This window comes from Stegostoma tigrinum, chromosome 14 (assembly GCF_030684315.1).
Source record: "Stegostoma tigrinum isolate sSteTig4 chromosome 14, sSteTig4.hap1, whole genome shotgun sequence".
NCBI lineage: Eukaryota > Metazoa > Chordata > Chondrichthyes > Orectolobiformes > Stegostomatidae > Stegostoma > Stegostoma tigrinum.
In genome coordinates, this window is record NC_081367.1 from 22,923,245 (window position 1) to 23,067,423 (window position 144,179).

At 39.8% G+C, this 144,179-nt stretch overlaps 1 protein-coding gene across 4 annotated transcripts; it reads right to left on the reverse strand.

The window, feature by feature from the left end:
• Window positions 1-3,295: 3,295 nt before the first annotated feature.
• Window positions 3,296-105,856, reverse strand: epha4l (eph receptor A4, like). Of its 4 annotated transcripts, none has more exons than XM_048542045.2 (18): window positions 105,307-105,541; window positions 103,639-103,706; window positions 99,999-100,662; window positions 61,331-61,486; window positions 54,676-55,011; window positions 37,328-37,452; window positions 36,579-36,738; window positions 35,895-36,006; window positions 23,854-23,918; window positions 21,252-21,365; window positions 19,966-20,151; window positions 17,914-17,975; window positions 17,576-17,785; window positions 17,297-17,446; window positions 16,218-16,414; window positions 9,115-9,270; window positions 7,326-8,153; window positions 3,296-4,286 (listed from the first exon to the last, which is right to left on the reverse strand). In XM_048542045.2, the coding sequence occupies exons 1-17, from the start codon at window positions 105,488-105,490 to the stop codon at window positions 8,039-8,041; spliced, it is 3,060 nt and encodes a 1,019-aa protein (XP_048398002.1). In that variant the 5' UTR covers window positions 105,491-105,541; the 3' UTR covers window positions 3,296-4,286; window positions 7,326-8,038. The 4 variants fall into 4 exon arrangements, with proteins under 4 accessions (XP_048398002.1, XP_048398003.1, XP_059507024.1 ...); XM_048542046.2 differs by lacking the exon at window positions 105,307-105,541 and adding an exon at window positions 103,799-104,013; XM_059651041.1 differs by lacking the exons at window positions 3,296-4,286; window positions 7,326-8,153; window positions 9,115-9,270; ... (7 more) ...; window positions 35,895-36,006; window positions 36,579-36,738 and having other exon boundaries at window positions 54,680-55,011; window positions 105,307-105,846.
• Between the last annotated feature and the right edge of the window lie 38,323 nt (window positions 105,857-144,179).

A 144,179-nucleotide genomic window follows, 5' to 3' on the forward strand; every position in this document is an offset into this window, starting at 1 on the left:
GTGCTAGCCAATGTGTGGCAAACATTCTACTGCAAGAAAATGGCAATGTCTTGATGTCTATGGGGAGTAGTACTCAAACATGCCACTGAGACCGTAAGATGTAAGAGCACAAGTAAGTCACTGGGCCCACCAAGTCTGTTCTGCCATTCAATGAGACCATAATAAATCTGATAGTTTTCAATTCCACTTTCCTGTGTTTTCCCAGATCCCTTGAGTCCCTTAATGATTAGAAATCTGTCTATTTTCACCTTGAATGTACTTAACAATCTAGCCTTAACAACATTGTTGAAAATTTCCAGATTTCCTATTCTCTGTTAGAAAAGATTTTTACTCATCTCTGTCGTAAATAGATAACCTGCTATTCTGAGATTATGCCCTCTGGACGTAAAATGTTCCACAAGGAAAACAAACTTTCTTCATCTATCGTGACAAGCTCCTTCACAATCTTTTATATTTCAGTAAGACATGGTCTTATTCTTCTAAATTCCAGAGTGCAACGCAGACCCTCCTCTTTAGATAATTGCTCCACACCTGGGATCCACATGGTGAACCTTCTCTGAACTGCCTCCAATGCCAGTATTTATTTCCTTAGATTAGCGACCCAAAACTATTCACAGTATTCCAGGTGTGGTCTCGTTCAGTTTTAGCGAAACCTCCTTACTTTTAAATTCCATTCCCTTGAAAGAATAACATTCTATTTTGCCTTTCTTATTATCCATTAGCTTTTTGTGATTCATAGACAAGGATGCCCAAGGCTCTTTGTGATGCAGCTTTCTGCTCTCTTCTCCAATATGAATACTATTCAGCCCTTTTTAAAAGTTCTATTCTTCTGCAAAAGTACATATCTTCACATTTTCCCATGTTATTTTCTATTTACCAAACTTTTGCCTACTTTCTTAACCTGCCTATAACCCTCTTGTAACAAGAACACCTAATGAGGATCACAGATTTCTGCTATTTGTCTATCTACTATGGATGATGATGGGATAGTGTAGGGGGAGGGGTTTAGATTAGTTCACAGGTCAGCGCAACGTTGAGGTCTGAAGGGCCTGTTCTGCGCTGTATTATTCTATGTTCTATGTGTATTGTAAAGAGTTATTTTTGATTGTGGGCTGAAATGGATAAAGGACTGCTGTAATATCAAGAAGGTGGAAGGAATTGCTGCTCTTTTAAAAAAAGCATGTGTCTGAAACTCATTGTAAGTCATGTTTACACTGTAAACATGGTGGGGGAAGCTGTTTGTAAAACAGCCAGCAATAGGTGGTGTGTACAAAGTGAGATTCAGCAAATATAGGCTGCTGATTTGTTGTGGGCTTGTGATGGCATACTCCATTACATTATCCTGATAGCAACTATCTGATTGACTCCTGGATAGCTGAACAGCTTGTGGCTGTGAATGTTACAGGCAGAAGCCTTCAGACTGCTGCAAGGGCAGATTTGGTACGTCTTTCTCTTCAATAAAATCCCTAAGGTGCTGGAAGGCCAGTTTATTTTTCCCTCAGCAGTTGCTGTGCGCTGTGACCTTTAACTAAGAGACATGTAGACAGTGTATCAATTGCCTGTATCTCCTGAGAAGTCAACAGAATGTAAAAAAAGAGAGATTGAAGTATAGAAATTTCTGGCAAGGAAAATGATCCTCTCAGTGAACCCTGTGGGCTGCTTCACCAGTACATTTCCCTCCAACACCACCACCAATGATTTGTTGTCTGTCTGTGGGTGTGTTTTAGAAGAGCGGGTAAAAGTTTTTAACGGTTAGAGTTAAAATGCCAACAATTGATACTTGTTTACCTGTAGTGAGCTTCTATCTATTTATAATAAATGGTAGTTCTTGCTGAGTACAGAAATGCAGTAAATGTTTTATGTTAACCTGAGTCTATCCAACAAGTAAATCAGGGACTTTTTAAAAAACTCCTCGTTTATGTTATTGGTCTGACAAATTTAAGTTAGAAAATCATCCGTCTCTTTGGATTACACTTCAAAAATTTCAGATGTCAATTGCCAGCTTTGTGGGTGCAGGATTTATTTGAGTAGATTAAATCTTGAACCCGTATAGAGTTAAAAATTTCAAAACATGACGGAAATTATTTTGGATGCAACTATTTTCCAATTAAAATTCTCTGATCTTTTGCTTTTATTTGACTGATTCAGCCCAGACTGTGCTGAAGTAACTAATTCAAAAACGCGAAACTGAATTCTTGAAAATCCAAATGCAGTTAAAGCCATAAAACAATATATTAGTCTTCTGGTTTTTCTGGAGACTTGACTTCTACTCTCTTTCACTTAATGATAAATCTGTGCAAGGCACTGTTAGGTCATAGTTATAACATTATTCGTTGTTAAGTGAGAAAGCATATGCAAATTTGAGACGGAATGAGACTACGCCTGGAGCAAAGAAAGCAAAAGTGGTTTAATAAATGATCTGATCAGGAAGCTGGTGATGACAGGTAACCAATTTAAAATTGCCAGAGTGAGTGAGGAAAGGTGTTAAAAGAATATCATTGACACAGAAAGCCAAAGGAACCTGTCATGCTTTGCCACAGCAAATGGTTGATACAGAGGTCACTGTATCTTTTAAACAAACATTGATTAAGGTTTGACGCAGGGCCAGGCTACACAACTATGGGATGTCTTTTGGATTACTTTTCTAAAAGAAAAAGGAAGCTACAATAGGCTGAATGGCCAAATTCCGTGCAGTAGACCTTAATTGTTTCTTTGTATATCTGCGCTCTTTGAAGCTCACTGATAAGAGAATGATCCAGCAGTACAGAAGCAAGCCATCCAGTCTGCTCCTCTCATCTACTCCATTATTCAGTGAGATTATGTCTGATCTGTGATCCAACTCCTGCCGTGTTTTCTAGTAACGGTCTGAACTAGCAAAAATCTACTTTGGATTTGAAATTGTTTAATATGTTAGCAACGTTTTGTAATAGAGTTTTACATCCTTCGTATGAGGAAATGTTTCTTATCTTCTCCCTCCTAAATTGCTCTTGAAATCAGAGGTTGAGTCCAATTGCAAACGTAAAAGGGTTTTCTCTGGACATCTTATCTATTTCCCTTCAATGACCTGTTCCTAAACTTTAGCCAATTATTTGCACAGGCCATAAGGAGATGCAAATAAACAATTAGAGTAAGTTATTTCTGTTCTTTTCTTTGTTTCTCATCTTAAACCACCAACGCCCCAAGTCCTATCTTCCCTCCAGAACCATCAGAGAAGAGAACTGAAACTTGTTCTGCCAGATCAGAGCACAGAAACCAAGTCTGCCAATCCATGTATTAATCACCCTTGAGCCAAGAGTTGTGCTGTAACTACTTTATTTGGAATGCACTTTCTGTGCACATTTTGTAACTATTTATCTTGCAATGTACAAACTAGGTACAAAAAGATTCTCAAGACCATAAATAAATGACATAAGTTACATGTACCTAAAATTCAAATAAAAAAAATAATCTATGCCTAACTCATTGATAAAAAGGATACAAAGGAAAGAAAAAGGAAATTGGACTGTTAGAAGAATTCCAGTTTGAACTAAATTAAAATACGCTGTACAATTTTATTCAGAAGACCACAGTCTTGCATATACCCAATCAGGTCCAAGCAGGAATACAAAAAATAGATCTATGTCATTTGTTTAAAATTAGCATTTAAGAAGAACATTGCTCAGGACAGAAGGATGTGAAATGCAAATGAAAATATCAGTTACAGTTCATGAAAACTTTGAAAGATTGATGACTTACTGTCACCTTTTATAACCAAAGTGTGCATCTTAAGTATCTAGGAAAAATGGTCTGAAAAGAAAATGACCAAGACTGTTGAGCATGACTGAGAATTTTCTGACATTATCAAATGCGCAGAAAACAATGGTTAGTTCCAACGGCACATTTGGAAATGCTACTTCAATAAAATACACACACACAGAGCTCAGTGACAGGTCCAGGGATCTGTTCCTATATAACAGATTCCATACATTATTAATACCAAACAGTATTTTGAACAGGTCGTCACACTAGGCGCAGCAGTGACATGCAGAAGTCCACAAAGGTTAGTTATCTTACACGGTACATTCCTCTCGAGATTTTCCAGAACAGATGCTGAACTTTATATACTTAAAGCAGGAGTTTTTTTTGCTTTGAATTTGGGCTTGTCCAAAGCCTGTGTTTTTAGAACTGAGGTTCCTTCCTTGGATCTGATTTTAGTGGCATTTGATCCTGTGGGATTTTTCATGTTCATTGTTGTTTTGAGTTCCCAGAGGCTGCATGCTGAGGTTGATTAGGCAGTTCAGTCAGTTCTAAAGTAAAGCAATGGATAATTGATTTAATTGTTGCAGAATGTAACAATGTTGGTTACATGTCATTTATGAAGATTAAATCAACTTTACTTAGCTTAGTATTAATTTTCTTCCGTACCATTCTGCATTTGCAGAATACTGTTTGTTAGAAACAATTTTATCATCTACATATAATTCCCCAGGTTGTCATCAATCAAACTCACTAATGTTAATCACAATGCACGCAGGTCACATGATTTTTGTTTCAGTCTCTGTAATGGCAACAAAAATAATTGTGGATTATTATATTTTAAAACTAATATCCACCTATGAAGAAACAACAGTCTGGTTACTGTCTCTAAAGTGCCTGAGAAGTGGCATTTAGGCAGATGCTGTATCAGAGCAGGAAATAGGTCACCTCATTGATTGGGGATGATGCAAATGTATTCAGATCAGATGCAATAAGGTGCTGAGGTTCAGTAACATCAAGCGCAGTTGGAGAAACTTATCCGGTTCAAAGTTTCTACAACTTGAAGTTGAAAGACTAATGGAGATAGAGACAGAGAGAGAGAGAGAAAGGAAAGAGGAATATTTTACACAGAACTGATTTCTTCCTTTGCTCCCTATAAGGATCTCCAAATTTGAAAATCTCGGTTCTGCATGTTATCTTGAAAGCAATTAACCAAATTTGGTTTGACCAGGTTTTGCTATAGTTCAGACAGGTCACGCACTTGTAAGAAACATGTCCAGCTCCATTTCCTCTGAACTGAGGTATGTTCAATTTTTTAAGTTATGTTGCTTCTAACTGAAATCCAAGATACTTCTTCTCAGAAAACGGCAAAATCAGCTCCAATGCTACTTTTCTTGATGGGTAAACAGTTGGTTCTATCAGTGGCTCACCTAGTAAAGACAGCAGAGCCATACAAAAGCTGAGGCAGTGGGATCTATGCTTTGTTCATCTCAGCCCTGGTGGAAATCCATCTCTGATTACTTCAGGTATGGAGCATTTTAAAACAAAAATTCCCTTGATCATTGAGATAGTAGGAACTGCCGATGCTGGAGAATCTGAGATAACACAGTGGGAGGCTGGATGAACACAGCAGGCCAAGCAGCATCAGAGGAGCAGGAAAGCTTGATGTTTTGGGTCGGGACCCTTCTTCATCAAGCTTTCCTGCTCCTCTGATGCTGCTTGGCCTGCTGTGTTCATCCAGCCTCACACCGTGTTATCTCAGCCTTTGATCATTATCCAGTTATCTCTTCTGGAAGGTATTTTTGTAATCACCCTGCTAAATAAGTAGCCTGCTGTTGCTTACATATGAAGCATGATCCTTTGGTGCCACGTAGCAATGATCCATACTACAGTAAAAGAATCGAAACCTTTTGTAGAAGGGAACAAAGTATTTTCATGGATATATCTTGCTTTATCCGCGGTTTTTTGAGAAGGTGACCTCACTTTCTCCACACAGAAATTATCTCTCTCTCTCTCTCGCGAATATTTTTACAGTGAAGGAAAAGAAAACAATGCCTTTATAATATTAGGCAAAAACGTAAATATTCCAAAGTGGAAACAAAAGGGAATTGATCATTTTCAGCTGCCATTCCTAGACAGTTGATCCCTGGACTCTTGCCTCTCTAGCTGTGGGAACAACACAGCGGAGCTGCCAAACGTGGTCGAACCAAAGCAGCCTTCACCCATGTGCCCAAAACCCTTCCCCCTCGCCGAAATCTGGGCAAAATCTCTGCCACAGGAACCCTACAGCCCCAACCATCACCCCAGAGGCAGAGAAAGAAATGGGGAGTGGTGGGGAGTGTGAGAAAGAGAAGAAAAGCAACCAAGCTCAGTCATGACCCAAAGTCCAACAGCAAGGAGGGGAGGAGATAAAGGACAAGGCCAAGACAAGTTGCACCTTCAAATGGTGGGCCAAGTGGACATAGAGGGGCAGCAACCAACAAGCAGGAGTGTTATAGGCAAAACAAACCCTCATCACACCCTGCAATAGATGCCACCAGGCAGTAGCCGTGAGAGAGCCAGCAACAAGTGATGACTCCTGCAGGTGACCAGAAACCCAATGAACAAGGCCTCCTGGCTCTACTATTGAAGAGGTCACTACAGGAGGTTCAGTCAGTGCAATCTTATATTTTTCCTCTTTATTTTAAGTTGATTTTGAGTTATCATTCCCCCAAAACAGGAATTAAGCTAACTACAATATTGTACTTCATACTGGAGTGTGCAGTTTAATGCTTGAATTGTTTTCTCTGGTAAGGAGGGCCCTATTGAGTGCAACACCAGTTTTAACATTTGGCTCCTGCAGGAGCGAATGTGTCACTTCTTCGTTTCACTTCAAATTGCAAATTTCAAGCTTTCAACCACAACTTGAAGTGAGAACTTCCTGCTCTTGCTTCTGTAACTGGGAATTGATGCTGTTATTGCTTAAGAAATCAAACTAGATTTTGACACCTTTAATTTGCAAAAATACAATACACTGACTACTCAAGTGACGTGCCATCAAATTAATTATATAGAACTTAGTTATGGTTGTTCGCCTGACAAAAGAAATATGGAGAGCATATATCGGTTCGAATGCAGCTCTACGATTTCACAATATGAAAAAGAAGGCTCTGTTTCTAAAGATCATCATAGAATGTAAAATTGTGACAAATATGCTACAGCAATGCACCATCCCTTGAACATGAATCTGGCAGAACTGGTTCCAGGAAAATGCTGCAATAGACTTAAATCTTTCTTCCTGCCACAATTTCCTGTTGCTGTTTGTATGCAGCTCAATGGATATTTTACAAAATCTCATGCTGCTCCCTCTTGGTTAACTAGGTTGCCAATATTTAATGCCATTTGGCAGTGCTATATCAAGGCTGCTGGGAACCTCTGAAACCATGTTAAGTGTGAATCAGAATTTTTATTAGAAAAGGAAGAAGAGAAAACTGATTCAACAGCAAAGGGAATCTATGTTGTAACCTTATTCAAAACAACCAACCACATAGCGCTAATTTCAAATGATAATCCTTGTGAATTAGTTAGAGTTTGACAAAGTTTGATTTTACCTTGTCATCTCTTGCAGTTGCTTGCAGCAATTTCCCTTCAGCATCCAAAGGGGCTGAAAAGTTGGTAGTTCCTTCGCCAAATCTTCCATTCCATAAATCTACCTAGACATTTCCTGGCGGAAGGAACCTCCATGATGTTTGTACAGAGAACTACTATAAGTTACATTAAAGTCATTACAGTCTTAATTGGTAATCCACAAGGCTGCTTGCTCATTTCAACGAATAACTGGAAGAACATAGTGACAGTTTACAGAAACCTTCAGGGGGTGTAGCTGTTAGAAGAAATTCATCTTTCATTATTTAAATCAAAACCGTATCTACGAGAATACCTTGGACAGCTTCAAATCATTTTACATAAGTCACTCATAAGGAAGCCCACCAAATAAAAGGTAACCTTCAATCCAGTGATTATGAAAGCAAATTGGAAATCTGATCGTAATTATGAAATTATCAGACTGCTCTTTCATGAGTTCATCCAAGAAATGCAGGAATTTGAAAACAGATACATATGTAACCCAGTTTCTTCTTACTCAGACGAAGATCTCTGTATTTGCCATACAGTGGTCATAAAGTTCAGCACTGTCCTCAAATCAGGCAAACTGCTGACAAAATATCCTTCTATCAAAGGACAACAATGAAGTAAAAAGTGCAGTTTATTTCTGTTAAAGTGCATGGATGAGGTAAAAATAATTTCATTGAGTTTTTGCACTGGGTCAGACGGGAACCATTCTTCCCTGCATCTGTTGCATCTGGGCCCTCATTCCCTGGACACTGCTCAGGATCTTGTTCTGATGTGCTACTGCTGTGATTCCAATTCGAGCCAGGTCACTATGGTAACAAAAAGGAAGATTATGGTCAGAACACTAACTACATAATACACACATTTACCATTCACAAAACAGAAACTGCCTACCCCAATTCTACCCAAGCAAAATTAGGTCCAGGGTTCCATCATATTTTATTTAGAGCTTCATTGGTGGGAATTTTGACAAACTTGCAATTAAATGTAATCTCACAGCATACTTTAACTTCAGGGTACTGTATTTCCTACCGGGTCCTGTTTAATAGGATGAAATGTTGCATTTACTCAGTGCCTGAGGTAACTGAAATATTTCCCTCACTTCATCTCAGTAATATAAGAGATGCCTTCAGATTGTTAGGCTACTCATTGATTCTGGAGAAGGAGGGATATGAAAATAACTTGCACTGGGTAAATGGAACATGGTTGTAATCCATTGGAGATCAGGTTACTGTGTTTTAAGTGAAACTTTGAGCTGAGGGCTCAGACCTTCTCCCTGTTTGCTTAAGCACCATTTCAGTGGAAACTTCAAAGCAATACTGACTGTGGAGCACGGCTAGAAGTAGTCTTTCTGGAGCCAGATTAAACTAAGGTCATGTCTACCCTGAACATGGATTAAGAACACCCTTGGCAGTAACTAAATGAGAAGAGCAGGAAGAGTGGATCTTGCATTAAGGTTCATTCCTCACCAAAAACACCTTGAGTTCATTACTGATTGTGGGACTGTGTAGTGTGCTCAAAAAAAAATCTTGTTGTACAAAATCACAGTTATTAAATTATTATTTTTGTGTCTGCTACATTTGGAGATGGTTAAGTGAGTACTCTTAGTTTGGAAAGATATGTGGATATTCACAGGTGCAATGCAAGTAGCTTAAGCTTCAGATAAATCCCATATTCTGGTGCTTAGGTTGTAGCATTTAAAATTGATTAAATCTCTGCAAAACGCACCTGTATTTAGTTCAGATCTGTACACAACTTCTTGTTACTTACTCTTGGTTCATGTGTACCACTGCCTCTAGGGAGGTGTATCCTGCTGCTGTAAAGTTATCTTTGTATCTGTCCATCTTTATCGCTTCAAGCCAATCCCCAACAGATCCCAAAGCTGAGAAATCAGGCGTGCCTGGCTCTAATAATGTAGTAGAGGGTCTGTATTTTAAAAAAAACAAATTATCAAAAGAAAATGAGGAAACCATATTATCACACTGCATTTTTCTATTATTAGCATAGTGTACATAAATGTTAAACAGCTGTAGAATATAGTAAATATGCTGTAGTAGTAAACCCGTCGAAAAATTTGGTGATCCTCACAGCAAATACTGATTTGCTGCACACCTTCACAAAGAACTGTAGCAATTTCAGGCAGAATACTAAATGAATGCTGTCAATGAGCTGGACTTGATTTTTAGTTCCCCCATTACCCCTGGGACTGGAACAAGAGGATGGTGGGAATTGAACATAGCTCAGCCTGTCTCGATGCCAGTTCCGAGGCTTTATTCCACGATCAGGCCATTAGCACAGAAGTGGGATGGTGGCAGTGCTACCTGCATGCACAGCTTGCTAATGAGCAATTAAAAGATGCAAACTAGGATTTCTCAGTCAGCCTGTGTCCCTTGTGCTGGTGGTCATCAATGTAAATAATTATAGATAGTCTCCTACTGGCAGGCCAGGGCACAGTTACTTGAAGCAGGACTAAATGCCCTACACACCTGATTGATAGTATAATAACTACAATTCACCTTTTGAAGTTCTCCCCAGACTCACCCTCCCCCATTACCAGCAACGCCACCTTCCACATGCTGTGAAAAACACCTTTTAGTTTAAATTTGAAAACTTAAAGGGGGGTGCATCGTGTCTCAATTTGCGAAGTATTATCTTACTGGTTTACCTTCCACTGCAGTTTGCTGGTGAAGGCCTTGGATTAAATGCAACATTGACAAGCTACCCTCTGGCTATTTACTGGCTGCCACGGGGGTACAAAATTACATAAAATGATTGTTACACACCCAGTGCACGTTTTCATCTGCACCTTAGCATGGCGACAGGGAAAATGCTGACAGATAATTCCATTTCTCCCACTCCTTCTATAAACATGCTGTGCTATTTAAAACAGAACTGTCTTTTTCTGATTCCTTGGAGATTGCATGGCTGTTGGTGGATTGGAAGATTGTGAGTTGTGATGCTTAAGGCATCATGTTTGTGTTGGGTGTACTTGCTGGTCTTTCCTCAGTCATCTTTTTTTGTAAATTAGCTCCAGTGTTCTCATCCTGATTATTTTCCTGGTCATGTTCTGTGATTTGTTCCATTTACTTGCTCCTGTATCATTGTTCACAATTTCATCAAGTAGTATGCAATGAACCAGCTGTGACCTCAAAGCCCTGTACAATTGAATGAAGAATTCCTTTCTTTTTGAACTCCTATCTCCTTACAATAAACGGCTAACATGATATTTGTCTTCCTAATTACCTGCCGTATCTGCATGCCAACTTCTACGTTTCTTTACGCATTAGTTTGCAAAACTGAGGAGAAATAAAGGGCGATCACCTTATTGGGATTGTACGAGAGACCACCACACAGTCAGCGGAAAATTGAGAAACAAATATGTAAGGACATTTCCCTTATCTGTAAGAATAATAGGGTGATTTTAACTTTCCTAACATAGACTGGGATTGCCATAGTTTTAACAGCTTGGATGGAGAGGCATTTGTTAAGTGTGTACAAGATTTTTTTCTGATTCGGAATGTGGATGTACCTGCTAGAGGTGGTGTAAAACTTGACCTATTCTTGGGAAATGAGGCAGAGCAGTTGACTGACATGTCAGTGGGGGACAACTTTGGGGCCAGTGACCATAGTTCTATTAGTTTTAAATTAGTGATGGAAAAGGATAGACCAGATCAAAAAGTTAAAATTCTTAATTGGAGGAAGGCCAATTTTGACAGTATTAGGCAACAAATTTCAAATGTTGATTGATCACAGATGTTTGCAGGTAAAGGGACAGCTGGATAATGTGAAGCTTTCAAAAATGAGACAAGAGTCCAGGGACAGTGTGTTCCTGCTCGGGTAAAGGGCAAGGCTGGTAGGTGTGGGGAATGCTGGATTACTAGAGAAGTTGAAGTTTTGTTCAAGAAATAGAAGGAAACATATGTCAGGTATCAACAGTAGAGATCGAGTGAATTCTTAAGAGTACAAGAGCAGTATGAGTATACTTAAGAGGGAGGTCAGGAGGACAAAAAGGACTATCAGAGACTTGGCTAATAGGATTAAGGAGAATCCAAAGGGATTTTATAAATACATTAAGGAGAAAAGGGTAACTAGGAAGAGAATATGACCCATTAAAGATCAGCAGGTGACCCTGTGTGTGGAACCGTAGGAGACGGAGGAGATACTAAACGAGTATTTTGCATCAGTGTTTACTGTGGAGAGGAAAATGGAAGATGGAAAACATGGGGAAATAGATAGTGACGTCTTGAATAGTTGTATCATTGATAGCCACAGGTGAAGTGCTGCAAGACCAGAAGTTTGGCTAACGTGGTGTCACTCTTTAAGAAAGGTGGTAAAAGAGAAGCCAAGGAACTATAGGCCTGTTAGCTTGACGTCGGTGGTGGGCAGGATGTTGGAGGGAATCCTGAGGGACAGGATTTACATGTATTTGAAAAGGCAAGGAGTGATTAGGGATAGTTAACATGGCTTTGTGCGTGGAAATCATTTCTCACTAACTTGGAGTTTTTTGAAGAAGTAACAAAGAGGATTGATGAGGGCAGAGCAGGGGACGTGATCTATATGGGCTTCAGTAAGGTGTCTGACAAGGTTCCACATGGTAGACTGGTTAGCAAGGTTAGATCGTGTGGAATACAGGGAGAACTAGCCATATGGATACAGAACTGGCTCGAAGGTAGAAGACGGACGGTAATGGAGGAGGGTTGCTTTTTAGACTGGAGGCCTGTGACATGTGATGTGCCACAAGGATCAGTGCTCGGTCCACTGCTTTTTGGCATCTATATAAATGCTTTGGATGTGAATGCAGGAGACATGATTTTGTAAGTTTGTAACTGGAGGTATAGTGGACAGTGAAGAAGGTTACCTTGGAGTAAAATGGGACCTTGAGTAGGTGGGTGGGCCAATGGGCTGAAGATTGGCAGATGGAGTTTAATTTAGATAAATGTGAGATGCTGAATTTTGGTTCAGCAAATCAGGGTGGGACTTATACCCTTAATGGTAAGGTCCTGGGGAGTTTTACTGAACAAAGAGACCTTGCAGTATGAGTATACTTAGGAGGGAAATCAGTTTTCAGTTGTTTCAGAAGCAGGAGTCCAAAGGAGGCGCGATGGCAGACTGGGAAGGTAAGCTTTTTGAGTTTAAAGGCCTTACCAGGTCCATAGTTCCTTGAAAATGCAGTTGCAGATAGTGAAAAGGGGATTTGGTGTGCTTGCCTATACTGGCTAGTGCATTCAGTATGTGAGCTGTGCGGTCATGTTGTAGCTGTACACGTCATTGGGTAGGCCGCAAATGGAATAGTGAGAAAGATTCTGGTCACCCTGCTATAGGAAGGATATTGTGAAACACGAAAGGATTCAGAAAAGATTTCCAAGGATGTTGCCAGGGTTGGAGGGTTTCAGCTATGGGGAATAGGCTGGGGCTATTTCTCCTGAAGCCGGGGTGACCTTATAGAGGTTTATAAAATCATGAGCAGCATGGATAGGGTAAATAGACAAGGACTTTTCCCTGGGGTGGGGTTGTAAAAAACTAGAGGCCATAGGTTTAAGGTGAAAGGGGAAAAGGTTTAAAAGGGATCTACAGGGCACTTTTTTCATGCAGAGGGTGGTGTACGTATGGAATGAGCTACCAGAGGAAGTGGTGAAGGCTGGTACAATTATAACATTTAAAAGGTATCCGGATGGGTATATGAATAGGAAAGGTTCAGAAGGATATGTGCCAAATGCTGTCAATTGGCACTAGATTTACTAGGATATCTCGTCAGCATGGATGAGTTGGACCGAAGGGTCTGTTGCTGTGCTAGACATCTCTAGTTATTCTAATTAAATAGTTTATTTATATCTGTGATTCATTGATAATCTATGATTTTACTGAAGATAATTATAACTTCTGTATGTAACGAGCTGATTAAAATAATCATTCTATCCATCGTCATTTAATATACCTACACATGTATTCCTAACTGTTAGTTATACTTAAATGTACCTTTACCTTTGTTGCTATTCTGTCATCTTTAGTGTCTGGGAGCAGAAGTGCAGTAATTCTTGGCTGAAAGTTGATCTGATTCAGTTTAATAATGTATTGTAATATTAAATATTTATTTCCCATACTCTTGAGTTGGGATTGAGGGCAGGCTTACATGTTTAAGCCGTTGACTAGAAAACTTCATTCTTTCTGAATAATTAACCCACATCATGTGGCTGCATAATGGGCCTTTACCCTGCCACTATTAAATCAGTTTGAAGAAACACCCACAGCCTCCAACCTTATTATTCCCCAACCCCACACGGCCCATTTCTATCTCCTTCCCAAAATCCACAAACCTGCCTGCCCTGGTCGACCCATTGTCTCAGCCTGTTCCTGCCCCATCGAACTCATCTCTACCTATCTGGACTCCATTTTCTCCCCTTTGGTCCAGTAACTCCCAACCTACGTCCGTGACACCACCCATGCCCTCCACCTCCTCCAGAACTTCCAATTTCCTGGCCTCCAACATCTCATTTTCACCATGGAAGTCCAGTCCCTATACACCTGTATTCCTCATGCAGATGGCCTCAAGGCCCTCCGCTTCTTCCTGTCCCGCAGGCCCGACCAGTCCCCCTCCACCAACACCCTCATCCGCCTAGCCGAACTCGTCCTCACCCTCAACAACTTCTCTTTCGATTCCTCCCACTTCCTACAGACAAAGAGGGTGGCCATGGACACCCGCATGGGCCCCAGCTGTGCCTTCCTCTTTGTAGGTTACATGGAACAGTCCCTCTTCCGCACCTACACAGGCCCCAAACCCCACCTCTTCCTCCGTTACATTGATGAATGTATCGGCGCCGCCTCTTGCTCTCCAGAGGAGCTCAAACAGTTCTCCATTTCACCAACACCTTCCACCCCAACCTCAAGTTCACCTGGGACTTCTCCAACACACCCCTCACCTTCCTGGACCTCTCAGTCTCCACCTCAGGCAACCAGCTAGTTACTGATGTTCATTTCAAGCCTATCGACTCCCACACCTACCTAGAATACACCTCCTCCCACCCACACTCCTGCAAAAATTCCATCCCCTATTCCCAATTCCTCCGCCTCCACCGCATCTGCTCCCAGGATGAGGCATTCCACTCCCGCACATCCCAGATGTCCACGTTCTTCAAGGACCACAACTTTCCCCCCACAGTAGTCGAGAACGCCCTTGACTGCGTCTCCCGCATTTCCCGCAATACATCCCTCACACCCCGCACCCGCCACAACCGCCCCCAGAGGATCCCCCTCGTTCTCACACACCACCCCACCAACCTCTGGATACAATGCATCATCCTCCGACACTTCCGCCATCTACAATCCGACCCCACCACCCAAGACATTTTTCCATCCCCACCCTTGTCTGCCTTCTGGAGAGACCACTCTCTCCGTGACTCCCTTGTTCACTCCACACTGCCCTCCAACCCCACCACACCCGGCACCTGCCCCTGCAACCGCAGGAAGTGCTACACTTGCCCCCACACCTCCTCCCTCACCCCCATCCCAGGCCCCAAGATGACTTTCCATATTAAGCAGAGGTTCACCTGCACATCCGCCAATGCGGTATACTGTATCCATTGTACCCGGTGTGGCTTCCTCTACATTGGGGAAACCAAGCGGAGGCTTGGGGACTGCTTTGCAGAACACCTCTGCTCGGTTCGCAATAAACAACTGCACCGCCCAGTCGTGAACCATTTTAACTCCCCCTCCCATTCTTTAGATGACATGTCCATCATGGGCCTCCTGCAGTGCCATAAGGATGCCACCCGAAGGTTGCAGGAACAGCAACTCATATTCCGCTTGGGAACCCTGCAGCCCAATGGTATCAATGCGGACTTCACCAGCTTCAAAATCTCCCCTTCCCCCACCGCATCCCACAACCAGCCCAGCTCATCCCCTCCCCCAACTGCATCCCAAAACCAGCCCAGCCTGTCTCTGCCTCCCTAACCTGTTCTTCCTCTCACCCATCCCTTCCTCCCATCTCAAGCCGCACCTCCATTTCCTACCTACTAACCTCATCCCACCTCCTTGACCTGTCCATCTTCCCTGGACTGACCTATCCCCTCCCTACCTCCCCACCTATACTCTCCTCTCCACCTATCTTCTTTTCTCTCCATCTTCGGTCCGCCTCCCCCTCTCTCCCTATTTATTCCAGAACCCTCTCCCCATCCCCCTCTCTGATGGAGGGTCTAGGCCCGAAACGTCAGCTTTTGTGCTCCTGACTTGCTGCTTGGCCTGCTGTGTTCATCCAGCTCCACACTTTGTTATCTTGAAGAAACATGTGCCATCTGCTAGCCCCATGATGGTTGCTACCTGTTCAAATCACATAAAGGTCAGTAAATAGCCTCAGTGAGCTGGTAAGGATATGTAACTGCTGTGCAATGTAACAGTATTTGCAAGAACAGTCTGCCTCCTGATATTTCTCACTGTGAATTCATGTACTGTAAGGACATCCATTAATATCAAAATTGATAATTATACTATCCATTCACTGGAGACATGTGGTAATTGAAGTGGTAATACCCAAGGAAATGTAAATGCAAGACAACAGTTCCTGGAGTAATTACATGCTCAATCTTTTGTTCATGCATTAACTCTGGATAAAGAAAGTTATCAATGTTGTAACATTTTGTAAATTAAGGCTACCTGAAGAACTGAGGAGTTTCAGGGTGTTGTGAATTATTGAGCTCAATATGTAGTGGCTGTAGGCATGAAAACTAAACTCGCTAAAAATATTTTTAAACTTAAAATAGTGGTAATCTCAAAAGTACAGTCATGTGAAACAATAACGATTTGTACAGATGAATTTATGATGTCCTTATATCAGATATGGCTACAACATGTTAAACTATCATAGAATTTTAAATACTCACCTTGTAACTTCACTCACTGCTGTTCTTTTCAAGTTGCTTGGGTTTCGAATCAGTTTGTCCAGTATATTTACAATTTGCACAAATTTGGGTCTGTCATTGCGTTCCTTCTGCCAGCAGTCCAGCATTAACTGGTGGAGGGAGACCGGACAGTCCATAGGTGGAGGTAATCGATAACCTTCCTCAATTGCTTTAATCACCTGTAATTTAGATCCATCTTTCCCACGTTAGACTTTTTCTTGGATTTTAACTCACTCCAATTTCATATGAAAACAATTTATCAAATGTTATGTTACCAATTTCAATAAAATACTTGTTCTTGATTTTTCTCATTATCCCTACTTTCTCTAAGTCAGCAACACATACAATGTTGGCATGAACACTAAAAGAACAGAACAATAATGGTATTTCACCCAAGTACATGGAAACAAACCAGGAGCACCAACACAGTATTCCAACATGAAAGAAATTCAGGTGTTAGAGTCAAATCTGAGCCTGTTTTCTGATGTACAGTGGCATGTACTTTTATCACAAGGGATAGGGCAGCGATTGAGTCTAAGACCCACCACTAAGACTTGTATTGATGCAGTGTAGTAAAATGTCCCATAATGTAACTAGACAAAGATGGATAGAAATCAAGGAAGGAAATATGTGGGGAGAAGAATAAAAGCTTGGCTAAAAGGTTTCACTTCAAAGCTGAGCAAGAAAAGGAGATGGAGAAGCATGGATATCTTAAATTTGTAATTCCAGTGTTAAACTCAGATCGTTAAAAGAACTTGGAGAAACACAGCAGACCAGAGAGTTGGAGGAACACAAAGTATCTGGATGGCAGTAGAGTTACACGTAGTTATAGAGATCAGATGATGCCAAGTAGGGCTGAAACATGAGGATGGAATTTGTACATTTGAAGTCAAATGGGACAAATGATCTCCTGTGCTACAGAAGTTAACGGAGGGAGGTTGTAAATTTTAGACGAGTACATTTCAGAGGAGGTAAATGATCAGTGCTAAACCCTTTAAATATTTAACTTCCTGAACTATCAGGTCCTGAATGAACAGTGGGATCACAGGAAGTTTACTTACATCCTGATTTGACATGTCCCAGTATGGCCGTTCTCCATATGACATCACTTCCCACATGACGATCCCATAACTCCAGACGTCGCTTGCTGAGGTAAACTTGCGATAAGCAATTGCTTCAGGTGCTGTCCACCTGATTGGGATCTTACCACCCTGTAGATTAGAATTTGGCTATCAATTAGGAGTAAAGAGCTTACTGCTCTGCCTGTGGATTCTGATCGTTTTACACTGGCTCTCAGCATTAATTTCAAACTGGCGATCTTGAAGTGTAGGCTGCCTTACCCGTGTTGTGTAAGCTGCCTCCGGATCATCTTCAAGAACTCGGGACATGCCAAAGTCTGAAACTTTGCAGACTAAATTACTGTTCACTAGAATGTTTCGTGCAGCCAAATCTCGGTGAACGTAGCTCATGTCAGAGAGATACTTCATTCCTGAACCAATTCCTCGCAGCATTCCTACCAGCTGAATCACTGTAAACTGGCCATCATTCTTCTGCAAACAATGCAAATCACATTCACTTTTGACATACAATGCAGCAAACTACCAATTAAGATCCAACATTTTGCAAAGTGGCTGTTTCTGAAAAATGCACTTCCTTCAGAGTCTGATGGATGACTTACCCTGAGGAATGCATCCAGAGATCCATTTTCCATGTATTCAGTTATGATCATTACTGGTTTACCTAAAGTTTCAAAACAAAAACAGAATTAGTTGACAAATGCTTCCATTAATGAGATGAAAATGAGATATAGAGAATTACACTGTCTGTACCATCATTCATCTTGAAGCATTTAATTTAATTAAAAATGCCAAAAATTGTGCCTGTGAAGCACTGTAGTCTCGATGATTTATTGAACAACATGTTAGACACCATCTGTTAGATTAACCCTTGCTAGCCATATATTTACAAGGTCTTGTGTTATCTGGAACATGTCTCTAGGGTTTAGCTGCCTGAAGAAACTCAGTTTTCTCTCCATTACTTTACTTATCTCAAGGGATTATAATTGCATCTCTTTAGAATATACGTGTTGCCAAATTGAATTCATGAGTCCCTGATGAAGGTGCATCTACTTACTTGCACTGTTATCCACTGTGGTGGGTGACAAATAGGAAATTCGGGGTAGGAAGGGGTATCAAGCGCAAAGCATCAGACAGCCAATTATTGCTGTCACTGCACTGTCCACATCAGAGGAGAAAATAATACCCACCCAACCCAAATTCTAAAGAAAGAAAATACTGAAAACATTTAGATGCCATTTTGATATGTGCTCACTTAGTGACCCAAACTGCTTACATTTAAGTCCAAAAATTTGTAGTTCCTAATAGCTAAATGAACATAAATTCTACTTTAATACTCTACTAAATAAAATGGTTTCCCTCCACTACTCCAATTCCAAAATTCTCTCTTTTGAAATTGGATGTTTTGAGATTTTGTTCAATAAGCAGCCACTCTTCATGTGTGGTTGAAACCTGTGTGTTTCAGCAGGCTACATGTCTAGGGCATGTACCACAGGCAAGCATAATCCTTATTCAGTACAGCTCATTGAATGGCAACTGGAACAAGGAATCCTTACTGAATGAGCTCTCCTTCTCCAGTTTATGAATACCAGGACCCACTAGAATATACATCATTATCAGCCCAGATAAGGTAACAGAGGTGAAGGTTGAACATTAAAACTTTTCAGTCTTTATATCTCAGTAGTACAGCAGATGCTTCACCCCAAATTCAAACATCATAAAAAAGGAATTATTGATTTTACTTAGACGATTAGCCTATAAGTAGACAATTCTTTTTTTAAGCCAGTGGAAGGGGTGATTGCATATTGTGGTTTAGCATGTAATCCTAGCAATGTAAGGCCAGAATGGTATCCAAGTCACTAACAAAAGTTGCTGAAGCAGCAGCTTGGAATCAAGTTTGAGAACAATGTTTGACACACCATTTGCATTTTTATTTGCTATATATTGTTATTTATCATACCTATCAAAATGAAGACAGCAGCAGCTAAAATTAATGCTTTATTAAATGACAGTCATTAGAAAACCAAGAGGCAATAGAGAGTGGGCTCATTACCATTGGACACTGCCCATTGGAAGTGAGGCTACAGGACATAATAAGTCAGCTTTACATATAGCAAATTTAAGAGGCCTGTTTTGTTTTAATACTGTCAACTACTTTGCAAGTGAATCATTTTCTAAAACAACTCATTCATGGCAAAGCAATGCTGTTTACTTTTTGCTTGTTTTCCTGATTATTTCAGTATATCAGTCACTGAAGGATAGACAACTTCAGCACAAATATTTCCAATTTCTCATCATCTCCTGGCTGGGTAATCTTTGGTACGGTTTACAATAAGAAAAATGTTTAGCCACCGAATATTGAATTTTTTGCCATCTGTTTTTAACCTATCCGACATGACACACAGTCCAATTTGTCAATGTGTCAAAAATATCCAAGCCCACAAAGACCTAGATATTAATTTCACTTCAAATCTTAATACAAGCTGTCCAAGGATAGAATGTCAATTTACACAATAAACTCATTTAAATCTGCCATTAAGATTAATGACTTGCATTCTGAGTCTTCTCCCTCGTTACTTATCAATAGATGTTCCATCTGTCATGTTCAGATGAATACATGTAAGTTTTATGCTCGGTGCCATCACCGGACGTACATTTTGTAACTACCCCCTCCAGGTGGATGATATTTGGGTGATCAAACTGGCCCATGATGCTTGCTTCGCTCAGGAAATCTCGTCTCTGTTTGTCGGTATAGCCAGCTTTCAAGGTCTTAATAGCAACGCAGATCTCTCTCTTGCCTGGCATTTTCAAGCGTCCACTACATACTTCACCAAATTCACCTTTGAAAAAAGAGCAGAGAATAAAATGTACCTACTTATTATGACTACGTTAACTCAACTCTAGCCCAACCTAATAACACAACAGTGCTGAATTTGGACGAGGTGGCATGGCATAAGCCCACATCGCAACTGTCTCTAATTTAGCATTAACAGGCCATCTCACTCAGGCAAGTTGCAAAGTGGTAGTTAGTGGGGGTCTTGTGGGACAGTAATAATGTCCCTACTTCACAGCTAGGAGACTTGGGTTAAGGACCCACTGCTCCATAGGCGTGTAATAACATTTCTGAACATGTTGATCAGAAATATCTGCAAGGTGGTAGTTGAGAGCCAGAAATAAAAATCTGATATGCATTGAGGTAGGTGAATCTGAAATTACTTCTGACTGAGACGGCAAAGTTAACTTTACTCTGTATCTAACTGTGATATCCCTGACCTTGAGGTGTCTGCTGCTGAAACCAGGGGCTCTGTAGTTAGGCTCCAATGTGATGAGCTTGAAAGCAGGTTGGTGTGTAAATTCTTTCAACTGGCTGGTGTGACAGTTTCCCAAAATAATCCTGGGAATTTATTGCTGGTTGCTAGGTCCCAAGAGGAAAAGAGGCAGATGCATTGTTAGGTGGAGGTAGACTTCCAGTGACTGACAAGAGAGCTGTTTGGAGCGTGCAGCGCTCCAGGCAATCCTGAAGGCTTATCTGCCTGCTTGGTTTTGGTTGCAGCCACATACTGCCCTGTGAAGGGGATCCAGATTGGTACACCAGCTGGTGAAGCTTCCACCTTGGGGCAACACCCCCGCAACCAGCCACCCACCCGCACCCCACCACCACTCCTGAAAAGGCAACTTGCCGCTTCAGCACCGAGAAAACCACAGAAGGGTGACCGCTGGCCAAATGGCACAGGATTCTGAGCTCCATCTGACTAAGCTGGAGTTCCAGAGCCTGTATGTCATGCCAAATTGATATTGTTCCACTTCCCAATATAGACAGCCTCAACTTAATGAGCACAGACTTCACAACAGAACTTTAAAAAAAATGTTTAATACCAGAACACTGATCATAAATCTGTTTTCTAGACCAATTTACAAATGGCCTCTATGAATAACTTACCTACACCTATCACCCTTTCAATCTTTATACAAGATGCATCAATTTCTTTGGCAAATTCGCGAACAGCTTGATTAGGATCCTCATATGTGAAAGGGTCAACATATGTCCTTACTCCTTCAGAATAAAAAAAACTTTTTTATTGCAACTTAAGGAAGCTATTCTTTATACAGATATAAAATAAATGACCAAACAACTGTTACATTGCAGCATTTAAACATAAACAGCTCGGTCAACATTTTCCAAATCAGGAAAGAGAAGAATGTTTACTTAATGTTTTCTTTTCCTGCAGGTATTGATTCCTGCTGACCAACATCTAGATAGACACCCATTTCTCTAATACTCCATACATCAGAGTCTAGACAGTGAATGGCAACTAGCTATTCAGCCACAGAAGGTATACAGCAAGTTCAATGTGGTTTTCAAATGATTTTGTGGATAACCGGTTAGCAATTTGGAATGGGAACCCTGTCTGATTTTTGTTCAAGGATCTCAGTTAATTGTGCTTCTCAAAGTCGCTTTAGCGGAGGTCAGCTAACTCAAGGAAGATGTGGCACCTAACCGTCAATTATCGAGGTATCTTCTGGGCTACTTAGTGCATTGTTAACAGGTCTGTTTTTATGCATTAGAATACCACGGAGCATGAGGAATGCTCTCTGGTGCCTTTAGTGAGAATGTTATTTTGTATCCCCTTGTTCTCACATACCACCCCACCAACCTCCAGATACAACGCATCATCCTCCGACATTTCCGCCATCTACAATCCAACCCCACCACCCAAGACATTTTTCCATCCCCACCCTTGTCTGCCTTCCGGTGAGACCACTCTCTCCGCGACTCCCTTGTCCACTCCACACTCCCCTCCAACCCCACCACACCCGGCATCTTCCCCTGCAACGACAGGAAGTGCTACACTTGCCCCCACACCTCCTCCCTCACCCCTATCCCAGGCCCCAAGATGATTTTCCATATCAAGCAGATGTTCACCTGCACACCTGCCAATGTGGTATATTATATCCATTGTACCCGGTGTGGCTTCCTCTACATTGGGGAAATGAAGCGGAGGCTTGGGGACCGCTTTGCAGAACACCTCCACTCGGTTCGCAACAAACAACTGCACCTCCCAGTCGCGAACCATTTTAAATCCCCCTCCCATTCCTCAGACGACATGTCCATCATGGGCCTCCTGCAGTGCCACAATGATGCCACCTGAAGGTTACAAGAACAGCAGCTCATATTCTGCTTGGGAACCCTGCAGCCCAATGGTATCAATGTGGACTTCACAAGCTTCAAAATCTCCCCTCCCCGCAGTGCATCCCAAAACCAGTGCAGCCTGTCTCCGCTTCCCTAACCTGTTCTTCCTCTCACCCATCCCCTCCTCCCACCTCAAGCCGCACCTCCATTTCTACCTACCACCTCATCCCGCCTCCTTGAACTGTCCATCTTCCCTGGACTGACCTATCCCCTCCCTACCTCCCCACCTGTACTCTCCACTCTACCTATCTTGTTTTCTCTCCATCTTTGGTCCACCTCCCCCTCTCTCCCTATTTATTCCAGTTCCCTCTCTCCATCCCCCTCTCTGATGAAGGGTCTGGGCCCGAAACGTCAGCTTTTGTGCTCCCGAGATGCTGCTTGGCCTGCTGTGTTCATCCAACTCCACACTTTGTTATCATGTTATTTTGTATCATGCTTTCTTTCAGTTAGGCACCTTTTAGACTCTTTCTATAACAAATGCAAGTTGTCAAAGAACTCTGAAGAGAAAGTAGATTTTAAAGCTTGGCATCGAGAGAGCACTGTAGCACAGGGAAAATCAATCAGATTGGAAGCAATATTCAAACGGGACTTCCAACTGAGCGGTCAAGAAATCTGGTAGGAATGTGTACTTGTTCTTGTTTTGTATTGTTCTGGTATTATACATCAACTCGGAAACTGGTATACAACGGTGACATCCCCACCCAGACAGCATGCTGCTTGATGAAATAAGCTGATTGCAAAGACAGCTCCAAATTTTTCAAAACTTCTCAGACCACTGAATAAAGAGGAGGGTGAGATGGTAGATGCAAGTGAGGTGTCAGTAACTTTAACATTTTAATTCAACTCCAAAGAAAATACTGCCAAATCAGCTAGCTCTCAGCAATCACATCTGATTCCCCTAGCTAGCAACAAAGTCTTAAATCCTGTCTTTTCACGGGTTTGCAAACTGTCGTTATGGTTAAGATGATGGACAAACATCAGGAAGTGGGAAGTAAATGTCTCCAAGAAATCCAACACAAAATATCACCTGTATAAAAGCAACTATTACCCAGTATATTGCTGTGACCTACTGCTGCAAATTGGAATAAAGAGCTAATCTAAATGCTGTGCTGTATAGTTAACAGAATTGCATAGTCTTTCAATAAATGCAATCAAATTCTACTTATTATCACACAGAGATAGTAGGAACTGCAGATGCTGGAGAATCTGAGATCACAAGGTATAGGGCTGGATGACAATTTTTCTGAGGAAGGGTCTAGGCCCGAAATGTCAGCCTTCCTGTTCCTCCGATACTGCTTGGCCTGCTGTGTTCATCCAGCTTCACACCGTGTTATCTCTTATTATCACGTACCTTGTCCATTATGCAAATGTTTCTCTTCATCTGCTTCCTGCTTGGCTTTGCTGTATTTTCTACGCCTGCAGGAACAGGAATAAAGCCTGAAGATTAATGACAATGGGCAGAAAATAAGAATCCAGGACCACCTGCTTAGTTGGGAATGCACCGTAACTTGCTGTTCAAACAGTCAATTGTACCTTATTGCTTCATAATTACAGGTCTGGATCTTGCCCTCCCCCCAGTCCCTACCTGCAAGACTGTCACCTGCTGAACTGTGCCTGAGGCATGACACTGCCGAGTATCATTAACCATTGAAAAAGCTAGAGAACTCATTAGCCAGTCATTGAGCAAGGGAAATGAATGCTAATAGCCAGTTGCAGACTGGGAAAATAAATTGACATTCAGAGATGACTTACCTGACTAAGCTAAAATGGAATAAGGGAGTCTTTGTAACAGATTGAATTATGTAATTAGAAAGGTTTATGCAGAATGACAGGGCACAGGTAGACAGTGCTTTGATAAGCAGCAGGGGTCATAGAGGCCAGCAGGGCTGTAGGTGAGACAGAGGGGGGCATTCTCAACAGGCTATTGCAGGACAATACAAAAGGACATTAACATAGTATTTGCAGATTCACTCAATGTGCCAGAATTGTTGGGGTTTCAAGCTCCAAGGCTTTGTAGTTGGTTCCATTATCACTCACAAAAGCAACGATAATGAACAGAATAAAAGGTAGTTAGGATGGGTAAACAGCTGATGACATTGCCAAGCCTCTAAGACAAAAGAGGAGCTAGCTTTGATTACTGCTTTTCTGACTGATGTAGCACATTGATGAAGGATTAATTACTCAAATACATTCTATAGTGGATAATTGATGAATGGAATCAGGAGTTCTGAACCATTCATCAAGTTTCAACAAACTTAAGTTAATGTTGTTAGTTTTGCAAGGAGAGTTTGTTTCAAAATGAAGAGCCAAAACAGTTGAGTAATACTGGATGTCCGAAGATGAAAAGACTTGCATTTACATAGTACATTCAGCAACCTCAGGGCATCCTTAAAGCACTGAAGTTAAACAGCTGTTTAAATGAAGGAAATTCTGCGGCCAGTTTGTACATGAGTAGCTCCCATAAACAGCAATGCAACAATTTCCAGATAGATGTTGATAAGCAGTAATGCATTTGCATCAGAGATAGTAGGAACTGCAGATGCTGGAGAATCTCAGATAACAAGGTGTAGAGCTGGATGAACACAGTGGGCCAAGCAGCATCAGAGGAGCAGGAAGGCTGATGTTTTGGGCCTAGACCCTTCTTCAGAAAATCATTTGCATTTGCATGATATTGACATTTACTTATTCAATGGGTTGTTCAGTAAATACTACTTCATGAAGATATCATACTTATTTGTATGAAATCATTTATACTTATCAGACATAAGATGTGCTTTACTGATAACATTCCGTGCAATCAGATATTTCAGTGATTAAGCTGTAGACGTGAAGCTAGTAATAGAAGCATAAGTCATAACATTGAAGTATATTTTATTCCAACCACAATTACATTTCTTTTCACACCCTCTTACTGTAGCTGTTAAACAGGGCATCTCTCAAAGATTTTCAAGATCTTAAATTGTTGCACAGTCCAAAAGGTATCAGTAGGCTTTGGTAGCTAACTCAACTGGGTATGAGGAGTGTTATAATAAAGTCTCCAACAGAACTCATTTGATAGTAGCTAGGAGTGAGAAAATCCTAGGATGCTAAAGGTTGTTGGAAGTTGTATATAGCTGCAATGGTTGCAAGAGGTTTATTCCAACAGAAATTAGCAACTAAAGTTTGAAAAGTCATTGTCTGTTTAACTGAATGCCTTACAAACTGCATTTTGCATTTTGAGATCACAGAAAACAACAGAAACATAAAATGAAACAGAAGAAACCTATTTATCCTGTAATCACTCCTTAGTTCCACACATGTTCCTCCTCTACCTGGCCCCATATCTTGCAGGTTTCTGTTTTGCACTTTCAAGTGTCTATCCAGCACCCTTTTTAAAACTACTGCTTCTGCTTAAAGCACCCCTTCAAGGTTGTGCATTCCAGATTATCATTTCCTGCTGCATTAAAATCTTCAAATGCCTCTGATTCTTTTGCCACTTATGTTAAATCCATGATCTCTTGTAATAGCCCTGAACCACTGGAATCTGTTTCTCCCTATTTCCTCAACTAAACGCCTTCATGATTTTGAATACCTTTCAAATTTTTCACTATTCTTAGTAAAATATTCCAGATGTGTGAAAATTTGAAGAGAATAGTTCTGCCGAAATGTACTCTAACCCAATTAATACTGGGTTAATTTTTTTTGGCTGCGTCAATATTGTCAACTGCTCCCTTTCAAAGGCTGCTGTATACTTGGTTAAGCATTTGCAATCTAGAATTGGCCTTTAGCAACAATGTAGTGGCACAGCAGCCACAAAACCAAGCTACTCATGACACAAAGCCATTACTGACAGTGCAGTGCACATAAAACCTCATCCTCTCACAGCTTGCCAGGATGATGCATTCTGTCCGATTATGATGGGCCGCTTCCCAGACTGGTCTAATTGGCAGAGCCCTCTATTCTCCTCCACTACGCTCCAATCGCACAATGGATACCAACTTGCTGAAGGTGATGTGGGCAACACAGCGTAGAGCTGGAGGAAACAAAGCAGGCCAGGTAGCAGCAAGGGAGCAGGAAAGCTGGCGTTGAGTCGGGATCCCCCTTTCTGAAAAAGGGTCCTGGCCCGACACGTCAGCTTTCCTGCTCCCCTGACCTGCTATGTTCCTCCAACTCTGCACTGCTAACCTTAAATCCAGCATCGGCAGTTCTTACTATCCCTGCTGAAGACACCGTTCCAGCTGAGTGGCCAACACATTATATTAGAGAGGAAGTGCCTTCTACCCTCTGACCTCCCTTCCATCCCAGACCCACATCAAGCATTCAACTTTTCACTATATTCAGCGGAGCCCATCGTAATGCCTATATCACAGCTGATGAAGTGAAGTTCTCCACGCCGCCACAAACATTTACAAGTTTCACAAGTTATAGGTTGCTTTTGGCTAGCATTCACCTCTTACGTCCCTCTTACGTCACTGCTGCTAATAGCTGCTTCATTCAGATGCCAATGTTTCAATTTTCAAGCATCCATGGCATGGTGAAAAATCACTTTTTAATTGGAAATTAAATATAACTGGAGCAAGTCCAGTTATGTATTTTCCCCTTCAATGTTCTCATGTCCAGCAGATGTGGATCCTGTGCTTTCACCCAACAAACTAACTCCAACTCCACCCTGGGAGTTGTCCTATCCATTTATTTTTGGGGTTAGAAGTTAGCATGTAGAGAACGACAAGCAATGGCAGAAAATGCCAGTTGCGGTGGACATCATCAACATTGTACTGCACCTGGTCACCAGACACCCTCGCAATGCCACCTTGTACCCTTTATCTCAACAGGTTATTTCCACCCATTCTTACCTCTATGCTGAGACCCACCACATTAAACTTGGCCTTCATCAGTCCTCCTTGCCCCTCGGAACTGTGCCACTGATCCTCAATGAATCCCACACTGGTCTCTGCATCTGCTTCCCAATCGACAGCACTGCCCCACTGGACTGCACTGAGGACTAGCTACCATCCTGTTTTCTGACGGGGCCATTTGATTGAATGAATATGCAAGTGTACGTGTCACACAATAGCTGACACAAGCTGTAAGTATTAAATCAAATGCTTGCCATGCTGAATACCAAGAAGTCCATCTACCCTGGACAGACCCTTCCTACTGCGCAGCCTGTTTATGCATCTGTGCAAAAGAGCACATTAATACAGCAGTACTGATAGCCCTTAAGCTCTCAGTGAAGTGCTAACTCACTAACTAGTATGGTACGGCAAGGCACACCATGGTTGCTGCAAGCATGCATGTAGGTGTTGAGTAAGGGAGCAAGCCCAAGATGCAGCCTGGCCCAATCCAAAGACTGAGTGCCTGACCCTGCATGCAGAATTCTCATGCACCAGTCTTCCCATGAAATGCATCTCTGACGTTCCTTAGTGTTCAGCTTGTGGCTCAAATTGGTGCCCTGTGTATGTGGAGAAGTTGGCAAATACAGAATGTCAGTGTCCATGAATGAGAGATGAGTGTGCGTCATGCCCATGGAGCGTGCCTGAAAATGCTGTTCCATGCTCAGTAACATGGAAACAGCAAGCTGAAGTTTCAATATACCTGCTCAGATGTCCTTGTTTACACCCAATCCTACTGTGTTGGGTTTGTTAAGGAGCCACTGCCACAGTGACTGCTTGCATTTATAATTTCTCCTTTTAAACAAAACAGTTTCCATATCTTGGTTTCCTGAACTTTCCTTTTGGCCTTGACACTATTCATTAATTTCAATGTTCCCCACTATTCAGTTTAAAATCCTCAGTACTTTGCTGGTTATGCAGTTGCTAAGTACTCTGGCCATAGCATGGTTCAGGTGGAGGCTGTCCCAGGTCTATACAGGCCCCACTTTCTGCAGCACTGGTTCCAATAGCCATTGGACTGGAACCCATTTCAACACCTGTCTTTTAGTTATCCATTTATCTCTCTAACCTGATGTGCCCAATGCCGATTTGTGCCTTGCTCAAGTAATAATGTAGAAACTGTAATCTTTGAAGTTCTGTTTCTTAGTTTGGCAGCTAGCTCTTCGTACAGATTATGCAGGATCTCCTTTGTCTTCTCAATGACATTGATACCTATGTGCACCATGATTACTGGTTCCTCTACTGCAAATATCAGGATTTCATTTGGTTTCTTTCCCCTCCCCAATATTCATTCATTGGATGTGATAATCACCAACAAGGCCAGCATTTATTGCCCATTCCAAACTGCCATTGAGAAGGTGATGGTAAACAGTCATCCTGAACCACTGTAGTCCATATGATGTGAACATACCTATGATAGAGTTATTGTGGCACACAAAGTAGCATCCCTGCTTCCTTGTCAGATGTTTTGGATTCAAGTCCCATCCAAGGACTCAACAACCAAAAAGAGTTACCATTAATAATGCAGCCAAACAGGTTAACTAATCAAACTGTAAATCCTCCAAAACATGCCAATGATAGGAGGTGAGTTCAGGAGAAATTCCTGGTCAGTGATATGATGACAATAAGATATTTGGAGCCTCTATCAACGTTACCCATAACTCCAGATTAAAACATGAATAAAAGTGCATTCGGTAATGGAAATCTGGACTCTGATTGAACGATAAGACACCACACCTCCACACCCAATGAGCTATTTGGGAAAGACTTTTAGCATCTAAAGTTATTTCCAGGAAAAGGCTATAATTACACTGCCTGTTGTGTTTCAGGGGTCAAGTAGCAATTCCTGGTAATAATATGTCACTATTTTCCACTAATTGTCAAATCCCAACATTCACCATTTTAAACATGAACAAACTGCCAACAGTAAACAGAACGAAGTTCATACATTTTTGTCATCATCTCATCCTGCGAAGTAACAGTCCATAAGACATCTGCCTGTGCACTTTAAACGAAAATTGAATGCAGCCTTGGTTTACCACTAGAGTGTCCCCGTCTAATGCTATTACTTATTCCACTATTGGTTTGTCCTGCAGTCTTGCAAACATTTCCCATTTGTTTCTTTCTTGGCTTATTACAGATTAGTGCTGCTGTCAATTTTTGGGTTTCCACAGATTAGTTGGCTTGGCAATAGGTAAACAGCACTGAAGTACTCTAAATACAAGCAATTTTTAAAAGACAGAATTCAATTGATTTCTCCCCTTGATTTACTGCAACTCACAAATGTGCCTGTTATCACCAGATTTACTGCTCCTTTGCACTATTATAAACGATAGTTAACCTAGCAAATATCTAAGATAACTGAACCCAGTGCAAAATTACGCTCTGCACTGGGAAATTTTCTCCTGATTATTTGGCCAACTGACAGTTTTCAGTAAAAAAATATCAATGATATGGTATGTCATTTTGAGAACGTGATCTGCAGAGAGCCAATCACCAGATCCTCTTCATCAAAGATTGGAAAGGACGATATTTATTGCACAGAATTAACATTGTCTACACTCAATGAATCTCAGTGCTTTTAGATGGGAAGTCATAATTAGAATTCTAATGAATCATGCCATCATTTCTGTCTTAAATAATAAAATCATCTATATAAATTGATGTGAAATTATGCCATTGTCCTTGTCATTACTAGTTCCTGTTACAGTAGCTTTTAATAAAGATATCTTGCTGAATTATGCTGATGATAATCTTTTGCATTCTGCCTCTCCAAAAAAGCTCTTCAGGTTGGAATAGCCCTAAAATTATTACTCACAATATCTTACTACATATGATGAAACCTCCCAGATATTTCAATGTTAACCATGACGAAAGCTGCACTTTTGAAAATTATATCTTTACCAATAAAATGCAGAGTATTCTGAAAAAAACTTAGGGTCTAGGCCCAAAAGGTCAGCATTTGTGCTCCTAAGATGCTGCTTGGCCTGCTGTGTTCATCCAGCTTCACACTTTGTCATTAAGGGATCAATGCATTGCTTTAAGAAGGCTTCCCTGGTTTTGACAATACTGGAAGGTTTACAGAAGGCAGAAAACCTTTAGCTTTCAAAACAAATCAGTGAGTGACAATTCAGAATTTACTCATGAACACCTCCAAGCACACTCATGAATCCTAAAAATATAACAAATTCAACTTTATTGTCAGAGGTGAAACAAGAAGGCTTTCCATTGAGCTCAAGGAAAGCTGCCCACAAAGATTTAGTCAGTTCTGCAGCATGTACTCCCATTTTTCAACATTATTAGTTTGAATCTTGTCCTTAGTCAAGTTGATCTCCATTCAGGCATTGACAGCGAGTTTGTCATCAAGGTTAAGCAGCCAACCACATTTAAGAAATAGAAAGCATGCCAGAAAGTTTTTTTAAAAAAACCCTGAATCTCATAGCAATTTAATACACAAAACAAATGATTTGTACATACATACACAAGGAATTAGATTTGTTTCTTAATATCATAATGGAGACAATTAATATTCAACAAATAACTACTCTTTCAGGGCCAAGAAGACTGTTTAGTGGCAACTATGAACTGGTACACAATCAAAATATTTAAACAGGGTAGAAGCTAGCAGAATGTTTCCTTTGGTTGGAGTATAGAACTAAGGGCACAAATTTAAAATAAGGGGGATGCCACTTAGGTCCAAGGCAGAGAAGAAATCTCTAGAAATAGTGGAGGCATTGGTGATCATCTAACGGGCTTCTATAGACTCTGGAACAGTCCCTGCAGATTGGAAGGTGGCTAATGTCACTCCAATATTCAAAAAGGAGAATAGAGAGAAAACAGGGGATTATAGACCAGTCAGCCTAACATGGGTAGTGGGGAAATTTATATCAGAGCATTTAGAAAACAGTGGCAAGATCAGACAGACTCAGCATGGATTTATGAAGGGGAGATAAGGCTTGACAAATATGTTGGAATTCTATGAAGATGTGACGAGTAGAGCTGACAAGGGGGAGATGGTCAATGTAGTATATTTGGACTTTCAGAAAGCATTTGACAAGATTAATGCGCAAGATTAAAGCGCATGGGATTGGAGTGAAATGTGCTGAGATGGATAGAAAACTGGTTGGCAGAGAGGAAACAAAGAGGAGCAATTAATGAGTCACTTTCAAATTGGCAGGCAGTAACTAGTGGGGTGCCACAAGGACCGGTGCTGGGACCCCAGCTATTCACCATATATATTAATGATTTGGACGAAGCAACAAAATATAAGATCTCTAAGTTTGCAGATGGTACTAAGTTGGGTGGGAGGGTGAACTGTGATGAGGATGCAGAGACCCTTCAACACGATCTCAACAGGTTGTGTGAGTGGCCAAATCAATGGCAGATGCAGTATAGTTTGGATAAATGTGAGGTTATTCACTTCAGAAGCAAAAACAAGAAGGCAGATTGGTTGAATGGTGGTAAATTGGGAGAGGGCAGTGTGCAGCAGGGCCTGGGTGTCCTTGTGCACCAGTCACTGAAGGAAAGCATGCAGGTGCAGCAGACAATAAAGAAGACAAATGATATGTTGGCCTTCATTGTGAAAGGTTTTGAATATAGGAGCAGAGATGTGTTGTTGTAGTTGTACAGGCCTTGGTCAGACCACATCTGGAATATTGCATGCAATTTTTGTCTCCTAGGAGGAAGGATGCCCTTGATCTCGAGGGAGTGCAGTGAAGGTTTACCAGGCTGATTTTGGGGGTGGCAGGTCTGATGTATTAGGAGAGATTGACTAGGTTGGGATTATTTTTGCTAGACCTCAGACAAATGCAGGTAGGGGGTGGGGCGAGGATCTCAGAGACTCAAAATTCTAACATAACTGGACAGGGTTGATGCAGGGAGGATGTTCTCAATGGTGGGTGTGTCCAGAACCAGAGGTCAGAAGTCACAGTATGAGGATTCAGGGGAGAACATTTAGGACGGAGATGAGGAGAAATTTCTTCACCAAGAGCATGGTGAGCCTGTGTAATTTATTACCCCAGGAAGTAGTTGATGCCAAAACATTGAATGTGTTCAAGAGGCAACTAGATATAGCACTTGAGGCGAATGGGATTTAACATTATGGAGAAAAAGCAGGATTAGGCTCGTGAATCGGATGATCAGCCATGATTGTGAAGAATGGCAGAGCAGGCTTGAAGGGCCGATTGGCCAAGTCCTGCTCCTACCTTCTGTGTTATTATATTTCTATGTTTTTATTCAGAGGATTGTGAAATGAAGCTCAATCCCTTGAATATGTTTAAGGTGGAGATTGGCTGATAGATTTCAGATTACCATTGGCATCCAGGGTTATGTAGATGGAGTGGCTAAAATGTCTCAATGTTTAATCAGCCACGATTGCACTGAATGACAGAGCTGGCTCAATGGGCAGAATGGCCGCCTCCTGTTTCTGTGTTCCTGAGCACATTCGCATAAAATGGGGTGTGATTTCAGTGCCCACACACCAAATCAAAGTAAACAACTAAGCATCAACTGGGTCTGCTAAAATCTCTCTTGACCCCCAAGTCACCCCAAACACATCTGTACCATAAGTTTTGGAAATTGGATGACCTGTTTATTAAAATAGTGAGAAGCATGTGAATCAGGTACTACGTTTGGAGGGTAATGTTTGGAATCTTATCCCCTCAAATCAGATTGGGACTTCCGCCACAATGATTTTCAGAAGATCAAGCCTCCAGCATTTCAGCCTTCCCAACCAAGTTAATGGTTATAGCATGGGTTTCCTCTGGTCCATTGGCTTGATACTGACTATCCTGAGGAGGGTAAGCAGACCACCCCTCCATCTTTATTGGCCAAAGAATACAAAAGCAAGACGATGGGGCTAGAGCTATATAAAACACATCTCGGGTACTATACAGTTCTGATCATCAGGAAGGGTCTGATTGCATTAAAGAGGATACAGAGATTTATGAAGATGTTGCCAAGATTGGAGAAGAATGAATGTGATGTAATAGCTAAAAGGACCAGAGGGAGTTGAGGTGAAAACTGAAATGAAAACGGTCATGACTCCAACTTGCCAACTGAAAGTACAGAGAAACCAAAAAAAAGTCTCAGTGCCATTAATAAGTACTTGGATGTGTACAAGTAGAGCCATAGCTACAAGACTAGGAACTCAGCTAAAAGTGACTTTGGCTGGTTAGCTATTTTTCAGTTAGCACACAGGCGATGGGCAGAATGGTCTACTTTATGAATTTATCCACCTGTGTGAGTGGCTTACTCTGAAGAAGTTTAGTGTAACTGATAGCATTTTCTGGATTTCCATATCTAATGGCACTCGGTGACTCCAGAATATGCTGCAAGTTTGAGGGGAATTTGAAACAAATATTTTTAATCAACTCCTGGACATGTGACAACACATCTGAGATAGGTAAGACTTGAATTAGCTGGCCCGGAGTTAGGAGCACAACCATTGTGCCATAAGACTCCCTTTGTTTCAGCAGAGTAAAGATGACAAACACAGGTTTCATTATGTTACTACCATAAAATTTGAGCTTTAAAAAAAGTTCTCTCTCCTTTTCACGTCCAATCTAAAGGCATTAACACACTACCCTTAAAACAACCAACAATAACCAGTCCACACCAATACAGATGATAATCAAGCTGAGACTAAATCGACGGTCACAAATGCATTTTAATAAGTTCAAAATGATCGACACCATAATAGTGGGTACAAGTTCAAAAGGTAAAGCAGGAGCAAAGGGACCAGTGTATACAAGCACAGATCATTGAAGGTAAAAATATGGGTGGACTATAACAGTCTTCCACTTGTCTCATGGCTATCAAATACAACAGCAAGGTGGTGATGTTGATCTTGTGTAAGACACTTGTTACACCCCAGCTGGAGTAGTAAATAGTAGCAGCTCTGGGTGTCAATTTATTGACCAGATGAGAGTGCATTGGAGTGCAGAAGTGGCTTACAAGATTGCTTCCAGGGATGAAGAACTTTAGTTATGACAAATCGGTTGAAAAAGTTGGGACAGTTCTCTTTGGAAAGAAGGCAGGTCAGAGGAAATCTGACGGGATTTTTCAATCATTACTGACTTCGATTGACTGGTGCTGAGGGTAAAAAAAGTCAAGAATGAGAAGGCACAGATTTTGACCACACAGTGTGGAGACGGAGGAAAACAGCAGGCCAGGCAGCATCCGAGGAGCAGGCAAGTTAACATTACAGTTCGGGACCCTTCCTGACCCGAAATGTCAACTTTCCTGCTCCTCTGATGCTGCCTGGCCTGCTGCATTCCTCTGGCTCCACACTATCGTCTCTGACTCCAACATCTGCAGTTCGTGCTAACTTTGAGGCAGAGATTTAAACTGATTTGCAAAAGGAGCATGTTTGATGCGAGAGAAAATCTTTTCATAGGGAGAATAGGTAGGATGTGTAATGCACTGCCTGGAGATGTGGTGGAAGGAGGTTCAATTGAGACATTCAAGATGGTGTTAGATAGCAATTTGCCTACTGCATAGAAATAATGATGTGCAAGGATATTGGGGAAAGAAAAAGAAGATTGGCACAAGGTAATGACGCTTACTTGAAGAGCTGGTGCAAACTCAATGGGCTGAATGATTTCCTTCTGTGCCGTAACATTTCAATGATTTAGTCTTACCATCCACAATGACTTCCTGCCAAGATTCATGAATTGATACATACATGAAAACTGGTCACAATTGAAGTGGAAGGGGGACCACAAACAAATACAATCCTGTTCTCCAAATTTATGTAGTAATAATCTTTCCACAAAGATCACTGGAAAGCAATCCTGTGATATAAACCGTTTCTTCCAAGTTAGTATCTTTAGACTTTTCTGGTTCAGGTCAGCTTTCTAACAGACTAGGCAATGAATCCACCCCCTTGTGGGAATACCCTATGTCTTTTACAGCTGTTGCCCTTAGTGTAATGTACTCATCATGCTCTGAGATTATTTTTGATGTGAGTCAAGATGATCTCAAACATTCCTGACCTTGTCTTTTTGTAAAAAAATTCACCTCTCTCCATGGTTTATTTTGACTGGTACTGCATTACCAGAGACTGCCACAACACTTTACTTTTCAGCACTGAAAAAGTCCAGAGATTCCAACATCCTCTAAATTGTGACAAGGAATCTGAGGAAACATTTGAGCAATAAGTCAATGCTTTTAAGACCTGATCAAGGGCACTTCTGCTTTGCAATTCCAATTCTAATTCAGGAGCAGTGGTGATACAATGGCCTCCCAGAGCTCTTCCTCATTTATAATCCCACTAACTGCCATCCTCCATGCGAAACTGGGCAAGAAGCAAAGCCACTGAACTGATGCTCAAATCAGAAGGCCCACGAGAATGCATATTTTCTCTGCTGCTGGAGTCAATACGAAAGAGTGAGGGAAAGGGTTATTTCATCGTGAATGGTTTCAGCAATGAGAATGCTCACACCTTCCAGTCTGTGGAAGATCTGAAATTTCAAATGCAGTAGACTTTTTTGCTCCCTGCATATAAAGAATCAAGTCTTACCTTCTGCTAATAACGAAAGCTGAGATCAGTATCACCAGTAGAACTGCACTGCCAGCCACAGACACAAGTAAAACAGTGGGGCTGGCACCATCACCAATGATAGCTGATGGAGCTGGACACAAAGAGAAAAAGGTACAGGAATTTCTTAATTTACAGATCTGATCTCATCATAGGACACAAAGTCAAACATCGTAGTAATTGTAGAGACACTACTGTTAGAAATTGAACTGAACTAAACATTAATACATTAGGTCCTTCTGCTGAGAAATGAAAATCCTCATCTGTCAGAGGTTAACTCCAGCCTACTGTATTAAGCTACACTGATCCCCTCCAGAGCAAGGGTAGAAGACTTAAGGTTAGTCTTGAACTCCCTCAGCTAAAGAGATAAGAACAAAGCAGCCATAGTTCAGCTACCATTACCTATTCACAAATCCCTGCCAGAAAATCCAGGTCAGCTTATTGGTTGATGGCAGTTTTAACTTCAGTTGTGATGCTTGCATAGCTGAATAACCTGCTGGCATTGATCACCTAGGGTCATATAATCTGGTTTTTTGAGCAAGTACTGAACGGATACTGTCCACAGATCCACACACGACTCAATTTTTAAAAAAAGTTTAAATCTAAATTTCAAATTGTTGAAGAATATCAATGTAACTGACAAACAATTTCTGAACTACTTAATACCTGAGTTTGTTATAAACTGAAATGGGGCACTGAAATCGCCATATCCAGCAGCAGTTCGTGCACGAACATGAAACATGTAGGCTGTTAACGGATTCAAACCCTTGATTTCTGTGTTCCTTGAGAGAGTTTTAACAATTCTGTAACTGCGTTCATTCTGATCCTGTACAAAGACGTAAATCACTGCGTTAGAAGGGAAACAGTTAAAACAATGAGCTGGTACTCATGTTGAGAATAAAAGGCTCAAGCTTTGTCTTCAGGATGTGCGCATATTAGAAAAGAAAGGGTATGTCCTGTGTTTACTGCTTAGTGTGCGGTTAGGGCTCCATTCATAAAGACAAAGCCAACTAGAAGACATGGTTTCTGTAAAGGCTGATTTTACAAGATGTAGAGAATGGGCAATGCAGAAAAGGCAGCTACAAGAAATCTACATTATAACTGGAGTTGTTCAAGTGAAGAGCTATTAAACTGTAAATACCAGTTGGAACTTTACTGACACAACCTGTTGTTTGTAATGGAAACACAAATGATAGAGATGACTTTATTAAACAGCAGTGTATTGTTAGATGCTACTTTGTTGTTAAGATCAAAGGAAAGTTGAAGCTTAAGAACTTTGAATGGAATAACAGCCCTAGAGATCCTAGGTGTGCAAGTAGGAAACAGCTTTGATGGATCAGAAAGCCTCTTTCTGCCCTGTACTATTCAATATTCCTTTACAATAATGACAGTTTCACACGTTGATCATCACTGACCTTTTCATAGTACTTGATCTCATATTCCAGAATTACACCGTTTGGTCGCTCAGGTTCTGGCCAAATCAATGTAACTCCATGTCTTGTTATTTCCTTTGCTTGTATTAGACCGACTGAAGATGGAGCTGAGTGGAATAAATGCACTAGTTAGCCAACTTATAAAGACTCTTGATACAATTGAGAGATAACACAGTGCGGAGTGGAGCCCCATTTCTGAAGAAGGGTCCCAACCCGAAACATCAACTTTCCTGCTCCTCTGATGCTGCCTGGCCTGCTGTGTTTCTCTAGCTCCACCGTATTAGCTCTGACTCCCAGCATCGGCAATTCTTACTATCTCTTGATACAATTAATCCTTTATACGCTCTAACCACTGTGGAGGAATTTAATTTTTAAAAGTAATTAATTTTATTACAAGGTAAGTGTTTAAATATATTTTATTGTATGTGCAGCTTTCCAGATAGGAAGTGCTGTTGAACAGATTTAATCTGTAAAGTCCGCATCATGTTGTCGTTCCCCAAGATGTTTTACGATTCATGAATCTTTGGACATACCTAATCTAAAGATGTTGTCATCAGGCCTTAATAGAGGGAACAGAACTAGCACTGCATTAAAGAAAATCTAAGATGCTATATTTTTAAGAATGTGTTATTTTTAATAAAATTTGATCAGGCACGTTATGACACACTTGCAGGATAGGTGGGATCTGAACCTGGACTTCTTGACCTAGAGGTGGGGCCACTACCACAGCACAATAGTCCTACTTTTAAAAATGTGGTCTACCTGAGAATCCCATTCACAAGTTAATTTACCAACATGGCTGTATGTAGCTCGTGCAAATGAATTTTTATTGATTGCAAATTAATTTCTCCTGGTCAGAAGAGGTTTAGCCCGTTGTCAGAATCACTAGGTGTATTGATGATGAACAGAGATTGATCAGGATCAACAATATTAGTCTAAGAGCCATGGTGTCTTTCGTCAAAAGCATGCTGGCATCGAATTCAATTTCTCTAACATGAACAGAGTTCATCTACTTTCAGACTGAAGTAAACAGAGAACAATTGTTAGAGCTTCCTAAACCAAATATTCTTGGCATAGTCTTATCAAAAGCACAGTGGTGAAAAAAAATAGTCCAACCAAGCAATTGTTAATCAACAGAATTCACATTACAGATAGTAATAAAAATCTGTAACTTTTGCTGTGTTTTGGAGACAATATTTTCTAGCTTTTAAGTACCATTATCAATGTACTTATACATTTTCAAGTTGAGAAGTACCTCCATGTACTTTGGTGGATAGCTTTCAAGCAAATATTTACCTCCAGTATAAAACAACAACAGAAATATTCTGCTTAAAAGAAAGGAAAATCAATTTCCGTTCCCAAATCTTGCTCATTAGCACATGGCATGTGCTGGAACTGTTAGGGATCAGGCTTGAGTATGATGACTTCATGTTTGAATTTCACTGCTGAAAATTAGCCATTTAGATTAGATTAGCTTCCCTACAGTGTGGAAACAGGCCCTTCAGCCCAACAAGTCCACACCACCACTTGAAGCATCCCACCCAGACCCATCCCCCCATAACCCACACACCCCTGAACACTACGGGTAATTTAGCATGGCCGATCCACCTAGCCTGCACATCTTTGGACTGTGGGAGGAAACCGGAGCACCCGAAGGAAACCCACACAGACACAGGGAGAATGTGCAAATTCCACACAGACAGTCGCCTGAGGCTGGAATCGAACCCGGGTCCCTGGCGCTGTGAGGCTGCAGTGCTAACCACTGAGCCACCGTGCCGCCCCAAAGAAATTAACCAGTTTTTCTAATCAACCCATTCAGAGATGCTTGTGGTACACTTCTGCAGCAGGTGGGACTTAAACTCAGGCCTCCCAGTCCAGGAGTAGGAACGCTACCTCTACGCCAAAGAGGGCCAATTTAATCATGGTATAGTACCCAAATTCTCACACTTCAATCAAAAGTGAAAGCCTGAGGCACCGAAATCTGTATTTTCATCTGGTTATAGCAAAAATGGAATTCTTTCCTCTTCTGGTTTACCTCCAATCTCTTGCATGCTCTGAGATTAGCTGTCTGAAGTAAAATCTCAGTTGACGATATATGACAATTAGCTGCTGGCTGGAATATCCCTTTCTTGTGTTACATTTTATTAAAATGCAGCACAGCTTGGAATGTTCATTTTGTTGTATCCAATGCTCTTCCACTCTGCCCAGATGTGAGCAAACTCTTTGACTACATTCACTTCCTCAATGCCCTGCTATTCCACACCCTCAACAGTTTCATTGCTGCCCTCCTGAGCTGGAAACTAGCATTTCCAGTAGTGGAGAATAGCTTTGTTCTGTGTGACATGTTCTGTTCTCTAATTCTCAAGGTTTTCAAAAGAATCAGAACCAGTTGACGTTGCCTAAGAGACCAATGTACAGAAGTAAAACAACTGATCCACTAAAGAACCCAAAATAACATAGAAACAGTTGCAAAAACTGGCTCCTTATTGCCTGTGAACAAATACAGCCAAATGTATAATAATTCACTTAAATTCTGGGACACACTTAGATCACTTTGTCTTCATTTTATGGTGAAAGATAGTTTCATTTGCAGTAGTAAAACCACTAATGACAATGGATAGTTGGTAACCAGACTTTATGGGAACATGGCAGATCTCACAAATGATCAGTTGTATAGTTCTAGATGTTGAATTCCAGAAAACCTACTCCTAACATGGGAGAAAGTAATGGATAATCCCTGAATTTTGGGGCAGTCTGTCCAGCATCAATTTTATAAAAAACCTAAATTGTTGAGTCTTAGAACAAGTAAAGCTGGACAGGTTTGTGTTATTCCAAGTGGACTCATCTTATAATTCTGTAGATTTAAACAGCAGTTAACACTTCACTTTAAATGCAGTTTAGGTAATTCACGTCAACAATATTTTAACTGAAACTACAGGTTATGCATAGTGAAGGAAAATTTCAAGAGCCAACATTAGATTCATGGAAGTTTGCAAAAACAATGTTATTCCATTTAGCTGGAAATACAGAATTGGAGCGCAAGTTAACTTTACTGTAACAATGACCGAGGAAGCATACAGTTTACTTGCAAAATGGAAATGTAGAATTGACATTATTTTCAATTTCAGACATTAATCTTCAGGTGGCGTTCGCACCCCTGTATTAAAATGTACTCTACTAAGCAAAGTACTGTTGATTTGTTTCTGCCAATTCTCTCCATTAAATATAAGGTATTTTCTTAAAATCTGGTAATGGAGACTTATGGACTGCCAAGGGAAACATGGCACCTTACTCTATACGTTTCCTTGAGTCAGCTTTGATTTGACTAAATATCAAAACAAAGCACTCTGCTGGAAAGCAATGTGCAGGTGACACGTTTTTAAAGAACCGCTGCATTTTCAATATTTGTTTGGCTGTCTCTCATTACTTAACCATGACAGTGCTTTTTTTTTTGCTAACCGAGCTGAGAAAAATAAAATCAAATAGTGAAGCATTGGAAAAAATGTTGCTTAAAGTCAGATCACAAATTCATTACATGTTTCAGTTTCTAAATGGAATTGCAATTTGTTGAATTGAACAGACTACAAACCAAGTGGTAAGGAGTTAATCTATTGCCGCACCTTTCAGTCAAGGAATACAACCCATCGATCATTTTGCTGGAACTGCTGCTGTGTTCCAGTAAATAGATTTGGTCGAAATATGTCATCTGTACTTCGAATATGTTATGGCTATCTTTAACAATTAAGCACTGCCATTTGTGTTCTCAAATCAATCACGTCAAAACAAATCAGCAAAAAAATGAATTTGAGAACCTCTGGGGACACTGGAAAGTATATAACAATTTGGGATTTTACTGTGATTGAACATCACAAGGCTAGAAACAGCTGGTTTTAGCAATTTTCATGTTGCTTAACTGGTGTTCCTTAGTAATGTCTTCTGTATCTTATGTAAATTTCTGTGATTCTGTTACATATTGTCTATCTACAACACAGGGCAGAGCTCCAAAAGTGACTGACATTTTTGATCACTAAGTATGGAAGTAAACCTAAGGCTATTTCTAAACACTATTAGAACCATTCCAAATTATGCTGCTGCTTTTGTCAAGGAATCTCTAGAGTGTGGAAGCAGGCCATTCAGCTCATCGAGTCCACACCGACCCGCCAAAGAGCAGCCCACCCAAATCTATTCCTGTAACCCTGCATTTCTCATCGTTAATCACTGAGCCTACACATCTGTGAACACTATTGGCAATTTAGCATGGCAAATCCACCTTACCTGTTGATTGTGGGAGGGAACCGGAGCACCCAGTGGAAACCCACGCAGACATAAGAACGTGCAAATTCCAAACACAGGGCGGAACTGAACGTGGGTCCCTGGTGCTGTGAGCCAACAGTGCTACCCATTGAGCCACCGTGCTACCCCGCTTTCCTAATTTCATGATTATTAAAATGTCCAGCAAATAAATCATCATTTATGAAAAACTTAATTTTTACTTGTCTTTTGCATGTCATAACAGAAAGACACTTTATTCTTTTTAATGAGTTTAGCTGATGGTAAATGCATTGTTCTTCATACATTGCTCAAGTCTAAGGAACCAACAACGTTAAAGAGCCACCAGAATGTGATTCTTAATCCATCAGTTTAAGACTGTGTCAGTAAATGTGGGAAACAACTGTTCCATTTAAACCGGGAAGCAAAAGTCACTCTTGGAGATGGGAAGACTTTTTTCCAGGTAGTCTGCAAACTGCAGACAATGCCATATTTTAGATGCATTGTTATTGTTCTAACATGAAATGCAGTGGCCAAAATGACCCATCACTGGTGCAATTTAAAGGAAATGTACAGGCAAGTACAGTGAGGGAACACCTTTGCTTTTTTTCTGTGCAGTGACCAGGCACGTTCATACTCAGCTGAGAAGGTGTACGAGACCTTGGTTTCAAATTTAGTTTGGATGTTGAGCCCTCCAACAGTACAGCACAAAACTAAAGTATCAGCCTAGATCATGTGTTCAAGTCTCTAAAGTGGAACTTGAACTAAAATCCATCTGACTCAGGCAAGAGTGCCACTACTGAGCCAATTCTGACAAATTATTTATCAATCAAGCCTTTGGAGAAGAATCAGCATTTTTTTAAAAAGAGGAAACCAGTTAAGTCAAATGTTCCTAGATAACAAAGTGTGAAGCTGGATGAACACAGCAGGCCAAGTAGCATCTTAGAAGCACAAAAGCTGATGTCTCAGGCCTAGACTCTTCATCAAATGTTCCTAAAAGCTTCAGGTGTACATGCATCTACTGAATTGCTGGAATATTCTTTGTATTTGTTGCAATGGGTTAAAAAGGGCAAAATAGAACTAGTGATGAATTTTTGAATAACTTAAATGAATTTAAGCGTACTATATATACTGCACATGAGTCAAGTTTTACACGTGGAGAAAAGTTGGCTGCGAACCAGCTGACTTGACCCAATTGCCTTTTTTTTAAAAAGTCAATCTCAAAGCAACGGCATGCTACGAGCGGTCTCAGTGAACAGAGGGTGGACTTTCATCTATCAGAGGGAGGAAGTCCTGCCATCTGGATGTGCCATCTCTCGTTGTCCCAAAACTCAGCAGCTGGCACTGCTGTGATAGCAGGGAGTCACTAGAACAAGGAAGCCAATGGCTACTACACAGAGGTAGGTCAGGGTGTTTTAGATGGGGGAGGGATAGCGGGTCTGGATTTTGGATTCCAGTTTGGGAGGCTCAGTGTGGGGAACATGATGTTTTCTCTTTCTTTCCCATCTTTTTATCAAAGTTGTTTAAAAATAAAGGCCTTAACACTTTTGCACATCTGCCTACGTCCACATCAACTGTTTTACAGCAGGGCAACAATATGCAGACCATTTATCTTATTAACGAGCTCAGTTGTCCACTATATCTTTTATAATAGTGGGTGAAGTACTGCTTTTGGACAGACACTGTATTATGGTGACTGCGTCAGGACTGGACAGAAAAGTAATGTTTGAGCCATCAATCATATATTATGCAGAAAGAACACACCGGCAGACGGCTTTAAAATCCAAATTTATACTTCTAGAAAGCACTACCAAATATCCAGGCTTGGAATATTAGTCTAAGTAATGATAAAGATATAAAATAATTTTGGAAACTATTGAAATGAGTGTTCATTTCAGCTACCAATTCAATCACGTAAAAAGGAAAACCTGGGCCTGGTTCTAATTCTCAAATTAACAATAATAATAATAATAATTCTGTGATATCTGAAACTAAATACCTTAGATGTTTTTGCTACGTTTAAACCATTACAGAAATACATGTTGTTGTTGTAGTACTGTATCAGGAAATCTGATGGGGGCTTCTAGTTACCCCGAACATTTTTCTTGCTCTTTTGAGGTAAACATCCCAAAATCTGCAGATGGGGACTGATTAGGCTAAACCTCCTTAATCTTTTAAATGTGGAATGCCTAATGGTTGTTTGGTTAACCTGTTTTCCTATTTGTTGTATGCAGGGTCAAGTGGTTGCTAAAGGACACATCGGGTCAGAAATACTGCTTGTGAAAACAAGTCTACCAGGTTAACCTTTGAAGCTACGCTGTTACCTGGGTTTCTGCATGCACACCTCAAATGTATAAGCCAATCCAAACAGGAAAGCTTTTTGTTTTGTATTTTAAATGGATTGGGTATGCTAATAACTGTCATCCACAGGGAGTCCAAATAATTCTGGTTAAACTTTTATCAACAAAGCATCAGTACCTATTTCAGCACTCGGCTGGTATGAATAATCTGTGCTCTTTAGACAAAATAACAGTTTCTAAGAACTTAACTGTGGTTTGCAAAGAAAAATCTAAAATGACAGATTTATTCGAATACAGAGATTATCATTGATTTCTCATTGCCTTAAACCTTTCACAGGGTCTAGGAAACATGTCTTTATTGCCACAAGAGCAGAGAGCAAACGTCTTTACTGTCATTCACTCTCAGGAAATGAGCAAAGCAGCCATTCTGCACTGCCGCACTATCTACATCAGGTATAATTACTTGGCCAATGTAGGATAGTAATCGTAAAATCAGGAATGTCTCCCTGAGGAATACTAATTCAAGGCCAGATCTGTTTTGGAATAGAGCCAACAAAGCCAATGAAGCAAAAAAAAGGCTGAAAATCCTGTTTTAGCAGTTTGCTAATACTATTTCCCCAACAAAGTGTCCAATGCAAAAATCAGTCCACACAAAATCAACAATCCAGCCACGCCACGTTCTTAAGAACATCAAGGAGTGCACTTAGTGCACAAACATATGAGCTTTTATTCTTCCGTGTTTGCTTAGCATAGGTTGTTTACTGCCTAAAAAAAAGTTTTGAAAATTAAAATAGAAAGTGTAATTTTTGTGAAAAGTGGCCTCTGATTAAATAAAGGTGAAAGTTTGAGAATTTAATCAAGTTCTGAGTTCAGCGTAAATTTCATCTATAAAGGACTAGATCATAATTTAGCATACATGCGCAGCATGTTAAATTTGTAATTCAGCCCTTACTTGTTATGCTGTTAGCAACCATGTGATATAAATAAATGCTGTACAATGGTTACAATTGTGTGCATTTGGACACAAAAACATTTTCGCACAACGAAAGAAAAAGAAATTGAGCTTGTAACTCAGTAACCCGCTCTTTAATGATGCCTATGTACTTTGAGAAATGTGGTTAGTCTTTGCCTGAAACTATCTCACCATCTGTTCTGTTTGCAATCAAATGGCACAAAGCCTTTTATGAGCAATAAAATTTCCATTATGCACCAAGAAATCAAAGATATTTGGAACAAGAGTATGGTGAGATAAATTTGACTGTGAGCTAATTGTCTGGCTCCAACCTGACTTGATCTGTTCACAGGAAGAAATACTGGTGAATTCAAAAGATTATTAATTACATTCAGCATGTAACATTAGAGAAGAATTTGTTTCAGAGATGTTCTGATTCTCCAAGCAATGTTCATTGCTAATAATCAAACAAAACTGGGAGGGGATTTTGTTTAAAATATTTCCTATTTTAAAGTTGACTGAGTTGTCAGCTATAGATAACAAAGTGTGTAGCTGGATGAGCACAGCAGGCCATGCCGCATCTCAGGAGCACAAAAGCTGACGTTTCGGGCCTAGACCCTTCATCAGAGAGGGGGATGGGGAGAGGGTTCTGAAATAAATAGGGAGAGAGGGGGAGGCGGACTGAAGACGGATAGAGGAGAAGATAGGTGGAGAGGGGATAGGTCAGTCCGGGGAGGAGGGACAGGTCAAGGGGGCGGGATGAGGTTGGTAGGTGGGAAATGGAGGTGCGGCTTGAGGTGGGAGGAGGAGATAGGTGAGAGGAAGAACAGGTTAGGGAGGTGGGGACGAGCTGGGCTGGTTTTGTGATGCTGAGTTCTTGCCAACACTGCAACAGCTTTTTGCATTTGTACCATGTTATTAGTGTAGAAAGATTTTCAAAAGTTCTTCACAAAGATGTATTAATGAGCAAAATTAGGCATCAAGCAAGTAAACTTAAATTTTGGGCACTGATAGGTTTTAAAGAGTTTTTTTCTTCTAAAATGGATCCGGTGACCCTTCCATTCTGAGGAAGGGTCACTGGCCCTGGAACGTTAACTCTGTTTTATCCTTCACAGATGCTGACAGACCTGCTGAGCTTTTCCAGCAACTTTGTTCTTGTGCCTGATTTATAGCATCTGCAGTTCTTTTGATTTTTATGAATATTAGCTGAGTTTGTTAATAATGTTTTTACAATTTAACCCAATTTGTATTTAAAAATCCAGTGTGAAATGTACCTCAATTCTGCAGTGAGTAAATGTGATAATATGTGATATAATGCTGCTGTGTAAAGGAGCAGGTTTGAGCACAATTTGAAATCTTTACAGGATTACTGGTAAGGATGTTTAGTTGCCTTCGATGTTTCTCTGCTTTTTTAAAAAAAATAGAATTTTCTGCTGTGATTCTGCTACCTATCCAGTGGTATATGCGAGAAAGGAGTTCTTACATGGGCAGTGATTACAATCAGCTTTGATGTTCTTCAGACTCAATTTGTCATGTATTAGTCACTATCTAGCTTCCCCCCGATAAATTGGGCATTGGTGTAAGATTCTTGTGGGATTTTAATAACTAACACGTGCACCCCTATAGAAAAATTATAAATTTCACATTTGGTTTAATAGCCTGAAGTATAAATTTGTCACATGTGTTTGCAGGTATAGAATGTCATAAGATTTCACAGTTCTGTTTTATTTAAAGCTTTGTCCCAATTTTAGTTTTTTAATCCCATTCTCTCCCACTGCCGTCATATAGCTATTGCTGTACAGCATGGAAACAGATCCCGTGGTCCAACTCATCCACGCTGACCAGATGCCCTAAATTAATCCAATCCCATTTGCCAGCATTTGGCCCATATCCTTGTAAAACCTTCCCATTCATATGCCCACCCAAATGCCTTTTAAGTATTGTAATTGTACTCACCTCCATCATCTCCTCTGGCAGCTCATTCCATTCATGCACCACCTCTGCATGAAAAATTTGCTCCTTTAGGTCCCTTTTAAATATTTCCCCTTTCACCTTAAACCTATGCCCGCCCTCCAGTTTTGGACTTCATTACCCTGGAGGAAAGACCTTGGCTATTCACCGCATGCCCCTCATGACTTCATAAAATTCTATACTATGACCCCTCGACCTCCAACACTCCAGGGAAAACAGCCCCACCTATTCAGCCTCTCCCTATAAGCTCAAACACTACAACCCTGGCAACATCCTTCTAAATCTTTTCTGTAGTCTTTCTAGTTTCACAACATCCTATAGCAGGGTGACAAGAATCGTACACAGTATTCCAAAAGCGGCCTAACCAGTGTCCCATACAGCTGCAACATGACCTCCAATTCCTATTCTCAATGTACTGACCAATAAATGCAAACATACCAAACATCTTCTCCACTATCCTGCCTACATGTGATTCTACTTTCAAGGAACTATGAATCTGCACTCCAAGGCCTCTTTGTTCAGCAAGACTCCCAGAAACCCATTTTTTATTCACTCATAGAATGTGGTTGTCTCTGGCCAGGCTGCCATTTATTGCCCATCCCTAATTGCCCAAAGGGCAGTTAAGAGTCAACCACGCTGCTATGGGTCTGGTGCCAGATCAGGTAAGGATGATAGTTTTCTTCTCTACAGGACATTAGTGAACCAGATGGGTATTTTCCCCCCCACATTTGACAATGGTTTCATGGTCATCATTAGACCCATAATTCCAGATTCATTTGCCATGACAGGATTTGAACCGGAGTTCCCAAGAACATTATCTGAGTTTCTGGGTTAAAAGTCTAGTGATAATACCACTAGGCCCTTGCCTCCCCTGTTCTTAGGTCTCATTCTTATTACAGAAGAGATAGTGGTTCTTACAACCAGTCTTTTTGATTCCCCTCACTAACTGTAAAGGAGATTCTTGTTCTTCCTCCAAATTTAGCAAGTTGGGAATTAGAAGTGATGATTTATAGCCTATCCCTCATTCTAGTCATCAGATTGAAAACAGTCCATTGAGCAGCTGAGCAAAACTTGCATAATTTATTTACTACTATATGGACACACTTTCTAGAGTCTTAACAGATAGATACTTATGTTTTTGTAGCATCCTGTGACCAGAAAGCTAGGTTCCTGTTTTTGCAGCAATATAAACTGAGAATCTATGTTCTCTAATTGGCTTTTATTAGGAACAATTTAATCAACTAATAACCATTATACTACCTATCCAATTCAGTCAGATTGAAGTCATTGCAACTGGATAATGGTAGGTCTGTACAAGGTCAAGAGCAATTCCACATGCTTTGCACATTCACCTGCATCCAATTTCATTCTTAATAATCCTGAACACTCAAGTTAGGAACTTCTATCTACTTATTCATGAGACATGGGCATCACTGGCTAGACCAGCACTTATTGTCCATCATTAATTGTCCTGAAGGAGGTGGTGGCATGCTGCCTTCTTATACCACTAAATTCTGGGATGCAAGGACACCCATAGGCCTGTTAGGAAGGGCCTTCCAGGATTCTGACCCAGTGACAGTGCAGGGGGAAGAAAGAATGGCAGAATATGGTTTAAAGTCAGGATAGTGACTGTCTTGGAGGTAAACCTGCTATCTGCTGTCCCTTTGCTTCTACGGGTGGAAGTTACAGATTTGGAAGGACCTTGATGAATTGCTGTAATGCAGACTGTGGATGGTACACTTTGCTCAAATTGTGCATTGATGGAGTAGGGAACAAATGTCGAAGTCTGCAGTTTGGGTACCAATGGTATGGGATGATTAGTCCTGAATGGGATCAAGCTTCTTGTCGGAGCTGCACCCGAAAGAAAGTGGAGAGAGTATAACATCACACTCCTAGCTTGTGCCTGGAACTACATTCATGTAGTTAATTCCCTCCCTAACTCTTGCCACTCTCTCCCCACACAAATTATTGAATCACACAGCCATACTGCACAGAAGGCAGTCATTAAGCTCACTGTGGCTATGCCAACTGTTAGACAGAGCTACCTAATCATTTGCATTCCAATGTTTATTTGTCATAGCCTTGTAAGTTTTCTTTTCTATTTCCCTGTTGTAAATCGCTATTGAATCTGCTTCTAGCAAATTGTAACCTGGTTTAAAACACAGAAATATACTGCAGAAGTATCACACTCTTTTCAGAGTTACCCCCATCCCTGCCCCTCAAAGTTGATATGACAATGATATAATAGATGAATCAGCAATTGCAATGCATATGTCTAATTGCAGGTTTGACTATAGCTATTCCCAAAAGTGATGGCTGGACAAGTTACTTGCAGACCAAGAAAAGCAAAATGATTTCCCTGACTTCTATAATGTGGTGCCAGTGTTTAAAGGGAAGCTTAAAAAAAAGGTGTGCCTGCTGCTGTTAGAGGGATGGTTCTCTGGCAAATGGAGCAATGTCCAATTACACGGTTTGTTTGCTATCAATACACTAGTAACGTAAACATGCAGTAAAACATTGTGCAGGTATATCAGTTTCACAACTTTGTCAATGCTAAAATGCAAAGGAATGTCTTATCTAATTCAAATCTTTACCTCATCTAACATTTGACAATGCATATTTAAATACTGCTAAGTCTTCTCTTGCAATCTATCATCATCCTGCAAATTTTCAAGATTATAATTAAGTATGTTTATAAAGCATATGTAAACACCAAATTGAATTTTTTGTTCCTTATTTTGTGTCAAAAGAATTTTATATCCCTTCTATAGCAAAATGAAATAAATGGCATATATTAGATATTAGATATTAGATTCCCTACAGTGTGGAAACAGGCCCTTCGGCCCAACAAGTCCACGCTGCCCCTTGAAGCATCCCACCCAGGCCCACCCCCCTATAACCCACACACACCTGAACACTACGGGCAATTTAGCATGGCCAATCCACCTAGCCTGCACATCTTTGGGCTGTGGGAGGAAACTGGAGCACCCGGAGGAAACCCACACAGACGCGGGGAGAATGTGCAAACTCCATACAGACGGTCACCCAAGGCTGGAATCAAACCCGGGTCCCTGGCGCTGTGAGACTGCAGTGCTAACCATTGAGCCACCATACCGCCCAGTATAAAGTAAATGCATTTCATGGTACAGTTTAAAAACCGCATCCAACCGTTGCATCTAAAGTTGTTTGATATGAATACATTTTTTGGATTGAAAATGGCCTTTTCACTATACCCACTTTATGGATCTGCTTGGTATCCCTTTACGATAATATTGTTATAAAGTTTATTAAAACTTCTCTATCGGTTATTTGGAAGATAGTATTTCAAAGAATTCAATGCAGGAAACATGAATGCTAATTTTAGCTGCACGAAATAAATTTTAACGTTAACTCATTTAAAACTACCAAAATGTCCAGTTTATCCCTGTTATTGTAATTATTGTTTACGTGCCTCTGCAAAATCAATTTTGCAAAACATTTCAAATTTATAATGATTCAAAAGAATGTTGTAGACGTGAGGCAGTGGAGCAAAGAAAGATCAAATATTTACCGCAAGACAAATTTTACTAGAGGAGGGAGTGACACTTGTAGCATTCTTTCAGTGTTCAAAAGCACTTGCATGTGCATAGAATGTTTATTCTGTAATTTCAAACATTTTTGTGACCCTTACATCTCTTGAGGCTTGTAGCCTCCTACCAAACTAGGCAAATTTGCGGATCTGATTCCATGACTCAATGACACAATGCTTTAAAAAGTGCTGGTTCTGTTTTACTCCATCCAGAGTTAATTCTATGACATCAAAGGCATAATATCTTAAAGTGCATTCTTTCATTAATTGGTACAGCTGCTTCTATTTCTTCATAAGATATAGGAACATAGCAAAATAGTCTGTGCATGCTTTCAAGCCTGTTCTGCCTTTCAACTAAGATCATGGCTGATCTGGTCGTAGTCTCAAATCCACTTTCCTACGCAGACCCCTTTCCTTCTCCAATATAAACCTCGATGGCCTTGTCTATCAAAATCTAGCTCTACTGTGAATAAATCCCAAATATGTTCTAAGTTGTATGATCAACCAGATCTCAAGTCCAATTTCATAGACTTTTTTGTCCAAGGGACCATTCTCCAGATTGCTTACATGAAAGTGGAAGTACTATATGAAGGTTCAATCAGTTGGGATTCAATCAGTAATACAAAAATGCCTTGAATTCATACACCAGTGGATGGATCTCCGATGAATTCAAGGACACTGTCAGCAACTTAATTGCTGTACATGCTGGCACAATCAGCATCACATTAGCACAGACTCTGCACAAAACAGAATGAATTATGTGCATCTGCAAAATCAATTTTGCAAAACATTTCAAATTTAGAATGATTCAAAAGAATGCTTTGACATGAGCCAGTGGAGCGAAGAAAGATCAAATATTTACCATAAGACAAATTTTACTAGAGGAGAGCGACACTTGTAGCATTCTTTTAGTGTTCAAAAGCACTTGCAACTGTCAAACTCTGCGAAGACTGTTGAGACAGTTTCCTGTCAATACATTTATCAAAGCGTCATAAAAACATAACAAAATCATTCCCCATTTTCCTGCAAAGGCCTTGAAACACTACATGTGAGAACTTTGTATGCTTTCTTACAAGGGTAAATACAGAACACTGCACATTCAGTTACTGTGATAGTAGATGTCAGCTGTGTTTCCATTGGTCGAGATCACTCTCCTATTTACACTCAGGGTCCTGTTTAGAGGCAGCCAGTGAAACAAAATGTTATTGCCATTGCCTTCTACAAAACCCCATGAAACTTGCTCCCCACCCGCAACAGTGCAATTGTCCCCTCACAGCTCTATTCGCAATTTGCTAAAATGAGATCCACAACAATCCAAAATGGTCCATACTTCATGCCAGTTTCTGCATGTATTCTAAAGTCCAAGCATTGTGCAACTGCTTCCTCAAGGATGCCTACTCTTAATTTGCACAATGGTATACCACTTATGCTCCAGATTTGATATACATGAAGTTTAAACAGCTTCATGTCTACATGTTTGCTGCCTACAATAAAGATTTCATCCAAAGGATACGAAGATTTGTGAGCTGCACTTCCTTAGCTTCACAAGGGATAGTGCTGAGGACATTCAATCCCATATAATCGCAATAATCCAATTAGTTAAAACCAGTTAACATTAGCGAGTTTTGAGAAGATTTGTAGCTCAGGTTGAGTTTCTGGATGACAGTTTGCTCACTGAGCTGGAAGGTTAGTTTTCAGACGTTTCATCACCATTCTAGGTAACATCATCAGTGAGCCTCCGGTGAAGCGCTGGTGTTATGTCCTAAACAGATAAATAGAAAGCAGGACATAACACCAGCGCTTCACCGGAGGCTCACTGATGATGTTACCTAGAATGGTGACGAAACGTCTGAAAACTAACTTTCCAGCTCAGCGAGCAAACTCACATCCACCAGTTAACATTGATGATTGGAATTTGGATATTCAGCAGTTTTGATGGTGATGACAATGAGATTTATTAACTTTTTCAAGTATACCTTAAATTTTCATACTTTAGAAAATAGAGGAAGGGAAAATCTACAGTATATAATGCATAGCATATACAAGATTAATATTTTTTTCAAAATTAGACCATGAAAACAAATGTACTACTCCATGCTATGCAGTGCCTCAACACTCAAATTATTGTAACACCATTCTCAGTGTGGAAAAAAAAGTTCATGTAAAAAATTACACGACTACATTATTCTTCCAAATATGGTCACTACTTTTGCTGTCATTTGTTCAGTTTGGATCTCTTGAGATTAGAATCTTTGAGCCAGTTTTGGGATGTACAATGCAAAACTATGTTCTGTCACAAGCATGAAGATGCAGGCTCACAGCGTTTTATCTCTCAGAATCTGACCTAAAAGAAATGAACATTATAAAAACAGTTCATGTTTCTTCCTATTTCTATTTGAGGATACATCACTGGCTGGCTCCGAAGTTAGCTGTTGAAAGCCATGCTGGAGCCTCATTCAGTTTTAGGTCAGTTTGACCGAAAAATCCTCGGACTCTTGCAACTGTCAAACTCTGCGAAGACTGTTGAGACAGTTTCCTGTCAACACATTCATCAAAGCGTCGTAAAAACATAACAAAATCATTCCCCATTTTCCTGCAGAGGCCTTGAAACACTACACATGGGAACTTAGTATGCTTGCTTACAAGGGTAAATACATTGGAACCCATATTGATCAATGGCTTGACACATGTCTGCATATACTTCAAATTTCATCATGTTACCTCCTTTAATAGTTATAGTGAGCAGGTATAAAACTAAGTCAACACTATCAAGTTTCTGCATGACATTTGATCCAGTAACAATGGAAAGCACATTCTGCAATAAGCACAATAAATTCTTGTTAAATATTCAATCCACATTACAGTATTCTAGTAGGTTTGATGTTCCAGGTTTTGTACATTACTGCTATGGTTAAAATTTTTCCTCTCCTAATCCTAATCAGTTGATTTTCACTCAACTCTGTACTGAGGCCAACAATTAAAACAGTCTTCACCTCACTGCCAGTAATGATAGATGGCCAGCTTGTTGCAGAGTTATGCTCGTTTCACTGAAGTAATACCTCAGCATATTACAGCCTTTCAGGAAGATCCAACTTTTGACTAATTGATTTCTCTACCACAAAAGTACTATCTTGGTGTGTTTTTTTTTAAAAAGATACCATTCTGTTTCTGCATAGTTGTTTCTCCAAACAATCTGTTTTAAACCATAATTGTTGGCGGTATTCTCTATAAGGTAAACCACATCAAGTAACTGGAGCAGTCTAGACAGTATACCATCAATAAAAAATTGATATTTACATCACTGAGTTTGCATGAAAAGCATGGAGGACTCCCAGGACATGCTTGAAGTTAGTACTTAAAGTAACTGCATTGCTTTGAATTTATAAATGCAGGACAGAAAATCATTGAAGTGTTTCACAAATAAGCAGATAGATGTCTTCATAGTTTTGGTCCTTGTTCAAGATAGGCTTGGAAAAAAAACCCAACAGTTTAATCTATAATTGTGGGTTTCAAGTATGGTTCATTTAAGCAGAAAGAGAACTTCATGTTGATGCTCCCTGCCTTAGGAGCCTCTACTTATTTTTATGCTTGAATCTGTAACACTATCACTGGTTGATAATTCAAATCATTGGCCACGCCATTAAGACTCAATATTATGAGGTCATGGTTCTTTACTGAATGTATGGGTCAAGGATTATCCTGTCGATTCCAAATAAATCACTTGTAAGAATGCGGTTAAACTGAGTGCCTGGTGGCTTTTCACATTGCCCTTTGCCTTCTGGGTTTGGGTTCAAATGTGGCTCAATAAATATCTTTATTTGTTATTGGACAATGTAGAATGAGTTTGTAAACTGTGAATATGTTTAACAGTGCAAAATTGTCCTGACTGGTAATCTCATGCCAGTTATACAACTGGACATTTGGATCAATATCAAATTGGTGTTGCTCTGAGGTTGAAACTGACATACTGATGGAACAGTGCATGAAGGATATTAATGTGCATCTGACAATGGAACACCTGGCCAGTGAATGCCTGATGTTGCTCAGTGAGTAACCGACTAGGGATGCACTCTTTCTCAGTACTGAGCCAAAAGCCGTCCACTTCATGAATACAAAAATTTCACAAAGAACATTACCTAAGTTTTGAATGTTTCTAATGTGACCTCAGACACAGTGAAAATACTTCTGCTGATACTTCTTAAAAGCAAAAAAGGTTAAAATCTCAAATAATACAGCAGCAATTGTGAAAGTTATGTACTTTCACACTTACCTGCCTGGTTGGTTGTGACAGTGACTAAGGCAGATTGGTCATGGCCAGGATTTGAATTTGTTACTCCATTGACTGCAAAAACTTCGAAGGTGTAATTGGTGTGAGCCTGAAGATCAGTGATGGAGACCTTGGAATTCTTCAAGCCAGTCTGCTGGGGGACAAAATGAATCCCACTCCCGCAAGGATGACAGTGGCTGAGGTCATTGCTGCATTTCTTACAGATAACATTGTAGGTAATGTCGTGCCTGCCTCCATTGTTCTGGGGAGGACTCCACTCCAGGATCACAGACGTTTCATTGATGTTGGAAATCAGATTCAGTGGAGCAGAGGGTGGTCCTGGTTAGAGTGGAGAAATCCAGTGAATGACAACATTATTCGGTTTGAAAGAATTGATACAATATTCAACTCACTTATACTTTTTGAAGACATCTTAAGGGCATTTGTTGACAATGAATCACTGTCGAATATTTTTAAACATATATATAAAGCTTATTTTTAATCATCTTGGTTGTCGTACTTCCTTCCAGTTCAGTCATACTAACCTGGTTATCTTGGATTTCTAAACTCTATGCAATAGCCATGGGCAAAAAGCAAGTAAAAACAGAAAGCTGGCAAGAAATGTGAACAGATATTGAATATAATCTTTTCAGTAACATTAGCACTACTGGTGATGTTCTGCAGTGCAGTTTTACTGAACTCTGTCAAAATTAACTTTCACTGTTTTGAGGATCTTCTCAATATACTGTACAAATAAGCACAGCATAAATTCCTGAAAATCAGTCCCTGTCCAGATAGAGCAATTGGCAGCACTTGGTAAACTTTTCCATTGTGTTCTGCGCTGTAAACAATAAAATTACACTCAATACTCAAGAGCAAGGATTGCACCTTAGAAAAATAACAAAGAATAAACATGTAGTTTAAAAATGGAGTGGAAATATTTGTAGTTTATTCTAAGTTCATTTTGTGGACTGGACTTTTCAAACTGCATCACAACAGAATGCTCCGTGTTCACGTGGGAAAATGTCCCACACTGAATAAGAGCTTTTTGGAAGCAAAAGTCAATAATTATTATGTGGGACAGGGCACAACAGTGTCTAAACAGGGAACCAGTGAGGCGTAAAACTGGGAAGCAGCTGTCTGCAAGAGTTGAGGAGCAGTGCACTAAAGAAGAGAGACATGGTCACACAACAAAGTGGAAGCATGAAGCTCAGCAAAAGGGAAGGCTGCATAATACTGCAGACTGTGGCGAAGAGTCAGCCATTTACCTACTAATCCAGCTGTGCGCTTTGCACAGTTACAATTATTAACACAATTAAATTATAAATGTCAATTAAATTCTCTTTTTACTGTTCTTGTACAATGAGTGTTTGAATATTAAGCAAAATGATCATATTGACATTTCTAACCTGTCTTTCCAGGTTATTTGCTAAGGTCCAAATAACTCAGGAATGCCATAATTAAACCTAATTAGCTGACAGGAACGTTTTGGAAATGAGACTATGCAGTTACTGCTGAATATTTATTTGGATATGAAGTGTAGTTAATGCAATATGTAAAAGATATAAAAGCCTCAGTGAGGGAATTGTTTTCTCAGCGTATATCTGCTGATGTGGAGTTATCGTTGCACTGTGCTACAATTACATTTTGTTTCAATTTACACGTACTATCCTCACTATGAAAATATTTCCTTTCAGATAGAACCTTATAATTCTTTTCTCTGCAGAAAATAAATATGGGTAACATGCACTGTATGCACGCAAGCCTTCTTCTTTTGCACCTGGTTCTGGGCTTACTAGGAACTGGGTTTAAAAAGTTAAGTTCAGTGGTATTCGTATGTACTTACCGCTGGAGTTGATCCGCATCGTGGGAAGAAATCAAAGACAATTAAAATGTAATGATTTTAGAAGGGAATGGTTTAACATGCAAGTATCTTGCCATGGTACTGCCATAACTTGTTACAGGATAATAAACAGATAAAAATCACTTATTGCAGGCCTGCAACTGCTAACTTGTGGGTTTGTTTCCTTGTACGCACAATTTTTAATTACACTGGTTAATGCTTCACGTTTACTTTAAATGGATTAATGGCTACATTAAAATGTGTTGATGTGAACTAAACCGAATGCTTTAAGCAGTGCTGTAAAAGTAGTTGATTATAGTCTCCTGGTTTACACTGAATGAACAGGGATACTGTTTGCAAAGATAACATCTACCAGGAATCAATCCAAACTTGATGTAGTATAACAGTCTGTAAAAATAAGACTTCACATGGTTGCCTGATGGTTATCACAAAGAACCTGCATTTCTATAGCGCCTTTACAACTTCAAAGATTTTGTACATCTCTATGTACAGTGAATTCACTGTTGGAAAAGCAACACCTGAGTTGCACATATTAAATTGCCCTTAAGATTCGGCCCCTGGTTATTTAAGAAGTCTGACCAGTCTCAAGTTAGCTGTATGCAGCTTAAGTAGTGGGAGGCAACTGCAACTGGACTTGATGCTCCTGGCTTAGACCAAGTAACAGCATGAGTTGCGACGGGATGTGAATATGGACAGTCAGTGAAGACAGGGTTCTGACAGGTCTGTAAATGGATACATGATCAAATCATCTACCATCATTTCAATTGCCTAGTTTTGTGTGTGAGAGATAGCTCCTTGGTTTGTTTTGGATTAGTAACTTATCTGAGTTATTGACCGTGGTAAGGTAATGGAAAAAAATGATATCTGTGAAAGATTTTATGGAGGAGGTGGTCTTAAAAAGGAAGAAAATAATAATGTTATGCACATCCTACTCATTCACATTTGATCTATCCATCATCTTTCTCCATTCAACAAACATGGTGGAGAAAGAGTTTCCTGGGCTCGAAGATTGGAATTATATTGTATAGAGAAGAAAAAAAAATATCAATTTAAGAAAAAAACTATATGTTTTAAAACTGGGTCTTGAAATGCTGAGTATTAGAGTTTAATTTTGAAAGGTGTTTAATGAAAGACTTCAGAAACCCTACTTCCACCACATTCAAACAACATCCTAAAAGTACTCTACAATGGGCTGGTATGGCTAGCCCAAGCAACCGATAAATCTTGTCAACTCGTGATAGCAGAAAGGCACATCTGTGAAAATGAGTGATCGTAAACAAGAGAAATAGGTTACTTTATTGCCCTTGAAGGAATACTTTTTCTTGATCTTTCTTGACACATCTACATATCACCAGCACTAATAGATTTCTTTCAACAGATATGGAAAGTGTTTCGTTTGCTGGAGGCCAGTTTATTCAAATAGTGGCGCTCAGATTACACTACCTGTTAGCAAATGTTTCCTGGGCATAGCACTGTTTATCATTCAACATGAGAAACAGATTTACATTTAATGCTACATTCCAATGGAAAAGAATAATGTATTTCTTTTGAAGCCTCTGTTGACAAATATTTTGTGCATAATGTCTTGCAGCCCATTAGCAACTCCAAACGTCACTTGGAACAAGGTTTTTGGCCATTTTGCCATAAATGTCACAATTTTGAATGGTCTCATGGGGAAGTTATTACACAGGGCTGCAGAAGTGAGTTCCAAATGGCACAGACTGAGTGAAAGGTCAGCAATGATGGAATTTGGAATAGGAAACAACCTAGTGTCAAGAGTGCAAAGGGCAGAAGTAAGATCACAAACAATAAACTTCCTATAAACAGGCAGCATTTGGAAATTATCTTTTAGGAAAACAAAATTTCATATTTAATAAAATTAGGAGGTAAAATTACAAAAGAAAAAGCTTGAAATCAATGAAATAGAGTCTTTATAGCATCTAATCAGCACTTCACAAGGGTCCCTGTAGGTTTTAACTCTGAACTGAGCTCCAAGCCAAATTTCTCCATCATAAGGACAAACTAATTCCAGCTCAATAATATTGTCCATCCTTTTTATTATCCACAATTGTCTATTTGCCAGCTCCAGATTCTATTTTTCCAATGGTCTTCTAGCTAGCTTTCCAACTTCTAATCTCTATAAACTTGGTCTCATTCAAATCTCTGTACTCCATGTTTTCTTCCTATGGAGATTGCACCTACCTCTTACACTTGCATTCTTTTCTCCCAATCAGCTTGTTCGGAGATGCTATTACACACTCCAAGAGCAGGTGAGAGTTGAACCCAAATGTCCTCGCTGAGAGAGGGACACGATCACTATATTACCACAGCACTTCCTATTACATTTGTTCCTATTGATTTACACTGACCTCAGTTCAATTGTTTGTCACTATTTTCTTTCCAGACTTACCAGTAAAATAAACAGCAAAGTGGAGAGAACTAAGTTCCTAGTACTATAATAAGTAACTCAGCGACAATGCCCTTTTTAAAAAAAAACTTCATTTTGGACTAAACAAAGAAACAAAGAAACCTACAGCACAGGAACAGGCCCTTCGGCCCTCCAAGCCTGTGCCAATCAAGATCCTCTGTCTAACCTGTCATCTATTTTCTAACGGTCTGTGTCCATTTCCTCCCTGCCCATCCATGTACCTGTCCCAATATATCTTAAAAGACGCTAATGTGTCTGCGTCTACCACCTTTGCTGGCAACGCGTTCCAGGCCCCCACCACCCTCTGTGTAAAGAACTTTCCATGCATATCTCCTTCAAACTTTCCTCCTCTCACTTTGAACTCATGACCCCTAGTAATTGAGTCCCCCACTCTGAGAAAAAGCTTTTTGCTATCCACCCTGTCTATACCCCTCATGATACAAAATTAGAGAAAAACTCCTTTTGAAAATGGATCCTTGATTAACATACAGATTCTTCTCATTTCAGTTGGAGCAATACTGATGTATGGACATTTACACAAATTGATTTTGTACCAACATTAGCTGTAAATTGCATTTTGTAGATACTCGTAGGTTCCTTTTTATGAACATTAAGGCTGAGAAGTCATGGAAACATAGTTCATTTTTTAAAAAAAATACAATTTTTGTGTAAGAGTTCCCGGACTACAAATCCATTATTGAAAAATCCAAGAAATTTATAGAAGAGTCACCTGCTAAGAAAGTTATGTTTGTGAATGTCAGGGTATGGAACAGTTCAAATTTTGAACGTTGTAAAGAATCATTCAGATTAACACTGCATCAGCAAATGCGATGGCTTTTCTGCATTCAGTTGAAAATGTGATTAAAACACAGAATTATATTCTACAGTCTATTATTCAGTACTGCCAACACATTTCCAAACTATTTGGTAGATTGATATCATTCCATTCTACTATGATAACCGTATTAACATTTCATTTTATTAAAATTAATCAGCATTTAGATTTAACTACTACACAAACCATGTTCATTTTTTTTAATGTGTACCTGTCCAGTGAGAGTAAAGAAGTAGTTTGATGTATTGCAAAACACCAGTTACTTAATCAAGAAATTAAGATTTTATATTTCCTAAAGTCACAAACAAACAATTTTCAGTTAAATCAAGCCATTTTACTTTTAAAAATACAATTCCATTGATACAGGAAATTTTGCGTATAAAAAAAGATACATTTTGTCGTAGTTTTCATCTTGCACTCATTAAGCCAATTTGTATAAAATATCTAAAAAGGAAAATGATGCTTACCCTGTCATACAGTATAAATAAGTGAACTCAGATTTGTACAGATTAATGTACCAGTTAATGATGATTGACAATGAAGTACCAAGTTTTGTTTACATTTTAACAAGGCAAGTTGACTAATTGGTCATGGCATTGCCTGAGAAATGAACCAGAGAATGGTTGTCACCTATACCAAATAATTATTTCTACAGGAGATATTTGGCATTGAAGTTCAGTTTCTAGGGTCCAGGTTAGTATCTCCACCTTGGATGACAATCACACAATTTCTCTTGTCAGTATTCTTGAAATTTCCAATAGCTAACAATTCCATTTGAGGGAACAGAAGCTCCAGTCATTTATACATTATTACTAACAAGTACATGATAGAGACTTAGCTGCCAGTGTCTCCTTCTTGGCTGAACTCATCATCATTGACTTATATCTCAGCATCTATCTTTGACTATTCCAGCTATGGCCTTTTGATGTCTTCCCCATCTCCTTTTTGATTTATACTTTAGTCATGAGCACGACAGGGATCTCAATAGGGTGATCTTTCAAAAGGCATCACCGTACAATATGCAACTTTATTAACTGGTCAATGAATTGTCCCCTACTGTGACCTTGAACTCCTAACTCTTCATTGCTCTTTCCCAATTTCCTGAAAGCGCCTTTAACCACTATTGCTCAGTAGTTGATTACTCCACTTATCTCTTTCTTTAATTTGCAAGATTAAACACAGTACAGTTTTCCTCTTTTACTACTATTATTCGAGTAACACTTAAATATTGACTGTTGGTAATTTGTTTTAAACTAATCACTAGGTGATCATTACTCTCTATCCATTTTAGCTGCACAATTTAATGTAATATGCCAGCATTCTGTTTTGTTGTCAAAAGATGAAAATTCTCAGATTCACGTTCCATTAAAGTACAACTGTTCAATCGTTTTTTAAAGATGTATAATGCATGGTGGCACATTTATTACATGAAGATTGCTTCGCTGTTAGAATTATATGTGAAGTGAATGACCCAGGTACACTTCAACAAACAGAAAATTGAGAGAAAATGTAAAATAAAAATTAGACTCACTTGTACAAGGCATAGACAAAGGATCGTTTTCAGCTCTGAAGTAACCCCTTTCACAAGTGCAGTGTGTGGAAGCTTCCTGAGTAGAAGAGCTATGTGGTGGACATTTCGAGCAGCTTGGATCTGTCGACAAAGCCTTGTAGTATCCAATTTTACAAGCTGGAAGAAAGAATGGAGTGTCACTGCATTATTTACATAGCTTTATACGGACCCTCCTTGTAACATTTTGAAGTCTCCACAGTGGGATAACACTGGACTTTTAATGGATGAGAAATGGAGTGTTAATGTAAATAACCAGAGTAGTAAAAGGATGGATTTCAAAACATTTACATGCCATCAGATTTTCTGTCTCAGATGTAATGGTTCTGCTGGTCTGAATATCATCATTTTGTCATCACTAGACTATGTTTCTCCTAAAACAGGCAGTGGTTTGAATGAAAGTGAAAACAGGGATTTAAAATCTTTATGTCACCTGAAGGTTATAAACTCATCTCCTCTCGTTACTTATCCTCCTCGCTAGTCACAAAATTATCAAGAATCGGAATTGGGGCAATAAACTTCTTCCGACTGCACAAAAACCGATTAACCAAAACTATCAATCTCCCCTAGCTTTGGTTTCAAATCTGTAACAGAGGTGAATAAGATTTATGGAACCAGGATTGTTGCATAAGGTTACAAGGTGCTTTTGGCTATAATTCAGCAGTTTCAGGATTTTACTGAGGAAAAATCAAGAATCACAGGAAAATATAAAGGTCAAAGCATTCCCTCCACATCAAACAATGCTAACCCAAAAGCAATCCCAAAAACAAGTAATATAACCCAAGTGGGCAAGGAAGACTGTCAGATTAAACAAATGCAGACTGCGAAACACATTGTCCTCTTAACACTGAGCAGTCTACTGCACTGGCTTTAACAGCTGTATCGAAACACTAGTTACTGTTGCCCATGCATTCCTCATTTGGTCAGTTTTCAAGAAAATAATGCAGAAGTGTAAGTTGACATATGAAAGTCTCACGTCAAACATTTAAAACATGAACCAAATATTGTGTATCCTACTGTTTACTACTATGACCAAGAAAATAAAGGCAAACTTTATTCATTTCTCATATATATCACGATCATTAGCAAGTATAAATTAAACACACAAAAGCATATACAATGGAAAAAAAAGTTAGATGAAAAGAACTTCTTGGTCTCATTAGAAGGGTCTTTTGTAGTTGACAAGGTAGCGTTTATGAGCGATTAGTTAGGAGGTTACATTGTAACAGCATCCATCATATCAGACCTTGAGGAGTAACAGTTATTAGGTCTCAGTCCTTCAAGGTCCTAAGCTGTTCAGCCCACAAGTCCATATGAAATCAATATAACTGGTGGCTTTGTGGCCTTTCTCAGTATTCACCCCTCCAGATCCATATATAACAAATACAAATGTAGAAACTCAGAATTGAACCTTTCCAGTTCCTGAACAGATGTGGACAATGGAAAGTTAGGAAAATATGCTGAGATAAGCAAATATTATGTTCTCAACATCACGAAAAATGCTGCACTTCATAGGACACTGGCGCCTTTCCATGCAATGCTTTTGCTGGTCATTTTGTGCACAGGAGTAAGCACCGTCACAGTGAACAGCAGGCTGCATCTCAGGGCTCCTCACTGTATCTCTGCCTTGCCCTTTCCCTTACCTTTTCTCTAACTGCCAGAGCTTAGAGGCACACAGTACTTCTGCTTTGCCTTGCAGACAGAGTTAGGTAGCTCGTCATGATTGTCAACAGTCAGTCAAGCGAATGGACACGGGGGTGGAAAGGGCCAATAACTGTGATGGAGACTAACTCAGCATACAAGGGTGGGAATTGACAGAGCATTGCAAGACATGGGGATGTAATGGAAAATGAAAACCCGGGAGAGCAGCCACAATTGTCCAACGATGTTGAGTCTGAGGAACATCACCTTCTGCATGACAGAGTGCCGTAGCAACAAGCTCAACAAGTCAGACAGGACTGAATTGATACATAGTTCCAGCGGATGAGAGCTGTGTGCAATGATCACTCACTAACTTTAAATGCGTCAGTGCTCAAACAGCAAGCAGTTACGTTCCCAGGGGCAAATGTAGTCTTCCTTTACAACATCAAGAGCAGAAAAAAAGTGAACATTTTCAACTGTTTGAAGGCTTTCCATTTTATGATGCTATCATTTTAGGCAACAAGGAGATTTAAGGCTATGTTGGGTGTTAAGGCATTCCTTTAGACAGGGTTCTAAGATGGTATGATGCAGAGGGTGGTTAATATGAGTAGCTTGATTCTTACAGCTGCAATTCCATGACGGTCAATCAGCCAAGTGATGACATAAGATAGCAATCCATTTACAATTGTGAGCTGTATTTGCAAAAAAAAAGTCAGCTGTGCCACAAGGGTGCCCTTAGAATAACTTTTCTCTCATTCCCCTCCCATTATGTACACAGTGAAGGGGAGCTCCTGATTGGCAGGACACTTATGCTTCAACATGTGCCAGTGTCAGGAATCCTGGGAGGTCCGAGCAGTGGCAAGTAACTCCACCATTGCAAGTGGAGTAGAGCACAGAGGGTGCCATAAAAACATGGTGCATACCAATGGGGAAAGCTGCAGAGATCAGCATAACTCAAAAGGGTTCAGGGAAAGAAACTCCTGAAACTAACAGCTAGCCAATCTCTGGTAAAGTTCAGCCCTTGTTACATGACCCTATAACCAAGAAAAATATTCCCCACTTCTGATCGTTCCTGGGAGACATTGACTTAGTCACCCTAGAACTTCTACAGGTGGAAAGTCAGAAGTGGTCAGTCCCATCTTTGAATGCAAATGGGCAAATTAAATAGTAGAGGTTCTTGTAACAAATATGACTTCTATCATGAACAGCTGTTCAGTAGTTTACACAATGCAACATTAGCCACTGGACAGCCAACAGAACTGGCTCTTTACTCCACCCAGGCGTATCACAGACAAGTTGCTATGCTACAAAATTACCTATCATCCGTTATCTCAGTATTGACAAGAACCTGAACCTTTTTGATGCGTTGACTTTAAAATTATATCAAACATGGCATTTGCTCACCTGACAAAACATTTTAATAAGATTAGAAGTTCAACGTACAAGCATCATATAAAATGTATACCAAGGAAAACGTACTTCCTGTAATAGGCAGTCTTGGAGTTTCCTTGATTTTTTTTATATCTAATAGACTGGGTGGAGTTCAGTAGTTTCCGTTAACAAGCTTTCAATTCAACAAGAAACTAAAAATGAATGATTAACATTTGTGACCATAATATTTCATCGAATAAGACATAGCAGCCTCTGGAGCGTTCAATGACCACCACCAGAGAGGGGCGTCCAGACCCAGAAGGTGATGAAGCTATTAGTTTCCTTCAACAAAGTGGTTGAATGGAGTGTGTGGGGTTGGTCCCAAAGACTAGAGCCACATTTCCTCCTGGGTAGTTGACATGTGGCAGAGCTTCCAGCAGCACAGGCAAATGGGCATGTGTGATGTATTGCAATTGCATAGGCAGCTGTCAGATGCACTAACCTCTCACAGTCTGTTGGGAAGAGAACTGGAGAGCACCAAGTCATGAATTTTTGATCACCATAAATATGAAGGGCAGTACGAATAGGTACGACCCAAATTCAACATTTAGATTGAAACTGAAAGATCCAAACATGCACCAAGACATTAGCATATTCTGACTTTAAAAAAAGGCTACTGACCTAGAACATTAATTTTCTTTTCTTGTAGTGATGCTGCTAGACCTGACTGTTTCCATTTCAAGAGTTCTAGCATCTGCAATGTTTTGCTTTCATATTTTTAGCTTTGTCTTCTGAAGAATCCAATGCTTAAACACTTTACAGCTCAGCTATCCCAAAGCATAGTCTACCAGTTTTTCAGCTGTTACAGGGACAATATTTTATTCTTATGTGTCTCTCTGCATGTCTGTGATCCTAAGACTGCCTTTTTTGTTTAAAAGCAAAAAAAAGGAAATTGGGATGATTGTAAGTAGTAGGATTAATAGGGCACGCCAGAGTTTAGGCATTTGGCTTGCTAATGTAAGTAAGTCTTGCTTAACACAGGAAAAAAGCTTAGCAAGTGTGGAAGCTGATGATCAGGATAGTTTAAGTTATAACCACACATCTTAGTAGTTTACAAAATATGAATGCATTTTCAAAATTTAAATTATTATCTCCTGTGTTGGCATGTTGGTAAAAATAAACAAACAGGCAGAAGCCAAATATAAAATAGTAATATGGATTTATAAAGTATATCTCTTAATACTATGCATTAACAAGGAGCTATAGCAACCTTGCACTTGTGAGAAGAAAATCATTTACATGACAGTTCAAACAATGACAAGCAAAAAAAAAGCACAGATCTATATCTTGAAGAGCTGGCTAGTCTGCCTGGGATTATCCCTATCTTTTAAGTCATACTGATCCTTAAAAAGCCATTTAGGTCCCAAACTCCGCCAGCAGATGGGATCAACCTGAGCAACTAGGTAAACAAAGAACTGTTATTATTCAATGATCTAGTCAGGGCTGTTCTCAGCCTGTACCCATAAGAGATCATCATAGTGCACTTTTATTTTTTTTTAAATCACACAGATTTAAATGTGATGTCTGATGTCCTCTAAATCTAGCTGTGAGGGTGTGAATAGTAAGAGGCTGAAGGTAGAAGAACAATGAACGGTCATTATAAGTAATTTTCCCATTTAGCTTCAATTTAATGCAAAATACATTCCATGTTGCAAAAATGAACAAGACATGAGGTTTTATATAACATAATGTGTGTGTGTATATATATATATATAATATATAGACACACACACACACACACACATATATACACATACATACATACATCCAATGTTATTTATTTATACTAGCTAATCTTTTTCCAGTTAGAAATCTTTTACCATGACACCAAAGGTTAAATGCTGTCCCCCTCCACACTTAACTAAAGAAAATCAAACTAAATATAGTATTAGGTCATTCACTAAGCATGCAAATTACAGCACAAGGGACTTGTTACTTGCATAATTGACGGTTAAAATAATAGATTTGTTCATTTTATTCCAAAAGTTAACACAGTCATGTGGTAATGAATTATCCTTTGACAAACAATGTGAAACATTCAATTTAGATTCTTTGAATCTGTACATTGACATTATCTTATACCTCAGCCAAACTGTTTATATTTAAAACTAAGAATTGAAATTAATCACATTGAAATTGAAATGTCAGTGCTATGATTGGTTGCCACAGTAAAAGCTACATTACAGCCATAATTTTCATGAACAGGAATGACATTAAGTGTGTGTAGACAATGAGGTATGTGGGCACTTTGTCATGAATATTTCAATTAAGAAAGTCTGTGTGTAAATGCCTAGGCAGACTGACCTACATAATGTTGCAGCAAAATCAAAATGGTATAAATGTTCCAACCACCGAAAATTAAGCAGAATTCAACAAACAAAGATGTAAAAATTAATTCAAGATGGAAGTTTTACTGACATCTCACATATCTATGCAGAAGCATAGGGGTAGTTGTGATAATTAGAAAGCAATATCTGCCACAAACAGAACCAAGTTCGCAGATAACTCATCACCTTCAGAAAAGGATGTGGAAAAAAAATGAGCTATTTTTAAAATGAATGTGTTCTCTCAAATCTAACCAATTTTTAAAATTGAATGTTTCTGATCAAACTGTAAAGCTAGGGCTGGCATGCAGTTACTGAATGAAAAGATTTTACGTAATTCTGAACAGCTGTAAATTATAGAGATTTTCCATACCATATAGTTATCTAAAACCCATCATTTTCTTCAGGTAATTTGAGATGAAACAAAAATTCAACTCAACATCTCCTGCAATTTTAAAAATCAGTATAATTATCTAACTCCAAATTAAATGAAAATCTTTCTGAAAAGCACTGAATTTAAATCTAATTTTCTGTTAAGCATGCAAATAAGAAAAGCCTTACTTAAAATAATGTACTACTGTCACTGCGCTTGATGCATTAACTTAATGGAATGTAATTTTAAATTAATTATGTCTTGCCTGTAGACAATGAAAGTCACTGTCGGTGAAAGTTGCTTGAAATTTTTGTAGATGTTGTTTGCAGTTATTAAGGTAAGGTAGGTTTGAGGAATCCCTTTTCATGAAATGTCAACATCAAGCACTCCCTTATGAACGTATGGTAAACATCCCTTAACCTAGATCAACAATGCACTTTGGAAATTACATTTCCTTTACCAAAACTAGCCAACTTGGTGTAATCTCCGATTGAGACATGTAATGGTTTACCAATTACTGCAGAAATTTCACAGTTTTATATGATAGACTTACACCAACCACCTATTGAGAACAAATCCATTTCACTCAAACCTTAAAAGCAGCAGCAGTAATTTTGTTTCTGTGGCCTGAATTTCACCACTATTTTCAAAGGTGGCTAAACAGCAAATCTATTCTTAAGAAATAATTTTGAGAAATGAGAGTTTTACTTTAGTGTTCAAAAAATGCAGCAGAATAGGCTAACTACTTTTAGGTTTCTGTTCTAAGTCACTCTGAACTGATATTTAAAATCTTTTGATTTTTTTTCACCTTGGGGCCAAAAAAAGATATATTTTGTTTGGCAGGTTTACATAGTTCTCTGCATTAAAGCAATTCCCTGGGAATGGGCCCCTGGCCAATATTGCCAGCAGGTAAATTCCAATTCTATGATAATCCTTTGATTTATACTGTGCTGACTGAAACAACTTTATCTGCCTTCCTAAAGAGTTCATTAACCACCGCAGTGCACCACCCCTCGTGTTATGCGATGAGTTGTTTCACTGTTTCCAACTGTGTGCCTGTAATCTCCTTTGCTGATAATAAAGTGCCCTAAAACCTACAACTAAAAATTCCTTCACAATAGCACTGCTTCCAGAGTAACTGCACAAACAGACTTTAAAACTGTTCTACAGGATCCTTTTCGATCACAACATCGAATTGAAACTCAATTAAAAATACTTTCCATTCTCCCGCACACTTCACTTGGCTTATCACCATTTACTGAAAAAAAATCAGTACCATTCTCACCTTCCTTTCCAAGTGTATATAGCTCTCTGTCTGCCATATATCTGAGTGCATCTGTGAACACCATATGGCTTCATATGTAAGATGACTATGCTTATTTTGGAAATTGTGCTAGCTTTTAAAAGTGTATTTTTATAAGGATAATTTGCAGTTAAATAAAATATTAATATATATTTCCATGTTGTTTTAAAATATTTTATAACCCAAGAAAGGTATTTGTTTCTTGATTTATGTGAAGTCTTTGTTGATTTAATAATAATAATCTAACTGATGCTAATTAGGAACTGTAGGCTCGACTCTGCTGTGAGCTTTAGCCTTCAGCTCTGGGCCAAAAAGTGGTTTGCATTTTGCAACTTTACCACAGGTCTCCTGATTGCCTGTGGTTTTACTGTACAATTAAAAGATGGTGGGCAGGCTCTTGACACTGTCAACTTAGAAGAGTGGCAGCTCTGGAGCCTCAAACTACCATTGGGAGAGATGAGCGCTGGAGTGGTGAGGAAATCACAAAGGCACCTTAACATGGAGATGCGTTTGGGCAGGAATGTACAAGTTAAAATGTATATAGGCTATGAGAACAGTGGGCCCCAAGGGATGGAGGAGGAATCACTCCAAGGGGATTCTTGGAGCCACAGGGCTGCCATATCTGCCCACAGCCCTAGTTTTGGATGGGCACATAGACCTTTAGGCTCTAATGGCCGCTCGGTCTGCTGCTGGACATTGTCTCTATGAAGCTGGTAGTTGCCTCATGGAAGTGGGTTCATTCCACCCCTGAAAGTACCAGGTGACCATAAAATGGTCTGAAAATTAGCCTTAAAATATGCAAATTGACTGCTTAATCGACTGTGGATTAGGAAGTCCATCTCCCTTGCCATTCGCCATTAGCAAGCTACCCAGACTGCGGGAGACCAATAGGAAGCTGTCCTAACATGGATCCTTGCTCTTTTACCAATAATCCACCTTCATTCCTGCTGCTCAAGGTATGGTAAAATTCAGTCTTACATTATTAATGGTTCGATTGTGGCAGGAGTCTTTGAAATGTTACCACAGTCTCATTTCACTGTTAATGGCAAGATCAACATACCTGAAAAAATAAGAAAGCTCTTCTACACAAAGGCGGAAAATCACATACTGCAGCCCAGCTTTAAATGCATAAAGCAATTAGTTGTGTTGCAGGCACGGAACTCTGTCAAATTTAGTCTTATTTCTAAAGTACCTTGCTGTTTTTGCTTGTCCAAATTTCGCATCGCAGAATTTTACAGATTACTTACAAGTTAGTTTGAGATGAATGAACGCTTTTGTCACAGAATGTAATTTTAGAATGCTGTAAGTCAAACCACTTGCCTTACAGTGGTTGGGTTGAACTGATGCAAGTTTATCTTTTGCATACAAAATTTAAATCAGGAAAAATGGAGGTATTATGAAATGTTGAGCCAAACTACCAAATATGTAGTAATATGCTGACTGAAACCTGCACTATCTGAAAGTACAACTGGTGAGTTACAGAATCACCATACTTGCAAAGAAAAGAAAATATTTATAGAGTTTTTTTTATTAAGTCTATCATATGTCTCAAAACAGTTGACAATTATTTTTGTTACTGCTCAATAACTCTTCATATTATGTATGGGAAACAAAGGAAACTCATGCTAAATTTACCAAATTTTGGCTGGTTCGACATCTTATGAATTTTAACGAATCAAACACAAATATCAGAACAAACTTGATCTGCCTTATCAAATACTTGAAACATTGAAGCTGACCCTTTTTTAAAAATCTTATCTTTTGGAACAACTACGTCAGAATAATCTGCAGACAGTACCCTCCTGCATTTATAATGCCTACATGTTTTACTTCTGTCTGATTAAAAAAATTTAATTCTGTAGACTAGAATTGCTCTTTCATGTGTGCCAGAGTTGCTACACAAACATAGGATGAAATGAAGAAGCACTGTGAGGGTAATATAGCATTCCATTCTGTGTTATTGCCTTTAACTGGAATTCAACTAGAACTAGAGCAGCAACCTCTGTGACATTTTTATTTAAATCGCTGAGTTTATCATCTTCCAGTAAGAGGGAGATATTTAGCATCATTGTCCAAAGTATTTATCTCCATATTCCAAAATAATAGTGAAATATGATGAAGATTGGCTTTTTACACACTAAAATAAAAAATGCACTATTATAATGTTTGTCATGGTCCCAAATAACTTTGTAATCTTGCATACCACAAGATGCGTGGCAGCAATGAAATAAAATTATCAGATTATCTGTAATGAGTGATTTTCAATCGGGGTTAGATCTTTACTTGGAAAGATCTCTCTTGCTCTTCTTTGAATAGTGGTGTGAGGTCTTTTTATGCCCAATGATGCATATGGATTGTCAGTTTAATGTCTCATCCAAAACAGCTTGTGTGTTGAAGACTTTATTGCATCATGTGGGAAACCAAAAAAAGTCAATATCGCATCATCGCTTCAAAATTCTCCCATGCCTGGAGTCATAGATAAAAACACAAAGATTAAACCAGTGCTGAATTTACACAGAATTTTCATCCAATCTCCCACAGATGAATGCAATTAATTTAATTTAATTGTGCTTATACTGGAATGTATGCTATGGCCAAGTAAGTGCAATCCAAGTTGGATGGGCATTACCCCATTAGTTCTGCTTATGAAGCAAAACCAATGGTTGGACAGCTTGATATCTTTTCAACGGGAATAGCTGTCCTATATAACTGAAATAAATTTCACATGTTGACTTAACTGTTGGCATTAGCAAGATATCATCAGCCCCAACCCAACTAAGCAAACACCTGCCTTATCTTTCTGCATGGTTTTCTCGAGCCAAATGACTGTTCTTTCCAAAAGTCAAAGGAACAGGTGAAAAGCACCCTTGAAGCATAAAATTATCTTCCGCCAGGCCATATTGAACCATTGGCCACACGTTTAATTCCAAGCCTGCACTAAATTAGTGGTAAACACAGAGATGAAAGATTACAATTGCTGATAATATAACTCTGCTTTTATGGAGGATAACATCCTTGGTTCACACAAAAACATTATCCAGTGATTATTACTGGTGGGTAAACATGTGGATATACAAAATCACAAACAACAATTAAATCCCATTTATTATATTTAATTCAAATTCTAACATCTGCTATGGTGGGATCTAAACCCATGTGCATACATTAATCTGGCGTTCCGGATTAGTCGTCCAGTGATGTGACCATTATATCACTACCCCCAACTAATTATATCCTAACCATGAATTTGTAAAGGCTCAGCATAATTTTCCTGCTTTTTACTCAATGCCAGTATTTGTGTAGCCAAAAATCCAAAAAACCTTGCGACCTCCTCTCTCAATAGGTCAATAAACCCTCTCTTCAAAAGATCAGCACAAACAAACCCTAGGTTCCTCTAACTCTTCATACATTTTGGAACTGGGCTATTAGGTCTAGTTTGATTCTACCTATTCCTTCTGCCAAAATGGATAATTCACACTTACTATTTTATATGGATATTTTAATCAAACTGTGAAGAGATATTATGACACACTTCTGGACCAGGTGGGACTTCTGGCACAGAGATAGGGACACTATCATTGCACCACAAGAGATATTGCATCTACCATCCGGGTGCCCATTCTACTAATCAATTTATTTCCTATTGCAGTGAGCTTGTGTCAACCTTGGCAGTTTATCTTTGGCAAATTTCAATTTTTTACATATTTCAATATCTAGATAATTTATATAGGTCAAAGAAAAAAGGTCCCAATATTGTTCCTTGGAGAAAACCACTCCAGTTTGAAAAAAACAACAATTTATCATGAATTGCTTTTCTGCGCTTAAGCTTTTTTTAAAAGAACTGGCACTGACCTTCCTATTTCCTGAGCCATAGCTTTGTTAACAAGCCTTTTATGTGGCACTAAGTCAAATACTTCCATAAAATCAATATAGGTAATGTTCATTGTATTCCCTTCCCTTCATCAATCTTCTGTTACTTCATCAAGCCATTCAGTTAGGTTAGACAAGCATGATCAATCCATTACAAATTCATGCTGGTTGTCCTTAACTAACTCAAACCTCTCTAAGCACATGTTGACTTTTCCTCCTATTTGTTTAAAACTTCACACATCATGATGTTAAATTAATTGTTCTGTAGTTGGTAAGATTGACCCTAAAACACCCTTTCTTGAGTTAAGGTGTTGTATTTATCAATTCTATACTCTTCTGGCACTTCCCTCTGTACCTAGGGAAGATCAGAAAATTATGTTAAATTCCTCCATTATCTCCAACCCAGCTTTAACAACCTGGGAAAGAAGCCATCCAGACCTACTGACTAAGTCCTGTTAAGACATCATCTTTTTGTTTTCTGTACTTTTGATTGTGGACTGAAATGGGTAGAGGGCTGTTTTAATTTCATCTGGGCAACAAAAGCTGGCATAGCCAACAACATGCAGATTCCATGAACAACAACAAGGAAGAGTATTACACCTAGTGCTGGTCACTGCACCCAGAGAAGGCTGGCACCTTTTCTTTTTGCTATGGATTTGTTGCCCAATGGTTCAGATTAGGGGAAATAAACACATAATTAAATCAAATCTTTTTACTTTGTCTTTAACATATGTCTAAGGAAAATATTTTCTACTTACCTACCCTGTTGAGAAGATCAATTTGGAAGCAGAGCCTCATTGCTTTGTTCTTTCCAGCTATATTAAGCAGTGCTGTCACAGTTTTAGTGCAAACTGTATTCTGTCAACATTGATGGGAATTCAACAGCCAAGATATTGTAGCTTAATGGGTGCTAACGTGTGATTGAATAGCTGTAAGAACTCGCATGTCTAATGTATTAGAAGTATTTCCTTGATCATTTACCATTCAAGTATATGTCTATGTACAGTATCACATTCAATGGACCATTCTCTGCCATCGTCACCACCTCCAACATGATACTTCCAAACTGAACTCTGCCTTGCCTTTCAGCATTCCAAAGAAATTGTACCCTGCAGAATAACTGATCTACTCCCCAGTCATTTCACCACCCTCACTCCATTTCACAGAACCACCTCATGCACATAGAGGGGATATACCACCAACTCTTACCTCCTCTCTTTTCACTGTTCAAACACTGTGTCAAACACTGACTTAATTGTACTTCTTTCAATTCAATATACTGTATCCACTGTTTGGGTTGAAGTCCTCTCTGTTTTCTTTTAAATGATTTGGTGGTCACTTTGCAGAACATCTTCATTTAGCTCACAAGAGTGACCTTAAGCTTCCAACCACCTGATGCTCTGCTTCATGCCCATTCTGAGCTCATGGTCTTCAGCCTTCTGCTCTGTTGCAGTAAGCAAGAAGTGTAATCTCAAAAGGAAAGCACTTTGTCTTTTGCTCTGACGCTTCATAGACTCCACAATGAGTTAAACAATTTCAGATCAAAACCCTTGTCCCCATTTTACAAACAACAGCTAGTGGCAATGATTTTGTTGTTATTTAGGGGAGGCAATGGTCTAGTAGTATTATCACTAGACCTTTAACACAGACAATGTTCTGGGGATGCAGAATTCAATGAAAATTTGGAATTAAAGATCTAATAATGACCATGAAACAATTGTCGATAGTCTGACAAGCCTGTATCACTAATGTCCCAGAGAGAAGAAAATTGCTTTCCTCACCTGGTCTGGCCTACATGTGAATCCAGGCTCACAGCAACATGGTTGACTCTTAACTAGTCGGGCAATAAACGCTGGCCTGGCCAGTAATATCGGCATTGCAAATGAAGTTTATCTTCTCTAGTCATTATCCCTTTTGACATGACATTTCTTCTGCTTCTCAGCTTATTATAGACTTTAGAATTTTTTAAAAAAGATTCTATTATTCCCGCTGCAGATTACATCTGAGCTGCTGGGTATTTCCACCACTGGGTTTTTATGTCAGAAATAGTAGGAACTGTCGATGCTGGAGTCAGAGATAAAGTGTGGAGCTGGAGGAACTCAGCAGGCCAGGCAGCATCAGAGGAGCAGGAAAGCTGATGTTTCGGATCTAGACCAGTCTTCAGTTTTTGTCAGTTTTTTTTCCCTCTTTGGAGTCTCTTGGAGGACAGCTTCAGGGACTATTAGATTTGATGATGTCCCATATTCAGAGTCCTTGCCAACATACGTTGAGGTGGATATTTTCATCTGGATGCCAATTTTGGCTTTCCTTTTCACCAGGCAGAATGTGAGAATTACAACAAAAGGCTGCAATGTTGGCCATTTAAAATAGCCAGTAGTTAGTGATAATGAGGACTATTCCTCAATTGTGTTTTTCCCTCATTCCTCTGGAGGTTGTTCACAATTTTAAAAAGTTGTTCTAAGCTCCATCAGGTCAGTTGCTTAAAGTAGTGAGCATCTGATTCATTGGCCAGGCAGCTTCCAGGTCAAATCTCCATATTAGAGTCAGCGTGATGGTGGGGTTCTTGAACTTCCATTGGTAGCCCTCAGTCAGGAAACTAATTTACTTCATCCTGATTGTTATCCAATCACACAGTGTACAACAGATGAAAACTGTTTCAGCGATAGTAGGAACTGCAGATGCTGGAGAATATGACATAAGATGCAGAACTGGAAGAACACAGAAGGCCAAGCAGCATCAGAGGAACAGGAAAGCTGATGTTCCGGGCCTAGACCATTCTTCAGAAATTTTACAGAAAGGTCTACGCCTGAAACATCAGCTTTCCTGGTCCTCTGATGCTGCTTGGCCTGCTGTATTCGTCCAGCTCTGCATTTGTTATCTCAGATGAAAACAGTAACTAGTCTTTACACGACGCCTGCTTGAATGAAGTACCTGCTGGTATTCTCAGTCTGGGCTCAGACATTTAAAGGATGGTAACTTGGAAAGGTATAGAGCACAGAACATCACAGATAAGCCCACCATTCCTTCAATTAGTCCTTTGGAATTGTCACTGAGTCGAACACAATAATTGACACAACTGTAACATTCCTACATAGTACATTCCCAAAACAGAGGCAGTGTAGCCGATGGTTAACTGTAGATGGGTAGAAACATGCATTGATCTCTGTCTCAGATCTCCTGCCTTAAAAGATTACTATACTACAGTGTTATGATTTTTCCCCTGCTGGTCATTGAAAGCAACTACCTTAAATATTAAATGATAAGCACAGAATTAGTTCGGTGTTGTTAGCAATCACAATGGTTCAGATTCTATTACCTATAATCATATCTGCCAACCTGACATAAATTCTCAATTTACAGGTTTAATGTGATGTGATCTGAACAAGCAATTAGAATATCTGTGATGAAGGAAACCAGACAGCAGGAAGTATCAGAAGGTCATGAGGGAGGACAACAAAAACAAGGACTTAAATGTATAAGTGCCTATAACACAATGAAACAACACACGGTGCTTCATTGAAACAGTACAGGACAAAACATGATACCATATCATAAAAGAAAGTACTAGGTCAAAAAGTCATTCAAAGAAGTAGGTGTGTTGAAGGAGTAAGGTTCAAGGAAGGGCAGAGAATGTAGAGTGGGAATTACAGGGCTTGGAAGCATGAACACCAATGGTGGGAGATACAATGGCATTGCGGTATTGTCACTAGTACAACTGCCTAGTAATTTAGAGATGCAGGGTGTATTCTTAGAACCTGGGTTGGAATCTGACCACGACATCATGGAATTTGCATTTTAAAAAAAAACTGGAAAAATGGCAGTGCACCAATTGTTGTAAAAATCTCACCTGGTTTTCTAATGGTCTTTACGGAAAGAAATCTGCAGTCCTCACCTGGTCTGGCCTACACGAGACGCCAGACCCCCGCAGCATTTAAAAGGCATCTGAATGGGTAAGTGAATAGGTATGGTTTACAGGAATATGGGTCAAATGTTGGCAAATGGAACTGGATTTACTTAGGGTAATTGATCGGATTGGGCGAGTTGGCCTGACGGGTCTGTTTCCATGTTGTACATCTCTTTGACTCTATGCAGCCAAATCTTCACCATCCTCTGAAATGGCCTAGCGAGCCACTCAGTCATAATAAGAAAAGGAATGAAACCAAACACCACACCTGGCATTGACCTCGACAACAGAAACAACAAGAGCACATTCAGTTCTGTCGACCCTGCAAAATCCTCCTCACCAACATTTGAGAGCCAGTGCCAAAACCACGACAGCTGTTTCACAGTCTAATTAAGGAACAATCCCATACAGTCATGCTCACAAAATCATATCTTACACACCAAGTGCTAGACACTACTATCACCACGGTGTAGGTACTGTCCCACGAGCAACACAGGCCCTGCAAAGGCAGCTGAGGAAGTCTTCCTGGGGCTAATCAACACCGCATCCGGATCCCATGAAGTCTCATGGCACGGAGTCAGTTTGGGACAGGGAAACCCCCTCCTGAATGCCACATACTGCCACACTCTTCTGACTGATAAATCAGTAATCCTCAATATTCCTCCATGTTAACCGCCACTTAGAGGAAGCACTGAGGGTGACAAGGATAGAAAACGTACTCTGGGAGGGGGAATTCAATGTCCACTACCAGGGTGATTCGACAGCAGCACCACTGATCGACCTGAAGGACACATTTCCTAGTCTGGGTCTGCAGCAGGTGGTGAGGGAACCTACAAGACACAAAAACATACGTGGCCCCTTTCTTATCAATCTGCTGCCTGCTGATGCATCGGCCCATCAAATTATCAGCAAGAATGATAACCTGTGCCAAGTTAGAAAGTAGCCCTCCCAACGGCACTCACAGTATAGCCCACAAAGAACTCTGACACCTGAGCAGAGCTAGGTCTTTTTCCCCAGAGCCATTGCCTGTATCCCAGAAATTTAAAGCCCTCCCTCCTGCACTATCTTTCCATTCGTTCATCTGCTTTATCCTCCTGTTTTATTTTATTTATTCATGGGATGACGGTGTCACTGGCAAGGCTAATCCCTAATTGCCCAAAGGGCAGTTAACAGTCAACCACATTGATGTGGGTCTGGAGTCACAAGCAGGTCAGAACAGACAACGATGGCAGTTTCCTTCCCTAAGGGACGTTAGTGAACCAGATGGGTTTTTATGACAATTGACGATAGTTTCATGTTTCCAGGCTTTTTAAAATTGAATTCAAAATTCCACCATCTGCTGTGGCAGGATTCAAACCTGGGTCCCCAGAACATTATCCGAGTTTCTGGATTAACAGTCCAGCAATAATACCATTAAACTATTATCTCCCTTTTCTATACTCACTTACTCTTAGATTACTCAATTAGCACTTGGAGTAATTCAGTGATCACTACATTTAAAAGGTCCTGCTCACTAATTTTCTCCTGAGCTGCCTCAATTCTGATTTCAGAACGAAATCACCTTTCCTACCCATTGGCACCAATGTGAATCATGACCTCTGGCTGTTCACCCATTCCCAGATCAAAGTCCTGCAGCTGCTCTGTGACATTCTCGGCTCAGGCACAAGGAAGGCGCATAGACAGTCTATGGCCATAAAAACCATTGGTTGTTCCCCTAATGAAGGGAATCCCCTATCACTATACTCCCCTTATCTTTGTTCCACTCTGTACGTCTGAGCCATGTGCAGTGCCACAAATTGAGGAACCAGTCCATGAATTCTCACTGAGTACAGGCCACTCATTCCACCTGACGGACTGCTGTACCTCCATGTCGTAAACTTATTTCCCTTACTCTACTGGAGCTTACTTATATTACTTCATTATATTGGCCCTAACTTTCATTTCTTCCTGATATATCTCAGTTAAACTGCCTACACCAAATGGACTGCAGCAGTTCAAGGTAACTTCCCAATCCAAATCTCAAAGACATCTAGAAATGGGCAATAAGCTCATATCCCATGAACGAATAGGTAGATTATGGGGGACCAACCAGGGGTGTATTGAAATAGTGAAGTTTAGAAGTAATGAAGGTATGGATTAGTCTTTCAGCTACGTACACTTAGACAAGAGTGTTATGCAGCTAGAAGAAATGACAAATATGACAACAGAAGCTCATCTTCGGATCAGATGTGACACTGCTGCTGCAAACTGACTGACTTAGTCTTAGACTGAGGTTGTTGACTTGCTCGCCAAGCTGGCATGTTTTCGTTCAGACGTTTCATCACCATGCCAAGTGACAACATCAATGCAGCCTCCGATGAAGCCTTCATTGGAGGCTCTACTGACGATGTGACATGGTGACAAAACATCTGGACGAAAACAAGCCAGCTCGCCGAGCAAGTCAACAACCCCACCGACAATCTGAGCTATAGATCTTTGCCAAAACTTAGTCTAAGACTGTTTCCAGGGAGAGACTATTCAGTAGTTAGAGGATAATGTTGGAGCAAGGACCAAAAGCAGTGCCTTCAACATTTCCAATGTTTAACTCAAGTTAACCAGTTCTAGACATTGGGCAAACACTCTGATAAATTTAGTAGCAGTGCAGGAGGTGGGATAGCGTGTGGCGAAGTTAATCTGACCATTGTTAGCATACAGCTGAAAACTAATGAAGTGCCTTTAGATAATGTTGTCAAGAAGCAGCATGTAGAGAGAGCTTTACTGTGCATCTATCCCATGTTGTCACTGTCCTGGAACTGTTTGTTGGAGGCAGTATTGAGGAAGCTTTACTTGCAGTTTAAAAAGACCTACTCAGAGGATGCCAGAGGTACTGGTCAGGTGCAGGAAAAGAAGCCAGTATAAGTGCTAAGAGTAGATAGATATGAATAAAAATAGATAAAAGAGTGGACCCACCGGGGTGGACAACAATGGAGAAATGTGTGGTCCAAGTGTTCAATGATGTCTAAGAAGTTTGAGAAGGAAAAGGAGGGAAAATGTTATCTTTGTCACTGTCATAAATGACATCATATGACATGTTAGATTCTCGGGATCGACTGTTCATTTTTCCTGCCAAAGACATGTTTTTAATTATGATACGCATTCTTCAAATAATTTCACAGGTAATGCAAATGTATCACTTGAAACTCCCATATTTCATGTACTAGCATTGGGCTGGCCCTAATTTAATCATTTCTAAGTTGTAACTGGGATAAGATTTCAGTTGAGAAAAAGAACTTTATGTTGAAGACCCTCCAGCAACAAACAAATCAGAACCAAAAGAAATTAAACACCTAGTTCAAGACGGTACAAATGAAACTTCGGGTTTCAGTGTACATTGGGGATAAGAGAAAAACGTTAATAGAAACTCAAGATTCCACACGTTATATGCAGTTCGGCTTAAAAAACACTATTGAGCAAAGTTAATAATAAAGAACGACCCATTTGTTAGATTTTCATGGTGCATGTTTTTCAAAGGAATGGTGTTCACATCATTAATATTGAGTCTGTCTGCCATGCTGCAATTGCAGTAAAAGTGACCTGCAACTTTACAGCTTTATAATTTGAGCCATAGTGATCTTGGAAGATGACAGAAACTCTGCACCAAATGCCTGCTTTGCTCTCCTATCTACCTGTTACTCCACATTTAAAGAACTATGAAGCTACACTCCAAGGTCTCTTTGTTTGGCAACAATCCCTGGCGAGGGGTGAAAAAGTATTTACTGAAATTGACAATACTTAATCCTAGCAGCCTGCATGTGTACCACCTCAGTTAAAACCAGAAATAGATGAGCTGCACTCCTGACTGACACAAAAGAAGATGCCTGTAGCTAATGTGCTCAACTCTAGGGCATCAATGCAGTGATTCCTGAAGCAGTATTCCAGGTCCAATTATCTTTATCTTCATCACTGACCTTTCCTTCACCACAAGCTCACATGTGTGGATATTTGCTGATTATTATGCTGGGTTCATTTTAAATTGCAATTCCTCAGACATTGAAACAGATTGTACTTACACACAGCACGAGTGGAATGATATTCCGGATGGGTTGATAAGTGGTAAATGACTTTTGTAACCCAAGGGCCAAGTAAATGACCATCACCAACAAAAGAAAATCTAAACATCTAACCTTGATGCTCAGCAGCATTAGTATTTGTCAAATGTCTCACTGTCAACATCCTGGGTATCACAACCAACCTGAAATTTAACTGTGCCAGTTGTATAAACAGTGTGAATACAACAGAAGGTCAAAAGGTAGGATTCTGCAATGGAGGAACTTACCTCACTAACCTGGCAAGTCCATTCCACCATCTACAAGATACAGGACAGGAAAGTGAAAACTCAGTTTTTACCGCCAGAACTAACTTTCCTTGGCTCCAACAACCCACAAATCTCAACATTATCCACGCAAAGCAGCATAGTTGACTGGCAGCCTATCCATCACCTAAAAATGTACACAGCTTCCACCTCTTGGCACACTGTAGCTGTCTAATGTATCATTTATAAAACATGCTGCGATAATTCACAAAGGCCTCTTTGGCAGTACACACCTCCCCACCCAAAAACAAAATCTTTACCCTTCCAAAACAAAGGCAACCGGCGCATAGGATCACCACCCCTGCAAGACACACATTCCCCTGCCTTGGGAAGACTGTACTGTTGCTTCATCACTGAGTCAAATTCCTGGAACTCTGCCTCTCACATTATTTGGCATACGCTCACCATAAAGACATCCATGGTTCAAAAAGACAGTTCACACCCACCTATTTGAGGGCAAATGGAGATGGCCAATACATGTTGGCCTTATTATCAGGCCCCCAAATGTTTTGTAATGAACAAGTGAGCATTCTGTACATGTGTACACTTTTGTAGAGCAGTGGGTTCGCTTGACAAAGGCCAAAACAGGACATGAGAATCCAGAAGTAGTTCAATCAAATAATTCAATCTCCAGATAAACCATTCTTATGACTCATCCCACACAGTACTTTATCAACAAAGTTTGAAAAGGGAACCAGATATGCTTTAAACACAATAGCTTCATTCACTTATAGGAACATGATTTTGTGTCTTGCATTGAACATTCATCACCCAGATCAAGAGTCAAGTTTCACAGCAATATTCCTCTTCTCCAAACTCCTAAAAGCATTACTTAGCGCATCAGCACAGATTTTTCCAAGTATAGCATTAGCCAACTTTACAGTCTAAGGCTGTAATTTTGTGGGTATATTTTTAATGCCTCTGCCAATAAACACAACTGAGCTGAGAATCACATAAAATCATCAGCTCATTTTAAAATGAGGGAGCTTTCACTTCCTTCTAGGCTATTTTAATCCAATAACCTTTAGAATAGAATACTTGTGCTAAATAGTTTGAGGTACCTTTCCAGGTTCATCTGGGATTTTAAAGACTTTCTTCTCTGAATCTAACTAACTGTCTTAATTGTTTGAGTTTTGTGAAGTCTTGCAATGCAACAGTAATACTGGTGTCTCTGAGTCAAAAGGTCCAGGTTCAAAACCCACCTGCCATGGAATGCCTTACATATCCAAACTGTTTGATTGAGGGTATCGTACTGCAGTGCTTATGTCCTTACTCTGGGTCAAAAAGTCTAGGTTCAAGCCTCACAGTTGTCATAACAGGTTGGTTCACAATTATTTGCTTAAATTCCAGTTACATTCAATTTTCTGTCTACATCAATGTGTTCCTAGGATCGGTCAAAATTTGTACCTAGTTATGGTCCTAAGTTGAACTCAGAAAACATGCCGTAAACTGACCACTTGCATTTGATTCTACCTAAAAGTCACTACTTACCAATCTGCTACGAACAATGCTATTGCTAAAAATGAAGTACAACAGAGGAAATTATCACAGTATAACAGCATGCACCACAAGGTGCAGTATATCTTTCAATCAAGCATCATACTACCTCAACCTTGCAACCACGCTCAGCATGCTGGAATGTCAAAATGACTAACTTTATACCATTCAACATTGCTGCATTATATCAAAAACAATAAATATCTCAGGAATAGATGAAGGCTGTAATTTATTCTCTAGGTTCAGATGACATCTAAAAAACAATCAGGCTGTATTTCTGTAATCTATGATGTGCTTGTAGCATTCCATTTGGATGAGTGGCAAGTCACTGCCTCCCTCCTACATTTCAATGTGTACCTTAGTATAGAAAGTGCAAGTATGCTGTAAACTACACATTCATTTGGTTTGTTGCCATGGATGCATGATTGCAATTGGAGACAAGTTAAATTAAGCATGAAATTTTAATTTTGAGGTGGCTTATAGGACCAATGCAAAGGTTGGATTCTAAGAAATAACTCTCACTACTTATTTCAAGACATCCCCAACTCAAATACTTCTTCCATAATCTTTCGGACTTTTTTTAAAAAAGCTGGCAATAACACTACTCTTCTGAATCTGGATGAAGAATTTGCCAAATTAAAGCCAGAGATAATGTCTGATGTTGTTTAGTCAAATGATGTGGGCTTAATGCTGGACTGGTTATTCATTTTACTGCATACCATTCCAATTAGGAGTTTCTTTATCCAGAAAATATCTAAAAAGCCAGTCCTTTTTGAGGCTCTCAGAGGTTCTTAACTATGTATTGATTTCTATTAACAACCAGCACTTATAGTGTAAGGCCTAATGGGAGGTTATATTTAGTCTGGTTTCCAATCCTCACTGGCATAGCATCTGCAATGCTTCACATTTCACCTAACTTATTTACAATCAGTTTATTGATTTCTGTGTGGGGGCTCCAATTTTGACAAGGAAATGGTTGTATAAAGATATCTGTAGATTGTCACTAACCCTTCACATTGATTGGTTCTTAATGCTATCATAAGGTTCATGCCCTGATTACATCTTCTGAATGCAGTTGCTGTCTGTGTTGCCAAAGATAACTTCAATGGTGTTCTAGAAGTGTGCTATATTCGGAAGATCTAATACTTCCCAAAGTAAAGTAGTTTATCAGCGACAAAATGCAACAGTGTCCCAGTGGACTAGTGATTTATAACAGGTTTATCTGACAGGTGAACAACACTCAACATTGTCAAGTATACTGGATAGTAACTTCCACAGTCTATGTGATGTAGTCAAATATAGAAATCATGTTTCTTGGTTTGATCTGTGGCCCTGGCCTAATGTTGACTTAACAGTCTTACATAGATTTTAATGTCATAAACTGGCCCACTGGTAGCTTAATAAAGGGCTGGTGAATTCTATTCATATGGGCATTTGTGAGATCATTTTTAGCTACAGATAAAGAATCTCACTGGGACAGAAATTTAATTTTACAAGAGGTCATACCCATTTAGAGTTTAATTATTGTTAGAGTTTGTTTTGAGACTTTGTCTCTTTTTAATGTCATATTCTTATCTCATTCATTTGCTTATATACATAATTTTAAAGAATGAACGGAACATTCTTACTACCTGTTTAAAACTCTGCAGCATTAGTAGTAGCTTGAAAACAGGATGGACATGAGACTGTTATTTTATGGCTAGGAGAGCTGGGTCCTGCTGAATTTAACAAGTCAACGCAAGCAACTGTTTTTTTAAGCTCCATTTTCCATCACAAGATTAAGAGGGTAGTTGGCTACTAGGTGAGTACGGTTTCAGGACTGTGAAAGAAGGGAGGGAGATTGAAAGGGTTGGTGGTGAATGAGATTTGACGCCTTTAATGGGAGGGCAGGACAGTGATTGGAAGAGCCTTCAGGGACGTCAGAAGGATTGATAGTCGGAGGAGGTCAGAGGCCTTAAAGAAAAAAGAGGAGTCAGGAAGATGCCAATTATTAGGGGGGTGATTGGCTGGTACAATGAGAATTGGTAATGTGAACAGATAAGCTAGATCTAGTAGGTTAATGTACAGGTAGGTCCATCCAACAATTTTCACCTCCTGTTAGAGATAGTAAGAACTGCCAATGCTGGAGTCGGAGATAACTCAGTGTGGAGCTGGAGGAACACAGCAGGCCAGGCAGCATCACAGGAACAGCTGCCGTCTTGGGCAGGGACCCTTCTTCTTCCATGCTCCTCTGATGCTACCTGGCCTGTTCTGTTATTCATGTTAAGTGCCTTTAGAAAACATTTTAAGGCCAGGTTTAAATTTAAAATGATTTTTCATTCTGAGGCATGCCGCCACCTTCTAATATGGAAAAAAATCCTGTTAGTGTGGTGGTTGCCTGGTCCCTTCCATCCTAACTTCATTGAAGCCAGATGTTGCCAAGTGCTGGTTGTGTTTTGATAGATCAACCACACCAGTCAACATTTGGGAGAGTTCAAGTTAACAAAGTGTAGAGCTGGATGAACACAGCAGGCCAAGCAGCATCAAAGGAGCACAAAAGCTGACATTTCAGGCCTAGACCCTTAGACTATATCAAAACACTTTAGATGGTCTCCCACATTCTACCACCCATAAACATGAGGTCATCCAAAAATCTGCCTATATTTAATATGCGGCAAGTCCCATTCCTTATCATTCCTGTGCATGATGTCTTATACTGGTTCCTGATTAAGACATGTTTTGGATATCCTTCGCCTCTCTCTATGACTATGACTATGACTTCCTGCAATCCCACAACTCTCTAACCACACTTCTATTTCTGGCCTTGTGCATTCCCAAATTCATTATATTTATGTATGTTGTTTCAGTCAATTAAATTCCAACCTGCAAGTCCCAGTGAGGATTCATTAATTGGATTGATTGAAAACATTTGCCTTGTTCACATTTGCAGTAATTTCCTTTTCAGGACACTGCATTGAGTCAGAAATCCAGTTGTAGCAAGCTGCCACTTAAAACTCGGAAGAACATATGGGGAACTCTCAGCACAGTGCATGTTGGCCACCTTCAGTAGCCCTGGATTTTGCAATTAGGAGCAATGTCACTGTGTCAAGAAATTGGAGGTGCTTGCAAAACTGAAAAGGATTCTAATGTTTCTCAACACTTGTTTTTGTTCCTTTGGTTGAAAACATGATACTGAAGTGTCAACTTCTGGTCACCAATAAAAGAAACTAACCTGATAGTGTGTAAAGATATTGTAAACAAAACAATCCACTAATCCCCTCCCATTGAACAATAGTTTCTGCACAAAAACCCATCTCAAAAAAGTGGTGCGAAGGTGTAAAGTCAAACAAGTAAGAGAGGTAATATATAACAGAAGATAAATGCTTCATTTTATTCAATATAGAGTAATCCTCAAAGCACAATCAGAGTTTTCTAGTCAAAAGTAGAATCATTTTTTAAAAATTCTTCTGGTACAGCGCTGATATTGAATCACAGTGTACTAGCTACTGCAGCAGAAAGACAAGAGAGCTGTAATTACCTGAGAAGGTTCATATTACATTCTTCCTGTTGCAGTAAGTAGCAAACAAGAATTCTCCTTGTGGTGTTGCACTGTTGTTTGTAAGTGGAATGGTGACTGGTATAAAACTGGGTCGCACTTCAGAAAGCAAATTACAGTCTGTATGAAAGGCAATGGATGAGAAATTGGGCTCTTTAGCATCCATTTACTATTAAAACTTAAACACTACGATGGTGGCCACAATGCATTGTGCACAGTGGGTTGTGCCTCATGCCTGCCACCATAGTCACAAGAGATACTTTACCAGAAGTATGAAGGGCAGATGAACACAATGTCAATTAGTGCTCAAAGGTGATTTGACTACAGTATGGAGTTAGGCCTCAAAAATTCTTGTAATTTGTCAGAGGGCAGATTTTACAGAAGGTAGCAATAATCTGCAGGTGCTTTGTATAGTATAATTCACAATTACACTGATTGCAGCTTGTTCTTCCACTGCAGCACTTGGAAGCTGTATGGTTTTTGCTGGTAACTCTGTAAAAGCGGAGGCATAAACCAAAAGAACTGCAAATGTTGTAAATCAGGAACAAAAACAGAAGTTGCTGAAAAAGCTCAGCAGGTCTGGCAGCATCTGTGAAGAAAAAAATCCGAGTTACTGTTTCATGCGTGATTCTGAGGAAGAGTCACTTGATCCAAAACGTTAACTCTGATTTTTAAGTCACAGATGCTGCTAGACCTGCTTAAACCATAATGTTTGGATCAGCAACCGTGTGAATGAATTTGGCTCACTCTCTCTTTCATGCTGGAAAAGATGAGTTCCAAGCTCTGCCCAATTGATGTCAGCTTCACATTGCTCTCTGGCATTTACTGTAGCCTTTCTGGCAAGCTTCCAAATCAACAAAACACTTTGAAGCATATGTCCATCATTAGCATCCTGTGTAAGCCACTGTAAAAGTCCAAATCAGAATTCTACAGAGCATTTTGGCACCTGCACTATTTTTAAATCCCCAGCCCTGATGGAGTTGACACCTACCATGATACGTAGGTGCCTGAAGGCTCTTGTAGTAGACTGGTAGTGCCCCTACCTTTGAGCCAGGAGGGTAGCAGTGGTTTTGAAAATATTAATGCAGGTTCAAGCCTCCATCCAGTTAGCTCCTGCTGCCTCCATTTGTTTTCCCATCATAACTACCATCACTTTTGCCGGCAAGTTATTTGACTTATTTTTTACGTTCAGAGGGAAAGGTGCCCATGGGTGTGATGTAATGTGTTTTGGTTAATGATGTCTCTGTGGCCGAATAACTGGTAGTGAACGCAAGTTGTGGAATGTGGATGGGACTGTTGTAGCCGTGTTAATTGCGGAGAATGAGATGAAGCATATGACCGTTCTGCTTTTTCCTCATTGATGGGGATTTTTGGCAGTTGAGTAACACGTGCAAGTATGATGGTTTGAGTAGTTCTGTGGCTGGTTGCATTTGGCAGAATATGGTACTTGAAGATGCATTCACTGGCTTTGGCCGCCTCGGTGAGTTCACTGAAATTCTTGCAGCACTGCACCCAGATCTTCCAAGCTTCACTTCCGACATTAATGGTTATCTGTTGCAATTACATTTTGACTGTGAATCAGAGAAACCTCCTTCCCATTGCAACTCCAGGATCCATTACAATTCATCCAGTAAGAGCTCCAGTGCAAAGTTTGAAAACTCCAGAGCCAGTATCTCCCTTGTTGTAGCACTTAATTCACTTTTCCATTTCAACCACTTTTTAGCCACAACTCTAAACACCTGTCCCAGCTACACTATGTCTCCTATAGAAAGCTTTAGCTATTAATGGTGCTAATCAGCTACAATACTGGCCCCGTGCTGATACATCAGCCAATGAACAGCAGGATTGACGTGCAGTCTGACTGTTATCACTGGGGGAAAAGTTAATTATGCAACACGATCTCAATTTCATTTTCAAAATGTTATCCAGCGTAGACACCAATTTATCAAATCTGTCTCCTGCACATGTCTGAGCAGCTGCAAATACTAGAAGACTGTAAAGTAATGCTGCACTTTTCACAAAATGGATGCTCGAGATAGAAACTACTTCCCACTGATAACTTTATAAGGTACATTGAATATCTTATTTGTTTTTTTATAGTTTGAAGCATTTCCACAATTTTCAGGTCAGTCTTTATGAAAAAATATTCAGCAAACCACCTTACATTCACATTGTATTAACACATACCTGAATATTTCTCGATGACACTGCTGTATCAAACTACATATACATCTCCCATCCTCTCCCATTTTAAATAGGAAAATGATTTGTCGAATAGTTTTTCTGGACCTTATTTCTTGATAATGCCAACCGCCTAACAGTGTGTCTCATTCAGATTGTTAGGCAGAATTTTCCCATGCCTAAATTCTGGGCAGAGAGGTGTAGGAGATGGGAGGTAGAGAGTAGGGCATGTGGATTACATGATATTCACACAGCACTCTGACACGGTCTAACCACTGGACCATTTTATCTGAGACAGAAACGCAAGCACACCTGATGTTCACTGACCAGTCGGGGGGATAATTTAAATGACAGATCCCTTTAAGGGTTTTAAGTTGCTGCCCCACTAACCCCAATGCTGCATGGGGGACATTATCAGCTCCAGAGTGGGAAGTCTCCCTGTGACTTCCCAACAGAAACTATCAGATACAAATGATGGTTGCCCTATGGAAAGGGTCATCATACTAATCACTAGAGCCTGCTTGACTGGCCTCCACGGAGAGAACCAATCTCTCCCCTGGAAGGAGGTGCCTTCTTGTTCTTGCAGCCCTTGGTAGCAGCTATCTCTCGCTGTTGTTGAGGGTCTAGGGAACTGATTAAATTGACAACAAGGAAAGCTAACACACTGTCAATCTACAAACAGGTCACCTCTGGGGAGAATACCACTACAGTCCCAGTGGCTGCTTATGAAGGCTAAGGAACCAAATGGTAGTCCCAACTTCAGAACTCACGCACCCTCCCCACCCTGAAATTTCTGGGATAATCCCAAATGTTTTGTTAGAAAATGAACTGTAGCCTTCTACTGAAGAAGGATCAGCCTAACTCTTTGCTTCGGCCCAAATAAATGAAGAATACTAAACCGACTGCACAAGTTTTCAATCCAATACCAGCCTAAAATAATCTTGTGTATGTAAATGCAAAGCATTTTTATTGCTTCCCATAGAATAATTCAAATTTCAAGAGGTAGTTCACACTTCAATTTCTGAAAACTTGAAATATATTCCACAGAAAGCAATAAATGGGATTCACATTTGAATACACAAGAGCTAAGTTACAACAGGTATACATGCATTTTAACAAAAATCTTGTACATATTTTACATTTGCTCCTACCCCAGACTGAATTAAATACCTTAAAGTCAATTTTAATATAGACATTGTGCTTTACAATTGTTTTGATGTCAAATTCAGATGAAATTTCCTCACACACGAAAAAGTAATTTTCTAAACTTTTTTGAGCTTTCATAACCATTACTGATTAAATGAGGTGTCGTTTTTACATCTACAGTGTGTCACAGCAGCCTATAAAGTAACAGTGCTCTCTCCATTCAAAAACAGCAGATATATTGACCTCCCCAGTATTCTACATTTAAAGGAGAATTGATAAGATCTTGTGAAGCCATGGCTAATTACTGTGTTATTCATATCATAAGCTAGCTTTGACAGGATATCTGATAACAGAATGGAATTGTGTGTACAATATTGAGTCCTTTACATGCTGATATGTGTCTGCTTGTTACTGTTTATTCCAGCTGTTTGGAGGGAAAACGGGCAATTTAAATTGAGGTGCACTGATGCTTTGCCTAATGGAGAATATGGAGGGCTAATTTTAACTCTAGATGAACGAGATTTACAGTTATTCAAGTGTTTATTTGCACTAGCCTCCCCCATTCCCAAACCACTCCCCCAGCCCAAGCCCATTGCTCCATTTGTGCAATCAGTAGGAAATATATTTGCATTAGTAAATGCGCTTTGAAATTGTTTGCAGTGATTTGGTGTTTTTTCTTGCCACAAGTTGAAACCATAGCAAAGAACTAGCGGAAGGAAACAAAAGGTCAAATGACACAAAGGGTTCAAAACAAGTATGTAATTATGCTGCAAACCATAGCAATGTAACAAATTTTAAAAGCTGCAAAATTACACAGTCAGAACTATCAAATCGAAACATTGTAGGGAATTTTTTTTAAAAATCTCCCTTGAGCTACAATAGACTTGCCTTGACAGAATGATGATCCAGTGCACTGGTCTTCAGGTAATGTTAAATTGTGCCGGTGTTGCTGGGACATCACATTTTGGGTTCTATGTACTTGCTCGAAAATCACATACAATGATACTGGAGCTCACAACTACTGTTATCTTCGGTGGGTCTTTCATGCCACTATTCTGAGCAAACCTCAGATTTGTTTTCATTTTGCCAAATTGAACCTGTGCTTGGGAACACAGTCATAAATCTTATTAGTGTGTTTTTTAAAAGTCACCATCAATACTTCTAACCTCTACAACATCACTAAGACGACTGCAACCACCATTGCTTATATCCTACTTTACAGCTGTGAACTTCATATACCAAACAGTCTCGACTTTAGAAGGGCAATATCCACAATCATCATCAACAGGTGATTCCCCCCAACCCCAATTGTAAATGAATGTAACGTTAGAAATGTGTATGCAAGAGTATTATATTTATGTCAGTATATGTATGCTTTAAAGATGGAATGTGATTTTTCTGGAGAATTTTATGTTCTAAACAGGTTATATTTCCACTGTTATAAGTAATGATTTTTAGCATTAAAATCATTCTGGAAAAATTACTTTGGATGACTAACAGTGGGGAGAAACCATTCAGCACATGAATGTTCATAATAAAGTTATCTTTTAGAATGAGTAGGAAGCCGTTAGCCAGATCCAGGCAAAATTGGTCAAAGATTTCATTTAGTGAATTCAACAGGCACAGGGCTTATATATCCATTGTCAAAGTAACTTTGCTGTTTGGGCTAACTGAATCTGTACCATGAAGTGATGTATTCAGCTCATAAAAACCAATATGTTCAACCCTTACAACTAAGCCTCATACTAAGGTTCACTCAGAAAATACATTTCAAAAACAAATTTGTATGAACCTCTTTCTTCAACTTCAAAGCCTTTACTGTCAAATTACACGTCACGACAAATGCAGACATTGTTTATGTTTTGTATTGCACAGGCCCTCTTCTCCCATGTGGTAACTTAAAGAGATTAATTTATACAAGTGGCCTGAGTAGAAATTTTCAAGTTGTGGTGTAGTTTAGAGGGAACATTGTTTACTACCCTGGCAAATTCTGCAGACACATTACTCACTTTCAGCTGCATGCAAGAACAAGTACACAGTAGATATAAAACATCTTTAACAGAGTAAATCATGCCAAAACACTCCTCAGGAGCAATTATCAAACAACTATGACACCCAGCCAAAGACATTAAGGTAGGTGACCAAAAGCTTGGTCAAAGGGTAGGTTCTCAAAAGCATTGTAAAGGAAGAGAGAGGATTAGCGAAGAAATTCTAGAGCATAGGACCTAGACGGCTGAAGGCACAAAAGAGAAGGAAGTGGGGGATGCGCAAGAGGCCAGAATTGCAGGAATGCAAAGTTCTCTTAGGATTGCAAGGCTGAAGAAGATTACATAGCTGAGAGGGGTGCTACCGTGAAAGAAATTGAGAGTTTAAAAATTAAATGATAGATGGACTAGAAGCCAATAAAAGTCAGCAAGCATGCTGCCCAAGTTACTTGAGCAAAGTAACCGAGTCTGCATAACAAAGCAAAGTATTCAGCTGACAAAAAGCTTGCAAGAGCAGTAGTTTTGTGGAATTAACATACACAACAATAAAATGAAAAGGTTAGATACTACCAGCTAAATAAGTTATGCTTGCATCAACAAGAAAAGATCACTTTGTTGCAACTGCATCATATGAAGGTGTGGTCACTGCCAAACTAAAACTTCAGCAAATCAATGAAAGATATTGATTTTTCAGTCAAGAATGAAATAAAAGCCTAAATACTATCTGCCATAACAGTGTTTTGATTTCTAGTTCACTCTGAAAGATAGGAGTTGCATTGTTAACTTTTACCAAAACTATGATGACTTGAAACATAATTGTGCCAAGATTGTTTTATGGATTGATATTGTTTCTACAAAGGATGGGGGAGGAAGATACTTAATACAAAGTATTTCAAGTATTGGCCAAGTATTCTGGCTACCAATTGTTTTGCACACTGTTCTCAATTTCTCTGGCTTGCACTGTTGAGGCAATTACATTCTTTGAAGTGGTCTTTCAACTAATCTGTTCTCGTTGTTTTTGGGGATTAGCCTCGCTGCTAGATCAAGCTTTCCATGTCTGCATTACCATCGACAGCCTCTTTTGCACATTGGCACAGCTGTCAAGAGCTTCCTGGTGCTTCTCAGGCTTTTTCCCGCTGCATCTAGCGCAAAAAAGTCCTGGTATTGATTCAAAGCTTTTGACATGCTAATTTGCTTTGCGACTGCATTAATCACTTTCCCATTCTGGCACGCTTCAAAATGGGCCATTTTTCAAAGCTGGGATGTCTTTTTCAACACAAATGCACATATTTTCAAACAAACACATTCTACTATCAAGTTCATTGCCTAAAAGTCTCCAGCCTATCTATTTACAAATCAATATTTTTTGTATTATTGCCCATGAAAGCAAAAAAAAGACATTTGTTTTGTCATATAACATCTTTCAATTTCAAGCAGAACAGCCCCACGAGACTGAAAGTGCAGAAATAGCTGTTTCAAATGGGAGTCTGTTAGGAATACATCACTTATGATTAGTAGCTATTCAACACAACATAAATATACAAAATGTAATTATAATTAAAGAAAGTCTAAGGTTGACATGGAAATTAATTAAGTTAGGCACAATTACTACCCTAATTGCAGTAATTTGTTCATCAAAATTAGCAGGAATGGTGCCATCATTAACCCACAACAGAGCAAGAGGGTCCATGTTAATTTTATGATTTGAGCTCTTAACGTAACAACTACTCACTTTGACTTTTTAAATTAGAAATTGATTCCAAACTTGTAAGAAATATAAAATAATGACTATTCAGTCACTGCAAAAATAAAAGTGTACCTAAATATTATGTTAATTTGAGACAGATATTCAAGCTGGAGTTACAGCTCAGTCATTTCAACATGTAAAAACTGAATATTTGGTGATTTTCAAAGTGATCATGGCCGGGGGAAAAAGATTGCATTTTCTGTCAGCCTCTGACCCCTTTAGCTAAAAGAAACAAAGAGACGTTCTGGAGCCAAGTCAGAACACAGTCAAATGGCAAAACGGCAGGGGATCAGACTGTCAAAACAACACTTGGCATTCTATACCGGACAGTTTCTGATGCTTCTGCTATTCACAGAAACAGATCCTGAAAAACGATCTGGAAAATCCCAGGCAAAAAACAGTAATAGCACTTGTTTTTGCTGCCAAAGCCACATTGAAACTTAATTTTTGGACAGCAATCGAACATTATGTTGAGCATTAATAGTTACCAAAACAAACAATGACAATGAGTTTCCAACAAAATAAGTGATTTGTCCCCAACACTGTGTACGATTTGACTTCTGATTTTCCGTAGCCCGTAAGTTAAAAATAACTTAACAAGAATGTAGTATAATGCACAAGGGTCATGATTGTTAGTTATTGTATTTAACTTGAAACCAGTGAAGTAAATTGGGTTATCCACATCATTAAAGTGGCAATAACTTTGCCTGTGGTCTGGCAATATGAAGCTGCAAAATAAAATTAAGAATTATTACATAGGTTATTATGATTTGCTTGCTTCAGTTCGGTCCTCATATGTACTATGGTTAAGTGATGAACATATCTAATTTTCAACGGTCAAAGTTAACCAAAAATCTTCAAGGCAACAGTTTGTTGCTATATACTGCAATGTTAATATATTACAGTGCAGATGAAGCCCTGTATATCTGCCACGTATAGACAGTTAAACAAATAGAGTGGTCTGAAATTGACATTAAAATGTGCACCAAGAGTCTAAGGACAATAACTAACTCAGGTAAGTTTTGGCTGCAACGCAAGTGAAAGTGTTCTGGGCTGTTAAAACATGCATGACCATTAGCTGCCTACCTCTGAATCCCACCCAACCAGAAGAAAATGATGTGTGGAAGGAGTCAAAAGTCCTGTCAGTAAACTTATCAATGCTGCCTCACTTTTTTTTTTAAATCTCCCTGCATCTCCCAGTCAGCTTTGATGTCCACTGCAGGTAAGCAGGAGCCTCATGAATATTTCGTAAATCTGGGTATTCAGATGTAACTGGGACTCCAATGACATGTTCACACAAAATAAAAATTTAAGTCAGACTTCTTCAGCAAGCCTAGTAGAGAAAAATGTGATTGACTACAGCACTGCAAGTGGCCACTCGCTGCAGGTACTCAGTTCAGTTATAACAGAATGGATGTGAGATTGCTCGCTGAGCTGGAAGGTTCATTTTCAGACGTTTCGTCACCATTCTAGGTAACATCGTCAGTGAGCCTCCGACGAAGCCTGTAATTGATCATTAACCCATCGAGGTGTTTGGGTAGTTAACTAGTTACTCATTTTGATCACTTTGAGTTGAAGAGGGTATTAGGACATTTGTGCACAGTGGTCATTACCCTGCTTCAGTTTAAAAGGCCTGAGTTCAAGTCCTACCTGTTTCTGAAGTATATCGTGACATGTCTGAACAAGTTGATTTCATGGGCGGTTGCAGTACATTAGCAGTGTCCCAACCTCTGACCCGAAAAGACCAGGTTTAAGTCCCACCTGCTCCAGAGAGATGTAGTAAAGCCAAAAAGACTGATTAGATGATATTTAGAATTGAAGGGGTTTCTGACAACTCACCCTCAAGAAACTGGAACAGATAAAAGGTCGGTGTCATTCTAAGTGTAGTGTGTTGGGTTCAGGAAGAGGGAGACCAGCAGTGTCAACAATACCCTCAACTTGCAAAAGCAGCCATGCTTGGTGCACTCCAAATGCAGCAATTCACGAAATCTGCTTTCCGAAGGGTTCACAACACAACAGGGTCTCCAGGACCATCTTTCCCAACTTGTGTGAGAGCTGTGGCAAAGGAACCTGCACTTATCTAGCATACGCTGTCTAATCTCGACAACCTGCTGCTTGCTGGACCGGGGGACCTTGTGACAGCAATCCCTGTCAGGAGTACCACTACTCTCTTTCTTTCAGGCTACTATTTCAAAGCCCTCATATACTTCTGCTTCAAAACAACCAATAAATGCTTTATTATCAACTTTCAGCTGATACATTTCCTTCCCCGTACATGACAAGAGTCACAATAAGTACCATGAAATTGGTAGCAGTAATACTAGAGGCATACCTTTCTGTATTATTAGACATGGTTCTCAAACAACTTTTCCCCCAGGGGATGTGTGCATCTCCTGTAGAGGGAAGAATTGTGTCTACTGCAAAAAGACAGTGGAGATGAAGCTGTGATTTATGCACGTAATTGAGGAGCTGAGAGAAGAATGACATAAGATGCTATAAAATAAAATTATATTAAATGGCCTCACTGTAAAATAAGGAGGCAGTGCACTGCCAAGTTAGTGCAAGTTATGCAATTTCGAACTGATGAGATCAGAATGCCATTAGTAGGAAGAGTGAGCGTGACAGGTGAAGTGAGCAGAGACGCTAAATTTGTCCTTTTGATCAATGATGAGGGAAGTCTTGCAGTTAAGGTGAATGGACTGAATCGCAGAGGAAGGGGATGAGTACAGGCATCAGAAGACATTCAGAAAGGAGGTGGACTGACCATTCCTGACCTACTGATGTCAAAGAATCCAGGCCTGTATTCAGATGCTCAGGGTGGTGCCCTTGCTTTGAACTTCCTTTGTCACCAACAGGCAGTAAAATGGCAGTGTTGGATTTTATTTTGCCACTTTGAGGTAAAGGAAATTTTCACCCAGCCCTGGCTGCTGCTGAATGTGCAGCCCTCTGGGGAGGCATCTGAAACCCAGGAAACAAAACTAACGTTTTCCTCTCTGTAAAGATCATCAAGAAGCAGGATTTGTCATGAATGAATGCATTTGTCTGTTATGAGGTAGATTGATGCTTTAGATAGTAACCGATGATTCCTAACACAAGGACTCAACGCTCGCGGCTGACGTAATTGTCCAAACTGCCCTCCAATCAACTGTAAATGAGGCTCAGTCATTTTAGACATTAGGTCTCATGAGTTTACAGATTTCTAATTTCCTTTATTCCCTTACCCACTGCTCCACACCTCTCAATCCAATTAAGATCCTGCCTAGAGTTAAAACAGCCTATACTTCAACCTTGCACAGAGTCTCTAAGCAGCAATGATCTTGTGTGTAAAGACACAATTTGGAAAGGAAGTTCCCTTCCTTGCAGGAATAGGAAATGGGATTATTATTCCGCATAATGCACTGTAAGATATTTGTAAATGAGGACATTGATATATGCAAGAGAAAGCTGACAAGCTGGTTGACAATGTTCATTCATCAGAACAAATGAATGGGGGTGACAGGGTTAGTACGATGATGATGACATTGAGGAAGATCATATTGATTTTTCAGCACTGACTGACAGTAAAACACCAGCATGCTGCATGTGAATCTCATGTACTGAAGTCAGAAGGAATTTTTCCACTGCTACATTTCACATTGCAATCAGTCAAAGTAATAATTTAGTTAGGAATATTGACATGCGTTTGAATTCTGAACAGCAATCACATGATTAAAACAGACTTTTTCAATAGGCCAAATTCCTATAATTTTTTTTCTCCAAAGTTACACTAATATAAGTGGTTTTACTTTGATAAATTACTGAGTAATAACAAAGAACAAATAGATACCTTCATTCTATACCCAAAAAAACGATTATGCTCTGTGGTTATACTTTAAAGAAACAACATCTTTATCAGAAAAACATTTGACAGTTCGGCCTACATGAGCATATTTATCCAGGAAGTAGTTGTGCAGTGGAATAGAAATGATCCAGATTCCAGGAGGACCACCAATGCCACAATTTCATCATAATGTTGAACCAAAATTACAGGTGAACATTTCACAGAGATTCACATCAACTGCTTGGTAAATGCAAACAGAAAAATGTGTTGAACATTTTCCTGTAAAACTGTTCCCCTTTAAGACTGCCAGAATGTTGGACTGAAGGCTGTTATTGTTGCCTTATTGTGCAAGTACTGTATAACTGCTGACAAAACCTGTTGGCTGTTTATTACTCATTCTGTAATTTGGCTGTAATTGTATATTAAGATAACAGTACTATTCTGTGACTCATCAGAAATGATACACCCCCATATTTCTAACCTACCTACCTTACTTTCGGTTGGATTGGAAATACTATCATGTCAAAACAAGTATTATACATGCCCCAAAAAACATTTATTTTCTTCATTGTGGAAGTCTAGCTCAATCACCAAAGACAACTGTTGCTCCAACACTACAACCTTTTTTTTCATTTGTTTGGATTAATAAAATTCACAACAGAACATCATAAGCTTTTGTGCTCCTGAGATGCTGCTGGGCCTGCTGTGTTCATCCAGCCTTACATTTTTATTATCTTGGATTCTCCAGCATCTGCAGTTCCCATTATCTCTGATCATAATTAACAGACTGTTTTCAAACTGAGGATTATCGTAGTGAGGCAATAATTAAAGAGGGATCATAGGGAGTTTCTGAATGATTCAACATCCAGCAAAGGAAATCTGCTGTATAAACACCACAACGTTGATTCCTTGGGAAACCTAGTGTTCTGGTTCATTAAAAAGAGCTACTGAAATTTTGAAAGGCAGTAATAGAATGTTATTTTCTTAGATTATGTCAAATCAAATGTTTTGATGAGTTTGTGATCAGCGATACAATCAGCAGACTCTTGTGCTTGCTATCTTATCAGGCAGTCTGTCAGACTGCCCCTTTCATATGAACTTGCAGGTGGCACAGACAATACTCGTCTGTCACTTTGAAACCTCAGATACGTCCCTTCCAATCTTTCAATTCTTTCAAGTATTAACACATTCAGCTGAAAGTGACAACTGGAAGAGGAAATGTAATTCTGTCCCACGAGGTCTCAGGCCCCAGCAGATGACCAGCGTTGGTGACTGCAATCACAATAAGCAGCCACCATTGCTGATTGCCAGGCTTTTGTCACACCATGAGATCTTAATCAATCTAACTCTGACCCCTAATGACAGGAGGAAGATGGATGAGGAAGTAAGTGACCCTTGACCCCTGCTCCATAATTGTCCCGTCAGAATCCTCTCATACAAAAACAAAAGGAGCGATTCCTATTCAGAAAGATTCAAACAGTCAGTTTTACTTGAATCAAATGGGGGTGGGGTGGAGGGGGATGATGAATCCCGGTCCCCTACTGTGACACCTTGTCAATTCTGTCACAGCAAATGTGGATTTTTATATTTAAACAAAAAAAACCTATTTAACTTTATATGACAAAATGAACTTCAGATTGAAGATAGAAGGTAAGAAAATGATCCTTCGCCCTTTTGGGCAGCATCACTTTACTATGCTTAATATGGCTCACTCGGCTTGGTCAAAAAATTGCATCAGATGACATTACAATTTTAAAAAACCAAAAGCGGTTAGAATTTCAATGGTCATCCAATATTGAATCATGCCCCGAACCCTCATTTCTTTCTTTAACTTTTGTTTTTTATTTAGTAAGAATAGGAATGATTGATCTGAAACTGGGGAATAATTTGTCACTGGATTACCAAATACAAAATTCTGATTCATCCTCTTTAGATGGTACTGTAGATTCCAAAAAACGATACGATGATAAATTCTACTGGCGCTGTTTCTGCACCAAGTACCAAAAGTGGCCTGGATTCTGTCACTCAATGAAACCTTTGGTTATGCTCAAGAATATTTTAGAGAGCTGTACTATCTTTTATATTGTCCATTAGTCTCTAAGTTATCACAAGGCTCTTTTTGATACAGTGCAACATAATCAGCTACATAAAACTTAGACATAATACCAACACAAGTTTTAAAAAACTCATCTTGTTATTAATCAGGACAATCCAATAATGATCCATTCAGCAACATATCTTCAACTCTTGATCATCTCCAGCATGGCCAAACTAAACAGATTACAAAGTCTATAAAATATATGAAAAGGCGGCTGGTATTTATTTTCCCACATTAAAACTGGAGTGAAATCAACACAATACAACTCAAGGAAAAGGGAATATAGGAATACTTAAGCTACAAAAGTACACAAGAAAATACAGCACTTCTGATTAAAACTATTCAATTGATTTGACAGACATTTTGTAACTTCATGCTGTTCCAGCTTCTTTTTAAAGTGCAATTTTACTGTACACACAAGTAAGTTATCCAGTGCTTAAGTACAATGATGTTATTTTTCTTTGTTAGCAGCTCACAGTCAAAAACTTCTAAACATGGATAATTCACAGTAAAAATTATTTCATACCATTCCTATTGATGTTTAGGTTACATCCTTTTTAAAAAAATTTAGCAGAAATTAAATGACATTCTGATTAGTTCAGTGTCATAGAATCAATACTATATGTTTATTTTATTACTAACATTGGGGGGATCACTTGCAATTTGCACTTACCTTTAGATGCATTAACTACAATGGAAAGCTGCAGCAATAGTTTCTCATTAATCAACAAGATTATGATTTTTAGATCATGATATGGGATTCCATCTTAACTGCAGTATAACACGACAGCATTGCGGCAATTTGAAAATAAATAATTTGGAAAGCACTGAGGTTCTGTTATGTGGCATTTTGCGAATTATATCAGCTTAACAGCTTTACACAAATATAGTTATACTAAAATATCATTGTAATTTTGTGTCCTTTTGAATGATATGAATTGGAAGAGAAGTCAGCATGGCATCACAATGACCAACATGAGGTTGTTCACAAGAAGGGCCCAGTGACATTATCATTGGCATTGAAATGGGTATTCAATCCAATATTAAAATCTTAAATATTAAACATAGAAATATGTGTTATATTAACTGATTTCTGTGACAATTAATGTATGTTTGACTTTGATTCCTTTATGAAAACATAACTTACAATTTCTAATGTTTTAAATTTCTGATAGTTTTGAAAATTCTACTTTACTATCTGTAAACAAGCAATTTGATTCCTGTACTTCAGCCTGTCTGTTATATTACAAGAGTCAAAGAAACACCACGTGGAACTGACAGAATTGTTAATCACACTGTTCTGTCTTATAAGTCCCACTGGACCAGCTAATTATCCCAGTTCACACGATACGGTCTCATCACTCGTGAAGTTACTTATGTACAAAATCAAAATGAATTAAGTCCAAATACATTATTATTATCCTACCTTGGCACTCTCCATTCTGTTCTTCATATCCAGTGTTACACAAGCAGTTGCCAATGGGCACGAGCCATTCTCCATCCGCACCACAATACATTTTTGGCTCATCTTTCTCCTCAGAATTGTTCACACAGGAACCACGGACTTCCACAAGAGATGAGGTGTCAGCGCCTGTGATGGTGTCAGGGAACTGTGCCAAGTTGTGTACTGTCAGTGGACATTTCTTATAGAAAACACGGACAGATACCAAAGCAATGCAGGCACCCACATCTTGAAATGCCAAGTAGAAGCCTTTCTTAGTGAGTGGTCCTACATCCCGGACTTCAGTATTCAGTTTCATCACACGATCGCCAATGTCCACTTGCGTAAAACTCTCATCAGCTGCAATGGTGTCAATCTTTATGTACCGGTTTTCTGAGATATACCACTCATTATCATTATTTGACTCAAAGTAAAACAGGTTAAATGTCTCTTTGCATGTTCCCATGACACCTGGCAGACTGTTGCAGTCCCTAAGGGTAAACTTAATCTCTATGTAAACTCTCTGGGCTCCCTCACGAGGGACCCAATCAGTCCGCAGCCAGTTATTTTGATTTGCTTCCATCACATTACAGACCTGGTACGTACGAATCGGAGTATTCTTCTCATCCATGATACTTACTTCCTCCCACTGTTAAAACAAAACACATCTATCTTTACTTCCACGTCTACACATTACTGTGTAGCACAGTTTGCTCTCATTAATACAGAATTTACCCTTTTGGAGAAATGCTTGCAGTGTGAAAGCGTAATCTACATTTCCCAAGGCCACGTCTCATTCTACTTTCAATAAATCCAGTAATGATGGGTGGTAAGTGGAGCTGGTTGGTTAAATATTGAACAAATTGCACGCATTTTTGTAGTACGTTTCATCAAATAACTACAGGTATAAAATGCTTCCTGAAGGGAGAGGCAAGGAACAATAAAACTTTAAGGGAGATGACTGATGGTGACACAGGTTTCCAGGCGTTTCTTGAAGATGGACTGTGAAATCAATGCATAAGGATACAGGAGACTGTTCCCAGGGGAAATGGAAGGACAACATGTGCAATATACTTGGGATAGAACAACAGAGAATATAATTGGAGGCAGTACTGGAAAAGGCTGCAAAGATAGTTTTGTAAAGGCATAATCAGAAGCAAAGGTAATGACCTTTTGGCGAATCCTAGTTTATGTATGCTTGGTGAAAACAATCTAACTTTTGTAAGGTGTACTGAACAGTATTGTTATAGTCCTGTAAAATAAAACTGGTGTAAACACGTAAAGTTGAATCATTTTAAATTAATTCGCATTTTTAAAAAAAAGTTACATAATGACTCAATACACAGCATTGATAATCAGGCTACACATATTTGCTTCAAACGTGAAAGGATGAATGGTGCGCGTGGTGTAGAATGGAGCTTGAATTTGGATGGTATTTAACTGAAGGCTGAGCGTAACCTTTCATTCCGCATTTGTCAGCGTGGCTGGTTAGGTTTAATTAGAGAAAGTGGAGACAGTGCACCTGCTGTGTTGCCACACATGAATCCTCATGTCAGTCCCATAATATCTCGGTCATTACCCTGACTTGCCGGGGAATTAATAAAGATTCAGTGGCCATCGCGCCATTCTGGGCTCCCGGGAGATTGGGTTCCAGGGTTTAAATTTATCAGCAATGTGTTAAATCTTGTTAGCGGCAAAACGATAAACTCTAATTAGAAGCTGGCTTCAAATGAAGCTACACGGCAGGGTCATGTCTGCCTCTCATCTCCACAACCTTTATCAACTGCTCAGAATGATTGTGTGATGTTCAAGCCGCTCGAGTGCCTCGCCGCCGTGTTAACTAATTCCAAGCGCTCATATTTATTTTTCAAGGGCACAAGAGCAGCTTTTTAAAAAATGTGTTTACCGTAAATCATGCCTTTCAATGTAATCACCGTCTGAGTATATTTTTAGAAGGTGTATTTGAAAACGTAAAGTCAAAATATTTCCCAGGATACCATATTGTATTAAAACATTGACCCAGCGAAATCTAAAGAAATGCTTCAAGTACATTTTGTGTGGCACAGAAGCAAGGGACAATTTAATTTTTCACAAGGGTTTACAAATAGAGTTGAAGTACCTGTTGTGAAAGCAACGAACCTCTCAATTAAGTGAGAAGCGTTTCAACATTAAACTCCGTTTTGTAAATAATAATTTTAAAAAGTGCACTACTTGCCCGCAGCCAGAGCCACGGGCCGACGTTATTGACCGGCCCATCAATCAGACCCAAATCGGTGCGTTCAATACTGCGCTACTCTGCTGTCCCCACTCCAGTTCCCCCGCAGAAGGCGTGACACAGTTCCCTCTGCAGTCAGTGGACCATGCCCTGGATGTTCGTTTCGAGTGGGGATGTCTGACTCTGACTGAGATAAAGCGGGGATACATTTACTAACTAATTAAACCCCCAAGCCCCAGCTGGCTCCCTCCCTCCAGTGCCCAGCGAATGGGAGACACACGCCGGCGAACGGTGCTGACTGCGGTCTCAGCCTCCACTCGGGAATACCCATCCATGGCCAGCACCGTGCAAATGCACACGCAGCAAACAGAAGATGCAGCTAAAGTTCAGCTCGCCTCTCCCCCACCCCCCGCCAACCTCCTCTAGGCTTGAGAAACCACTATTTCTACAACAGAATCGGTAATGCAATGCCGATCAGTGAGAGCAGCAACAGTGCTAACGTTTAATGACAACTATAGCATGGTGACTGACAGCCTTCCTTACATTCCCTATTTCAAACATTGGGAATCTACTTCGATTCAAACAGGAGTTGATTGTTCTCGTTTGGAGATTTTTTTGAAGGGAAACTGGAAAGAAAATTCGCTTCTTTTAGAAAAAAAGAGAGGATTCAGGCCCTGTTGGCTGGTTACACGGTGTCTTGGGGAGAGTTGCAATGGCTAGTTCCTGAGCGTGGGTCGATGGCAGGAGCTTGGCTCCCTTCTTGTTTGCCAACTGTCACTGGTCTACAAGTGGAAGCGGTGTGCAGGTATGATTTCCCCCTAGCTCCCCGAACTCTGCACCACGCTCTTCCCTTCCTCCTCTCATCTCAGTCCCGACAAAGCTGGCTACATTCTCAGGAACCGGTCTATTCCCACACAAATGAATCCCTTCCACATTCAACCGGTCCCCACTTTCCGCTGATTGTAATCCTTCCTAAGCCCTTCAGTAATTGGTTGAATTCAGTCTGAGAAGACTCTTTCGAGGTATTCGCAGTCCGTTTTAATGGTGAGCCCTGTATTCTAACACCTCCTCCGGGGCACAGTCTTAAGGATTGATCCTGGATTTCAGAACCATTTGATCATTACTAAAACCACCTCGTTCCTGTACCACTTGACCAGCTCAGTTCTGCTGCTGCCCTTTTCGGGTTTCCAAAGCTGGACTAAACCCCTCCCCCCTCCCCTCCGAAGGGAAGGTATCGTTTTCCCGGGACAAAAAGCGATTCAGTTCAAGGGGAGCACTTTCAGAAACCTGATCCTCCCGCCGCGACCCGCTCCAAAATGCTGCCGGGAGCTGGGAATGGAATCGTTCTCAATCTGCGTGTGTGTGTGTGTGAGAGAGAGAGAGAGACAGAGTTCAAGTTAGAATACTCACTCCGCCTTCGGAGGGGAAAGCCTCCCAGCCCAGCTCGCCCTGGACAGACCGGGAGTCCAGGAGAACAACTGTGGGGAGTGAAAGAAGAAGCCATTAGGAGGAATGTAGCAGCAAATAAAGACTCCCAACTTCTGCTTATTTCCAAATAGCTTCAACCCACCTTGCTCAACTGCGAGTGCATTTCAGAAGAAATGAACCTTGATACGACCAGTCCTAGCCGCAGCCTATCTGTTTAATATCGCCCGGGGCCCGGTCTGAACGTGTTCAGGGGTTTGATTGAAATGTGCGTGAACCGTAACTCAAGAGGCACCAGGCCATACGTTATCACCCAGACTTTGCAAGGGCGCGTTTGCAGTGGTCAGTATTTTTAGATGGTTGAAAGAAGAGGGAGAAGTCCCCTGCTTGACTTGATATGGTGCAGACAGGAGGATCCTGCCACATGCAGCGGTTTGGACGCTCAGGTAGCGGAGCAGCACTACCCCTCCCTCTCACTGTCTGTTGGCATGGGCAACGGGTGGGGGGAAACAGAGAAAAAACACTCAAAGGCGGTGCAGTGTGTAAGATCACCCTGGGGGGGGGGGGATGGTTGTGCAAAAAAGCAGGTATCAGTGGATTTTAATGGAGGGGGGTAATTTCTTCATAGTGCATGGTTTTCTTCAGTGTGAAAGCAGTTCTGAAATGCCAGCAGCAAATGTTTAGTGGGGCGCAGTTCAAGAATTGTTGGAAAGCACCCACCAACTTCCGCTGACCGGCACCTCACTGAGCAGAGCGGGTTTGCAGGGGAGGTGGGTGAAGAAGCTGAACACCAGCCCACCACCCCCTCCCCCATTGCTTGTTTGCTCTATTGGGATGAGCTGAGACGTGGACTACACAGCGGGAGGACAATGAAGGAGAGGGGACGTGGTCTGAATGCTGAACAGCGCTCACCACAAAACAGGGCTGCCCTCAGTGGAGAAGCTGTGTCTTCGTGTTTCTCTGCACCTCCCCCCGCGACACCCCCCACCCCGCCCCATTAAAACTCTTCAGGAAAACAGTTAACCCGCTGTTGCTGTATTCAAATGACCCAACTGCTGTGAAAAGTACGTTTTTAAAACATATATAGTAACTCTCAAAATCCTCAATCCTCTTCGGATTGCAATGCTTCACAACCTTGAACTGTTTCTCATTTCCAACGCGAACTCCCTGCTCGGTGTAAGAGTTGCTGAAAGGCTGGTCATCTTTGTGAACACAGCTCCTACGGTCGATTACTGAAGGTGTTGGGTTAGGCTCGGGGCTGGGGAAGGTAGAGACTATCGCGCACACACATTGGGGGCAGCACGCTGACCAAGAAGGGCACTTCCCCAGCTCAGTGCGGGGGTGGGGAGAGGATAGTGTTTGAAAGGAACCCGCTCCAACAATTTAAAACCCCGCAGGGTCGGGAGACCTAGCTGCCCCGGAGCGAGCCGTGGAGAGGGAGCCGAAGGGAGACAGGTAGTGAGGAATGACGAAGGGAGGCTCTGGGTATCTGCCCCTCTGTTTTACTGCCCTGACCTCCCATCGTTGCGTGCTATAGCTCCGATGCACTGTTCATGTTTGCTGCTGTATAGGGGGTAGCTCCGCTCCAAGTTCACAAACCCTCGCAACTTCCCCGGGGCGCACAGTGGGGAGGGGGGAGACGATCCGACTTACCCTGGTTAGGAGGGTGCACCTTGGAGCTGTAGAAGGCGGTAGCACAGCGGAGGGTGAGCGCCCAGGCAGCTAACTGTACAATCCAGGCCATGGTTAATTGTCGCTCTCCTCTCTCAGCTCGCCTGCCTGCCCAGTTTCCCGGTGGAATAGCGAGTGGACTTTGGGAGCTGCGGTTTGTAGACATTGCCGGGGAGGGCGGGGACAGAGCCTGACGTCAGCCGTCGATCAAACCGATCCCAGTCAAAATATTTGGGGTTCTCTGTTTCTAATTCTCTCTGCCTCTACACACAACTCCAACCACGGACCCCCACCCCGGGCCTGAACTAGCCTTCAGAGTGAGATCAAAAGCCCCAAATAACAGCATGGAGATAGTCCCCACTACCCCTCTCTCACACACACTCTCTCACTGCGGCAAATCTCCTTCAATTCTCACGTGTGGTTTTGCTGGAGACCTGTATCAGTGACAGAGAGAGAGAGACGCCAGTACATATACACAGTTCTCCGACTTCTACACACTGGCTAAACACGTTCCCCACTCTCAAATGGATATTTCTGCACTCTCTCCCCTTCATCATTTTTAAAAGTCCCACCAGAGTTATCATTTTGGGGACGGACACCAAGCATTTGGACACTAGCTGGTAACTGAACTGAGGGGCGATATTTCGGATTCTCCAGCAGCTGTAGTTCCCATTATCTCCTATAACTGATTTGAGGGTGCAGGTTTGCAACATTTTGAGTATAGCACGTGGGCAGTACAGAGAAAGACTTCCGCAGAGCTCCAGGGTTTACGGTGGTCCCGTACTCTCAGCGTTCAGAGTTTGGAATTGCACCATATGTTTTCATGTGCTCTTCGCTCATTTTAATAGCTTTACCAATCGAATCATCCATGGCTTTAAGCCAATGCCAAAAACCCAGCCCCTGGCCTGTTCCCAGGTGGGCAAAGCAAGACGTTCCACCAATCTTCACCATCGAGATGTGTTTTTTTCCTGTACTGGCGCTTCCCTTTACGTTGTGCCTTACAAATATTTCAATCGTGTGTTATTGGAGTGACTGAATATTCCCAACAATGGAGTTTCTTGCAGCAAGAACCGTACAATTGTATGACTGTATTAAACATTGGTATATTTCCAACACTGTGGGATTTATTGGGCATGCCAATATGAATATCTGTTACATTTCGCTGGAGGTTGGTGTGTGGTGGCGGGTGTTGCTTTACACTCAACCGGAGCAAAACATTAACCTCTCGTGTAACTTTTCAGAAGTTGCTTCAGTAATGTATTAAATCTCGGGCCCAGATGGCTGGATCTAATGCGTGTTTCTCATCTCACCCAAACCTGTCTTCTCAGCTTGTCGTTTTGTGCCATTTCCGTCCAAGTGACGAATGATTCCCGTCGCGAAGTACAGACAAACAGACTCAGCTTTGCTGAAATAGCTACAACTGAACGGAGGACAACTAGTTGCTCGCCTTGCAACTGACCCGCCAGCGCCACCAAGTGGAATCGCTACAGCCCTTCGGGTTCAATACAGTTACGGGAAAGCAAACTCGCACTGCCCGGATTGGAACTTTAGGCTAACGAAAAGTTTGTGGATGATAATTCGGTTCGATGTTCTTTTCGTTCACAGCAGACCGTGAAAACACAGAAACGAAACCTGCATTTTAACGAGCACCTATTCACCAACACATGGCGAATGAATTGGAACGAAACAAACCGTTAGATAGCACCGTATTTTCTATTTCATACTGTGGAGTCATTTTTGGGTTCTCCACAAATTACAACAGGCACATTTAACTACATCGAGACTGAATTTCCTGTCGGTGTAAAGAGTTCATCTGCCAACCTGCAGAAAATTATAATACTAAATGCCGTATTGTGTAAAAAAAATCACCATTTAATACCTTAAGTAGTTGGGGTGCAAAATATAGATCGTCTTCATGTGATATATTCATTAGGATTGATTGAAGCCAATAGCAAAGAAAAAACAACTGCAATCTAAATAAATAAGCAGCTAACGCATTACATGGGATGGGAAACTTCAGTTATGAAGATAGATTGGAGAAGTTGGGATTGATTTCCTAGGAGACTGCAAAGAGGGAAATTTGACTGAAGTCTGCAAAGCCACAAAGGTCTGTCCAGAGTAGGGAGGAAGAAACTGTCCTACTCATGGAAGGATTGAAAATGAGAGGGCACAGGTTGAAAGTAATTTGCAAAAGAAGCAAATGGGATTTGAGAAAAGATCTTTTCCCCGCAGTGACTGCTTCAGATCTTGAAAGCACTACCTAGAAAGTGTAATGGAGCCAGATTCAATGAAGACATATAAGCGGACATTAAATGATTATTTGAATAGAAATAATATGCAGGGTTATGAGGAGAAGGAGGGTAAATGGTATTAAATGATAATGTTCATTCAGAGATCCAGACATGAAGTTCCTTCTGCAGTGTAACAATTCTGTGATTTTTAGACATATTCTCATTTACCAATTAAAGTCCTTAATTGAATTTATCCATCCCAACTAGAAAGTGTTGAGATCAAACTTACTTCAGAATCTTAAGAATACAACCTTTAAACTAACCTCGAATTTACCCCTAAAATTTTGTTTTGACAGTCCAAAAGATTTGCTGACCCTCTGAGGTGCTACTCTCGGGATATATGATTAAATCAAGTCCCTTTGTCCCTGTTTAGCAGGATCCTATTCCAGGATTCAAAAAGGAATACGTAACTGACCTGGCCAAACTTTCCACACATACACCACCACCCGTCCCCCTTAAGCAACACCCCTTCCTTATCCCAAACCACAGATTTACTGTCATTATTGGGATCTTACTGTGCACAATGTGGCTTCTTAGCAGTCAATGAATTAGAAATAAGTTGGTTGTGGCTTTCTTCAGAATCTTGCAGAGAAATGTTTTGGAGATAAGACACAGCATATTTACCAGTCTTTATTTATTGGTTTGGTCAAATAAAATTCAGGCACTAAAATTTGCATTCATGTAACCACACATTTGTCATTGCTGCTGCAGTTATTTCATTTAATTCATTTCAATATACCTGAAATTATTTAGATTAATTATTTAAGATTAAATTAATCAGATTTTGGCATTCGTTTGAAGGAATTGTGTAAAAATTATCAGGTTAAGTATAAACATTCTTAAGTTGCACGGTTCCTTTAGATTTTGTTACAGCAAGACTAAGAGCAGTGGTGATGCTTGCTTTTTTGAAATTCTTCTTCACTTATTACTCTTCTAAATGCTGCTAACATCCTCCTACTCACAGCTTTACATCTCCCCAGCAGATCAGCACCATCAGCCAATGACAGGCACCAGCCCAGCAGGAGGCTTTGTGTATGCACAGGCCGCCCCCAGGCCCATTCCTGAATATGGTTTCAGGATGAAAAGAGACACAGAAGTGTTTGCTTCAATATGCAATCTCACAAACTCCAAAGTGTCAAAGCAGTCACTTTATTCACTTAATGTTGTGCCCACTTGGCTATTTTACCACCTACTCACTTTGACCCTATTTTATTCCCTGAACACATTCCAAGGTCTGATGAATGTAAGTACAGTTGTCCCAAGGCACAGTTGTCGTTGCATCAGGTTTGCTGGTGACAAGTTAGGTCCATTTTCAGCCATCAGAGTTTCTCCATAGCATTAAATAGTCATCTGTTTTTAAAAATATTTAGCTTGTAATAAATTTGAATAGTGTAGAAACAGTATATGGTTATTCTGAATTATTTATAAGTAGTTCATGGTAAAAAGTTTCACATTGTAGTATTGTACTATGTTCCCGGTACAAAAGAAAACAAAGCAGTTTTTCAAAAAAGGTGACTAAATCTTAGACTGTCATTTGAACATTTTTTTTGTGCCCCACGGCTCTGTTTCTCCCTTCCCTCCACTCACTCACTGTACTCCACATCAGAAAAGTACATTGTCTTTATAAAAATGAAAAAGAATGGACTTGGTTAACTGTATTCTTAAACCGAACAAAAATAGAAACTGATAAATTAATTGCTTTCTAATATTTTATGGAAAGCTTGAATCAAAAAATCTGTTTGGCCAAAGCAATCATTGCATTGATTGTTGACATTTTTTCCCAATATCGACCTTACGCAAATAATTTAATATTTTTACTATGATTTATTCAATACCCAAAAACAACTTGCTACAGTAAAATTTGCTTTTGGTATTGACATTTGGATAATAATGTCAACAAATTGCAACGTTGGTTAGAAAAGTTTGTGGATTTGGAAAACGATGATGAACAAATTATGTTTTCTTTTACCTAAAATATACATTTGTCTGCAGTGCAAGGGATACTAGATAAATAATTTAAAAATAGGATTTAACTGTACACTGTTAACAGAACTTACATATGAGCTTTGTTTAGGTGAGTTGGGCCTTGATGAGTGTGAGACTCCATAAGTGTAATCTGGATGAGTGATCAGGATCTGTCAAGGTCTATAAACTTTGATATATCTCAGCTGGGTGCTTCAGTAAATTTGCTACTGTGCATATTTCAATTTGAATCAACAGTCTTTGGCAACTTCTATGTCACTCTACTTGAAAATGTGCCTTTAAGTAATCTCATGTGTAACTGCAAGGACTTTTAGTCATGCAAACCTCCAGCAGTGCTCTAAAGTACAATTGTTTCAGAATTTTCTCCTCCTAACCTGTGGTGGCCCCCATCTACCTGCCCTATATCAATGCAGTCTTTTAAATCATTCAAGCATGTCATTATTCTAAGATGTTGAAACATATTTCTCTTTTACTCTCTTTCATACACTTTATTTCTGTGGTGGTCTAACTCTAGCCTTGGGAATCATATCTTGAAAGTTTTTTTACACTCATATTTATTGCTATGATTTTCTAAGGTCATTTTGTATATTTAAATTTTGAAGACCTGAAGATATATAATGGCAATTTATGCACAAAATATCTTTTATAATCATTATTTATGTAGATGCTTGGTTTATTTTATTTGCTAACGTAGAAGAAGTAAGAAACATTTAAAACACACTCAACTTCAGCTTTCTTTTTCTGTATTTGCCAAATCACAGATGAAGTAGTGAGTACAGATATTTTTAGTAGTTAAGTTTGGACCAGGAAGTGTGATAAGTAGGTAGCGAATTTCTCACCCGCACAGAATGTGAGAGAGACTAATACCAAGATTTCCAATGTGGTGTGTTTTGCAAAGAGAAAGCATACAAGCGCACTGTGTTGATAATAAAGATTAGAAGCTAAAAGGTACCATCTTTTGTGCTCTGTCAGTCCAAACATAAACATGATAAAAATATATTTTTAGCGAACGCAGTTTTTGTTCTGTTCAGTTATGCTTATAATCTACATTAAGCAGCCTATTAATTTGACAAAAAAAGTCCATTAAGGAATAGAAACCATATGTAGGTTTGTTTGGTATAGCAACACAGATAAGTTTGACATGCCAATTTGTTATTTCAGATAATCAGCTTGACATGTCTCCAGGAAAAAAAATGAAGCTTTATTTATTTTTAATTCACTATGTTTAGCTTTTCTTGTGTTTTGCAATCATCAAAACACTCTACAATGTATGATTACATTGCAAACAACACTTGTAAAATTTAAGTGTTTTCTTAGATAATTTAGTTTTAATATCATACCTTTAAATTAACAACCCAGAATATTGCTGTTTTAGAAAGTGTCCTGGCTTTGTAGGTTGCAGCAATTGCTTCTTTCTTTATTTCTAACAAAACTTTTGAAACCAAACCAAAATATTAAGATTTTTTTGTTTGCAAATTTCTCTTTGATTTCCAGTTTATTTTGCCTGGTGTATATTCTCCTTCATCTCCCAGCTAAGTTCACATAATTTCTAGGTGTTTAGTCAAATACCAAAACAGAACAGCTCCTAGTATTTCTATCACTACTGAAGTAACTTTGGACTCAAATTACTCACTTCTATTCTCTTTCATTTCTTGCATTTACTAAAATGTTAAAACACCAATTTCTTAAAAGAAAACGGTGCACAAATCCATGTTTGGCAGATTTTAAGTGAATTAGTTAAGCCAACTGTTTAAAACCAGTACAGTCAAAGCTATGCAGGCAGATGGAGTTAACTTATTAGATAGTTTGTCCTTGTTTGCAAATAGCCAGGAACTAGTGTGTAGACATGGCCAAAGGATCTTGGGCATATACAATGGGAAAGATACCGATCACTGTAATGAGATGTGGAAATATTTCTCTGGCACAGTTACTGGTATTCTTCTGAGATTTGGATTAACCTGCATTGCTTTGCCAGTACAAAAGTGTTACCTTGCATGTTATTACCAGGTATTTGTTGCTGATATTATTGGGTCACATAATTTAAATAAAAATGACAACATGAAATACATTAGAAGTGAAAATTTGCTTTTTTTTAAGGGAAGTGTTTTCCACATTCCAAAAGAGTATAAGGAGCCAATGTTAAATAGGAATTTCAATGTTTTCACTGTGCTACTTAAAATTAGGAATTGCTCATATGTCGCTACTGTATGTGGAATATTTTTGGTACTTGGTGCAATTGGTGAAGGTTGTTAGCGTAATCAAAGATGATTTTTCAGGTGGTCACACATTAATCTTTGCTCAATGATGAAAGAAAATCAAGGACATTAACAGATATTACTTTAAACCATGCCCGCATTTCACTGCAATTGTTGGATTGGAGCTGAGAAGTTGCTGGATTTAGTGCACATATCATGCACAAATGTTCCCCATTCACGTCTGAGGCTGTGTGTGATTTATTTAAGGTTGTTAAGCTTTACTGCATTAATTTATTCACTAATGTTCCACAGTTAGACAAGCCACAGAACAAGCAGTAATGAGCTGTTTTTGAAATTGAGAAAATTGACAAGCATTCTGTTGAAAAACATGGTGTGGTGCTGTCAGGTCAAAATATCAGATGAAGAGCTGATTGAAATTAGAATCTGGTGACAAGATATATGAAAACCAAAAAAAAAGCAGAAAAATGATAAATATGCAGTTGTGAAACATAACCTGAAATGATGGTGATCAAACCTTTGGTGCTGGTGCAGAATAAAAGCACAGTTTATTATTGCCTTCATGATTCTTTTCTATGTTTCTTTCTTGAGAACCACTCAATATTAAACATTCTTTTCACTTTGGAGAAACTGAGATGTTCAGTCAATCAAATTGAATGTAATAACACCATCCCCAAGAGTTCTTGAATTACAACTAAGAGCTGTGATCAAATATGAAGCAAACGTTTCTCTTTTTCGGGATCTTCACTTCCTAATATTTTGTGTAAAAAATACATTTCTACAATATGTTGAAACAGAACAATTCAAGCCCAGTTTTCATTTCAGTAACAAAGCCCACAATGCATTCTGATGTGGTGACAGCAAGTAGCAAGGCTGTGTAATAGCTTGCATTGCAGATTTTGTTTTTGGACTCTTTTGGTAAGGAATATTTTGTGAAAGTTACTGCAATTGTGCTTTCCTTAAAAAAGAGTGAGAAATAAAACCTTTAGTCAAGGAGAAAGACTTCAGGCAAATTTGTAGAAAATACGCATTGTTGCAGTTGCTGAGGTTTCTGGTCTTCCATTGTATTATGGTCCACCTGTATTGTTGCAAGGTTGTCACTCCGTTGAAATAATCCCTATGTAATTGTGGGACTGCGCAACATCTGGTGGATCCAGCATCTTCCTTACAAGTGACTGTCACCATTGGTCAAAAGATAAATGTACTCAAGCACATAAGGCTGCGCAATCATAAAGATCGTGTTAGGAAGCGCAAGGAGAAGCAGCAATGCTTAGTTGCACGGGCCAATGGAAGTGAACTTTATTTAATATCAGAGGTGCAATACATAAAGCGAGGCTACGCCAGGGATTGACACACTGCGGGTGATGCTGACATCTTGGACATCTTGTCGCATCAGCGCTGTTGTTTTTCACCATTTGTGTCACTGTTCTGATTGATTACTTTCAGTCCTTCACCATTATATCTATGAGAAGTTCTCTTCTTCCCTCAAATTTTTTGTTTCACTTGTGTCTATGCTGCAGATGGCATCAACCCACACATCTGCATTGTTTACAACCCACATAGCATGCCACTAGCCTCCCATGCTCTCACTGGAGCAGTAAGATTCCTTAAACTTTTCTGTTATTCAAATTAGTGCACACAACTTGAAAGTAGAGAATTAAAGTAATCAAGTTACCCTAAACCAGATTTGTGCTGCTTTTGGTATCAAAGAAATTTTAATTTTCATCCCCTCCCAAAGATAAAATGGGCCTTTTACAGACATCTGTTTAGAAGTTTCATCCTTGCAGCACCAGTTCCTTCAGCAACTGGAAGCAGTGCCGAGAATTATAGCAGAAGTGTAACTAAAACTTATGAACCAAACCACATAAGAAAGATAATCCAGAAAAGTTGAAATGCCTTTAAAACCAAATACATTACAAATGTGTTTTGGGGTAAGTCCCTTGCTTTAATTACACATTCTAAATCAGAAGTTCTACAAAGCTTTTAAGATGTGTCTTGTAAAACCTGAAAAAAAATCCCAGTAAAACCACACCAATTATTTCCTCTCTTGTACCAATAGTAATTATACTAAGTGAAAGATTTCGGAGATGATGCTATACAACATTGAAATTCTGCCTTCGCTAGAAGATAATTCCCATTCTCTTTCATTGTGTTCCTTACTTGAATCTTTGCTTTTTTAATGTAGATCTATTAGTGTTTCAAGCATATTTTAGACATGAAAACAATATTTGAGATTACATATTGAAGCAATATTGGATAACATCATACTTCTCAGCAGAGCAAATATATAAAATTATGCCCTTTTTAATTAAAAAGACAAAAGCATTTCTAAAGAAGATTAATGGTAACAAGGGAAGTCTCGAGCAATTTCTACGTTCTGAAGATTAAGAACAGAGTACTAACTAAATGAACAGCAGAGTCAATATGCAGTGGTTTAAGAAATGTCACTATACTTCAAAGTTTAATTGAATTGGAATTGAAGGGCACTAGTCACAGGAGACTGAAGAAAAATTATGTGCGTCTATCCTTGATTCTATTTGGTATTGATTTGTTCAAATTGTAATTTGAATGTGAAATCTTGGAGTGATGTTGTGGTCTTGTAAATACTGTGTTGTCCCTTGGAAGCTGCAGGACAGAAAAATCAGTCCAATTATTAACCCTTTTATTCTGTGCCTGAAGGTGATTTGACATCAATAGACTCAATGCATGAGTCTCATGCAGTTGACAGCATTGCTTAAATTAAGTGATCTGAGCTATCTTGGTATGGTAGCAATAAAAAGGCACATTTGTTTGGAGCTTTCAGATCAGCAGATCCAAGAAACAGCCTTCTCTTGTGACCAGGTAAACATGTTGTCATATTTTGAGAAATCAACGTGCTTACATCATGTTACAAATGAGTTTCATGACACAATCAATTTGCAACATCAAAACCGGTAGTTGCTGATTGGTTTCTGATCTGGAAACCATTAGTTTAATGTTAATGAAATTATTACACTGTCAATATTATTGGAAAATACAATAATTTAACAATTCATAAAGCACAATGGGTCCAGCTGAGCATGTGCAAATGGTCTAATGCACCAATATGATCTCTCAAGTTCCTCGGAGACTGTAATAAGATTTGGAAAAGGAAAGGAACCAATCTATTTGGATCCAAAAAGCAAAATTTATGCAAAATATTGTGAAGTCTGGAAATCTGAAAGAGAAACAGGAAGGGTTGGCAAAACTCACCAGGCCTGACAGCATTTAGAGTTACAGAGTTCATATTTTGAATCCAAAGACTTGCTCTCAAAAGATCTGCTGAGTTTCTTCAGACCATTTCTTTTTTATTGAAATATGAAAGGCTTTAATGTGCTGATATATAGTGCAAGTAAAAGTCATGCTTTTATGTTGGCACACATTTCGAATTCCTTGCCTCAAACTCTGTCAGGGGAAATGGAATGAGAACCCAGCATCTCCTCCAGGATGAGCTACTCTTGCATATATCACAGTTTCCAATTCAGCATTATATTTGTAAACCAGAGAATACTTGACCAAATGGTTATGTCAGCCATGGAAAGGCAGAAAATGAGAAGCAGTAGGAAAATAAGGTCTCTTTTTCTGCTTAAGGCATTAGCTAATGTTGCAGTACAGTTCCTTGCTCATTGTCAGCATTCCAATATCCTATGGCCATTCTTTATTTCAGAAACAAACAGTGAGCATCAGCAGGCTAGTGAGTTTTGAGAAGATTTATAGCTCAGGTTGAGGTTCTGGATGTGAGTTTGCTCGCTGAGCTGGAAGGTTCGTTTTCAGACATTTCGTCACCATTCTAGGTAACATCATCAGTGAGCATCCAGTGAAGTGCTGGTGTTATGTCCCGCAGGCTATTCAACCAAATATATCCTTAGACAATAAAATGTGAGGCTGGATGAACACAGCAGGCCCAGCAGCATCTCAGGAGCACATCTCCTGAGATGCTGCTGGGCCTGCTGTGTTCATCCAGCCTCACATTTTATTATCTTGGATTCTCCAGCATCTGCAGTTCCCATTATCACAAATATATCCTCAACCTTTTTTTCATATAACATCCACAAACACGATGCAGAGTTTTAATTCTTTGCTGCAGCAGAGTGATTTACCTGGCAGGTGAAGTGAGTAAGATTGAGTGTAATAATAACATAGGCACATGTCCCCGTGTTTACCCACCCACCTTAAACCATCCACAATACTGCACACACCCAAGGTGCCCACTCATCTTTGGGTCAATTAAAACCGTTAAGGGTAAATTAATGACCACTTAAATGCCTCTCCCCGCCTTTCCCATTATCTTTCTCAAGACAGATGAAGGCCAGAAGCAATGTAAAGCACATCATGCCTTACTCCTTTATGGTCCTACCCACTGTAGCCCAGTGGAGACTCCAATAATATCTCCCCTTCTTGGAATCCCAAACCACGTAGCCAGTGTCCCTTGCTGCTCAAACGGAACATCCTAGCCTAGCCACATTGAAAACCCACATCCCCTTTTGGTTCTGTTGAGGATTTCCATTGAAGACTGCATGCAGTCACAGCAGTAGCCACTGCACCCAGTGATCCTGGTGAGGCCAGAGATCTATCAGCCATTTGACTGGCCAGTAGTTCTTGGACATGGGATATCCTCCCCTGTTGGGAGTAGATGTCCCATCCTGAAGCAATTAGTACCCTGTCAACTGCTTATGGGGAGGTGATGACATGCAGTTATATTGCTCGACTAGCAATCCAGAGACTCAGGTAATCTTCAGGGAATCCAAGTTCAAATGTCACCATGATAAACAGCGGTAAGAGATTCAGCTGCTTCATCAGTGGCCTTTCTTTCATCATCAGGTCAGAAGTGGGTATATTTGCTGATACTTGCATAATCTTCAGCATCATTCGCACACTTCAAATTCTGAACCAGTCTATGCGCAGTGCATAGACAATATCCAGGCTTGAGCAGAGAAATGGCAAGTATCATTCATGCCACACTAGGGCCAGACAATCTCCAAAACAAGAGAATCTAACTGTTGCACCTTAACATTAATTGACATTACCATCCCTGAATCTCTCTATTGTCCTTACAACATTTTGGCAGTAGTGCTCCAGAACTTGGCTCCCCAGCCAAGCTATTCCAGTGCAGTTGCAACACTGGCATTTACCTGACAATGTGGAGAATTGCCCTGTTATGCCCTATACACATAAAGCAGGACAAATCCAACCTGGCCAATTACTGCCTCATCACCCTTGATCATCCATAAAGTGATGGAAGGTGTCCTTAATCGTCTGATCAAGCAGCACCTGCTCAGCAATAAACTACTCAGTGGCACCCAATTTAGGTTCTGCCAGGGTCACTCAGCTCCTGATCTCATTACAGCTTTCATTCAAACGTGGTCAAAAGAGCTGAATTCCAGTGATGAGGTGAGAATGACTGCACTTGATATCAAGGCCGCATTTGACCAAGTGTAGCATCCAAAAGCCTTAACAAAACTGGAATCAATGGGATTCGGGTGACCCCACTGGAATGTGTCATATCTGGCACAAAGGAAGCTTGGTGTGGTCCTTGGATGCCAGTCATCTCACCTGCAGGACTCTTTGCTCTTGTGCAGGGTAGTGTCCTAGGCCTAAATATTGTCAGCTTCTTCTTCAATGACATTTTCTGCATCATAAGGTCAGAAGTGGGCATGTTCACCAATGATTGTACAATGTTCAGCACCATTCACACTCATCAGATACTGAAGCAGTACATGTCCAAAATTTGCAAAATCCTGACAATATCCAGGCTTGGCCAGAAATAATGGTAAGTGACATTCACGACACACAAATGACAGGCAATGACCATCCCTAATAAGAGACAACATAGCTACCTTCCCTTAACATTCAATAGCATAATATTACTGACTCCACCACTATCGACATCCTGGGATTACCATTGACAAGAACCTGAAACTAGACTGGCCATCTAAATACAGTGACTAGAAGAACAAGTCAGAAGCTGGGAATGCTGCAGCAAGTCACACACCTTCTGACTTTCCAAGCCCTGTCCACCATCTACAAAGCACAAGCCTGGCTTTGGGAATACTTCCCGTTTGCTTCTGGATGACTGCAGCTCCAAAAACACCCAGAAAGCTTGGCACTGTCCAGGACAAAGCAGCCCTTTTGACTGGTACCATATCCATATTTATGTGCTGTCTCCCCCACTGACACTCAGTAACAGCTGCGAGCACCATCTACAAGATGCACTGCAGAAATTCACCAAAACTCCTGAGACAGCACCTATCAACCCAACAACAATTCCCATCTAGAGGGGACAAAGGCAGCAGGTACATGGGAACATCATCACCTACACGTTCCCCTCCAAGCCACTCATCATCCCGATTTGTAAATATATCACCATTCCTTTAGAGTTGCAGGGTCAAAATCCTGGAATTCACCCTTTACAGCATTATCTTCAGAACGCTGACTGCAGTTGTCCAAGAAGGCAACTCATTAATACCTTTTCAAACGTTACTTGGATTGAGAAATAAACCACAGCCCAGACAGTGATGCCCGCATCCCATGAACAAATTTTAAGAACGAATGAAGGAAGAAAATAAAGAAAATAAACAGAAACTAATCACTTTCAAGCAATTATTTTTGTTGCTGCTTTGTCCTACATAATGACTTTGAATTTGCAATTGGAAAATGTTACTGGATGGCACTAGGGAAGAACTGAGCCTCCTGTTTCTACTGACCCACAGTAATGAAGAAACAGGAGAAAATATTGTTGAGCAAATGTTTTGTGCATTTTGTTCAATGAGTAGCCAAGCCATACAGATAATTATCCAGGTCCAATTCCTAAACTAAGCATCTCCAGCTGAGCAAGCAACAGCGGCATTTAGCTTAAAAACATTGAGTGAGAGAGGGAAAACTGAGCTAAATTTTCTGCTCTTAATCACTATGGAATGGCTTATTTTGGAATCTGCACGGGCATTTTATTGTCGTTCCTACAGCTATTTTTTTTTAAAAATCAATTCTTGGGATGTGGACATCACTGGCTTGACCATCATTTATCACTCATCTCTACTTACCCTTCTGTAGGTGAGCTTATTTTTTGAGCCACTACAGTCCACTTGGTTTAGATGGACTCACAGTACTATTAGAGAGGGAATTCTAGGATTCTGACCCAATGACAATAAAGAAACAAGATATATTTTCAGGTCAGGAAGTTGTGTGGCTTGGAATGGAATTTTTAGGTAATGATGTTGGCATGTATCTGCTACCCTTGTTTCTCTAAAAGGTAGTGGCCATGAATTTGAAAGCTACTGACTAATAAGCCTTTATGAATTTCTGTAGTATATTTTTTGGATGTACACATGGCTGCCATTGAGAGTCAGTGCGGAAGTAATAGAGTGGATGCTGTGCCAATCAAGCTGACTGCTTTGTCCTGAATGGTGTAAAGCTTCTTGAGTATTGTTGGAGCAGCACTCAACAAGGCAAATTGGAAGTACTCCATCACACAATTAGTGCTTTGTAAATGGTGAATAGGTCTTGGAGAGTCAGAAGGTGAGTTATTTGCTGCAGAATTCCTAGCCTCTGCCTGCATATGTAAGTGCAGTATTTTTAAGCCTAGTCAAGTTCAGTTTCTGGTCAGTGGTAACCCCTAGAATGTTGATAATGGGAGATTCCGTGATGGTAACAACATTGAATGTCAAGAGGCATTGCTTAGATTGTCTCTATCGGAGACAGTCTCTGTTTGGCATTTGTTTGGTGTGAATGTTACTTGCCATTTGTCAGTCCAAGGCATTCTGCATTCTTTTTTAACACCCTGATATACTTATGTAAGATAAAATTTGACTGGTTAGCACAAAAAACACTACTTTTCACTGTATCTCAGTCAATGTGACAACAATAAATCAAACCAAATTCAGAATCTGAGGAGCCACAAATGGTGCTGAACATTGTCCAACCATCACAAACATCCTCACTTCTGACCTTATGATGGAGGTAAGGTCATTGATGAAGTAACTGAAGATAGTTGGGCCTAGGACACTACTTTGAGGGGCTCCTGCAGACAGGTTCTATTGATAAGATGACCGACCTCCAACAACTACAACCATCTTCCTGTCTTCCTATCTTCAACCATTGGATAATTTACCCCATGATATCAGGCAATTCCAGTTTTGCTTGAACTCCACACTTGGTCAAATGCAACCTTGTTGTCAGGGGTGTCATTCTCACCTAACCTATGGAATTCAGCACTTTTGTCCATACTTGAACAAAGGCTGTAAGGAGGTCAGGTGCTGAGTGCCCTTGGGAGAGCCTGAACTGGGTGTCACTGCGCAGGTTATTGCTGAGCTGGTGCTGCCTGATAGCGCTGTTGATGACACCTTCCATCACTTTCCTGATGATTGAGAGTTGACTGATGTGATGGTAATTGGCCAGGTTGGGTTTGTTCTGTTTTGTGTGGACAGGACACACCTAGGCTATGTTCCACATTGTTGGGTAGATGCCAGTGTTGTAATTGTACTGGAAGGGATTGGCTAGGGTAGCAGCAAGTTCTAGGGCACAAGCCTTCAGTACTACCACTGTAATGTTGTCAGGACGCATATCCTTTGCACTATGCAGTGCTTCCAACCATTCCTTGATATCACTGTGAAAGGAATCAAATTGGCTGAAGCCTGGTGTCTGTGATGCTGGGACCACTGGAGGAGGATGATATGGATCATCCTCTTGGCACTTCTGGTTACATTTGCTGCAAACGTTTCAGCCTTGTCTTTTGCACAGATGTGCTGGGCTCTTTCATCATTGAAGATGGGAAGACTTGTGGAGCCTCCTCCTTCAGTGAGTTGTTTAATTGTCCACCACCATTCACATCAGGTTGTGGCAGGACTGCAGAGGTTAGATATGATCTGTCGATTGTAAAGTTGCCTAGGTCTGTCTATAACTTGCTGCTTGTGCCGTTTGGCATGCAAGCAGTGCTGTCATTTTGTAGCTGCGCAAGATTGATACCTAATTTTTAGATACGACTGATGATGTCTTTAGCGTGCTCTCTGCTGAACCTGGTTGATCCCCTGGCTTGATGGTAACAGTAGAATGGAGGATATGCTCAGCTATGTGTTGGAGTATGATTCTGCTGCTGCTGTTGACCCACAGTGTCTCAAATAAACTCCTGACTTGAGTTGCTAGATCTGTTCAAAATCTGTCCCATTTAGCATTCATTCTACCGGTTTTGCCATTCCTATCCAAGGTGGCAAACAGATAACATGGCCGTTATGGTTGTCCTCGAACAGTTGCTAATGACATGTGAAAGTGCCACAAGCTCATTTGTCTTAGCTTAATCTCAAGACAAGACAATCGAGCACCAACACCCAGTTACTTTATTTTCAAACACCACCGGTAAGCTGGCGGTGAAGTAGGGCCTCTGAGCCAGGGACCTGTCTGTTGCATCTGCTTTTCCATTAGTTTCTTTTTTTCTTTTTCTCTCTTTTCTCATTTTCTTTTCTCTTTTATTTTGCATATCTCTTGTTGAAGAGAGTGGGAGCTCATGGCAGCAGCACTGGTGACCAGCAAATAGGCCCTGCACAAACCTCGTGGCAGCAATGTCACAGAGAGCTTTGGTGTACTGATGAGGCGGTCCTAGTGCTGCCTCATGGCTGCTATGGTGGAGGCAAGTTCGGGTTCCTGGTGGCATCTGCATCCAGCGCAGCTTCATGGGGGCAGCAGCAGAGGCGGGTTTGGGCCCAGAATGAGACTACCTAACAGTTGCATCAGTGAGGATTTGAGCGGGCCCATGGCAGCAGGACACTCAAGTTTGGGCTGCAAGTACCTAAGAGTCGGTGGCATCTGTATTGGCAAGGACCAGCAAGGACTTATAGTGGGAAGGGTATTGTTGGAGGTGAGATGACACTGAACAGTGGCCACTTGCAATTCAGCGGTGGTGGCATGGTGAAGGGCATCGTGCCCGGCCACCAGGCCCATGACCCATAACAAAGCACTTAACAAGGAGGACTGCGAAGTTGGCCACTTTTTCTTTATTCTTCTACTTTTGTATTCTATGTTTTGGTTTATTTTTCTGTATTTGAAGATGGCGCTGGAGAGTGGTGACACTATATAATATTTTCACTGTATTTTGTTACAAAATGCACGTGGCGATAAATAAATCCAATCAAATGAGATCAAATTTCCATAGAATATTTCAGAAGTTCTCCTGGTTAAAGCCTGAATAAACAACACTTAGTCCCATTGAGACAACAGAGATCAGAAAAATACAAACTTGTTTTCTGTAGAGAATAATATTATAACTGTAGTTGAATTATTTCATACATGAGACACAATTAAAATATGTACAGTAATTTGTTTGGGTAATTTTCACGTTAGATTTGGTTCCTAAGAGCACTCCCTGTGAAATTTGAACAGATAACACTCTCAGTATTGAAATAACTGCACAGAGGCCAATATCCCATTGCCACGCCACCTTTTATTTACGTGTACACAGTACATGGGCTCTGACCAGCCAGAACCTGGACTGAGGAGACCTTCTGAATCTCCTATTTATTTCTGTCAGCCAGAACTTCCTGTTTGGCCCAGGTTAACAACCCCAATCAAGGTTTTCAAAGTCATTGGCCCACCTGGCCTTGGTTCCATTTCTCATGTTGATTTACTCAGTGTAGTGTTAATAAGGCAAAGGAGTCCCTCATCTTGAAACACCAACAACATAGCTTTCCTGACCTCTTCCATAGATTCCCAACAGTGTGAAAACAGGCCATTCAGCCCAACAAGTCCACACCAACCCTCAGAGCATCCCACCCAGGCCCCTCCCCCTATCACCCACCTAACCTACACATCCCTGAACATTACAGGCAATTTAGCATGGCCAATCCACCTAGTCTGCACATCTTTGGACTGTGGGGGGAAACCAGAGCACCCTAAGAAAACCCAAGCAGACACGGGGAGAATATGCAAACTCCACACAGACAGTCTCCCAAGGTGGAATCAAACCTTGGTCTTTGACACTGCGAGGCAGCAGTGCTACTGTGTCTTGTTGAATTAATTTGGAAAGACAGCATACATATCTCTTTGCTTGGCATCTGGATGATTTTCTAAGCTATGGACAAACAAGACAAGCAGATAGAATTGGTCTCAAATGGCTCTTCATTGTATGTGGAGGTTTTATAATGTAATAAAGCATGAGCAATTTAATTTGAACCAAAGGTCACATTAAAAATTAAAGCCTTTCTAAAACTACTGCTAAATGTCTCCATGTGTTCAGTATCACCCATTGAAGATGACAATGGAGATAGACAGTAGTCCTCACTCTCCATGCACCTTCTTTATTTACATGTCAAGTTTTTGTTTTGCAGCTTCTGGTGGTATATCCCTGTATTTTATTTATTTTATTTATTTTACTTACAGCTAAATCCTTTTTTTTGGTTTTTACCTTTGTAGATCCAAATAGATTTAGAAATGAATGAACCTAGTCTCTTTCGGATGTAATCCATGGCTGCAAAAATGGCCTAGCACATGACATAACAGCGTGAATGTAATTGGAAATGCTGCATTCCCCTACCAAGAGAAAGTAGCAAGCCTGCCCTCTGGAGGCAAATTTATGTGGAAACCAACTGACAGGAAAAGACCAGCTGGTCTATCAAGCCTGCCCCACACTGTGATACCTGAAGCATGATATCGAGATACTTCTTATGTCCTGTAGCCATATAAACCCGTGGAAAAGAAAGAAAAAGCAGCAAACTACTTTTGAAATTTTCTCTCCTCCTACCTGAGGGATTCAAAAACTCATTTGGAACGCTAAATGACTTAAAATATTGCAGAAATGAAAGACGGTTAGAATATTTCTGACGACATGCAGAAAAACTTGGGAGTATAATTTTGTCCTCCCTGTCTGGGCTGTGATGTGATCAAGCAGATCATCTGCATGTTGTACTTGACCAATTTTAATTCCATTAATTTGGACAATCTTGTCAGATCATCACTAGGGCAAAAGAATTCCTTTCACTGCATTCAAAACAGAACGTGCTACGATGTTGATGCATACTCAGTGATTCTCCCTATCCTGAGAAAGGAAGTACATGTACAGGTCATCCTATTAATAATTTGAATGGTGCTAAGCCAGACACATTGCACAACTCACAATTAATATTTATATATTAAAAACTGTGTCTTTGTTTCTAATTAGCTACCAATTTCAATGTGCTTAAGCTTTATCTGTAGCAATGAGATGGTTGCCTTTTGAAAGATATCATAGTGACAATATCATTTTCTTAAAAGTTGGAAAACGAGGGCTTGATACAACAAAAAACATCTGAAAATGCATATTAGTTTTCCAGCTTGCTAAGTAATGTGATTAAAATGTTGGAGGCACAGCAAAGGTGTCCCCATGCTCCCTGACAGCTGTCAGAACTATTGAACAGCACAATGCAGCTGAGGAAAGCTTTATTGGTAAACTGTTCCATTGTGTCATGGAGTCAATTTCTCTATTTCACCCAAGCATCCATTGCCATATCTGTGGCCGTTTTTCTTTCAGCATTGACAGCAGCAAAGATTTTGTGACACAGGCAATAGTATTTTTAAAATATAAATAAGAACATGTGGTCTGTGATTTTTTTTTCCTCTAGTTAAATGGTTGCTTTTGTCTGAGAGCAAATGATGTAGAAAATACATTATTCAATGGGTGTAGTGGTTGAGACTTTTCCCTGTAGTATTACAGCCCTCAAAGAACTCAATTCATATGCAGGCTACAGCACCATTTTTGGTTTTCATTTTTGCAGTAAAGTGCAATTTTAATCCAATTTTAATCTATTTCTTATTTACCTGCTAGATGTTGTACTGCAGGCATCAGGTAACTGATAGAATGTCTGATTCTACAGTCAGAAGGTAAGATACCATAATCACATTTTTTTCTCATACTTTGTTAAAACCTAAGTCTTACAACAAAGCTAAATATAAATCAAAAAGTCTTGCATTATACTTAACTGATGACTCATTAAGAAGTCTATGTTGGGCTATACAGTGAAGAAAAGAGAAGGCTTCTCTTTGTAGAATGCTTTTTCTTACCTCTTAAAGACATGACTTATAAAATGCTGTTATTATTTTGTAAGTGAACACAATTAAGATATTTCACTCAAAAGAGTCTAATGCAGAATAATAAATTGAATGACATGTTAGTCTGTTTTCATTGTTACTGGCAAAGAAAGTAACATTGAATAAGGTTTTTAATAATTTTGGACCTCGCCATGGGATCTTTAAGTGCACCTGAAGTGTCAGAGCACACAAATTGGCCCTTGATATAATGGCTAATAAGAACAGTGACAATGGCTAAATGCGACAATCCCTCACTTCAGATGCAATGATAAAGGAACACTAGGATCTGCAAATTTCAGGGGGGTGCACAGCTGAAATCAATAAAAAGAAGCTTGATGGATCTGTAAATAATTTTAAATTACTTAATAATACTTCATAGGTGCATTTTCTTGCGTCTTCTCCTGCTCCAGGGACAAAGCCCTGTTTACAGATGTAAATTTGATTTCCACCAAACTTCTGTCATGTTATGACAGCAGAGCAGAATCCCTGAGGAAATTTACCCCTTTTTTGTCTTAGACTGAGATGTGTTTTGCCATGGTTTTGTACTCACTGACTAGGAGTTTGGTTGGCATTACTTTAATCACTTTTAGTGAGACATGAATGTGTCTAATTTAAAATCTCGATGAGAGGGATAAGTGATCGTCTAAGGCTATTTCAGCTCTTCTTCTTGGGCTTTTCCTCAGAACTGAGGAATCCACTTGCTTCCACTTCAGTTCAATGGATTCAGAGATGATTGATAAGTCCAATGCATGGTGTGAAAACGCTGCCACAAGTTGTCCTTTGAAGGCGACATAGTAATGACCCCACCTCAGAGCCAGAGCTCCTTGTTCAAGTCCCGCTTCGGGACCGATGGCCCTGGAATTGTGTCATGATGTGGTCAAAATATTAATTAATCTTCCCAATACACCTATGTCAGGAACTAAAAACAGGAGAATTTCCTGGTCAATCATACCAAGCATTAACTACAGAGACACAACCTTTCCATATTGAAATATTCGACACGTAAGTTCTTGCCAAGGCCAAGTGTTATTCTCAATCTGAGGAACTAACACACATTCAGATCGCACGTGCATACATCCTAAAAAAATTCAGAGGAATTCAGTGCGCTTTCCAAAGAAGAACACATAAGCTTTGATTAGTGTTTTAACCAGTATCTATTCCTTGAATTAACACTCCTAAAACAAATTATCTGGTCATTACATGATTGTTTGTAGGAATTTGTGTTAAATTGTGTTAAATCTGCATTACTGTAATGGCTGCACTTCAAAAAAGTACTTAATTGGCTCTGAAACTCTTTGGCATGTCCTAGCATATATAATATATACATATTTTTGAAGTCATCCAAAATTCTGCTCCCCCTTCCCTTACTTGCATCAAGAGCCATATACCTATCACTCTTCTATTCGCTGTTCCATTTCAATTCATTCTTCTGCATGGTCTCAATTTAAAATATTTAGGAGGTAAGTAGTGAGAGAAATTTGGAAGCTGTATTTGGGGTATGTAAAATCCACATGATTAGGAATGGTTCAGAAAGAATTGCTGAAACTAAGCCAACAAGGAGAAGCTTGGAATCAGGGAAGATTTTCAAAGACTTACAGGAGGCAGTAGGATCTGTGATGGTTGGAGCATCTCAGGCAGGGTTGCTCGAATCTGGAAGCAGCAGAGGTACTGGCAACTAAGATCAATTTAGAAGTTCTATAGTAGACAGTAAACTCATGTGGGTTGATATGACTCATTGGGGGGGGGGCAACTGAATTAAACAAGCCTACAAGCCAGCTGGCAGTGATATGAATTTCCTGGATTGAACTTAAAGGGCTGGAGTTAGGACAATAGCCATCAAAGAAAGTTAAAAATATGTACCTGGGACGATGTAAAAGACCAATAGAACCAAAAATCTGGTTACCAGATATCTACGTGGTGAATATAAAATGGGACAATTGGTGACTTAAACAGGTCAGGAGAAAGTGAATACAAAGCCCCACTTAGTGGAACAGCCACAAGGGAGTATAGCAGAAGCCGAACATCCACAAAAGGGCAGTCGTGTTCCAGGAAAATTGGAACAGATTAGAGGAAAACACTTTCCCAAGGGGAAGGTAAAAGGGTAGGAAACCTGCTTGGAGCCAACACAACAGGCAGAGATCACCAGGGATAGACCAGTGACGTAAAACAGAATTAAACATTGGGAGTTCAAAGACACAGAACCAAGATTCAAACCACACTCAGTTCAGTTGGGTTGATGCAAAGTTCAATTAAAGCGAGGTCTAGGATGAAAGTCTAGACAACCTTATGGGAGACAAATAACAGATTTTCATCAACTCAACGGCTAAAAATCAAATTTGGAAAGTGCCTGAATCCAGATGGAATATGGAACTTAGCAGTGAAAAGTTAAAACTCAGTCAGATAGCTCAGCTCAGGGAGCAAGACCAGCTGACAACAGTAAAGCAGGGTTTGAACCCTGGTTATGATGAAAAGTAGGAATGCAGTGTGTGTGTTGTTGTCCAACTTCCTGTATTATTTCATTCTGACCAGTCAATTGAATGCTGGTTGTCAATAAGCAGAATAAAAGTTGTTCGTGCTTCTTTTATTTGTGTGTCAGTGAGATGATATAATAGTGATACAAAATGAATTATTTATTTTCAAATTATAATGCCTGGTTTTAATACCTGAGACTTTCAATGGACTGACATGTTTCTGAAGATAAAAACTTAACTGACTTTATAATGGCTACAGGAACCTGCTTACCACACAGGCTAGACAAACTTTGTCAAATCAACATGCAATAAACAAAACCTTCTGAACTGAAATCAACATTTTTATTGAAAGATACTGAAATTAGTCCACCCAGTCAAGAAAACACCAGGTACCCGGCTTCAATTCGACCCTTGGGAACTATGTGGAGTTTGCATATTCTCCCCGTGTCTGCGTGTGTTCCCTCTGGGTATTCTGGTTTCCTCCCACAGTCCAAAGGTGTGCAGGCTTGGTGGATTGGCCATGCTAAATTGCCTGTAGTGTTCAGGGATGTGTAGATTAGGTGGGTTACAGAGGGATGGGTGGGATGCTCCTACAGTCGGTATGGACTTGTTGGGCTGAAGGACCTGTTTCCACACTATAGGGATTCTATGACGATGATCTATGATGATGATGAAACTCCCATCTCTTAAGTTAATTTACAGCTATAGAATAAGTTTACCCATTGGAGATGTAAAACATTGCTTATAATTATGAAACTCAGAATTAAACCAGACATTGGAATATATGTACCATCTCTACCTAATGCAGATGAAAGTGAGCTCCAGGAAGCTGCTTCTGGCAGAACAGGAGGGTTGAATATGTGATTGAAAACAACTGGAGGGAGTGCTCTCGCCCTCTTAACAAGGAAAGTGCTCAGTGACAGTTGATTCAAAAGAAACATCAGGAAGAATTCAAAGGACCACAGCAATATTTGCTACTGCAGGGGATGCAAGACGCCAATTAAGCATCCATGGTCTCATGATAAAATTTTCATGCTTCAAGGATATCCTATTGACTTTAAACTGTATTTTCCCTTATCTTTCTTTTGCAATGGACACTAACCATCAGTAACATCGTGTCTGTGTGCACATTTGCTTGATATCACATCTTTACTACTTCTCAGTGAGTTAGCAGATAATGAAATTACTTTTACTTTCACTCAAGAAAACTTTGCTAGTGGCTCTTTACTGATATGATAGGAATTGACAGAGTAACTCATTTTAAAAATGATCAACAAATCTTTGTTGCTTCCAATTGAGGAGCTTGAAAAGAAGGGAGATAGTTCACCCCTACTCACCTGGTCATAGCACAAACAATCAGAAGTGAGAAGTCCAGGTAATTTTGAAAGCCTGACCTGAAGATCCACGATGCTAATTCTAGCACCCATTTTGTGTGACCCTGACTGACGTCAGTCAATTCACTGCGACAAAAGGTTGAAACCAAGACAGTTTTTTTAATCTGCACAGCTCAGCAATTCACTGAAGAGCTGTTGAGAAACTGATATACAATTCTAAATTTGGAGTCATAAAAAATGGAACTGATACTTTCTAAATGTGTTTTCCAGGAGCGAATTAATTGACTTCAGACCCAAACACTGCACTAGTTGCAAACAGATAAATAATATTTTGAATTAGAAACCAATAATTGCTGACAGTGTCACAGCATTGGAAAAGAATAGTGAATGAAATATGACGTGCTCAAGATCAGGAAGCTGGAAAATAGGTAATTAAGCAAGAAATCACTACGAAAAGCCTATACAGACAATCAATAGTTGTAACTCATCACCCAGATCTCAACTGTAGCAGCCACATTGTGGTGATCTGCTTAGCAAGCAATAGCAGTAGCGTTTTAGTGCTGCAGCAGTCATTTTTCATTGGCATCAGTTACCAGCTATCATAATGCATAAGGTACAATCCGTTTTTAAAATGCCAGTGTGGCTACATATTATATCTCAAAGGAAATGCTTGCCCTGAGCCATCAGGTACTTAGAAACAGTGAGTTAATATTGTCAGTACACAGATAAGTGTCTATCATCAAATCTAATGTTTCATCATGCCAGGGTACAAAATTGTAAAAGTCACATACTGTAAAATCACAGCAAACTTTCGCACCCAGAAATGCAGGTCATAAAGTCCTGCATGAAGGTGTTACTCATATCACCAGACGGCTGTGCTTGTAGTTCAGAGAGCTGTGTCTATTATTTCTTCCAGTGAAGGTGGTATACAATTAAATTTTAGTTGCTGCAAAGCACAAAATGATTTCTCACACTTTTAGACTGTTTCTAACATTCAAACATTGTTACGATATTCATCACAAGTATCTGAAACAAAAGTAACTTTTCTTTCAAAGCATTTTAATTTATTATTTATATAATGAAAAGGACCAGAAAAATGCAAGAGCTGTGAGTTCATATCTATTATTCTAATGGTAGGCTCTGAAGTACAATCAAACATGTGGTTCAGAATAATTCCAGTAGGAAGGTTTGATTCCCACTCAAACTGATGCAGTCTTGGGAACTGCTTCTTGTCATGTCCCTGAGGATAATAGGCAATGACAAACCATCACTGACAGAACTGCCACAAAAATCAGCCAAGGATGAAGAATCAATGGACAATGAATTCAAGGACTTTCTGACTTTCCTTTGGACAGAGCAGACAGGAAAAGGAATATATTACAGACATGTACAGGTACATGTTAGTGTATATATGATAATGGATTTTCCTATCACTTTGACGGATGAGTACTCAGCAAAAAGCAAAATCTATGTAGTGGTAGATGATAGACATTTTCACATTGCCTGAAGACAAGCAATTGAAATTTGTTTCAGTAAATCTTACCTAACCATTAGACTCATGCAACATCTACTTATTGAAATGATTTTCTCAATCTAAATCCAGTCCATTGTCAACAAAACTCATAATGGGGATATAGAAACATCATTCATTTACCTGCTGAAGTGTCATAAATATGCAGAAAACTAAAGATTTCAAATTCAAATTCTAATGGTCACCCTGTTTCAAACTGATACCCTTGTCAGTTTACAAAGACATTTACCAGTAGAAGACCTGAAAATTCTCAAGGCTGAGGGTAATTTATCTTTTCTTCTGCATCTGCCAAAATTCACCTTTGATTTCATTTTATTTTATGTTGAAACAAATATTATATTTTGCTTTGAAAATATGAGCCTTGTTGCTTTAACTGTATATAATTGTGAATTTTTCAATTTTGTTGGCTGCATCAGTTAATGTTTTGGGAATTGGTATAATATTCTCCTTTAAAACTGGAACTGGATGGTGTGAAAGTGGGTTGGAATTAGAGAACTTCAGTCCTTCATATGATCCAATGCCACTTCTAAAAGATTCCTATAACTTTGGATTCTCATCTGACTACAGAATGCAATGATGCCAGTAGTAAGGAATTCCTAGGCACTGTGAAAAAAACTTTAAAAATGTACAGGCCACCCCCTCCTCACCATTTTGTAAACATATTTTGTAAACCTTACTTTTCTAAACTTTTGAGAAAGCCAGATGGTCCCACCCGCAGTCTTATAATATTTAAAACATACCTCTCATGTGAAACAGTGTGCTGACAGCCAGAATAAGATTCACAGTTACTGATCATCTGCATTATTACAGCAGAGTTGTTGGCTCTGATTGAAATTAAGTAGGTAGGATGATATCAACATAGCATAAAACCATCAAATCAGTACAGCTGTAATGATTTATTTCTAGTTATAGTTTTCTTTTCTTCAACAAATTTCAATTTCCAAGTGGTAAACTTTTCATGCACTGTTGCAATTCATTATATTTGAATATTAAGAAGTATGAATATTGCTGAACTTGATAAATAAATAACCATAACATTTAAAATGCATCTGGATGGATATATGAAGAGGAAGCTTTAGAGAGATGTGAGCCAAATGCTGGTAAAAAGGACTAGACTAATTTAGGCTATCTGGTTGGCATGAATAAGTTGAACTGAAAGGGGTGTTTCTGTGTTGTGTAATGCTAAGACTACTTACAAAATATCCACTTGTATCTCAGAAAAACAACCAGTTATTATTTAAATAAGAGCACACATATAGGAGAGGCCTATTCAGTTCATCAAGAGTGCCTGACTACTCAAGATCATGGTTAATCATCTCCTCAATGCCATTTTCCTACATTAGTTCCATGTCCATGAATGCCATTAGCCTTCAGAAACCTATTGATTTCTGATGTGAATATGTTTAGTAATTGAGCTTCAATAGCCTCTGGTGTAGAGAATTTCAAAGATTCACCACTATCTAAATGAAAAAATTCCACCCCATCTCAGTTTTAAGATCTTGCCCCTTATCCTGAAGTTTTGACATTGGTCTAGAGTCGAAAGTTATCATACTCTGTAAGAATTTGTAAGTTTCAATGTGATCATCTCTCATTCTTCAAACCTCTCAAGAATAAAGACACAGTTTTATCAATCTCTCCTCAAAGAACAATCCAAATATTCAGAAGTTAATCTGTGAACACTGTTGTATGTCTTCAATGGTAATTATATCCTTTCTTATGTAAGAAGATCAAACCTATGCATAGTATTCCAGGAGAGATCTTACTCAGGCTCTTTACAACTGCAGCAAGGCATCTAGCTTTTTTTTAATTCAAATCCCTATAAAATGAATGCTAATACAACACAAGCCTTCCTATTTGTTTCCTACTCCTGCAAGTTAACTTTTAGTAGCTGTTGGACAACAACACAGAGATCTCTTTAGACACTTACACTTCTTAAACTCTCACCATTTAAGAAGTATGCTGCCTTCTGTTTTTTTTCTACAAAAAGCATAAAGCTTCACACCTTTCTTTTGCACTGTTTCCATCTGCCATACCTACTCACTTAGCCTGTTCAAGTCCTCTTGAAGCCTCTTTGTATCCCTCAAGAAATTCCTCCTCATCTCAGTTTTAAAGGATCATCCCTTCACTCTGAAGCTGCACTCAGATCTGGTCTCTCTTGAGAGTGAAAACATCTTCTCCACATCTACTCTATCCAGGCCCCTCAATAGTCAGTAAATTTCAGTCAGATCTCCGTCATCCTCCTAAACTCCATCCAGTACAGACTCAGAGTCCTCAACTGCTCCTGACATCATAAGCCCTTTATTCCTGGGATCATTCTTGTAAACCTCCTCTGGACTCTCTCCAACATCAGCTCATCTGTCCTTAGATATGGAGCCCATAAACTCCTCACAATAATCCAAAATCTCCCTCCTTTCCGCACCAAGGTTGTCAGCACTACACTGGAAAATCTTGAAGAACATCTCCTCCATTCCTAGGTCTAAATGACTTTTAGGTTGTTTACTAGGTGCAGCCTGGATTTTAAGTAATACAGACAAGGTTGAAGTATTGATTGTCCTTCATGATTCTGCATTCTGCCAGTTCAGGCATGCAATCACTTAGCACCATTCTTCACTCTGGCTGCAAGCTATGTTAATTTCAAAGGGCACATAAGTGATATAAGAGTACTTAGCTTGGAAGATAACATTGAAATACCAGTGTGTTGGATTTCATTGGTAGTGGAAGATGCTGACTCAGCTCCACATATCTTAAGTCAACAGTGTCAGTTAAAAAGAAATATAAAGGAAGACTTATATAGCATATTTCACAATTTCATTATATCCAAAAGCACTCCACTGCCAAATAATAACAGGTTAATTTATATTAGTGTTGTGTTTAGTTATATCGGTGTTTTTGGCCTGGACATCACTACCTGGTTCTTCTCAATTGAAATCGCAATTTTTCATGTCCAACTGAGAATGAAGGCAGCAGCTCAGTTTTAAGTCAAATGCACTGCATCTTCAGTATTGCAACACTCTACCATATGTGCTGTACTGAAATATCAGCCTGGGCATTATGCTTCAACTAATGAAGTGGAACCCAGGACCTTTATAGGTCAGAGTGCTAGCAGTAAGCTGCATTGATACCTAAAGTGCTACTGGTTGCACACAGTAGCTTGGCCCATTATTCCTGTGGTGAGAGCCATTCTAGGCATATTACTAACAACCATTGCAGAGAAATGTTAGTAGAGGCTTCTCTGGCTGTAAGCTTCCTGTGAGAGGATAAACGCACATCCATATTGTTTACAGGAAATGAAAGAAAGTGAGTTTCATTCGGTATCACTATCGTGGAGAACAGTGGCAATAAGAGCTAAAAACATGAGGCTAACCAATTTACAAGAAGCTGTTCTTCTGAACGAAGCAGCAAACATATATTAAACTGACAAAATCCTGTGTGTCAAACGTTAAGAACACAAATTGCCCACAAGCCATTGTTATGTCTGAATTAGCAGTTGTATATAATGAGAGGAATGAGAGTGATTTTAGGATGGAATGCTGTACTTGGTTCAGATTATGTTTCAATCAGATAATTGTGCATCTGGAGCCAGCTCTGTTTGCAGAATGACTTGATTGCCAAGCGTATGAACGTAGTGGGGCCTTCTCATCAACAGTTTCAGCTTAGTTTATGTACTTAATTTGTAACATTTTGACATTCCATTTTTGGTGCTGCCACTCTGAAAGCCTGTTGTGCTTTTGTTTTTAAATATGGATGCCTTTGACATTTTTTTTAAACAGAGCAGTCTTTAAATAAAACCACCCAGACAACACCAGGAATGTGTGAGGTAGACAACTATTGGATTCATTTTATTTTCAGATTCCAAGCATCCGGAACTCAGATGTTCTTAATCTAAAGGATGAAAATAAAAAAGCCACAAGCTGAGGGAGATCAGAATGCTCTTTAGATCACTGTGAGATCTGAACAGTGAGGATCACCCAAAGGATTCACGTGCATGAATCACCCACCCTCTTCTGATTAGGTGACTTTAAAAGTTAGGCAGATGCTTCCTCCCCATTCTAACAACTTCCAGGGAATAGATCGACAACAAAGCAAGAAAATTGAAAAAAAAGATCTGGAGTCACTCTACTTGCTCCACATATACTGGACATGCTATTAACAGCTAAATTAAGAAGGACACTTCACTGCATGGTTTAAAATTTAATAAGGACCTAAACCAATAAACTATTTCTGCATTTGGGAAAAGCTGAATGTTTTCTACCATAAGCTGACAGGATGCTCACATTTTGATATATCATTGATGATAAAAGTAGAATATAATGGAGCTGGAAAGTTTTTGCTGAATCTACAATGATAAATCTATCTCTAAACTACTTCGCATAATTTTTTCACTGTGGTTCTGGTATCAAGCAGCTTGTCTTGCGTCCAGTCTTGGATAAGCTTCAAGTTCCTCTAGCTAAAAATTAGGAAGAACCAAATCAATTGTCTTTACCCTCACTACCATTTCCATCCAGAATTATACAATTATAGAATAGTACAACAGAGAAGTGGACATTTGGTCCATTACTGCTGTGCCAGGTCTTTCAAGGAGCAATCCAGTTAGTTCCACTTTCCCACTTTTCCACATATCTGTGCATGTTTTTCTTTTTTAAGCATTTATCCAATTCCCTACAGAGGCTATGATTGAATCAGTATCCACCAGCCCCTCAGGCAGTGCATCTCAAATCCAAACCACTTGTGTAAAAAGATTTTCAAGTTGCCTTGTATACTTTTGCCAATCATCTTCAATCTGTGCCTTCTGGGTATCAAACTTTTAGTTATTGAAACCAATTCATCTTTATTTACTTTGTCTAAGTGCATTGTGATTTTGAAGGCCACTATTGAATTCCCCCTTAACCTTCTGTGCTTTAACGGGAAACAACCCCAAATATTCCAGTCTGTCTACATAATTATAAGTCCTCAACACTGAAACTATTCCATTAAATCTCCACTGTATCATCTCCAAAACTTCAAATCTGCCTGTAAGTGTGCTGCCTGCAATTGGAAACAATGGGCTGGATATTAAAAGGAGACCAGCTCAAGTTGACTGTGATAGGGCTGAGGGTGTTGGTGGGTGTGGGAATCATATCACTTTGGTTTCTCTGCAGAAAGTAAATCCTGATGCCAGATTTGGCTTCCAATGAGTAGGAAGCTGGAGAGGATGACATGGCTGGGTAAATTCAGTTCCATGGGAGCCAGATCCCAGTGACTGGGGAATGTAATGATCATAAAGAGGTCAACCAGGAGGACATCATAGAATGTGAGTTCTCTGATTAGGACTGTTAATCTGGTCCAATCAGGGAGTCCTGGCTGACAGATAAGAATAATAGTGTCAGACATGCTGTTCACTCTGAGAGCTGGCTCAATGTCAATAGGGGGTAACTTGGTGAAGGGATTCTGGTCTCTATGGAGTTATTTAAGTTGGCAACAAGAGAAAGAGCACGCTGCTGAAGAAATTTCCTCACAACAGTAGTATTTGAATTGGGGAAAGTGTTTCCGGTGTCATGCCATTATTTGGGAAGCTGCTTGCTATCAAAGACTGGGCCCAGAATGTGTAATAGAATGAGTTATTTCTTCCAGGCAAATGACATTGGGGCAGATGAAAAGCAATGTGTAATTTCCCTGACAGTTTGTGGATCTGCACCTTTTTCAGTTATTAGGAGATTAAGTTTCCCTGAGGTACCAGATACTAAAACTTTAAGAGTTGACAGATTTAATTAAGAAATACTACAATCCTAAGCTTCCTCTAGTTCTGAGACACTATTAGCTTTACTCAGCAATTCGAGAACCAGGGGAATCTTATTGGAATTTTTGACTAGTTGAAGGTGACTGGCTGAGCCATGTGACTTTAACCCTTCACCCTTAATGAGAAGCTGATATGTGGTGTGTGGGATTAATGATGTAGCCATGCAAAAGCACTTACTAGCTGAAGTGCTGCAATTGGTTTTATCATTGGAAAATGCAGCAAGTGGAGCACATGAGTTACAGGGTATTATGATGGAAGTGGGCACCCTCGCCAGTTTAACTGAGCCTGGGGAGCACCGCTTCAGTGGCGGCAACTGCATAACCTCACTTGGGCATATCCTGAACAGAAGGACCTGAGGTCAGCCCACAGCAAAACAAAGCCAAGCCTCAGCCAAGCAGTTAAAGTTTTCTTCAGGATCTATTCAGCAAACAATTGTGATTCATGCTGGTATAAGGACTCAAGACAACAAAAGAATCCCACTGTACCTAAATTGAGTAAGAGAACCCATTGCCCAGTATCCAGAAGAGTGCACATCCTGGAATTTCCACCTATATCTGGTTTGGAATAGTTAAATTGCTTGGCAGCATACAAATCAGATCTAATCAAAATAAATGTCTGGTTAAGTGGTCACCTGGTTCTAATGGAGGTTGATACCAATGCAGCTGTTTCAGTGATCCGACAATCAGTCTTGAACAAAATTCACTCTAGACTCCAACCCTTATGTTTGAGCAAGACCTTAAGACCATTAAACCATAAGACATAGGAGCAGAAATTAGGCCATTCAGTCTATTGAGTCTGCTCCACCATTCAATCATGGCTGATAAGTTTCTCAACCCCATTCTCCTGCTTTCTCCATGTAACCTTTCAACCTCTTGAATCAGCTAGACTGACAACCTATGCAGGGGAACATTTACAGATTAAAGGGGCAACTTCAGTTCCAGTCTTATATGATTATAGTAAAAGACTCTGGCCCAAGCTTGATACAGTTTAATTGGTTGAGGAAAGGTTCACCCAGATTGGCTTAATATTTTTAAATTAGAAAATGGCTGCCTGAGAGAAGTTCTAAATAAATACATAAAAGATTTTCAGGAAGGTCTAGAGGCTTTCAAAGGAGAAAAGGCCAACTTGCATGTTGACCAAGAAGCAATTCCATGATTCTGCAAGTCCTGCTTATTGCTATTTGCCTTCCTGGGCAAAAGTAGAGACAGAAATCAGAAGACTGGAAAGTGAAGGAATCATCAAATCTGGTCAGTTTGTAGAAAGGGCAGCACAAATCATACTGATTGTGAAGCCTATCGTATTAGTTCACCTTTAAAAACAAATGATAAACCATTTTTTGAAGCTGAATGAATACCTAATCTATTGCATAGAGAATTTATACACACAGCTGGCAAGGGGGCTGTCCTTCACAAAGCTGGACGTGAACCATGCGTATTTGCAATTGCGGTCAGATAAGGATTCCCAGGAGTATGCTACAATTAATACCTATAATGGTTTGTAACAATATATGAGACTGCCATTTGGGATATCGTCAGTCTGCATAATTTTTCAGTGGGCAATTTACAAGGTCTACACCAGGTCATCATTTGTCTAGATAACATGCTTATAACAAGGAAGACAAATATGGAGCATTTAGGGAACTTGGATAGAGTCCTCAGATATTTCTCCCAGGTGGGTGTACACTTTATAACAGAAAATGTGTGTCCCAGGCTCCCCAAGTGACCTACTTGGGCTACAGAGTTGACAGGACCCAGTTACACCTGTTGGAAGTTAAAGTGGGGATGTTCAAAGGTACCCTGGATCCCATGCCTGTATGAGAGCTTAGGTCTTTCCTTGGCTGGTAATTATTATTACTACATAACTTAGCCTCCATCCTGACACTTTTATATCAAATTGTAAAACAGGATCAGCCTTGGAAATGGTTACGTAGCCAAGCAGAGCTTTCAGGGAAGTGAAGAGACAGCTATCATCATCTAAGGTGTTGGAACACTATGATCCCACGCAAGATCTGGCATTGACAATGCGATGCCTCCCCATATGGCATCAGGATAATATTAACTCATAAGTGGCTCAATGAAGAGGAATACCCAATAGCGTATGCACGAAGGACTTTAGCTAATGCTGAACGTAAATATGCCCAGATAGAGAAGGAAAGTTTGGTCATATTTGGAGTCAAGAAGTTCCACCAATACCTGAACGGGTGTAAATTTGCAACAATAACAGATCACAAACTCTTGGTGGGTCTATATAACAGGTGCAAAGCAGTGCTGCCTGTAGCTTCGGACTGATTTCAGGGTAGTCTCCAATACTAATTGCTTATAATTACAAGGTGAAACATTATCCAGGAGGCCTAGTAGCAGATATGGATTCATTAAGCTGTCTCCCACTGGCAGATACATCACCAGTGGTAGCGCCAGTGGGAGAGTCTGTAAAATTTCTGGACGCACTTCCGGTCACAGCTGAAAATATCAGGCTTTGGATGGAGAAACATCCTGTCCTAACAAAATTGAAACAGCTGGTGGTGATGGGGGAAACCAAAGTGCTATCACAGCCAGAACTGAAGCCTTTTTGGACCCGGAGACATCAGATCACAATAGAGGAAGGCATATTATTACGGGGAGCCAGCCATTATCCTGAGCAAAGCTCACTGCCAGATACTGGCTGAACTCCACCAGGCTCATCCTGGGTTTTCAAAAGTGAAGATGTTAGTGAGAAGCTATGTCCGGTGGCCAGGATCGGATGCAGACATAGCTGCGCTGGTGGGGCAATGCCAACAAGGATAAAAATTACAACTGGCAGCTCCCCCACATTCATGGGAAAGGTCTGGTAAGCCCTGGATTTGGTAACACGTTGATTATGCAGGCCCCTTCATTGGCTCAATATTCTTAATCATTGTAAATGCCCAGTTAAAGTGGCTGGACAAACATAGAGTTCATTTGGCAAACACAGGGAAGACAATAGAAAAACTGTGCACATCTTTTGCAATACACAAGTTCCTGGAAGTGTTGGTCACAGATAACAGGCCATCATTTACCAGCAGGGAATCTGACTGTTTCCTAAAATTGAATAGCATTTGTCATATAAGAACAGCTCCATACCATCCATCATCCAATGGTCTGATAGACAGAGCAGTTAAACTTTGAAGGCAGGCTTAAAGAAACAGCCTACAACTTCACTAAATACCAAACTGTCCTGGTTCTTACTTGATAATCAGGCCACCCCTCACACAGCTACAGGGATCGTTCCAGCAGAGTTACTAATGGGGAGAAGATTCTGCACCGGGCTAAATCTGAACTTCCCAGACCTAGGGGGAAGGGAGGACGGTGGGGGCAAGGGTGAAATGGCATCAGGAACACCAATACCGGATGCAAGACTCTGTTAAGAGATAGGGACAGTTTACTTCGGGGGATGACACCTGGTGTAGGAACCCTGGGATTGGCCTTGCATGGGTAAGAGGCATGGCTGATGCAAAGTCAGGTCCAGTGATGTATAAAGTCTGGGCTAGTGCAAAAATCCTAAACAAGCATGTAGACCATATGAAAACTGCAAACTCATAAACGGTGCAGGAGCAAGATGTACCTGGCTCCTTGGCAGCCTTTCCGACTGTTGAGGAATCTGTGGGTTCTCTCTCTCCATCGAAAATACCTCAGAATTTGAGATGGACATGGCAGGTATTGCCACCTCAATATCTTTGTCGCCTAAAGAAGAGGATGAACTTTTTCCCGAGGTCCTCTAGCCATGAGAGGTGAGTTACATACTGCCTGTATCAGAGGCAGAGTTGGAGGAAACTGACCCAGAGCTAAAATGTCCAGGAGGGAGTTTAGAAGAAAAAGAACTGGCTATGTCTTCAGACTCTGAGGAGGAGAGATGTAGTGATTCTAACAAGAATATCAATTCCCTGAATAGGACTGTTAATCTGGTCCAATCAGGGAGCCCTAGCTGACAGATAAGAATAGGATTGTTTACTCTGAAAGCTGGCTCTGCGGGAGCTGGATCTGTGTCAAGGACAGTCCATGTGTATATAAAGGGTGACTTGGTGTTGAGATACTAGTCTCTGTGGAGTTATTTCAGGGAGGATTTAAATCTCATTGATCCGGATTCCCAACCTCAATGCAGGGAAATGCTCTATTCTGGGGTTTCTGAATCTTGATCTGGGGTAGGGAGTCGCTGACCCAGAAGCATTTATTTCATCGGGGAATCAAATGGGCACAAAGTTGAGGGTCAGGTGAACAGTACTCCTGGCTTATAAATAGTGTTATTAAGGCCCTTTCCTTCCCCCTGAAGCTGTCTCACTTCTCTGTGACTGCTGGGTATTCAAAGACCTTGGAATCCTGTCCAGGCCTACTTAAACTGTAGCATGGGTTAAGTCAGAAGTTTTTGAATCAATGACATATTTAAATTACTGCCATGTTCCCTAAAACCTGGCAGTGGACAGATTGGAATCACAGTTCAGAATTTTATTATTTGTGCTCCCACATCGCCCATATTTAGAATCACAGAATCCCTACAGTATGGAAACAGGCCCTCCAGCCCAACAAGTCTACCCGACCCTTGGAGCATTCTACCCAGACCTATCCCCATCTAAGCACCAAGCTACACATCTCTGAACACTACAGGCAATTTAGCATGGCCAATCCACCCACCCTACACATCTTTGGGCTATGGGAGGAAGTTGGATCACCCAGCCAAAACCCACACAGACACAGGGAGAATGTGCAAAAGCCACACGGGCAGCCACCCAAGGGTGGAATTGAACCCACGTGCCTGGTGCTGTGTGGCAACAGTGCTAACCGCTGAGGCACCGTGCCACCCTATATTTGTGTATTAAGTTTCTTTCCAAAGATTCTGTTGGGGCTGAATTAGCATTTTATATAAATTTGGACTGATTAATTTCCTTGACTCACTCTTCCACTGGCCACAGCAGAGCCTGAGTTTAAAAAAGAGGTGATATTGTCAATCATATATATTGGGCTTTATGCAATTTAATGTGTGAGTCAGCCAAGCTCCTTGAGTTATGAAATAAAGAACAGTTTTATTGCAGAATACTTATTTAAGCAAAGATACAAAAATTATTAACAAAAGGTTTAAAATGGACAAATATGTCCAACTGTACTGTTAAAAAAAACCCACACAGATGCCTACACAACCAAAAACTCACCCTAAGTCTGGAAAAAATATAAAACTCTGCAGAGAATTGTTCTAAAGAACATTTACCCGAGCAACACAATTAAATTTGGAAATAAATATATTCACTGATTGCCCAAATGCTGGTCTGTAGCCAAAGTCACTTTCTACAAGCTTGCAGTGCTGGGGTTTCTCCCTGTATTAGTTATCACTGGTTAATGCTTATTTTTCTGGAGATAATAGTGTATATTTCTCCTGTAATAGCCCTGTACTTGCAGCAATGAGGTCTTCCAGTGGGTTTTCAACTCAAAAAGTTTAATAAGAGATGTTTCAGAGAAAGGCCAGTGTAAAGGCTACTTGTCCTTGAGGCAGGTTCTCCCTGACTGCCAATATTCAAAACCAAAATATTTTACACCCGCGAAAGGAATCATATGACCTCAATCAGAAAGCACTGTCAAATTACGGGGTCCATTCAAACAATATGTTTCCTTTTTAAATGCGATCCATTTTTTTTTCACTGCTGTAGCCAGTATCCTTTTCTTTGTAAGTATTCTCTTCAAAATGCTCAAGACACATATGTGTATCAATTAATGAATCAATACATTCAAACAATGCCATTATAATGTTTTAGAGTGGCTCAGAATATTCACAAACAACAACAGAAATTGCTGGAGACACTCAGCAATTCTGGAAGCACCTGCAGAGAGACAACAGAGATAATGTTCATTCTGAAGAAGGATGACCAGACTCAAAACAACAGATGCTGCCAGGTTTGCTGAATGTTTCCAGAAATGTCTGTTTTTGTTTAAGATATTCAGCATCCACAGTTCTTTGTTTTATCAAAATATTCAAAACATTAGTGCCATATCAGAGTCTACGATAATTTTCTGACTATGTATCCCCTCCATCTAAGATGTAATTGCCTCCATTAAAGCATCTGACTCTGACCCATCTCAACTCTGGTGCTAACATCGTCTTGAATATTTGCATCACCTTCAGAACCAATTGCTCCATATGGTCTCCTTGCAAATCTCCTGTTCTCCAATATTTACATACTTCAAATGCAGACTCCAACTAAGTCAGCCTGCGTTAGTTTTTGATTTGCCAATACCTAAAAAAAAGTTAATACCCACAAGATCTTGCCCCTCACTACAATTGTAACTACCATTAGACTGCAAGTGTCCTGCCCAATCTCATTCCCCAAACTCCATAGCATGCTCCATGGTTTCCATTCCTCTGAATTGCGTTTCTTGTGTATCACCTCTTCTCTCCCATCAGCCAACCATTGATAGTCATGCCGTCAGCCACCCTGGCCATGCTCTGGAATTTACTCACCAATTTCCTAGTCTTCCCTTACCTTGCTACCTCTATCTTTTAACACACTTACTCACCTGTAGTTTTTCCTCAATTTTCCATTAGGTTCTTTCATTTCACTTTTGGCATATTGCCTGCTTTTAGCTTAACTAAAATGTATCTGATGCTTTCTCCATTTTTTTATATGTTTTTGGATTTTGCAGCAATAATGCTGACAAAACAGTGCATTATTACTGCACTGAAACCAAAATATACTTTGGCAGTCCGAGTGTGCACTGAATTGTTCTGAAAAACAGACAATACACTCAGTGACACTGTGCTCCTTCAAAGGGTACACTGTTGACATTCCCCTATAATTCATTCCCTGAGCAATTAGTGAATTGACATTTTTTCCCACTTCTACACTATTATTTTTACTCTAAAAACTTTTGAAAAGGTAATGCCTTGTTTAATGATGTGTAACTGCATTTTTAACTGGTTACTAAGTTCATAATTAATGCTAAACACCATCATGGGACTTGATAAGGTAATTTTATGTTTATGGAATATCAAATTTCTGCATATTGTAAATTTCCATACATTGTTAAACTTTAAAATTTTGTTTCTGACAATGTTCCACCTCCAGGTTTGCTGCCTAAGAACACTTCAATTTGGCTACTTCCTTACTTGTTGATTTCACTGCTGCTGGATGCTGGAGATCCCTTTGATCTGGCAGATGATCTAAATTGTGTCAGGAAAGGTCAAGTCACACCACAAAAATCAGTGGATCTTTGCAGTTAACTTTCTTCAAGATTAACAATAACAGCAGTTACTTTTTTACGGACCACAAAATGTAGGCTGATATCTCTCACCCCTGATGTGTGTTTTGCCTCCAGTAATGCTTACATTATCTCTCATAACATATGAACCGTGATACTGAAGAAGTCAACAGACTGTTTATTACAGCTGACTGCTTTTTACAAATATTCGATTCACAGGCATGTTAGTGTTTAAGCAGTTCAGTTACAAACAGTAACATACTTTTATCAACACGTCATGCTTCAAGTGCCTGGTTTAAAGATAAAATCTGACATTTTTATACCCTCAGGTCAAATATCATGATACGTCGAAGATATCATAAGCATGACTCTTAAAGGTACACTGAAATACTAAGTGTGAGATGTAACACAGCAACTTCCTTTTACTAAAGATAACAGTAGGACCCCGGGAAACACTGAGGATCAAGGGGACCTTGGTGTCCACTGGTCCCTTAAGGTAGTAGAACAGGTAGATAAAGTGGTTAAGAAAGTATGTGGAATATTTGCCCTTATTAGCTGAAGCATTGAATTTTAAAGCAGGGAGATAATGCTGGAACATTATAAAATTGTGTCTAGACTATAGGAAGAGTATTATGTGCAGTTCAGGAATCCACATTATTAGGACGGATGTGATTGTACTGGGGAAGATGCAGAGAAGATTTACCAGGAATTTGCTTGGGCTGGAATGACAAAAGGGAATCACAATCTTCTAGTATATATATATATATACATTAATTACAATTTAATTGGGTGTGAATTGGTTATATAAGTATGGGGAGTATGAAATCAGTGAGTTTGAGTTTTTCAGTGGTTAACTGAAATAAAGCTCTCACTAAAGGTGCGGACTTGGGCACTATTCAAAAATATTTGCCTTCTATTGTATAACATCAACCAGATTGGCAGCTCCACACTTTGTTATCTTGGAAGCCACAATGAGCTTGTGCGTTGGCACTGTG

What these genes read in the sequence shown, in the direction of transcription:
- epha4l (XM_048542045.2), bottom strand. Translation starts at nt 105,490, where the DNA reads ATGTCTACAAACCGCAGCTCCCAAAGTCCACTCGCTATTCCACCGGGA. An exon ending in ACAGAATGGAGAGTGCCAAG is followed by an intron (nt 61,487 to 99,998) that starts GTAGGATAATAA and finishes TCTTTCTTCCAG; the next exon opens with CTTGTAAAATTGGATACTAC. An exon ending in TTTGTCTATGCCTTGTACAA is followed by an intron (nt 55,012 to 61,330) that starts GTGAGTCTAATT and finishes CACTCTAACCAG; the next exon opens with GACCACCCTCTGCTCCACTG.